Here is a 121896-nt window from a genome sequence, read left to right as displayed (position 1 = left end):
GAGACCCTGTTTGCAAATAAAGAATAAATAGGGCTGGGGGTATAACTCAGAGGTAAAATGCCCCTGAGGACAATCCCCAGTTCCGCAAAAATAAATTAATTAAATAAACAAATTACCTTTGACGCTTCCCTGCCACATCCAGTAATGATTCTGTAAGCTCTGCTTCCTCTTGTTCTTGGCACCAGTAGTACCCCACTCCAGGCGTCATCGCCTGTAGCCCAGAGGATGGCAATTTCTACCATCTGGTCTTCCCACTAAATCCTCCAGTTCCTTCCATCCATAGGCAGCCAGTGTAATCTCCCAAACGAGTACAATTGGACCCTTGAATCTCTTATTTCCTGACTTAAAGATCCCCACCCCCTCTGGTTTAAAGTTCTAATTCCCTAACTTGGCATTCAAAGACCTCCAGTAACTTGTGCCCTGGCATCCCAGTCCAAGTCTGTAGACACTATTGAGTCCACTGCCCTCCTTCCTGCTGACCTCTCTGTTCTTTCACTCTTCCCTTTGCCTAAAAGCCCATCATGCTTTTGGGGGGGTACTGGGGGTGGAACCCTGGGGCTTTTCTACCTCCAGGCTACACTCCCAGACCTATTTTATACTTTATTTGGAAAAAAGGGTTTCACTAAGTTGCTGAGGGCCTCACTTAGTTGCTGAAGCTGTCCTTGAACCTGCGATCCTCTTATCTTAGCCTCCCAGGTGCTGGGATTACAGCCATGTGCCACCATGCTCATCTTATTTTTTTTTTTTTTAAATAGGGTCTCACTAAATTGCTGAGGCTGGTCTTGAACCTACAATCTTTCTGTCTCAGCCTCCCAAGTACTGGGATTACAGGTGTGTACTCCCGCACCTAGCAACACAGATTTTGTATTAATAAAATGGCCAAACAGCCAGGTGCGGGGATGCATACCTGTAATCCCATTACTCAGGAGGCTGAGATAGGAGGATTGATGGAAGGTTGAAGGCCAGGCTCAGCAATTTAGCAAGACAAATTTTTAAAAAGTGTATGTGTTGGCCAGGCGTGGTGGCGCACGCTTATAATCCCCGCGCTTGGGAGACAGAGACAGGAGGATCGCGCAGGTTCGAAGCCAGCCGTGTGCGCTGGCTTAGGAGACCCTGTTTCCAAATAAAAATGTAAAAATAGGTCTGGGAGTGTAGCCCGGAAGTAGAAGGGCTTCCAGGAACCCCAGTACCACCCAAAAAAAAAAAAAAGTGTATGTGTTTGGGGGTAACTCAGGTAGAATGTCCCTGGGTTCAATCCCCAGTACCCCCCAAAAAAAAGTCATAAAAATATCATGATAGCACCTCTTTCACAGGACTGTCATGAGGGCATTCTTCCCTAATCTGTTGTTTTCGAGGCATGCTTGCTGTCCCTGCTGTTATGTATGTTCATGTCTTAACTCCCTCTGGACTAAGTTTTAGATCTTTGGTGGTTATCTTTCTATCTCTTCACATCTCCCAGCCTTGGGCTGAGTAAGTACATTGAAAACTTGAGTGAAATGTGAATTAATATTGGGCTACATGAGCTGGGTATAGTAGTGCACACCTGTAATCCCAGTATTTAGGAAGTTGAAACAGGAGGATTACAGGTTGCAGCCAGCCTCAGCTACTTAGACTGTTTCAAAATAAAAGAATAAACAAAAGCCTGGGGGTGTAGCTCAGATGTAGAATGCCCCTGGGCTCAATCCCCAGTACTGAAAAAAAAAAAAAAAGAATAGAAGCCAAGTGTGGTGGTGCACGCTTGTAATCCCAGTATTTGGGGGCCTAGACAGGAGGATTGGAAGTTCGTGGCCAGCCTCAGCTATTTAGGCCCTCTGCAATTTAGACCCTGTTTAAAAAGTAAAAAAGCAGGCCGGGCGTGGTGGCGCACGCTTGTAATCCCAGCATTTGGGAGGTTGAGACAGGAGGATTGCACAGGTTCAAAGCCAGCTCAGCTACTCGGTGTGGCTCTCAGCAATTTAGTGAGACGCTGTTTCCAAATAAAGTATAAAATAGGTTTGGGAATGTAGTCCAGAGGTAGAAAAGCCCCTGGGTTCCACCTCCAGTACCACCAAAAAAAAAAAAAAAAAAAAGCCAGGCCTGGTGGCGCACACTTGTAATCCCTGTGCTTGGGAGGCTGAAACAGGACAATCACGCAGGTTCAAAGCCAGCCTCAGCTACTTAATGAGGCGCTCAGCAATTTAGTGAGACCCTGTTTCCAAATAAAGTATAAAATAGGTCTGGGAGCATAGCCCAGAGGTAGAAAGCCCCTGGGTTCCACCTCCAGTACCACACACTCACAAAAAAAGATAATAAAAAATTAAAAGAGCCAGGCGTGGTGGCGCACACTTGTAATCCCACCATTTGGGAGGTGGAGAATCAAGTCTTGATGGCTGTTTAAGAGTTCTGTCACCAGAGCTACACCAGGGGTAATGGCGAACACCTGTGATTATGATCCCAGTACTTGAGAGCCTGAGACAGGAGCATCCCAGGTTTGAAGACAGCCTCAGCAAGTAGTGAGATTCATCAGCCTAGCAAGACCCTGTTTCAAAATAAAAATAAAATAGTGCTGGGGGTGTAGCTCAGAGATAGGATGCCTCTGGGGGTTCAATTCCCAGTGTGTGTGTGGGGGGGACAGTTATCCAAGAAGTAATGAACATCTGCCACTGGTGCACTGTCTCGGATGGTAAGCCATGATACCTGTAATGGCCCCACTTCTTCCCCTTCTCTTTAGGCCAAGACCCACTCACCACCTCTTCCCAGCCCCGGCCACACTGCTGTGGTCACATTGGGACTTGGCTCAAAATAGAGGAGGACCAAGCAAGCTGCTATACCAATATGGCTGGCTAAAGCTGCCCAGAACCCGAGGAGGAAGTGGTTAAGTGCCTTGTCCAAAAGGATGGCAGCCCCGGGTCTTATCGGGGGCAGCAGCTTCCTCACTTCCCCCACCTCTGGCCAAGTCACAAAGTGCCACAGCAGCGGAGCGGGACGGAGAAGAGAGGAGCTGTAGAGGCGTGGCTGGGGTGGAGGGTGCAGATGGGCTAACTCACAGTGGCGTGTCCCAGGCAGTTGGGTCAGCTAGCTGGACCTGCACGATGGTTGTGGGGATGGGGTGAACATTCTAGAGATGTAGTTGGGAGACAGCAACAAGAAGACTTGGTGATAAACTGCCCCCAGGGAAAGGCAGAAGTCACGGCTTTCACTCATAAGCACCACTCCCAGGCTGGCCACACCCCCTTCCGGCAGTCCCAGAGATTATATGATCTAGGGGCTCTAGCCCTTTGAAGTTACTCTAGGTTCTAGTTTGATAAGGGAAGACTTCCTGTGGTGGGAACTAGAGGGAAGGGGAGCGAGCTGGCCCATTCCTGTGGAGGAGCTTGTGGGAGAAGAAAGATGGCCACAACTTTGTGTCCACTGCACGCCCTTTGGCTTCTGGAGTGGACACTGCTGCTCTTAGGACCTAGTGCTGCCCCTCCAGCCTGGGCCTTGAACCTGGACCCAGTGCAGCTCGCCATCTATACAGGCCCCAATGGCAGCCACTTTGGATTTTCAGTAGACTTCCACAAGGACAGCCACGGGAGGTGAGCCGGGCGGGGGGGGGGGGCATGGAAAGAGAGAGAGAGAGAGGGAGAGGACCCCATGGCCGCCTGTAGCTCCCCCTGTGCGGTGGCGATCGAGCAAGGTGGATCCGGACTCGATTCGGGTTGAGCTGCCAGGAATGGCGGGGCGGGGGGTTCAGGGGTGGTGTTGGGAAGGGCACCAGTGGAGGCAGCCCTGCGACAGCAGCCAGAACAAAGGGAACAAGAGCTGGCCCTGGCTTTCTGTCAGTGCTGGGGCTCACTGTGTCCTCACCCCTTCAAAACACACAGAGGAGCCACACAGAGGAGCCACATCCTAACTGGATTCATAAACTATAACCATAACCCACCCCACCTTGCTTTTCTACTCCATTTCCCTCATCCCCATCTAAATTAGAGAATTTGGATTATATTTGAAAAGAAGCAGTCGATCATTAGATCATTAATGATTGGCATCCATCGGGCTTTGGAATCAGACTGACAAGGTTAGCATCCTGGTTCACTCTAGCTGTGTGACCCTGCCTGACTCCTTTGTTTTATTTATTTATTTATTTACTTACTTACTTATTTTTGGTACTTGAGATTGAACCCAGGGGCACTCCATTCCTATTTTATTTTTTATTTCAAAACAGGGTCTCACTTTGCCGGGCGTGGTGGCGCACGCTTGTAATCCCCGCGCTTGGGAGGCGGAGACAGGAGGATCGCCCTGGTTTGGAGCCAGCCTTGCTGGCTTAAGAGACCCTGTTTCCAAATAAAAAAATATAAAATAGGTCTGGGAGTGTAGCCCGGAGGGAGAAGGGCTTCCAGGAACCCCAGTACCACCAAAAAAAAAAAAAAAAAAAAAAAAAACAGGGTTTCACTTAGACCCTGAGTGAGACCTTATTGATTTGCTGAGTCTCACTAAGTCGCAGTCTGGTCTCAAACCTGCAGTCCTCCTGTCTCAGCTTCTCAAGTACTAAGATTACAGGTAAGTGCCCTCGTGCCCAGCTCAAGAAATATTTATTTATTTGTTTGTTTGTTTGTTGTTTATTTAACTATTCTGGGGATTGAACCCAGGACCTTAAGCATGCTAGCAAGCGCTCCACCACTGAGCTACATGCCTGGGCTGTGTGACTTCTTGTGAGAGACACTGAGATGCCCAGCTTTGGGTACTGGTAAAGGAAGATATATTCCAAGTAGCAGCCACTTGGTGGATTTCCTCTGCTGAAGAGAGCCACTTCACCAAAAGTCAAGTCCCCTTCCCAAGATGGCTCTCATCCAATGACCAATCAATGAGAAGTGTGCTTTTTTTTTCAAAAGCACTTGGCCGGGGCTATGCTAAATATCCCTCATATCTATATTACATTTATTTCCCTTTCTTTCTTTCTTTCTTTCTTTCTTTCTTTCTTTCTTTCTTTCTTTCTTTCTTTCTTTTTTTTTGTGTGTGATACTGGGGATGGAACCCAGAAGCATTCTATCTTAGCGTTACATCCCCCAGCCCAATTTTACTTTTTATTTGGAAACAACAGTCCCACTAGGTTAATGAGGGTCTCACTACTTGCTGAGGCTGTCTTGGAACCTGTGATCCTCCTGTCTCAGCCTCCCACATTCTAGGAATACAGGCATGTGCCACCACACGTGGCATCATATATTACCTACCTTCCTTCCTTCCTTCCTTCCTTCCTTCCTTCCTTCCTTCCTTCCTTTCTCTCTTTCTTTGTTTCTTTCCTTATTTTTTCTTTCTTTCTTTTTTATGCCAGAGATAGAATCCAGGGGCAATGTACCTCCGAGCTACACCCCCAGCCCTATTTTTTAGTCTTTTATTTTTGAAACAGGGTCTCACTGAGTTGCAAAGGGCCTCGCTAAGTAGCTGAGGCTGTCCAAGAACCACCATCCTCCCATCTCTGCCTCCCGAATGCTGGAATTACAAGCATGCACCACCACACCCGGCTATTACATTTATTTCTGACAGCACTGATTGGTTGGTATTCCCATGTTTTATATAAGGCAAAACATTGATTTAAACCTAGACAGGCTGGGCTTCTCGGCTCTGTCACCTTCCCTCACCATTCACCGTTAGAACCAACTCTCACGAAGGGGTATATAGCTAGATCTGGTGGTACACACTTGTAACCCCAGTACTTGGGAGACTCCGACAGGAGGATTGCAGGTTCAAAGCCAGCCTCAGCTACTCAGGCCCTCTGCAACTTAGTGAGACCTTGATTCAAAATAAAGAATAAAAAATAGGGCTGGAAGTGTAGCTCGAAGGTAGACTGACCCTGGGTCCCATCCCCAGTACTGCAAAATAATAATAATAATAATAATAATAATAAGAAGAAGAAGAAGAAGAAGAAGAAGAAGAAGAAGAAGAAGAAGAAGGGCTAGAGGTATAGCTCAGAGGTAGAATGCCCCAGGATTCAATCCCCAGTACCACTAAATAGACAGATGAAATAAATAAATAGAATTGGACTAGGGGTATAGTATAGCTCAGAGGTAAAATGCTACTGGGTTCAATCCCCAGCACCACAAAAAGGGGGGCTCTAGGAAAAGTCTAAATAGAGCATTCTAGGCAGCATGTGAACCCCAGGTTTTTTTGGGGAGGGGAAAGATAGGGACTGTGAATAGAGCTTAGGAGGTCTTCTTCAGCAAGAATATCAACTCCCTAGCCAGGCATGGTGGCGCACGCTTGTAATCTCAACAATCGAGAGGCTGAGACCGGATGATCGTGGTTCGCAGACAGCCTCAGCTACTTAGGCCCTGTGCAACTCAGTGAGACCCGGTTTCAAAATAAAGAATAAAAAATAGGGCAGGGGGTGTAGCTTGGAGGTCGAATGCCCCTGGGTTCCATCCCCAGACCCGCATAAAAAAAAAAAAAAAAGGATATCAACTCCCTAAAAAAGTTCAAGTCAGTACAGATGGTCTCAGTCCCGGCCAACCGGATCACTATAGGTGCATGAATCATCTGAGAGTCCATTTCACTGCTTAACTAAATGAAGAGGTTGGCCTCGATGAGGTGGCGGAGAGAATAGGAGGTGCCATGCCACGCCGCCTTCCCGACACTGCCCCCAGGTCGGGCGCCGAGCTCATGCGGCTTTCCCACGCAGCGTGTCCGTCGTGGTGGGGGCCCCGCGGACCCTGGGCCCAGGCCAGGAGGAGACTGGCGGCGTGTTCCTGTGCCCCTGGAAGGCCGAGGGCGGCCAGTGTACCCCACTGTCCTTCGATCTAAGTAAGTCGCAGGCATGGGAGGAAAGGAAGAGGCCAGAGGGACTTGAAAGGCCAGGCGGTAGCGCTGCCCCTTCTCGTACCCCTAGGCGATGAGACCAGAAACACTGGCTCCCAAACGTTCCAGACCTTCAAGGCGCGGCAAGGACTTGGAGCGTCAGTGGTCAGCTGGAAGGACGTCATTGTGGTGGGTGCTCCGGGCAGGATACAGGGGGCAGTAGGGGGCCAGGGACACGTGGGGGGAGCCAGCGTCGCGCGCCTCCCCACTCTCCTGTGTCCCTGCTTCAGGCTTGCGCCCCCTGGCAGCACTGGAACGCTCTAGAAAAGACGGAGGAGGCGGAGAAGACGCCTGTAGGTGGCTGCTACCTGGCTCAACTCGAAAGCCGAGGCCGCACGGAGTACTCGCCCTGTCGGGGCAATACCATGAGCCGGGTTTACGTAGCAAATTATTTCAGTAAGCGCGGTCCTTCGTTTGGCTCCACCTACTCGTTGAGATGTAGCTCCGCCCTCAACCTGACACCTCCCCCAACGCCCCACGCCCTGCTTTCCATCAGCATCGGCCCAGCTCTCGGCCCGCCCCGCCCTCCAGGCCCTGCCCCTCAGCCGCCGAGGCCCCGCCCCACAGCCGCCGAGGCCCCGCCCCTCATCCTCCCGGCCCCGCCCCTCCCCTCCCGGCCCCGCCCCTGTGTGACTTGCCCTTGAGCGCCGCCCGGGTGCTGAGCCCTTCCCCTCGCCTCCTTTAGACGGAGACCGGCGGTACTGCGAAGCGGGCTTCAGCTCCGTGGTCACCCAGGCAAGTAGAGCGCAAAATAGGCGCGGGGCGGCCCCGAACCCAGCCCCTTCTCACCTCCCGGGCTTTCCTTTCAGGATGGGGAGCTGGTGCTTGGAGCCCCTGGCGGCTATTTTTTCTTAGGTACGTGCCCAGCGGTACAATTCCCTCCCTTTTCGCAGCCTGGGGAGACCCCAGGCGCCCGGTTCCCGACACCTCCTGTCCTTTATCCCCTAGGTCTCCTAGTGCGGGCTCCTGTTGCCGACATCATCTCGAGTTACCGTCCGGGCACCCTTCTGTGGCACGTTCCCACCCAGAGCTTTACCTACGACTCCAGCAAACTAGAATACTTCGACGGCTACCGGGGTAACCCGGGCGCGCCCATGCCAGGCTTCCCGCCATCCTAAAAGTCACCGCCCACCCCAGCTGGTCCAGCCAATCCTAGCTGGATAGCCCCGCCCAGGCAGCACCCCCTCTGCTCCTGCGGCCACTGCACAATTTGCCGGGCCCACTAGCACCCCACTCCCTCTTCCGCCTTAGCCCAGCGGGTCTGGGTCTCTGGACTGCTTCAGATTCTTTCTGCACAAGGCAGGGTTGGACGTGGGTGGCTTCTGAGTGCCCTCCTTCCTCACCCTCGGGCTCTATCCCTCCTACACACTCCCAAAACCCTGTTTTGTGCTGTGATCTTAGGGTACTCAGTGGCGGTGGGCGAGTTCGACGGGGATCTGAGCACAACAGGCAAGGCACCCACGTGGAGGCGAGGGCTAGGGAGCCCCGGGGAGACGCACCTCCTGGAACTCCACTGGGTGCGCGGTCGGGGGCGGGATGGGCCGGTTCTCAGGATCTCTTTTGCTGAGCTTGGCTCTTCTCCAGAGTATATCTTTGGTGCCCCCACTTGGAGCTGGACCTTGGGAGCGGTGAGTTCCCCCCTCCCCGCCCCGCCCTGTCACTCCATGTTCCCGAGGTCTGCGACCCCAGTCCTCAACTGACAACCTCCCTGAACCCCCCAACCACCGCCCTTTCTCTCTGGGAGCTGGAGGTTTTGGAGGAAGCAAAAGTAAAGCACTTGGGTTCCCCACGCAGGTAGAGATTTTGGACACCCACTACCAGACGCTGCACCGGCTGCATGGAGAGCAGGTGGGGGCCGGGGAACTGAGACACCCGAATATTTTATGGGATAGAAGGGCAGATGTCTAACAGAGGGTTGTGAGTCTCCAGGCAAGAACTAAAGTGATCCTCCCCTTGCAGATGGCTTCATATTTTGGGCACTCTGTGGCGGTCACGGACGTCAACGGGGATGGGTGAGAAGGGGGAGCGCCCCACCCCTATCCAGTTTGGGTCCCCGATTACCAGAGGCAGAAGCTACCCCCTTCCTTTCCCAGCTCCCTCTCTGCAGTGACTACCCGGAGAGAAGAGTGAGGGAAGGGCGATTTGGCCCTCCTCCCCCGAATTCCCCTAGCCCAGCCCCACCTAACCAGGCATCTGGCCCGCAGGAGGCATGACCTGCTAGTGGGCGCCCCTTTGTACATGGAGAGCCGGGCTGACCGCAAGCTGGCGGAGGTGGGGCGTGTGTACCTGTTCCTGCAACCCCGGGGCTCCCACGCCCTCGGTGCCCCCAGCCTCCTGCTGACTGGCACACAGCTCTATGGGAGATTTGGTTCCGCCATTGCACCCCTGGGCGACCTCAATCGAGATGGCTACAATGGTAAGGAAAGAGAAGAACCCCACCTGCTACAGAGGGTGTTAATAGGCACAGCCAAAAGTCAGTCCTGGTCTGTGGGCAGCAGAAGCCAGGAGGGGCTCAGCCAGAGACAGGACACCCCCACCCCCTGACACCCCCCCATCCTAGATGAGGGTTAGAAACCTGGCTGCTATAGCAGGGCCTGTGATGACGCCTGTAATCCCAGTATTTGACAGGGTAAGACAGGAGGATCGTTCAAGGCCAGTCCCAGCAACTTAGTAAGACCTTTAGCAACTCAGCAAGACCCTGTTTCAAAAAAAAAATCCTGGCGTAGTGGTGAACGCTTGTAATCTCAATACTTGGGAGGCTGAGAAAGAAGGATCGCAGGTTTACAGTCAGCCTCAGCTACGTAGGCCCTCAGCACTTAGTGACTCCCTGTTTCAAAATCAAGAATAAAAAATAGGGCTGGGGGTATAGCTCGGAGGTAAAATGCCCCTGGGTTCAATCCCCAGCACCACACACACACACACACACACACAAAAGAAAATAATAAAATAAAGCTGGGGATGTAGCTAGGAGGTAGACTGCCCCTGGATTCAATCCCTGGTATAAAAAATAAAATAAATAAATAAATAAGGCTGGGGTGTAGCTTAGAATGTCCCTGGGTTGACTCCCCAGTATGGAAAGAAGGAAGGAAGGAGCCAGGCATGATGTAATCCCAGTACTTGGGAGGCTGACAGGAGAGTCACAGGTTCAAGGACAGCCTGATCAATGTAGTAAAACTCTCAGCAACCTGGTACAAGACTCTGTTTCAAAGCAAAAAATGAAATAAAAAGGGCCGAGGGTGTAGCTCAGAGGTAGAATGTCTCTGTGTTCAATCAAGAAAAAAGAGAAAAGCCGGGCGTGGTGGCGCACGCTTGTAATCCCCACGCTTGGGAGGCTGAGACAGGAGGATCACACAGGTTTGAAGCCAGCCTCAGATACTTAGTGAGGCTCTCAGCAACTTAGTGAGATCCTCATATTCCAAATAAAATATAAAAATAGGTCTAGGAGCCAGGCACGGTGGTGCACGCTTGTAATCCCAGCATTTGGGAGGCTGAGACTGGAGGATTGCAGTTCGTGGACAGCCTCAGCTACTAAGTGAGGCCCTTGCAACTTAGTGAGACCCTGTTTCAAAATAAAGAATAAAAAATAGGGCAGGGGATGTAGCTCGGAGGTCAAATGCCCCTGGGTTCCATCCCCAGACTCGCAAAAAAAAAAAAAAAAATAGATCTGGGAGTATAGCCCGGAGGTAGAAAAGCCTCTGGGTTCCACCCCCAGTACCACACACACACACACACACACACACACACACACACACATACACACACACAAAAAAAAAAGAGGGAGAGAAAGCTGGCTGCTGCTGAGTTGAGAGTGGACAGGAGAGTTAACGGACACCAGTTAGGATGTGCTTGCCTTAATGACACAAGATGACCACCTAGATGCAGATTTTGACCGTGGAGTTAGAGATGAAGGTACCGTTCCAGATATTTAGGAACTCCCAGAGGGCAGTGCTACCCCAGGCCCCATGGCTTTCACCTGGTCTCCTGGGGTCTGCCCAGAGAAACCTCCCAGGAGAGTTTTACAGAGTCCCTGGGGTCACGGAGTGACACACTTCTCTGTCACTCCTCCAGATGTTGCAGTGGCCGCCCCCTACGGGGGTGCCAGTGGTCGGGGCCAAGTGCTGGTGTTCCTGGGTCACAGTGAGGGGCTGGGCTCGCGCCCCTCCCAGGTCCTGGACAGCCCCTTCCCCACAGGCTCTGCCTTTGGCTTCTCCCTGCGAGGTGCTGTAGATGTTGATGACAACGGATACCCAGGTACCCTGGATGCCCCCAGCCAGACAGAGGCCTTTGGGCACTTGCTGGAAGTTTGACAGATACAGCGCTCAGAAGCCACAGCGGGCTCTGATCTGTCTGTATGGCAGGGGTGTGGGCGGGGGTGGAGGGCAGGCCAGACCTCCAGTGGGCTGGTGAGGAGTCTCTGGGAGGATTAGATGAAGACCCGTGCCCTCTGACCCTCCCCCAATGTCTGCAGACCTGCTGGTGGGTGCTCACGAGGCCAGCAAGGTGGTTGTATACAGGTGAGCACTGGTTCCGGGGTGAGGTGGGGAAGGCCCAGGCCATCAGAGAGGCTGGGCCAGGAGGAGGCACAATGGCCGGGCTACTTGACCCCATCAGGGCCCAGCCGGTGGTGAGGGCCACTGTCCAGCTGCTGGTGCAAGACTCGCTGAATCCTGCTGTGAAGAACTGTGTCCTGGAGGAGACCAAGACGCCAGTGAGCTGGTGAGGAGGCTCAGGGCGGGGCCAGGTGGGATCCAGGACCCCGAGAGGCCCCAGACCCTGAACCCACTCATGTTTTTGCAGCTTTAACATCCAGATGTGTGTGGGAGCCACCGGGCACAACATCCCTCAAAAACTGCGTGAGTGGCGCAGAGGGCGTGGAGGGAGGCAGGGTGCCCCCAGAATCTGACCAGGACGCTCCTGACCCTTCCTGCTTGCCCTGCCAGATGTGAATGCCGAGCTGCAGCTGGACCGGCAGAAGCCCCGCCAGGGCCGGCGGGTGCTACTGCTGGGCTCTCAGCAGGCAGGCGTCACCCTGAGCCTGGACCTGGGAGGAAAGCAGAGACCCGTCTGCCACACCACCACGGCCTTCCTTCGCGTATGCCCAGGCTGGGGATGGACAGGGCTGGGTGTGCAGAGCTCGCCCCTGAGGCTCATTCATCTAGTTCTGGGGTGCTGGAACGGGTGCTGTGGGTCCCGGGGGTGGTCAGTGGGACAGGTACCCTACTGGCCAGGGAAGGGTAGGCTGGACCCAAGCTTGCCGCCTTCGTAGGACGAGGCCGACTTCCGGGACAAGCTGAGCCCCATCGTGCTGAGCCTCAACGTGTCCCTGCCACCCAAGGAGGCTGGAGAAGCCCCCACCCTGGTGCTACATGGAGACACCCACGTCCAGGAGCAGGTGGGGACCAGCGGAGGGTGAGCAAGGGAGCTGCAAGACCTTTGACAGAAAGTCAGGGTTAAAACTAGGACACAATTTGTGATGTGAACCCCAAAACCTTGATGTCAACTTTATTTTTTTTTATATTTTTTTATATTTTATATATGGTACTGGGAGTGGAACCCAGGGGCTTTTCTACCTCTGGACTATACTCTCAGACATATTTTTATATATTTTATTTGGAAACAAGGTCTCACTAAGTTGCTAAGGACCTCACTAAGTAGCTGAGGCTGGCTTTGAACCTGTGTGATCCTCCTGTCTCAGTCTCCCAAGCACTGGGATTACAAGTATGCACCACCACGCCGGGCTTGATGTCAACTTTAAATCCTAAACAAAAAACCCTAAAATATCCATGTCTTCTAAACTCTGATGTAAACTTAACAAATCTGATATCACCACCCAAACCCTAACATTATCCCAAACTTTTGTATCAACCCCCAAACCTTGGTTTCTAGCCGGGCATGGTGGCACACTCTTGTAATCCCAGTGCTTAGGAGGCTGAGACAGGAGGATCAGTTTCATGGCTGGCCTCAGCTACATAGTGAGGCCCTCCACAACTTAGTGAGAACTTGTTTCAAGTAATCCCTGCACTTGGGAGGCTGAGACAGGAGGATCACACAGGTTTGAAGCCAGCCTCACCTACTTAGTGAGATTCTCAGCAACTTAGTGAGACCCTGTTTCCAAATATAATATAAAAATGGGTCTGGGAGTATAGCCCGGAGGTAGAAAACCCCTGGGTTCCACCCCTAGTACCACCAAAATAAATAAATAAATAAATAAATAAATAAATAAATAAATAAGGCTGAGGTGTAACTCAGAGGTAGAATGCCCCTGGGTTTCATCTCCAGAACTACAAAATGCTCCAGAAACTTGGTACTGGGCGTGGTAGCACACACTTGTAGTCCCAGCATTTGGGAGGCTGAGACAAGAGGATCACGGTTCATGGACAGCCTCAGCTACTTAGTGAGGCCCTTTGCAACTCAGTGAGACCCCATTTCAAAATAAAGAATAAAAAATAGAACAGAAGGTGTAGCTTGGAGGTCAAATGCCCCTGGGTTCTATCCCCAGACCCGCAATAAAATAAAATAAAGAATAAAAAATAGGGCTGGGGGTGTAGCTCGGAGGCAGAATGCTTCTGGGTTCTATCCTCAGTACCACACACACACACACACACACACACACACACACAACACCTTGGTATCTTCTCCACACTTCTCAGCCTCCAGTCTGCTTATTCTCTAACTTAAGGGGAACCCAAGCCCGTTGTCTTCCTAACCCTGATAGGACCCCCAAGCCTCGTGGACCTCCAGCTTACCCATGCACCCTGATGTGTCCCCTCTAGACTCGCATCATCCTGGACTGTGGGGAGGATGACCTGTGCGTGCCCCAGCTTCAGCTCGCTGCCAGAGTGTAAGGGAGTCCCCGCTCTCCTGCCCTGCCCCTCTCTGCCCACAAGCCCCGCTCCCCATCTGGGCCCCCTCCTCCCAGGCCTTTTCTCCCCAGCCTGTCTGGCTTCACCTCTTTCCCAATGCAGCGTGGGCGCCCCTCTCCTAATCGGGGCTGATAACATGCTGGAGCTGCAGATGAACGCAACCAACGAGGGCGAGGGGGCCTACGAGGCAGAGCTGGCCGTGCACCTGCCCCCGGGCGCGCACTACATGCGGGCCCTCAGCAACATGGAGGTGAGCTCCACCCTGGGCGAGCACCACAGCCTTGACTCCCGACTCCCACACAAGACCTCCCACTTCTCTTATGCTTTGCTGTAAGAGATGTCAATTTTTAAAAATATATTTGGAAGAGGAGTACTTGCTAATGGCACAAATGGAAGAACTCTATTATAAAACGCCCCAAAAGGCTCAGGCACCAAATGCTAACAGGAACCTCTGTCAACATTTGCTGGATTTCCTTCCCATCTTTCCCTGCAATGTTGGCAGGCACTTACACAGGCGTCTATTTGTTTTTTCTTTTGTGCTGATGTAGTGTAGAATGATTGGGATATACCCTACCCATATTCTGTGGGTTGTTTTTTTTTTTTTTTTTTTTTTTCAAAATTAAAATCATAGGCCGGGCGTGGCGGTGCATGCAATCCTTGTAATCCCAGAATTCAGGAGGTGGAGACTAGAGGATCATGGTTCATGGATAGCCTCAGCTACTTATTGAGGGCCTTTGCAACTTGGCCAGACCCTGTTTCAAACAATAAAAAGACTAAAAAAATAGAGCTGGGAGTGTAGCTCAGAGGTACAATGTCCCTGGGTTCCATCCCCAGTACTGCCAAAAAAAAAAAAAAAAAAATTAAAAAAGATAATAGCTGGGTGTGGTGGTGCACGCTTGTAATCCCAGTACTTGGGAGGGTGAGAACTGAGGATTGCAGGTTTCCAGACAGCCTCAGCTGCTAATTGAGGCCCTCCACAATTTAGTGAAACTCTGTTTCAAAGTAAAGAATACAAAATAGGACTAGGGTCTGTTTTCATTAAAAAATAATAAAGGTGCTGGGCGTGGTGGCACATGCTTGTAATCCCCGCTCTTGGGAGGCAGAGACAGGAGGATTGCGCAGGTTCGAAGCCAGCCATGCTGGCTTAGGAGACCCTGTTTCCAAATAAAAATGTAAAATTAGATCTGGGAGTGTACCCCGGAGGAAGAAGGGCTTCCAGGAACCCCAGTACCACCAAAAAATAAAATAAATAATAATAATAATAATAATAATAATAATAATAATGGGCCCAGCAATGCAGAAAATAGTCATAGTAGTCTCTTGACACCCCAGCCCAAAAGAGCCCCCTCCCCACCCGGCCACACCAGTCTCTTGCAGACTTGCGCTGCTCTGTAACCCACCTCTGCCTCCCGCCTCTCCCTGAAGGGCTTCGAGAGGCTCATCTGCAACCAGAAGAAGGAGAACGAGACCAAGGTGGTGCTGTGTGAGCTGGGCAACCCCATGAAGAAGGGCAGCAGGGTGAGGCCTCCGGCATGCTGGGGACAGCCAGGCAGGGCCCCTGGGTTTGAAGTCAGGTACCCTGGGTTGGAATCCTGGTCTCACACTCCCTAGCTGCATGTTCCTGGGTGTGATTTTCTCTCTCCCAGTAGACAGGATGAAGATGATGGAGAGCTGGATACTGTGGCACATGCCCAGCACTTGGGAGGCTGAGCAGGAGGATCACAGATTTGAGGCCAGCCTGGGCCACTTAGCAAGGCCCTGTCTCAAAAAATAGAAAGGAAGCTGGGCGTTGTAGCGCACACATTTTTTTTTTTTGGGGGGGGGCGGTCTGGGAATGGAACCTAGGGTCATTTGACCTCCGAGCTACACCCCCTGCCCAATTTTTTATTCTTTATTTTGAAACAGGGTCTCACTGAGTTGTGGAGGGCCTCACTAAGTAGCTAAGGCTGTCCGCAAACCGCAATCCTCCAGTCCCAGCCTCCTGAATGCTGGGATTACAGGCAGGCGCCATCATGCCCGGCATGCACCCACGCTTATAATCCCAGTAGTTGGGAGGCTGAGACAGGAGGATCGCAGGTTTGTGGCCAGTCCCAGCTACTTAGTGAGGCCCTCTGCAACTTCATGAGACCCTCTTCCAAAATAAAGAATAAAAAATAGGGCTGGGGGTGTGTGTAGGTGGAAGGTAGAATGCCCCTGGGTTCCATCCCCAGTACTGCAAAAATAGGAAGGACTGGGGACGCGTAGTTTGGTGGCAGAATGCCTGGACTCAACCACCAGGACCGAGAAAGAACAACAACAACGGTAGCCTGGGGAGGGGGTGGACTGGAGACCCCACTCGGGGCAGGGCTGCCCAGAGCGGGCATCTGGGCAGTGACTTGGGCCCCTCGTCTCCCAGATAGGAATCACCATGTTGGTAGGTGTGGAGAACCTGGAAGAGGCCGGAGAGTACGTGTCCTTCCAGCTGCAGATGAAGAGGTACTGGGCTGGGGGGCTGGGAGCACCCCCGCCCCACCTTGCCCCCTCCTTGCTGAACGGTCTCGGATGGTGCCTACGCCGCACACCTTCCTGCTCCCTTCCTTCCTCCAAAGCTTGTTTCTGGCCTCGGAGCCTTAGCAGGAGGCCTGCCCAGGTCTAACTTCAGCACCCCACACTGTTTGTGAAATTGGCGCTCCACCTCGGAGAGTCCCTGGGCTGGTGTCCCTCACCTGCCTCTTCTCACCCTCCCCTCCAGCAAGAACAGCCAGAATCCGAACAGCCAGGTTGTGCCACTAAATGTGCCAGTCCTGGCAGAGGCCAGAGTGGAGCTGCGCGGGTGAGTGACCAGGAGTGGGGAAGGCACTCCGGGGCAGGGCAGGGGCTGGGCTGTAGCCCGGCATGTGTCAGACTCTGGGCTCCACCCGCAGCCATGCGAAAACAAAACACCAGAAAATAAGTAAAGTTTAAGCCAGGCGTGGTGGCGCACGCTTGTCATCCCAGTACTTGGAAGGCTGCGACAGGAGGATCGAAGGTCCCCGGCTAGCCTCAGCTACTTAGTGTGGCCCTCTGCAAAGTAAAGAATAAAAAATAGGGCTGGGGATGTGGCTTGAAGATACAATCCCTGGGTTTAATCCCCAGTACCACACACACACAAAAAGTAAATAAAAAGTGGGGGCCCTGGGCCCTTCAGGGAATCCAACTGACTCTGGAGGCCTGGCCACCTGCAGGAACTCCTTCCCGGCCTCTCTGGTGGTGGCAGAAGAAGATGACAGGGAACAGAATGGCTCAGCCAGCTGGCTCCCCAAGGTGGAGCACACCTATGAGGTAGGAGGAGCCTCGGGGCCCAGCGGGAGTGCAAGGTCCTAGGAGCTGGGAGTGGAGCTGACCACCGCCATCCTGCTGTCCCTACACCCTCAGCTCCACAATAATGGCCCTGGTACGGTGAGTGGCCTCCGCCTCAGCATCCACCTGCCCAGCCAGTCCCAGCCATCCGACCTGCTCTACATCCTGGATATACAGTCCCAGGGCGGCCTTCAGTGCTCCCCACAGCCCTCCCCCAACCCCCTCAAGGTGAGAGCTGGGGGATGGAAGCTGGGCAGGTATCCCCAGACCAGCAACCAGGATGCCTCCCGGGGTGCGGATGCAGTCTGCGGGGGCAGGGGGGGGGGAATTGACTGTGTCCTTGCCTCCCCAGCTGGACTGGAGGCTGCCCACCCCCAGCCCCTCCCCCACCCAGCCGGCGCATCACAAGCGGGACCGCAGGCAGGCCTTCCTGCCAGGGCCCCAGGAGCCCGAGGAGCGGGAGCCGGTTCTGGTGGTGAGCAGGCCCAGGAGCCACAGGCTTGGGAGGCAGGAGCGCCGTGGGGGTCCCGCAGGCTCCAAGTGGGCCTACAGACGACGCTGGGCCGGGCTCTGGGGTGGGCTGGGGATGCGCGGACGCTTGCATTTTTAAAAACGCCAAGGCACGGTTACTGAAATTCTGGGTACTAGCTAGCTGGACATGGTGGCGCACGCTTGTAATCCCAGCATTTGAGAGGTGAAGACAGGAGGATCGCAGTTCGCAGACAGCCTCAGCTGAGTTGCACTTTGTAACTCAGTGAGACCCTGTTTCCAAATAAAGAATAAAAAATAGGGCTGGGGTGTAGCTCGGAGGTAGAATGCCCCTGGGTTCCATCCCCAGTAATGCCAAAAATAAAGAAAGAAAAAGAAAATGAAAATTCTGGGTACTGGATGCTACACGCTGACCCGCCCCTTCCATCCCGTCTTTACATTTCGGGGGCTATGGAGCGCATGATGTAGGGACATCCAGAGCTCTAATCCAAGTACCTTCCCAGGGAAGGCGAGCGTCCCCACCCCGCTGGCCTCTCTGTGTTGGGTCCTTAGGGTGACGGGGTATCATGGGCCAGGAGGGGCTGGGACTGATGACCTGTCCCCTCAGAGCTGCGACTCGGCGCCCTGTACTGTGGTGCAGTGTGAGATGCAGGAGATGGCTCGGGGGCAGCGGGCCATAGTCACGGTGCTGGCTTTCCTGTGGCTGCCCGGCCTCCGCCAGGTGGGGCCCGACGCGGTGGGCGGGGCTTAACGGGGCGGGGCTTCAGGGGACGGTGAGAAGGCAAGGATTGGGGGACAGGGTAAGGGGCGGGACTAAGCTAGGGACCGGTCTTCCCCGCGGGGAGTCTGGGGGTTGGCTCCCTGCCACCCACAGGCCTCCTGTGGCTCCTGCATGTGGCTTTCGCCCCCGCCCCCTGCAGAGGCCGCTGGATCAGTTCGTGTTTCAGTCGCACGCTTGGTTCAACGTGTCCTCCCTTCCCTACGCCGTGCCTGCGCGCAGCCTGCCCAGCGGAGACGCTCTGGTGAGGGGGACCGTGGGGACCGCGGCCCCCACGACCCCTGGCCTCCCTGTGTCGGTGCCAGCCGGCATGGGGCGCGGCCTCCCTGGAGCTGAGGGGTGGTACAGGGAGGCAGGGGCTTGGCTGGGGTCACAGGCGCCAGGGCTGAGTCTTTTGAAAGAAGGGTGTCAAGGGTCTGAGCAGACGCCCGGGTTTGCCTCCCAGGTGCAGACACAGCTGTTTCGGGCCTTGGAGGAGAGGGCCGTTCCCATCTGGTGGGTGCTGGTGGGCGCGCTGGGTGGCCTGCTGCTGCTCACCCTGCTGGTCCTGGCCATGTGGAAGGTGAGGCATGACGGATGGCGAGTTCCTAGGGGTGCACCAGCTAGGAGGCCGGAGCCATGCGCCCTCCTTGTACAGCGCTACTGGAATGTCGCCTGGCCAGGCGTGGTGATGCGGGGCTGTGATTCCAGTACTGGGGAGGTGGGGACAGAAGGAGCAAAGGTTCACCTCCACCTCAGCAGCCTGCCAAGATGCTGCCTAAAAACAAAATTCAAAATGATATATATGGCTGGGGATGTAGCTCAGAGATAGAGTTCCCCTGGTTCAGTCCTCACTGCCCCCCACACACACCCAATGTCATTCTCCAGAGGACCTCTTCCAGGGCACACACACCCTTTGGAAGGGGCGGCAATTGAAATCCCTAAGGCCTTGAGACCCTTACACCCCTGCGAGGACGAGTCACAGGGAATGAATCCCACCCTGAGGTCCTGAATGCTGTGAAGAGGTCCACCTCCTCCAACTGTCTTCACCCTGAGCAAGGTGGGGACACAGGCTTTGGACCAGACCCTGACCTGGCCCCTTAAGAGGCTGTGGAGGGTCACTCGCTGCTCTGTACCCAGAGAACAGTGCTCAAGCCCTGGGAAGACATGGCACGCTTAGGGAAAACCACAGTAGACCTATAATAATCAAATACATCTCATCATGTGTTTGAGTCATAAACTTCAGTGCTCAAGCAAAAAAATCAGAGCCTGGTGAGGTGGCGCACGCTAGTAATCCCAGTACTTAGGAAGCTGAGACAGGAGGATCGCAGGTTGGAGGATAGCCTCGGCAAGTAGTGAGATGTTCATCAACCTAGGGAGCCCTTATTTCAAATAATTTTTGTGTGTGTGGTACTGAAGATGGAGCCCAGGGGCATTCTACCTCCAAGCTACATCCCCAGCCTTATTTTTTAGTCTTTTTATTTTTGAAACAGGGTCTCAGCCGGGCGTGGTGGCGCACACTTGTAATCCCAGCATTCGGGAGGCTGAGACCAGAAGATCACAGTTCATGGCCAGCCTCAGTTACTTAGTGAGGCCCTCTGCAACTTAGTGAGACCCTGTTTCAAAATAAAGAATTTAAAAAAATAGGGCAGGGGGTGTAGCTCGGAGGTAGAATGCCCTTGGGTTCCATCCCCAGACCCGCAAAAAAAAAAAAAAAAAAAAAAAAGAAACAGAGTCTCACTGAGTTGCAAAGGGCCTCTCAAGTAGCTGAGGCTGTCGGCGAACCGTGAACCTCAAAATAAAATTTTTATTTATTTTTAATTAATTAATTTATTTATTTTGGTAGTACGGGGGATGGAACTCAGGGGCCTTCTACCTCTGAGCTACACTCCCATATCTATTTTATATTTTCATTTGGAAACAGGGTCTCACTAAGTTGCTGAGAGCCTCACTAAGTAGCTGAGGCTGGCTTCGAACCCGCGCGATCCTCCTGTCTCAGCCTCCCAAGCGCTGGGATTACAAGCGTGCGCCACCACACCAGGCTTCAAAATAAATTTTTTTTTCATTTTTTTATTTTTTTGGTGGTACTGGGGGTGGAACCCAAAGGCTTTCTACCTCTGGGCTATACTCCCAGACCTATTTTATACTTTATTTGGAAACAGGGTCTCACTAAGTTTCTGAGAGCCTCACTAAGTAGCTGAGGCTGGCTTCGAACCTGTGTGATCCTCCTGTCTAAGCCTCCCAAGCGCTGGGATTACAAGCGTGCGCCACCACGCCAGGCTTCAAAATAAATTTTTATTTTTATTTCATTTTTTAATTTTTTTTTGGTGGTACTCGGGGTGGAACCCAAAGGCTTTCTACCTCTGGGCTATACTCCCAGACCTATTTTATACTTTATTTGGAAACAGGGTCTCACTAAGTTGCTGAGAGCCTCACTAAGTAGCTGAGGCTGGCTTCGAACCCGCGCGATCCTCCTGTCTCAGCCTCCCAAGCGCGGGGATTAAAATCACGAGCCACCACCCCCGGCCAAAGTAAATTTATAAAGAATAGAACTGAGGGTGTAGCTCAGAGGCAGAAGCCCTGGGTTTGCTTTCCAGCAGGGTGTGGCTCAGGGTATAGCACTTACTTGCTTGGCGTGTGTGAAGCCTTGCATTGGATCCCTAGTATTGAAAAAGAAAGAAAGGAGAAAGAAAAGAGAAAAGCCCCCCAAAAAATCTAGCTGGGTGTGGTGGAGCGTGCTTGAAATTCTAATACTCGGGAGGCTGAGATAGTAGGATTATAGGTTTGAGGACAAGCTCAGCAAGTAGTGAGACTCTCATCAACTTAGGGAGACCCTATTTTAAAACAAAAATAAAATAGAGAGGGCTGGGAGTATAGCTCAGAGGTAGAATGCTCCTGGGTTCAATCCCCAGTATCAAAAACAAACAACAACAAAACCCAACTATTTGAGCCAGACATGGTGACTCATGCTTGTAATCTCAACACTTGGGAGACTGAGACAGGAGGATTGCAGGTTCAAGGACAGCGTCAGCAAGTAGTGAGACTCTCATCAACCCAGGGAGAGCCTGAGCTCAGAGGTAGAATGCCCCTGGGTTCAATCCCAGTAACACACACACACACACACACACACACACACACACACACACACACACATTTGTAGCGTGCGTCATATGCATTATCCCTCAATAGGCAAAGGCCTCCAGAGCGTGCAGCGGGGCCTGTTCTGTGCCGGGATCTGGAGAGGACCTGGGCGGGCTGGCTCCTGGCACACTTCCTTACGGTGCCCAGGGCTAAGCATCATCTCCATATCCTGACCCGCAGGCTGGCTTCTTCAAGCGAAACCGGCCACCCCTGGAAGAAGACGAGGAGGAGGAGTGAAGAGGGAGAGCGAGGCGAGCTGGAGCTGGCTCAGCTCGGGCAGGAGGGCTGGGAGCTGTCTGCGTGGCCTCATCTCCAGCTAGTCGCCAGCAGCTCCATGGGGGCTTCCTGGTGTCCTTCCCCTCCCGTAGAGTGGGGACACCCCCTTTCCTACTGCTTAATAAAGACAATGACCCCCAAACCCAGTGTGCTGTCTCTTGGAGTCAGAAGAGGAGAAGGGACTGAAGGGATGTTTGGACTTGAAACCAGGGCTGGCAGAAGTTTGAGCAGAGAGGGTCTCTGCCAGCGCGAAGATGGAAAATTACTCTCAGGGAATAGAGAGTAGGGGTGGCCGCTGTGCGGGGGGGGGGGGCTGGCAGGGCTTCCGGTCACACGGAGGCAGTCAGGGGGATCTGCGGGGGGGGAGGGAGCGCTGACATTGTGTGGGTAGTGGGGGTACTGGGGATTGACCCAAGGCATTTTGCCTTTGAGCTACACCCCAGCCCTTTATTATTATTATTATTATTATTATTATTGTTGTTGTTGTTGTTGTTATTATTATTATTGTATTTAGAAACAGGGCTGAAGCCGGTATGGTGGCACATGCTTGTAATCCCAGTACTTGGGAGGCTTGCCGGTTTGTGGCCAGTCTCATCAATGTAGGCCCTCCACAACTTAGTGAGACCTTATTTCAAAATAAAAATAATAAAAAAAAAAATAGGGCTAGGAGTGTAGCTTGGAGGTAGAATGCCCCTAAGTTCAGTCCCCACTACTGCAAAAATAATATGTAATGAATTCACGGTCAGTAGAGGTTGGTGCTATGAGTGAGAGAGAAGGAGCCAGGGGAGGTGATGCACACCTGCAATCCCAAAGACTCAGGAGGCCAAGGAAGGAGGACTGCAACTTTGAGGCCAGTCTGGGCAACTTAGTGAAGCTGGGATTCAAAATAAAAAATGTTGTAGCTCAGTATCTGGGTTCCATCCCGGTGACTGGAGGCAGGAGGGCGAGGGGTCCAGGAGGCAGGTCCTAGAGGGGGCAGCCAGCAGCACACCTTGTGAGCACAGCTTGAACTTTGGTCTTGAGGCTAAATGGTGGGGTGAGCCATTGACTTACCTCAGGAGACCTGCTAATATTTAATTTTTTTGTGTGTGGTACTGGGGGTGGAACTCAGGGGCTCTTCTACCTGGGGATATACTCCCAGACCTTTTTTATATTTTATTTGTAAACAGGGTCTCACTAAGTTGCTGAGAGCCTCACTAAGTAGCTGAGGCTGGCTTTGAACCTGTGCGATCCGCCTGTCTCGGCCTCCCAAGCGCTGGGATTACAGGCGTGCGCCACCACGCCTGGCTCCAATATTTAATTTTACTCAGAGGGGTAAGTGGTAAATTCTAAAATAAATAAATAAATAAGTAATTTGACATCCATGCCTGGCCAGTTCCAGGACAGGTTTCTAGATGGGCAACTGTGAACATTTAAGAAAAGATTAAGCCGTGATTATTGGAGACCAGCCAAATCCCCTCCACCCTTCCTATTACAAGCGAATGGCCCCAGACGACTTATCTGGATCCAGCAGAGAGGTTGGCATCGGTCCTTCTAGACAAGCCAGAAATGTGAGCTGGATCATAGAGACCTGGGTTTGGAGCTGAAGAGTTCTGATAAGGCCAAAGGAGATCTTCACGGGATGCTCTAAGGCTCCATTGTGGCCCTGGCTGCCTGGCACTGTAGTAGGCTCGCTGAATGAGGCAGGGTAACCCACTTCCACCCTGCAGATGGCTCCTGGCGGGCGGTGCTCGTGGGGAGCGCTAATACAATGGGTGACTGAAGCAGATTCCAGGCAGCCTTGACAGATTGTGAAGTTGGGTTGAAACCAACAAGATGAAATTCACCAAGGATGAATGCTAAATCCTGTGCTTAGGTTCCAAAAAATTGGTTACATAAGAATAAGGCTGGGGATCTGGTTAGATGGAAATTTCTGTGGAAAGTGAAAGAGCCAGGTGAGGTGCCGCACGCCTGTAATACCAGGGACTGGGGAGGCCGGAGCAGGAGGATGGCAAATTTCAGGCCAGCCTCAGCAGTCTGGCAAGACCCTGTTTCAAAAATAAAGTAAAAGGGGTTGAGGATGCATGCAGCTCAGCTGTGGCGCAGCCCTGGGCTCCAGCCTTAGCGTGTACAGTGTGGATGCAACCAATGGACCTAATTCAGAAGGCAGTCCGCCATCCTCTGGGGAGGACGCCCTAGGCGCCCAGTCCCCGCCAGAGCACCACATTGTGCTAAAGAGGCGGCCAGCCAGAGAGGCTCAGAGAGGGCTACGGTGCCAGTGAGATGAGGATTCGACCAAGCGGAACAGAAGCTGAGTGATGGGGACTGATGGGGAAGGACAGGAAGCCCGGTGGGACGAGCCTTCAGATGTGGGGTTTGACGGCGGAGGGAGAGGGAAAGAGCCAGTCTGTCAGCAGTGAAGCCAGAAGCAGTAGGACCAACAGATGATTCTCCGTGGGAGAGAAAAGCTGATGGTACTTCTGGAAGAACTTCCTAGCCACGATGACTGCTCCCAAATGGGTCCAGCTATACCTTCAGCCCGATTTTTTAAATTTTGAAACTGGATCTTGTTAGGTTTATGAGTGTCACTATTTGCTGAAGCTGTCCTCAAATCCACAATCCTCCTGTCTCAGCCTCCCAAGTACTGGGGATTACACGCACGTGCTACCATGCCTGGCTAACAGAGGGTCATTCTACCTCTGAACCACACCTCCAGCCCTTCTATCTATCTATTTAGTTGGTTGGTTGTTCTGCTAGCTTGCTGAGGCTGCCCTGTAATCTACTATCCTTCTGTCTCAGCCTCTCAAGTAACCGGGCTTACAAGCATACGCCGCCACTTCCTGCTTTTTTTTTTTTTTTTTGGTACTAGACATAGAACCCCAGGCATATTCAACCTCTAAGCTATGCCCCCCAACCCTTTTTACTTTTAAAGTTTTGAAACAGAGTCTTGCTAAGTTGCTGAGGCTGTCCTTGAACCTGCAATCCTCCTGTCTGAGCCTTCCAAGTACTGACTTGTGCTAGACCTTCCACGTCATTATTTCATTTAATCCTTAGAAGAACCCTATCAGGTAGAGAGCATTACAGTTCCCGTGGTAAAAGGATGACTGCGGACTCCAAGGCCGAGTAAGGTGCAGGTGGCTTAATAAGGGGCGGAGGCCGGCGGCGCCCCCAGTTCTGACTCCCTCCGAAGTTGTGGAGGTGTAAACGCAGCTCCCTAACCCCGCCTTGGCGTCCGTGCAGAGACGGGGCAGTTGAGCCGGGAGCTCTTTGCGAGTCCGCAGTACAGGCCCCCGATCCTGCTTCGATTCCGGGGGCTCTGGAAGCCCGTCGCGGGCGCGGGGCCTCGCCGCCCCTCCTGCGGCTGGGCGGGTGGGCCGGGCGCGGAGGCCGGCGAGGGGCGGCGCTGCACCGCGCGGGCGCCGCCTGCAGGGGGCGCTGCCGCGGCTCGGGCGGAGACAATCGCGCGGAGCGGGCGCCGCAGCCGGAGCGGGAGCCGAGCGGCGGGCGCGGAGCCGGGCCGAGCCGGCGGCCGGGCCGGGCCGGGGGGCGATGGTCCGCTAGGGCCGGGCCGAGCCCGCGATGCCGCCGCCAAGCGGCCCCGGCGTCCTCGCGCGGCTGCTGCCGCTGCTGGGGCTGCTGCTCGGCGGCGCCTCCCGGGCGCCCGGCAAGTCGCCGCCGGAGCCCCCCAGCCCGCAGGGTGAGTCTCGGCCGGGCGGGGCGCGATCGCCGCCGGCGCCCCCGCCAGGCCCCGCAGCCCCCGCGCGCCGCCGGGAAGTGGGTGCATTCTGCCCCCTGGGGTGGGGCGGGGGAGCCGGGGGACCTGGGGTCGGCGCTTGGGCGAGAACGGGGGAGAGGCCGTCCGGGTCGGGGGTCTCGGGGAGACACAATGCGGAGGGCGGGGGTCCCCAGGCTCGGCGCCGCCTCCCCCCGACTTGTTTTTCTCCTCCCGGTCCGCGAGGCGCTGCTGCCTGAGCCATTGTCTGCCGAGCACACCCGCCCTCGGCGGCCCGGGGGCGCCGGCTCCGCAGCCCCCGCGGGGCCCCGGCTCCCGAGCCCCGGTGGGTGGGGTGCGGGCATCGGCTGCCACCCCGGGCCGGACGGGGGCTGGGCGCCCGGAGCTGGGCTGGGGGAGGGGCGGGGGAGTGGGTGAGGCTGGGGGCGGGATTGACTGCTCAGACGCGGTTCCTAGCGCAGGAGCCTGACAGCTTCCAGCCAGCCCCCCAGGTTTAGAATTTGGGGTGCACCAGATAAGCACTGATCAGCCCATGATGGAGGAGGGCGGCAGCTGGGGGCCTGAGAAAAGGGGTACCTTGTGATTCCCAGCTCAAGGCGCACGGCAGGGCTGTGGTCGTGGAGACAAACTGGGCTGGCTGGCTGGCTGGCGGCGGGCACTGCCCGCTGGAAGGGCAGGCGCCTGGGTCCCCGTCCAGCCGGCCTCCTGCCATTCCCGTCCCCTTCCAGCTCCCAGACCACCCCTCTCCTCCCCTCCCCTCCCCAGGGGAGGAGACCCTCCCAGCGCCTCCCTCGGCCCAGGTGGGTGTGTGAGATGGGGGTGGGGCCGGCTCCTGCAGCGCAGAACCTGGCCGGGCCTGCACCTCCGCGCCTGGGCGCTCGGGCCTCCGCCGCTCCAGTCCGGCGCCCACCGCCCACCGCCCACCGCCCAGCCTCCTGCGCCACAGCCCGCGACTGCTCACCCCTGGCCGGCGTGTGGGCCCCAGCCCTGCCTCAGACTGCTCCACTCCTCACCCCCGCCCGCCGAGGAGCTGGCAGGAAAGGCAGGGTGGGGGTCTGGTTGAGGGAAGTGGGGTCCGGATGACGAGAGGAGGTCGGATTTCCTCCCGGAGTGAGGCAGGGCTGAAGCCCGGAGGCACGTACTGTATGGGAGAAATGTCAGGCTTTGAGGAATGGAGAAGGACCCTCCTCTGCCTCAGTCTCCCCGGCGCTCCCAAAGAGAAGAGGCTTCGCCAGGTAGGAAGAGGCCTTAGTTTGTCAGGAAGCCCCTCGTCAGGGCATTGCACCCCAGGCGAAGGGCCCAGGGACTTGGTTGGAATGGAGCCAGGAGGGGGCGCCGGCGGCTGGCCGGGAGCCCAGGTTGAAGGAAGGGGGAGGGGGTGTGCTTGCACCTGCCCCCCCCCACAGTCTCCCTCAGGCCCTACCTGCCCACCCCGATCTGTGTCCCTGTTCCCCGCCCCCACCCTTAAGCCCATGGCATCTCTTCCCCCAGTGACCATATTCACACTCCGGGTCCCCTCTCCCCAGCTGCTCTTTCCAGCTGTTCCTCGCCTGGGTCAGGCTGGAGTAGCCAGGCCCTTCTGGCTTCTCAGAATTCCTGCTGGGTGTGTTGGGGGGCAGAGCCCTGCCCCACCCTCAGGGTTAGATTCTGGGAGCAGCTGGATGGGATGCCCCCACAGGGCACCGGCCCTGGACTGGAAGCCTGAGAGAGGACACCTGTCACTGTTGAGTATCCTGAACTCTGTGGCTCCCAGCCTCCCCAGCCTGCGGCTCTCAGCCAGCCTCCCAGTCTGTACCTGGATTCCTTAGAGTCCAGCACCCAGCCCACTCCCCACCTGCCCCAGGCTGAGGCCCCACCTTCCCAGCCTCCACACTCATTATCAGCAGCAGAGCAGGGGTGCAGTGTGCAGGAAGGGGCCGCCCTGAGTGGGGAGTGGGATGGGCTGTAGATCCCAGAAGCTGCCTGGGGACGCCATGGGAACAACACAAGGCCCCATGGCCCCAAGCCAGCTCAGGACACCCGCAGGCCAGCCTGGACTGACCGTCACTGGCAGAGGCAGCCTCAGGAACCAGAGGCTGGGCTTCCCTTCCCAGTCCGCTGCACACCAGTTTCCCTGGGGCCTGGGTGGGCTCTCGGGATTGCCTTCCCCTGGCCAGGGCCCCAGCTCCCAGCCAGATCTCCTGGGAGGAATGAGGGCGTTGCCATGGTGACTGGCTGTCACTGACCAGCTCTAGCTGTGAGGGGGCGGGGCCAGGAGATACTTGCTTGGGCTCAGGGGTTCAGGTGTGTCCCTAAATCTGAAGGCAAAGGCTTGTGCAGAAGATGCCGGAAAGCGAACGCGCGATGGGAACGGCTGGCTCTTTAGTGTCCCCTTCTTAATTTTTTTCTTGAGAACCCAAATTCAGACGCAGCCTCCCTTCCACCTGCTGAGTCTAGACTCCTTCCCTCCTCACCTGCAGAACCTTTGTCTCCCCTGTACTCGTCCTTTCTCAGCCCTACCTTTCCTCTCCTCCTGGCAGACACTGGTCTCCTGGAGGCAAAATGGCTAAGAATTTAAAATATCCTAAGGGCGACTGCCAGATTTGGATCCAGATCTCTCAGCTGTAGTGCAAGTATCTAAACTCTCTGAGCCTCGGTTTCTTTGTCTGTAAAATGGGCTAAGGGCATATTTTATCAAATCGAATACATCACTGAGTATAAGATGCACCATTATTTCATGCACCGGTAAGAACGGGAAAAAATGCTGTCGAATGTAATTATGACATCAGCAATTCTAGACTTAGCCTGAGTTCAGAAATGTTAAAATGTCAAAGTGTGCAGGAGTTAGACTTGATGAGAGCTGGTAACGGCACCACCTACCTCTCAGGCTGCTGTGAGGCCTGATGAGCACTCGATACCTGCTGGATCTGGCTTGGGGGTGTGGCCCTGTGGTAGATCTCTTGCCTAGATCTACCTGAAGCCCTGGATTTGACCCCCAGCAATGCAAAAATAAATGAATACTAGCCGGGTGTGGTGGCACCTGTCTGTAATCTCAGGCTGAGACAGGAGGATCGCAGGTGGAAGGACAGCCTCAGCTACTTAGCAGGACCCTGTGTCAAAATAAAAAATAAAATGGCTGGGGGTAGCCGGGTGTGGTGGCCCACGCTTGCAATCCCAGTACATGGGAGGCTGAGAGAAGAATAGCAGGCTTGTGGATAGCCTCAGCTGCTTAGTGAGGTGCTCTGCATCTTAGTGAGACCTTGTTTCAAAATAAAAATCCTAGGGCTAGGGGTATAGCTTGGAGGTAGAATGCCCCTGGGTTCCATCCCCAGTACTGCAGAAAAAGGGGACCTGGGCGTGTAGCTCACAGGTAGAATGCCTCTAGGTTCAATCCCCAGTGCCACACACACAATAAACACCAGTTCTTATTAGAATGCCTGCTGTGGCATCAGCCCCAAAGCCTCTCCCAGCCAACAGCCCCCTGGCCCCTCCCTTTGGGCTCCCCGAGTTCTCAGCCTCCCTCCCCTCCCTTCTCTCGCCCCATCTTGCCCACAGAGATCCTGATCAAGGTACAGGTGTATGTGAGCGGGGAGCTGGTGCCCCTGGCCCGAGCCTCGGTGGACGTGTTTGGGAACCGGACCCTGCTGGCCACCGGCACCACAGACTCAGAGGGCGTGGCCACCCTGCCCCTCAGCTACCGCTTGGGCACCTGGGTGCTGGTCGCTGCTGCCCGTCCCGGCTTTCTCACCAACTCCGTGCCCTGGCGTGTTGACAAGCTGCCCTGTGAGTGCAGGGGCAGGTGGAAGGGGGACAGCTGACCCTCCATCAGCCCCTTCCCAAAATAGCCCTTGGGGGCGGCGGGGCAGGCTTTCCAGCAGCTGCTCCTACGGGCTGGGGTATGCAGAGGGGGCTGAGGGAGGGTGAAGCCATGGGGATTCAGATGCAGGGGCGTGTGGCGAGGTGCTTTTTCTGGAGTTGACAGGCTCCCCCTCTTGCAGTATATGCGTCCGTCAGCCTCTACCTGCTCCCTGAGCGGCCAGCCACCCTCATCCTCTATGAGGACCTTGTGCACATCCTGCTAGGCTCTCCAGGTAAGCCACCGCCGCCTCCCATGCCCACCCCTCTTCCCTCCCCCTGGCCCGGTGCAGGGACCTCTGATCCTTCAGGTATTAGCTGGATGCCCTTGGGCAAGTCACATAGCCATGCTCTATTCACGTGTAAGATGTGGAAGGACAGTGTCTACATGAAATTGAGGTAAGGATTAAATAACATTAAGTGTGCTAAAATACGGAAGGTATTCAATAAATGTATCTAGTTTATTGGGGCTTTTTGTGGTTTCTAGTGTCTATCCGTTCCTACTTCCCTGCCACCTCGACCTTCAGCAGACCTACACATATCTGTGCCTGGCTCCGTTCAGAGGCCGTGAGAGTCCTTCCCCGGGTACTGAACACCTGTCGAATGCAAGGCCTGGAGCCTCAGTCTCGCTTAGCTAATCCTCACCTCAGGCCCTGCCCTGTGCCAGGCCTGGTGGCCGGTGCTGGGGCGCAGTGGTAGGAAAGAGCGGACTCTGCCTTGCAGAATCCCAGACAGGCAGGGAGACAGATAGACATCATCGAAAATGCTGGGATAGTCACAATGCAGGCAGGACGGCAAGAAGAGGCGCTGATTTCCGAGTCCAGATGCCCCTACCTGCAGCGGAGCACTCGGTGGAGGGAGCAGGGGACCCTGTGGGCTCAGAGGCAGAAAGCACACAGAGGCACCTGTGCTGGAGGGAGGCGCGGGAGGCAGCAGGCACTGGGGCAGAGGGGACAGTGCGGGCTTGGGAGCATTCTGGGCCGGCCGTGCATGGGGAGGCGCATCCGGCTGACCCTAGAGAGCCACGGTGGCTTTTGGAGTTGGAGAAACTCTGTCCCCAGTTAACACGCTCAGTCTCTTCCTCACTCTGGTTCTGCACCAGAGGCTTCGAAATGCCCCTGGAGGATTCCAAAATGCCAAACGGCCCTTGGTTGTCCCGAGCTTGCCGGGCCGCTGCCTCAAGCCTCCGGGCCTCCGGGAAGAGGCCATTCGGGTCTTTCCTGGTTGAGCCTCCCCCGTCCTGCAGGACTCCACAGGCCCTTCAACAGCCAGGCAGGAGGGAGCGGGTGAGAGGAAGGGCCCTGGCGCCAGCAGCGGGGCCTCAGTCAGGCTCCGGGAGGGTGACCAAGGGCATCACACTGAACTGCTGCCTCCGTTTCTGTATCTATCAAATGGAGTTGATAATAAAGACACTCGCCTCAGAGGCTGTTACGCTGATTACAAGGGTCACTGTAGGTAACCGGCTTAGAACAGTGCCCAGCATATTTTAAGGCTTAATAAATGCTACCTATGACCATTCAGTATTAGAATTTTGTTTATATCTTCTCTGTCCCACCACAACACACCACATACATACATACATACATACACACACACACACACACACACACACACACACACACACACACACTGAACTAATGCAGTATCCCTTCTCTATTTTTTTCCAGCCCTATTTTTTTTATTCTTTATTTTGAAACAGGGGCTCACTGAGTTGCAAAGTGCCTACGTAGCTGAGGCTGTCTGCAAAGCACAATCCTCCTGTCTCAGCCTTTCAAATGCTGAGCCACCACTATCAGCTCTCTTTTTTTTTTTTTTTTTTTTTTTTTTTGCGGGTCTGGGAATGGAACCCAGGGGCATTCGACCTCCAAGCCACACACCCCGCCCTATTTTTTATTCTTTATTTTGAAACAGGGTCTCACTGAGTTGTGGAGGGCCTCACTAAGTAGCTGAGGCTGTCTGCGAACCACGATTCTCCTGTCTCCGCCTCCCAAATGCTGGGATTACAAGTGTGCACCACCACTCCTGGCTTTATCTATTTTGAAAAAAAAAAAAAATTCAGGCCAGGCATGTCTGTAATTCCAGTACTTGTGAGGCTGAGACAGGATTTCAGGTTTGCATCCAGCCTCAACAATTTAGTGAGGCCCTCTGAAACATAGACCCTATTTCAAACTAAAAAATGAAATAGGGCTGGGAGTGTAGCTCAGAAGTAGAATGCCCCTGGTTTAGTCTCCAGTAGCCACCTCCCCACATACACACTTCAGCTGGCTGTGGTGGTTCACCGCTAATCCAAGTACTGGAAGGCTGAGGCAGGAAGATTATAGGTTTGAGGCCAGCCTCAGCAACTGTCACAAATTTTAAAAAATAGCTGGGCGTGGTGGTGCACGCTTGTAATCCCCGAGCTTGCGAGGTTGAGACAGGAGGATTGCGCAGGTTCAAAGCCAGCCTCGCTGGCTTAAGAGACCCAGTTTCCAAATGAAAATATAAAATAGGTCTGGGAGTGTAGCCTGGAGGTAGAAGGGCTTCCAGGAACCCCAGTACCACATACACAAACAAATAAAATAAAATAGGACTAGAAGTGTAGCTTGCAGGTGTTGAATCCCCACTATCCTTCCCCCACAAATCATTAAATTCTTAAAAATTAAAAATAAGAACTGGATGTGGTGACACATGCTTGTAATCCCAGCATTCAGGAGGCTGAGACAGGAGGATCATGGTTTGTGGACAGCCTCAGCTACTTAGGCACCGTGCAACTCAGTGAGACCGTTTTTTTCTCTTTTGGGGGGCGGGGGTCTGGGGTTGGAACCCAGAGGCATTTGACCTCCGATACACCCCTGCCCTATTTTATTCTTTTATTTTGAAACCGGGTCTCACTGAGTTGCAGAGGGCCTCACTAAGTAGCTGAGGCTGTCCGCGAACCGCGATCCTCCGGTCACAGCCTCCCGGATGCTGGGATTACAAGCATGAACCACCACACCCGTCTGAGACCCTGTTTTAAAATAAAGAATAAAAAATAGGGCTGGGGGTGTAGCTCGGAGGTCGAATGCCCCTGGGTTCCTCCCCAGTACCACAAATTAAATAAATAAATAAATGCCCTGAGTGGTGGCACATGCCTGTAGTACCACTAGTTGGTAGGCTGAGACAGAAGGATTGCAGGTTTAAGGCCAGCTTCAACAACTTAGTGAGACCCTGTTTCCAAATAAAAAATAAAAAAGAGGTTGGGGTATAGCTTGGAGATAGAATACCTCTGGGTTCAATTTCCAGTACTTCCCTATATAAATAAATAAATAAATAAATAAATAAATAAATAAATGCTGTGTATAATGGGCAACACATGGCCAGAACCTTTCCAATGGTAGCAGAAAAAGGAGCGCACCACACTGGACCATGAACTCCAAGGCGAGGGGGGCTCTTCCCAGGACCTGCCTCAGTGCCTGCCACACGGGAGACACTGCTGTTGAGGACCGCACCTCATCAGGGTATAGGTTTCTAAGGAGGAAGTGTCTGGGGGGAGCTAGTAGCTTCCTGAGGGCTATGGTTGGAACTGGAGGTTCAGGTCCACATTCCTGCCCGGTTCTCTCCACATCGGTGCCCTCCTGGCCTGACCCCACACCCCTGAGCCCCGGTCCCTGGCCAGGCCACTGCAGCCTCTCTCTCCACCAGGTGCCCGTTCCCAGCCCTGGGTGCAGTTCCAGCGCCGGGCTGCCCGCCTGCCCATCAGCTCCACCTACAGCCAGCTCTGGGCCTCGCTCACACCTGCCAGCACCCAGCAGGAAATGCGGGCGTTCCCTGCCTTCCTGGGCACCGAGGCCTCCGGCTCAGGTATGCGGGCGCCTGAGAAGGAAGGGGACCCCTCCGCCTCACGATTTAGCCCTCAGCCCTGTGTCCTCTACCCTCAGGCAATGGCTCCTGGCTGGAGCTGATGCCCCTGGCTGCGGTGAGTGTGCACCTGCTCACAGGCAACGGGACGGAGGTGCCGCTCTCAGGCCCCATCCACCTGTCCCTGCCAGTGCCCTCCGAGCCGCGCGCCCTCGCTGTGGGCACCAGCATCCCAGCCTGGAGGTTCGACCCCAAGAGCGGTGAGTGCGACGGGGCTTTGCATGGGCTGGGGTTTAGGGAAGGAAAGGACTCGGGTGGGGGAGGGGGAGGGACATGGGGTCTGATGAAGCCCCTGCCTCTCCAGGGCTGTGGGTGCGCAATGGCACCGGTGTGATCCGGAAGGAAGGCCGGCAGCTCTACTGGACCTTTGTCTCCCCCCAGCTGGGGTACTGGGTGGCTGCCATGGCCTCCCCCACCTCTGGTGAGAGTGACTGTCAGCAACCAGGGGGCAGAGGTGGAAGGGGAGGAGGGAGAGCGGGCCCCCTTGAAAGGCGGGAAGGGCCTCCATACCCGGACACTCAGCTCTCATCTGGCACAGGCTTGGTTACCATCACATCGGGCATCCAGGACATCGGCACCTACCACACCATCTTCCTGCTCACTATCCTGGCGGCCCTGGCCCTGCTGGTGCTCGTCCTGCTGTGTCTGCTCATCTATTACTGCCGGTGAGTGCCTGGGGACCCCGGCGCCACCTCCTCTCGGCCTGCTGAGGCCTGCTCTATTCCTGGTCTTGTGCTGGGCTCTGGGTCCCATGGGTGCATAAAACGATTCTGAAGCTGGGTGTCGTGGCACACAGCTGTCATCCCAGTGCTCGGGAGGCTGAGACAGGAGGATCGTGGGTTTGCGGCCAGCCTCAGCTACTTAGTGAGGCCCTCTGCAACTCAACGAGACCCTGTTTCAAAATTAAAAACAGGGATGGTGTACAGCCCAGTAGAATGCTTCTGGGTTCAATCCCCATTACCACAAAACAAAACACCCCACAATTCTCCAGGTGCCAGGAAAGAACTGCCTGTGCATGCAGAGACCTGAAAGGCTGGTGCCTGGGCTCTGGGTGGGGTGGCGGGACCTGCGGGCACGACTCCTGAGATAATGCGTGTGCGGCTGCTCCTGCATCCGGGGCCACACACCTGGTCGGCTTAGGTGCTCTTCCAGATGTGCAGGCACCTCCCACCATGCCAAGGAGTGCCCCACCCCGGGGGAACCCGGATGGCTGCAGTGCCCACCGGCCTCCCAGGACACCCTGGCCCTTTCCTCACGCCTCCCCCATCTCTCCTGAGTGCCCGAGCATTCTCCCTGGTCCTCCAGCTCTCTGCCCCGCAGCGGGCACTGACAGAGCCCGGGGCGCTGCTCCCGCCCTGGCGTTCTGAGGGTCCCCTTCTCCCTCCTTTCCAGGAGGCGCTGCCTGAAGCCCAGGCAGCAGCACCGCAAGCTGCAGCTCTCCGGGCCCTCTGACGCCAACAAGCGAGACCAGGCCACCTCCATGTCCCAGCTCCACCTCATCTGCGGGGGGCCCCTGGAGCCGGCCTCGGCGGGAGACCCCGAGGCCCCGCCGCCAGGGCCCCTGCACTCGGCCTTCTCCAGCTCCCGGGACCTGGCCTCCTCCCGGGACGACTTCTTCCGCGCCAAGCCGCGCGCCGCCGGCCGCCCGGCCGCCGAGCCCCCGGGCGCCCGCGGGGCCGAGGGCGCGGGGCTCAAGGGCGCGCGCTCCGTCGAGGGGCCCGGCGGGCTGGAGCCCGGCCCCGAGGAGTACCGGCGGGGCGCGGCGGGGGGCGCCGCCTTCCTGCACGAGCCGCCCTCGCCGCCGCCGCCCTTCGACCACTACCTGGGCCACAAGGCGGCGGCCGAGGGCAAGCCCCCCGACTTCCTGCTGTCGCAGTCGGTGGACCAGCTGGCGCGGCCGCCGTCGCTCGGCCCGGCCGGGCAGCTCATCCTGTGCGGCTCCATCGACCACCTCAAGGACAGCGTGTACCGCAACGTCATGCCCACGCTGGTGATCCCCGCGCACTACGTGCGGCTGGGCGGCGAGGCGGGCGCCGCGGGGCCGGGCGACGAGCCCGCCGCGCCCGAGGGCCCGGCCGCCGGGCCGCCGCGCGCCTTCCCGCAGCCCGAGCCGCCGCGGCCGCTGCTGCAGGGCCACGGCCACGCGGGCGCGGGCGGCGAGGCGGGCGGCGAGGCCTGGGGCGCGCGCGCCGCGCCGGTCAGCGGCTCGGTCACCATCCCCGTGCTGTTCAACGAGTCCACCATGGCGCAGCTCAACGGGGAGCTGCAGGCGCTGACCGAGAAGAAGCTGCTGGAGCTGGGCGTGAAGCCGCACCCGCGCGCCTGGTTCGTGTCCCTGGACGGCCGCTCCAACTCCCAGGTGCGCCACTCCTACATCGACCTGCAGGCGGCGGCGGCGGCGGCGGCCGCAGCACCGACGCCAGCCTGGACTCGGGCGTGGACGTGCACGAGGCGCGGCCCGCGCGCCGCCGGCCGCCGCGCGAGGAGCGGGAGCGCGCGCCGCCCGCGCCCCCGCCGCCCGCGCCCCCGCGCCTGGCGCTCGGCGAGGACACGGAGCCCAGCAGCAGCGAGAGCCGCACGGGGCTCTGCTCGCCCGAGGACAACTCGCTGACGCCGCTGCTGGACGAGGTGGCGGCGCCCGAGGCCCGGGCGGCCACGGTGCCGCGGGGCCGGGGCCGCAGCCGCGGGGACAGCTCCCGCAGCAGCGCCAGCGAGCTGCGGCGCGACTCGCTCACCAGCCCCGAGGACGAGCTGGGCGCCGAGGCGGGCGACGAGGCGGGCGACAAGAAGAGCCCCTGGCAGCGGCGGGAGGAGCGGCCGCTGATGGTGTTCAACGTCAAGTAGCGCCGCCCCGGGCGGGAAGGGGTCGGCGCCGGGCCGGGTCTCGGGAAGGGCCCCGGGCTCTGCCTCCGAGCGAGCGAGCGAGCGAGCGAGCGGAGGGAGGTGGGGGGGCCTGGCCCCGGGAGGCGCCGGGCGAGGGCTGGGGAGCAGTGCCCGCGTAAACGTGGCTGTACATAGAAGGCTCTGTCGCGGGACAGCAGAGGGGCCGCCCGGCCGGGCTGCTAGTGTGAGGGCTGGGAAGGGAGGGGCATTCTCTGCGGACCCCTGGGAGGGGAGGGGGTGCTGCTTGCTGACTAGCCTCCGGGCTGCGATGTCACAGGGCTGGTGGCTGGGACAGCTCTGGGGACGAGGGGGTCATGTGACGGGGCGTTGTGGGCAACAGCAAACATAAAACTGGTGAGGTGAATGCCCTGTGTGTCCTTCTGTGGGGTCTGGGGGTGTTGGCACTGGACAAGGACCCTGGCTCAGGGGTGCCCTGCGGAGGGCAGGTGGGGTGTGTGTGTGTGCGTGTGTGTGTCAAATCAGACACTGTTAAGAAAGTGTACAAACTTTATTGGAGTGGGCACATACACACGCGCGCACACACACACACACAAGTGCACACACACCTGTGGAGAGGGGAGAGCACCTGGCCACAGGGTCCACAGAAATAGGGGGAGGGGATGGCAGCTTACCACCTGCCTGGGCCACAGCCCCCTTTTGATAGGGAAGGCCCTGAGGCCCCACCGCCCATGGGGACCAGGAGACTCGGAATCGGGGAGCTGAGGGGGAATACGGAGGGAAGAGGTGCTGGGAGGCCGAGCGGGGTCTCCTCAGAGCAGCTGTCTTGGAGCTGGGCCCCTCAGGGGGAGGTCCCAGCGCAGGATACCCCTGCGCAAACACTTGGTTCCCTTGGCCCCACAGCGGAAGCCAAGAGGACAACAGTGGCGCCCATCTGCACAGCAGACACCCTGGATGATCAGAGATGGGCGAGAGAGTTGGACAGAGCAGGACCTGGCCCAGGCCCGCACCCAACCCCGGGGCGGGTGGGGGTGGCACTCACCTGGGGATAGGGACAGCAGGCCCAGCCGCCTCGCCTGTCTTGGCAGCAGGTCTGGTTATCGTGGCAGAAGCGCCTCCCCCCGCACTCCACATCCTTGGCACCCGCGTTGGGGCCGAGGGCCAGGCGGGCAGCAGGGTGGGCAGAGTCCGCCTCCTTCTCACAGGACCGGGCCTTCACGTTGCAGGTGTACCCGGTCGGGCAGCAGTGCTGCCGGTCCTCACAGCACACGGCCTGGGGGTGACAGTGGTACCGTGCTCACGTCCCCCACCAGACTCAGCCCCTTCGTCCCAGGGCAGGCGGGCGGGCAGGCGGGCACTCACATGGGGCAGCTGGCAGCAGGCCCAGCCCCCACCCAGGCTTGGGCAGCAGGTCTGCCCCACCGGACAGCTGGTGTGCTGATCACAGCCGATGTCTCTGGAGTGGGGGGGCACCTTCTCCAGTCCAGCCACTATCTTGTTCCCCCTCCGACACTGCCCGTCGCCGGTACATGTGAAGCCCCGGGGGCAGCACTGCGCGTGGTCTGAGCAGCAGACGGCCTGGCAGGTGGACGGAAGAGGGCGTTCTTATGGAGCAACTACTTTTGCTCCTGGCTCTCCCAGCTGGGGACCAATCAGAGCTGGGTGCCACCATGGGCTAGGGAGAAAGGCAACAGGACTCCAGCTACCACCTGCCCAGGCCACGGTGCTGTGCCCCCCAGAGCTGCCCCTTCCCCACGTACCTCTGGGATAGGACAGCAGCCCCACGCCCCAGAAACAAGTCCGCAGCAAGTACTAGAGGAGGCACAGCTGGTGAAGTTATCACAGGGGACATCCGATGTCTTCAGTGCTGGTGGGTCTGGCAGGCCAATGTAGGCTGGGACCTTCTCCATCCAGGGCACCTGGAGGATCCCCTGCTCACAGGTCCCCTTCTCTGTGTGACACGTAAACCCCGCTGGGCAGCAGTGTACGTGGTCCTCACAGCACACAGCCTAGGGTGGATGGAGAAGGGCCAGTGGGCACGGGGCCTCAGCCGGCAGCCGCCCTGCCCAGCCCAGCCTGCCCACTGCTCCTGGGTACCTGCTTAAAAGGGCAACAGCCCCAGGCCCCTGTCTGGAGGCGGCAGCAGGTAGAGCCGTCCGGGCAGCTCACCTTCAGGTCACACCTCACCTCCTGCACTGTGAGGTGAGCAGAGAAAACACATCCGCAGTAGCACTAGGATTCCCAGACTCCTCCCTTGTGTAGGCTCCACAGGGGAACCAGATGCCACCAGTGTATGCCATCCCATAGCGACCCTAATGCGAGGCCAGTGTGCAGGAAAGGGGGCTGCAGCTGAACGCTCCCTCCATGCAGCCATCAGCACCCACCCCACGTCCATTACCGGAACAGCCCTCTTCACCGCGCAGGTGGCATGGGGTCTGTGGTCAGCGTCCGGTACCTGTGCGCGCCGGTAGCTTGGTCAGGAGGCCCGTAGCGTTGTCTTTGGAGAGGCATTTGCTCTGGATCAGGTCGCACACGGTATCTTGGGGGCAGCAGTGCAGGTGGTCGGAGCAGCAGATGGCCTGGGTGGGGGACAAGGGATTCAGCTGCCGGTCAACGCTGCAGTCAGGCTGACGGCTGGCACTGCTCCAATCCCCCACTAGGGGGCGGCACGAGTCCCCAGTCAGCCAGGCTCCCAACCCCAGCCAGGCAGCCCCAGCCCCCCAGAGCCCCTGTAAGTTGGTGTCCAGGCCAGGTGGCTGTGGACACAGACCCAAGCTGGCTCCAGCCCTCACTCACATTGGGCATTGGGCAGCAGCCATACTTCCCAGTGGGCAGCTCACAGCAGGTGGAATCATCAGGGCATTGGGAGCGCGCATCGGGGCAGATGACGGAGTTGGGCAAAGCCACTGGAAGAGGAGCCAGGCATGAGGGGCAGCCAGGGCGGAGCCGAGCATTTTCCCAGCCTGGAGGCAGAGGTGACCTCCCTCCACCCCCCACCCGACGCCTTCCCGCCTCCTTACCTGCCCTATTGGACTTTAGTGCAGGGATCTTCTTTGCCAGAGGGAGGAAGCCTGTGTGTGTGATGCAGCGGGTGTGAACCAGGTCACAGGACGCCCCATGGGGACAGCAGTGCACCCTGTCTTCACAGCAAGAAGCCTGCGAAGAGATGGTCCCGAATCCATCTTTGTCCCTTCCCACCCCCTGGTTCTGCCCCTGACACCTTCCACTCTCTCCCATATCCGCAAACCTGTACCTGGGGCATGGGGCAGCATCCCCAGGAGCCATCAAGCATCACGCAGCACGTGGAGGAGTCGGGGCATTCGAACTGGCTACCTGGGCACTGGACCGCACCCAACAGGTTGCTATCTGTGGACAGGATGATCCAGGATTCTACCCACCCGGTTCCGCCACTCAAAGAGTTGTGGCACAAGGGCCTTCAGGCCCAGCTACAAGAGACCTAGGAGTTGGGACTAGGCTTGGCGATCTCCCAATACTCCCTAACCCACCACCCCGACAAGCCTGGGGACATCCACTAAAAGTCTGTTGGCGTTAAAGTGGTCTGTAGCCCTCCCCATCCCACGGTGCCTACAGTCCTGCATTTCCTGCTGCCCCTCAGTCCAGAGCATGGGGCTGCCAAGTACAGAGGTCACACGAATAAGGGCACCAGGGAGAAATCAGGGACACCCGGCTGGCGGGACTCCTGGGCACTTCAGGGCCCCCGTGCTGCCCACCCCCGGCCCTCCACCGGCTCCCCTGCCAACCTGCACTTCGGACGCAAGACTGCCCATCACCGCTGCAGTGGAAGCCCCAGGGGCAGCAGTGCCGGCCATCCGCACAAGACACGGCCTGTGGGACACAGAGAAGCCTGTGTGGGCAGGGCCCTTTACCTGGGGGCGGAGGTGCAGGGAAGGGGCAAAAGCAGCCTTCCGAAAAGCCAGCGGCACCCTCACCTGTGGGAAGGGGCAGCACCTGGAAGTCCCCGAGACCGTGAGGAGGCAGGAGTGGCCAGCAGAGCAGTGGGCATGTGTCTGGCAGGGGCCGCCCAGGCGCCTGCTCAGTGCTGTGGGCCATTTGTCCTGGGAAAAGAGGGGAAGGGATAAATAAACCAGAGGACCAGTCTCTGGCCTCCTTCTCCGGCCAATCCAAGATCACCCTTTGGGAAAACCCAGACTGCCAGCTCTTGCCTGGGTTGAATGGCACTCACCAAAACAGGGTTGCAGCAGCTGTAACTGGCTCCTCCTGGGTCCAGGCAGCAAGCCACAGGGCAGAACTGACCATCTGGGCACCATGTTCCAGCCACCAGCCCTGCCACTAAGGCGACCCAGCTCACTAGGGTCCACATGGCCTACATGAAAAATATGAGGGAGCCATGGCAGCTGGGCGTGGTGACCCATGTCTGTCTGTAATCCCAGTACATGAGAGGCTGAGACCAGAGGATCACAGATTCATGGCCAGCCTCAGCAACTTAGTGAGACCCTGTTTCAAAAAGTTAAAGGCCGGGCGTAGTGGCACACACTTGTAATCCCAGCATTTGGGAGGCTGAGACAGGAGGATCGTGGTTCGTGGACAGCCTCAGCTACTTAGTGAGGCCCTCCACAACTTAGTGAGACCCTGTTCCAAAAATAAAGAATAAGCTGGGCGTGGTGGCCAGCCACGCTGGCTTAAGAGACCCTGTTTCTAAAAAAAAAAAAAAAAAAAAAAGTATAAAATAGGTCTAGGAGTGTAGCCCAGAGGTAGAAGGGCTTCCAGGAACCCCAGTACCACCAAAAAAATAAAAAAAAAAAATAAAGAATAAAATATAGGGCAGGGGTATAGCTCGGAGGTTGATGTCCCTGGGTTCCATCCCAGACTCGCAAAAAAAAAAAAAAAAAAAAAAAAAAAAACCTTAAAGAAAGTTGGGCATGGTGGCTCATGCTTGTAATCCCAGTACTGGGTAGGCTGAGACAGGAGGACTGCATGCAAGTTTAAGCCAGCCTCAGCAACTCAGCAAGGCCCTTGGCAACTTAGTGAGACTCTGTTTCCAAATAAATAAAACTGGGCTGAGAGTGTAGCTCAGAGGTAGAATGCCCCTGGGTTCAATCCCCAGTGCCAAATGCAAAAAAAGTAAAAGTATAAAATAGGCTGGGAGCTCAGGGTAGAAAGCCCCTGGGTAGCATCCCAGTACAGAGAGAGAGAGAGAGAGAGAGAGAGAGAGAGAGAGAGAGAGAGAGAGGGAGGAAGAAGAAGAAGGAGAAGAAGAAGAAGAAGAAGAAGAAGAAGAAGAAGAAGAAGAAGAAGAAGAAGAAGAGGAGGAGGAGGAGGAGGAGGAGGGAGGGGGAGGGAAGGGGAGGGAAGGGGAGGGGAGGGGAGAGGAGGAAAAAGAAAAAGAAAAAGAGCCGGGCATGGTGGTGTATGCCTGTAATCCTAGTACTTGAGAGGCTGAGACAGGAGAATCACAGCTAGCCTCAACAACTTAGTGAAGTTCTCAACAATTATTGAGACCCAGTTTCAAAATAAAATAAATAAGGCTGGGAGTGTAACTCAGAGGTAGAATGCCCCTAGGTTCAATCCCCAATACCACAAAATAAAATAAAATAGGGCTGGGGGGTGAAGCTCAGAGGTAGAATGTCCCTGGGCTCAATCCCCAGTCACACTCACACACACGCACGCACGCACGCACGCACCATGCCATCCTCAATTCTAAGGCACTCATAGTCATACACCTGGCCCAGGCCAAGGTCCAGGCTGTGACTTGCTGAGCTGCACCAACAGCTCCCTGTGCAGGCAGGCAGAAAGGCGTCTTTGCTGAGAGTCAGCTCTCTACATGTGTCTTATGTGTGTGTTACACATACCAGCACATGCATACCACGGACCATGGACACGAGTGTTGGCACGAGCATCCATGTGGGCCTATGCCCCCCACCGGGGTCTAGCATCTGAGTCAGGCTGCCTAGTGTGTATTTGATGTAGGCTCGTGAGAGTCAGGAAGGCGCATGGTGTTTGTGGGTCTAATCTGTGGGGATGTCGTCCCCGCCTCAGGTGTGAGGGGAGAGAACAGAGCTGGGGTATAAAGAGGGAGTCTTCCTCCCAGGAAAATTCTGAGTTCCCCTCTGCAGCCTCCAGATGCCTCCTGGCCTGAGGCTGTGCCCCTGACTGTACCCTGCTAAAGCCTGGGGACTGCCCCAGTGGCCCCATCATATGGGAAACCACATGGTTGAGAAAGTTGTGAAAAAGTTGTGCTCAGCGGGGGCTGGGCTGCCTTCCCAGAGGCCAGCCGTGCCTGGCCCTGAGTGTCCCCTCCCACTCAGGGAAGGGGACACAGAGGCTGGGTCATCCCCAGGAGACAATTGTTCTGAGCCCCCCCACACCACCAGGGCCCTTGTGGACTCCCCAAACACACCACCCCCTACCCTGAGAGCGAAACTCAGCTGCAGATGGCAAGGCCTTGCGTGCTCCTGTGAGTGGCCAGGAGGAACCGAGCCCTGCCAGTCTGGGGCAGTGGTCTCTCACTTCCCTAATACGCCTCTCCCCAGCTCCACCACCGGCTGAGAGATGCTGTCCTGCCAGAGGAGCAAAACCAGCAATGTCCCAAGTCCTAATTATTATTTTCACTTTTCAAAGTAGGAACCTGAAACTCAGAGATGTTAAGTAACATGCCCACAGCATGTATCAAGTCATGGTGCTGGCTCCAGGGCATGTGGGCCCTGGGTTCGCATCACATGTGACACCCTAGACACTGCCCAGGGGAAGGGGGCCTGAGGACCACGCAGAACGAGAGGCACAGAGCATTTTCTAGATAGATGGACCAGGCAGGGCAGAAACAGCTCTCAGGTAGGGCGCCTTGCAGGCACCCCTCTGCAGCTCGGTCCATTCTCCAATCTCAGCAGGCTGTCCCAACGCTCGGCTTCCTGGGGAAGGAGTGCCTGTCGCAGAGGTGAATCTGGCCCCCCGAAGATTGACTTTACTTCCCTTCCTGAGGATACTTCCACCCGACACGCATGCACACGCCCACAGAGCGGAGGCGCAGTTCCTCTGCGCGTTCCCAGGGTGGCCTCTCACCCCCACCTCTCCTGCCAAGACCGCCGGAGCGGACAGGAGCCTCTTCAAGCCCCTACCTACCTCCGTGGTCTTCCACTAGATGGCACTCCCCAACTCCGAGTCAAAAGGGAGAGAAATTTCCCCAGAGGTGTGCCAACCCAGGGGGAAGGATCAGGGAAAAGTGGTGGGGAGAGGCGGAAGTTGCCTCGTCCCACCCCCCATGGAAGGAAGTCAGGCTGTCACAACCCAGACGTTGAGTCACCACTTCCAAGTCCCGCTCCCAGGCCCTCGGAGCTCCAGGGCCAGGGTGGGCGACGCCCCCCACGCCCCACCACTCCGCGCTGCCCCCGGGGACCACCCGCCACCAGCAATGGAAAGAGCGGGCACCTGCCGACAGGGGGTGGAGCTGGCCCAAGGAGGGGGTGCTCCTGCCTCGGGGAAAAGGGTTGCCGCTTCCCGGCATCCTGGGGAGGGTGGCAGCCACCTTCCAATGGGGGTGTCTGCAATGGTTGCTTACGCCCACCAAAACCCCTCCCTCCGGTGCACCAGAAACCCACAAAGGAGTTTCTGTGAACAGGTCTATTCCTGTCTCTGGGCTGAGACTCCAAAGGTGCCCGACTGCGTACCGCCCCGGCCCCGGCCTCGGGTGGGAACGAGCAGCGTCTGCACGGCCGCCCTCCTACCTGCGTCGGGGTCCGCGCTCTCCGGGGAGCAGCCGCTGGTCAGCTCACCCACTACAGCCCCTCCGCGCGATGTCCCGCCCAGCTCAGCTTCCATTGGCCAGGGGTCCCAGATGCCGCACGCCCATTGGTTACTCTTCGACGTAGAGGCGGGGTCATCTTAGAAAGCTGTGTTTCTTTTCTACTCAATTCACTCTCCTCCCCCTTCTTCCTCTCGCTCCCCACAGCCCATTTCTAGGGATCATGTGATTACGGAATCATATGACACACGGCCCGCCTCTGTCCGCCGGCCCATATTCGCTTGCCGCCTGTCCCTGTCCTGCAGGTGCTTAGGAGAGTTTGCTAGAGTCGAGGCGTCGGGCGTCTAGGGACACACTGACAGCCGAGAGGCTGCCCCTAAAGGGGTGCGTTCAAGGGTGTTGCGGAGATGTCTGCTTCTGGACTGGGGCTTCCCCATTTGTGCATTTATTTCCTTTCTGTACTCTTCGAACTAAGCGTCCACGAGCTGAAGGGAGTTGGGGGGGTGGTGGTTTGTTGGTTGTTTTTGTGATATTAGGGGTTGAGCTCAGGGGCGCTCCATCAGCGAGCCACACATTTTTATTTTCTGTTTGAAACAGGGTCTCGTTTAGTTGTTCAGGCTGTTCTTGAATTTGCGATCCTCCTGTCTCCGACTCCCAAACAGCTGGGATTACAGGCATGGGCCACCCTACCTAGCAAGTTGAGGAATAGTCCTAAGGCTGGAGAGAAACAGACACAGGGTCCTTCTTCCTCAAGGGAGGAGGTTGGCGGGAGGCAGGGAACCAGCTATCTCAGCTTGCCTTGGGAGCACCAGGTTCAGCTGGGTCTGGGAGGATTTAGGATTTTAGGGAAGGGTTTGGAGAAGTGGCTCAGCAGGACGTTGGGGGGAGCCTAGGAGAACAGACGGGAAGGTCAGGGGTCTAATGCCACGCTGGAGGCAAGGGGCTTGAAGCGCTACTGGGGGCTTGGCGGAAGCCCTGGCTGGGCTGGGGACTTCTGAAGTGGAGGTGGCTTCCTAGTTTGAGTCGGCCCTGCCCTCCCTGTGGGAACTGGTGGGTGAGGGGAGGAAGCTTACCAGGCAGAACAGACTACCAGGACAAGAGCCAGAGTCCTTGGTGCCAAAGGGCCCGGGCCAGGCAGAGATGGGTGATGGGAGATGGGCCAGGAGGAAGGAGACGCCCAGGGAAAGCTGGGCCCTGGAGGAAGGGCAGCGTTTGCTTTCGAAGAATGATGGAAGGCCCTGTGGGCTGCGCAAAGAGTACCTGAGCCGAGAGCCAGGCCCCAGGCAGGGGACAACAGCCAGACTAGGGGTAATGGGAGTCTGGGAGCAGCAAGCCCCGCAGTCGTGGAACTGTGTGGCCATTTCTGAGCTGAGAGCTCCAGACAGCCCAGAAACTGGGTAAGGTTCCTGCGGAGGGTCTAGGACAATTCTGTACTCTGGTGACATATTTGTACAGATTTTTCCTTCCTGTGTATTCTGCAGCCACGGAGCATAGTTTATGCATTCATTGAAACATATAATTTTAGCCAGGCGGGGTGGCACACACTTGTAAACCCAACATTTGGGAGGTCGAGACATCGGAGGATCCTGGTTCATGGCTATCCTCAGCTACTTAGTGAGGCCCTTTGCAATTCAGTGAGAACCTGTTTCAAAATAAAGAATAGAAAATCAGGCTGGGGATGTAGCTCCGAGGTAGAATGCCCCTGGGTTCCATCTCTAGTATCGAGGAATAGAGAGAGAGAGAGAGAGAGAGAGAGAGAGAGAGAGAGAGAGAGAGTAGAGATAATTTAGCCAGGTGGGGTGGTGCATGCTTAAAATGCCAGTACTTGGGAGGCTGAGACAGGAAGATCCCAGGTTCAAGGACAGCCTCAGTAAGTAGTAGGGAAACTCTCATCAACCTAGCGAGACTGTTTCAAAATAAGAATAAAAAATAGGGCTAAGGGTATAGCTTGGAGGTGGGATGCCTCTGAGTTTAATCCCCAGTACCAAAAAGAAAAACAATTTTCATGAAATGGTAGGCAAATCAATAAATGAACCTATTGATCGCAACTACATAGAATCAGGAAAAAATACATGCAGAAAAAACAAAATCTTAAGCCGGGCGTGGTGGTGCACACTTGTAATCCCAGCATTCAGGAGGCTGAGACAGGAAGATCGCGGTTCGCAGATAGCCTCAGCTACCTAGTGAGGCCCTCAGCAACTCAGTGAGACCCAGTTTCAAAATAAAGAATAAAAAATAGGGCAGGGGGTGTAGCTCGGAGGTCGAATGCCCCTGGGTTCCATCCCCAGACCCGCAAAAAAAAAAAAAAAAGAAAGAAAGAAAGAAAGAAAAAACAAAATCCTAAAGTGACTGAAAGAAAAACTGGGGGTCTACTCTTCAAAGCAGTGATTCAACAGGGGCTTTTGCCTGCCGGGGTAATTTGACAGTGTATAGAGACATTCTCAGCTGTCACAACTCAGGGAGAGGGTGCTGTGCTGGTAGAGGCCAAGGATCCTGCCATACGTCCTACCATGCTAGGGCAACGGAGCAACAGAGAGCCACCCGCCCAGCAAGCCCACGCGCGGAGGTGGAGAAGCCTCCCCACCCTGCAGGATCACGCAGTCCTCACTCAGAGCACCGGGATGGAACCCAGGGGCCTTCTACCTTCGAGCTACAACCCCAGCCCTACTTTTTATTCTTTCTTTTCTTTCCTCATAGTACTAAGGATGGAATCCAGGGGCATTCTATCTCCAAGCTACACCTCCAGCCCTATTTTTAACTCTTTATTTTTTATTTATCTATTAATTTTTTGTGATACCGGGGATAGAACCCAGAGGGATTCTACCTCTGAGCTACACCCATAGCTCTTATTTTTGTGTGTGTGTGTGTGTGTGTGTGTGTGTGTGTGTGTGCATGTGTGGTACTAGGGATGGAACCCAGGGACATTCTACCTCTGAGCTATACCTCCAGCCCTATTTTTTCTTGTTTATTTTGAAATAGGGTCTCACTGAGTTGCAAAGGGCCTCACTAAGTAGCTGAAGCTGTCCATGAACCTCGATCCTCCTGTCTCAGCCTCCCAAATGTTGGGATTACAAGTGTGTGCCACCACGCCTGGCTTCTCCATTCTCTTATTTTTCAATTTTTTTTTTTTGTGTGTGTGGTACTGGGGACTAAACATCAGCCCTATTTTTTATTTTGAAACAGGGTCTCACTAAATTGTTGAGGGCATTGCTAAATTGCTGAGGTTAGTCATAAACTTGTGATCCTCCTGTATCAGCCTCCCACGTACTGGGGTTACAGGCATGTTCCCAGTTACTTTATACTTTTTTTTTTCCTGTGGTACTGGGGAGACTCCGTTTCCAAATAAAGTATAAAATAGGTCTGGGAGTATAGCCCAGAGGTAGAAAAGCCCCTGGGTTCCACCCCCAGTACCACAAAAAAAAGAAAGAAAGAAGGAAGGAAAGAAAGAGAGGAAGGAAGGAAGGAAGGAAGGAAGGAAGGAAGGAAGGAAGGAAAAAGAAAGAAAGAAACAGTCTCACTGAGTTGCAGAGGGCCTCACTAAGTAGCTGAGGCTGTCTGGGAACTGGGATCCTCCTGTTTCAGCTTCCCAAATGCTGGGAATACAAGTGTGTGCCACCACACCCGGCTTATATTTTGTACACTTTTAATAAATGTTTTCTGATTTCCCAGCAATAGTAGATTAGGCAGAGCTGGAGGTGTAGCTCAGAGGTAGAGTGCTTGCCTAGCATGCATGAGGCTCCAGGGGTCTATTTTTAGCACAGAAGAGATATATAAGGAAAGAAAAGATCAGACGGTGTGTGTGTTGAAATATCAGGGAGCAGCCACTTGAAGTTTAGCAAAGATTAAAAGCATTCAACAGTAAGCATTGAAAAAAGCAGACTGAATAATTTAGAAGTCCTGCATCCTGGGGACATTTATTATAGAAGCAAACCTGCACAGATACCTTAAGGTCATCACTCTTCCTCCTCCTCCTCCTCCTCCTCCTCCTCCTCCTCCTCCTCCTCCTCCTCCTCCTCTTCCTCTTCCTCCTCCTCCTCCTTCTTCTTGTACTGAGGATTGAACTTGAACCAGTGGCATTTTACCTCTGATCTAAGTACCCCACCCCATCCCCAACCCCCCCTTTTTTTTTTGTACTTGGGATGGAACCCAGGAGCATTCTACCTCTGAGTGACAACTCCAGCCTTAAATTTTTATTCTTTTTTATTTTATTTTATTTTATTTTGGTGTACTAGGGATGGAACCCAGGAACATTCTACTTCCAAGCAACACCCCCAGCCCTATTTTCTTTTTATTCTTTATTTGGAAACAGGGTCTCACTGAGTTGCAAAGGGCTTCACTAAGTAGCTGAGGCTGGCTTGGAACCTATGCAATCCTTCTGTTTCAGCCTCCCAAATGTTTGTTTATTGATTGATTGATTGATTGATTGTGGTACTGAGGGTGAAACTCAGGGGCTTTCTACCTCTGGGCTATACTCCCAGACCTTTTTTATACTTTATTTGGAAACAGGGTCTCACTAAGTTGCTGAGAGCCTCACTCAGTAGCTGAGGCTGGCTTTGAACCTGTGTAATCCTCCTGTCTCAGCCTCACAAGCGCCGGGATTACAAATTTAAGCGTGTGTCACCACACCCGGCTTATTCTTTATTTTTGAAACAGTGTCTCACTGAGTTGCAAGGAGCCTCACTAAGTAGCTGAGGCTGTCTGCACTGGGATTCTCTGGTCTCCGCCTCCGGAATGCTGGGATTACAAGCAAGCGCCACCATGTCCGGCCCCATACCCCATTTCTTTTTACTTTGTTTTTTCTGGTTTTTTGTTTTGTTTTGTTTTGTTTTCATTTGCAGTACTGGGGATTGAACCCAGGGGCATCCTACCCTTCCCTTTTTTTGTGATTCTAGGGATGAAACCCAGGGGCATTCGACCTCTGAGCTACACCCTCTGCCCTATTTTTTATTCCTTATTTGGAAACAGGGTCTCACTAAGTTACAGAGGGCCTCACTAAGTAGCTGAGGCTGTCCGCGAACCGCAATCCTCTGGTCTCAGCCTCCCTAATGCTGGGATTATAAGTGTGCGCCACCACGCCCAGCTATACCCCTCCTTTTTTGTGGTACTGGGGATGGAACCCAGGGGCATTGTATCTCTGAGCTATACCCCAAGCCCTATTTTTTTTTTTTTTTTTTGGTGGTACTGAGGATGGAACCCTTCTACCTCCGGGCTACATTCCCAGACCTATTTTATATTTTTTTATTTGGAAACAGGATCTCTTTTCTTTTTGGTAGTTTTGGGGTTCCTGAAAACCCTTCTACCTCCAGGCTACACATCCAGACCTATTTTTATACTTTTTTATTTGGAAACAGGGTCTCGTAAGCCAAAGAGGCTAGCGATCTTCCTGTCTCTGCCTACCAAGCGTGGGGATTACAAGAGTGCACCACCACGCCCAGCTTTATTCTTTATTTTGAAACAGGGCTCACTGAGTTGCAAAGAGCCTCACTAAGTAGTGGTTGAGGCTGTCCTCGAAATGTGATCCTCCTGTCTCAGCCTCCCAAGTACTAGGATTACAAGCATGTGCTACCCTGCCTGGCTGAAATTTTTATTTTGGAAAAATCTTCTAAATTACTGTATAATGGCCTTGAGCCTCAGCCTCCCAAGTAGCTGAGATTACAGGCATACACCACTAGGCCCTGCTGGAAATATAAATATATATTTATATGTACATAAATATATATATTTATACATATCACATCATATATAAATTTTATACAACTATATGCATATCATATATATACATATACATTATATATACATATATACATATACATTATATATAGATATACATTTGCTTGAATGAAATAAACAGCAATAAACTGCATAACAGCAGGGGTATTAGGTGTTAACCTAATTTTTTGGTGGTATTAGGGATTAAACCCAGGAATATTCTAGCTCTGAGTCACACCCCCAGCCCTATTTCTTTCTTTCTTTTCTTTCTTTTTTTTTCTTTTCTTTTTTTTTTGGTGGTACTGGGGATGGAACCCTTCTACCTCTGGGCTACACTCCCAGACCTGTTTTATATTTATTTGGAAACAGGGTCTCTTAAGCCAGAGAGGCTGGCTTCGAACCTGCGCGATCCTCCTGTCTCCACCTCCCAAGTGCGGGGATTGCAAGCGTGCGCCACCAGGCCCAGCTTATATATATATATATATATATATATATATATATATATATATATATATATATGGTGTTACTGGGGGTGGAACCCAGAGGCTCTCTACCTCCGGGCTATACTCCCAAACCCACTTTATATTTTATTTGGAAACAGGGTCTCACTAAGTTGCTGAGAGCCTCACTAAGTAGCTGACGCTGGCTTCGAACCTGTGCGATCCTCCTGTCTCAGCCTCCCAAGCGCGGGGATTACAAGCGTGCGCCACCACACCCGGCTCATTTTTATTTTGCAACCAGGTTTTAGCTAAGTTGATGAGTCTCACTACTTACTGAGGCTGTCTTTGAACCTGCAATCCTCTTGTCTTATCCTCCCAAGTACTGAGGTTACAGGTGTGTGTCACCACGTCCAGCTTGCATTTTTTTTCTTTTTGAACTGTAGGAACTGCTTATGTGTTCTGAATATTATATATGTTATAAATAATTCCTCCAAGCCAGGCTTGGTGGCGCACGTTTGTAATCCCAGAGCTTGGGAGGCTGAGACAGGAGGATCGCACAGGTTCAAAGCCAGCCTCAGCTACTGAGTGAGGTTCTCAGCAACTTAGTGAGACCCTGTTAACAAATAAAGTATAAAATAGGTCTGGGAGTGTAAACTGGGAGTAAAAAAGCCCCCGGGTTCCACCCTCAGTACCAAAAAAAAAAAAAAAAAAAAATTCCTCCCAATTTGTCATTTATCTTTTGTGGTGGTGTTTTATCATCTGAAATCTATTGACCAGTCCTTTGTGGTTTCTACTTTTCCCCTTCCCCTTCCTCAATAAGTATAAACATGGGCTGGCTGGGGTGCTAGAGGGGTACTCAGCATGTGTGAGGCTGTAGGTTCAACCTGCAGTAGTACAAAAAAATAAGTAAATAAGACAAAGACGAAGTTATTTAGCTGGGTTTGGTGGTGCATATCTGTAATCCCAATACTTGGGAAGCTGAGGCAGGAGGATCACAGGTTCAAGGCCAGCATCAGCAATTTAGTGAGACTCTCAGCAACCTAGCAAAACCCTGTTTCAAACCAAAACTAAAATAGGACTAGGGGGCCGAGTGTAGGGGCGCATGCTCGTAATCCAGCATTTTGGAGGCTGAGACGGGAGGATTGTGGTTCGCAGGCAGCCTCAGCTACTTAGTAAGGCCTTTTGCAAGTCAGTGAGACCCTGTTTCAAAATAAAGAATAAAAAGATATATACAGGGCTGGGGGTATAACTTAGAAAAAGAATGCCCCTAGGTTCTATCCCCAGCACAGCCAAACAAGAAAAAAAAAAAAAAAAAAATAGGACTAGGGGGTGTAGCTCAGTGGTAGAATGCTTCTGGGTTCAATCCCCAGACACAGAAACAATTATTCATTATGTATCTGAGATTCAGATTTCACTGGGTACCTTGTGTTTTTATCGACTAAATTTGGCACCCTGGACAGCTAAGGCTGGAGGGGGGCCCAGACGCGGCCCTCTCCTCCCCCACCTCCTCCTGCCCCTTCCTGCTTGAGTCACCCGTGAGCAACTGCTGCCCCAGATCCCGGGGCCTCCATCAGGAGGCACCTGACCGGCTGCTGCTGGGCTCTGCCCTGGGGAGGCGGCAGGGTAGGTGAGTCACCCGCAGCCCTGGCTCACAGGAGGAGACCCCACCCCCACCACAGGAGAGCCACACAGCCACCCAAGTGGGAGGCCAGGAAGCCCAGCCCGGAGGGGGGTCCTGGGAAAGGCTATTGGGGAAACCTTGGGTGTGAGAGCCTTCAGCTGTTCCAGAAAGCTGGCCTGGCCTGGGATGGGTGCTCAGTGCTCCCTGCTTCACAGGAGAGGAAGCTGAGGCTCAGACAGAGCCCGCCTGGGCCCTAGGTTGAAGCAGGCCCAGCTTCACAGGGCGCGCCCAAGGCCCAGTACTGAGAAGGCCTATGCTTGGCTGACTTTTCTCTGGAAAAATTCTTAGAATTGTTTAGCTGGAGGCAGGGCGTGGTGGTGCACACCTGTAATCCCAGTACTTTTTAGGCTGAAACCGGAGGATTGGAGGTTTGAGGAGAGCCTCTGCAACTTAGTGAGACTCTGAACAACATAATGAGACCCTGTTTCAAACTAAAAAATAGGCCTGGGGATGTAGCTCAGAGGTAGAGTGTCCCTGAGGTCAATTCCCAGAAAAAATAAATTTGTTTAGTTTGGGAAATTCTGGAGATTAAATTCAGGACCTCACACATGCTAGGCAAGTACTCTAACCGCAGAGCTTCACCCTTACCCTTAAGATGTTTAAATTTTTTCCAAGCTGGGCGTAGCAGTACATGCCTGTAATTCCAATACTTTGTTGGGGCTGAGACAGGAGGATCCCAGGTTCAAGGACAACGTCAGCAAGTAGAAAGACTCTCAGGAAAATAGGGTTGGGATTGTGGCTAAGAGAATACCTTTAGGTTCAATCCCCAGTAAACACACACACACACACACACACACACACACACACACAAGAAAATTCTAAACTGGGCGTGGTGGCACATACTTGTAATCCTGTACTTGGGTGGCTGAGACTGGAAGATCACAGGTTCAAGGACAGCCTCATCAAGTAGTGAGAGTTCCATCAACCTTACCTGGGAGTAGAAGGGATGGAAAATGCTTTGTCAACTGTTAATGCTCTGGGGCAGCAGATATTTTTAGTTCAGATGGAGCTGGCACTGCGGGTCATGGTGGTGCTCACCTGTAATCCCAGTACTTAGGAGGCTGAGATAGGAGGATCACAAGTTTAAGGTCAGCCTCAGCAATTTAGTGAGGCTCTCAGCAACCTAGGAGACCCTTAAAAAAAAAAAAAAAAAAGATGGAGCTGGCAGCCTGTAATCCCAGCATGTCGGGAGGCTGAGGCCAGAGGATCACAGGCATGAGGCCAGCCTGGGCAACTTAGTGAGACCCTAAGTAGTGGTACCTGAGTTGCTCAGATTCCAGAGTGTTCTCCCCATCACCAGATCTCCCTGGATGTTGAAAGGGGATCAGCCTGAGGCCTTGGTCCCCCCACCAGAGCTCCCGGGCCCTCTGCAGGCCGACCATCCAGGAGTCAGCAGATATCTGCCCTGACTAACTTGGAGGGGGCCACTTAACTCAGTTTTCTCATCTGTAAAATAGGTTACACAATTTTCCACTGTCATAGGAAGTTCAAATGGGCTATTGGGTGTGAAGAAATCTTGTAAAAGGGTACCATTAAAGACAGGAGGGATTCTTCTTTAGGACATCAAAGGGTTCTTTGGGCTAACCTGGTGAGCTGTCTTGGGCTGCGGGCCAGGGCCCCAGGTGAGGAAGCCGTCCTTCCAGGAGGCTCAGGAGAGAAGAGAGGGGAGGAGGAGCTCCCAGGGGCCTCCCCCGACAAAAGCCACAGCTCTCAATCAGCCTACCCCAGGAAATAAGGCCAGGAATATATTATTCTTTCCATTTTATTTTTTTCATGGTACTAGAGATTGAACCCCAGGGCATTTGACCTCTGAGCTATACCCCCAGCCCTATTTTATCTTTTATTTGGAAACAGGACCTCACTAAGTTGCTGAGGCTGGCCCTAAACCTGCCACTCTCCTGTGCCACCATGCCCGGCTTTATGCTTTCCACTTTATTTTATTTTATTTTGTGGGTCTGGGGATGGAACCCAGGGACATTCTACCTCTGAGCTATACCCCCAGCCCTATTTTTTATTCCTTATTTTGAAACAGGGTCTCACTAAGCTGCAGCCAGCCTCCGTAAGTAGCTGAGGCTGGCCGTGAACCTGTGATCCTTCTGTCTCAGCCTCCCAAGAACTGGGATTACAAGCCTGCGCCGCTGCGCCACCACGCCCGGTTCCATTCTTTCCATTTTAAAGATGAAGAAACTGAAGCCCAGAACGAAGACAAGGTCTCCCAAAAGGCGAGCAGAGAAGCCTGTCCTCCATGGCCATCCAAGAACTCTCTCTCCTTTAGTCTCCTGTGAGGATGGTGGCTGCTGTACTTGACCTCAGGTTTTATTATTTTCATTTTATTTTGAGGTACTGGGGATTGAACCCAGAGGCATTCTACCTCCAAGCTATACCCCTAGCCCTATTTTATTTTTTATTTTGAAACAGGGTCTCACTAAGTCACAGAGAGCCTCACTAAGTAGCTGAGGCTGGCCACAAACCGCCATCCTCTTGTCTCAGCCTCCCAAGTACTGGGATTACAAGTGTGCACCACCACGCCCGGGTTTATTTTTTTTTAATTCGGCTTTTTTTTTGTTTGTTTGTTTTTCAGTACTCCCCAGATCTTTTTATTATTTGAATTTATTTATTTCTTTATTTTTGTGTTGGAGATTAAACCCAGGAAGATCCTACCTCCAAGCTATGCCCCAGCCCTTTTTTAAATCTTATTTATTTATTTTCGTGGGACTGGGGACAGAACCCAGGGCATCCGTTGGTAGTGAAGCGTTGTATAAATGTAACCTTATGAGACCCCTGGAGAAACCGGGCCCAGTAAGACGCTGGGTTCTGGGCGGGGGTGGAGCGCAGGGCACGCCAGCTGGGGCCCGGGTCGCGGGACTCTGGGTCCTGGCCGAACTGCGCATAGCACGCCAGACCCCTGGAGAAACCAGGCCCAGTAAGACGCTGGGTTCTGGGTGGGGGTCGCGGGCGGGGCACGCCAGATGGGGCCCTGGTCGTGAGACTCTGGGCCCTAGGCCGAACTGTGCGTAGCACGCCAGACCCCTGGAGAAACCAGGCCCAGTAAGACACTGGGTTCTGGGCAGGGGTCGCGGGCGGGGCACGCCAGATGGGGCCCTGGTCGCGAGACTCTGGGCCCCAGGCCGAACTGTGCGTAGCACGCCAGACTCCTGGAGAAACCAGGCCCAGTAAGACGCTGGGTTCTGGGCAGGGGTCGCGCGCGGGGCACGCCAGCTGGGGCCCGGGTCGCGGGACTCTGGGCCCCGGGCCGAACTCGAGTAGCACGCCAGATCCCTGGAGAAACCGGACCCATAACAGAAAAAGATAAAGAAAAATATCGGAGAGGAGGTAAGAAAGCTGTTATGGATGCCAGGACACTGGAGATGCAGACAAAACTTATCTAAATGCACTGGAACTTATGGAAAAATTCGCCGTGAAAGAGGACTGCTATTTCTCTATATTGTTAAGAATCTCAGATATCACATATAAGGAGAGAGTTTAGCGGAGACCAAGGAGAAATGCGGTGTTGAAAGAGTTCTCCGCGATGGTGGTGGAGACTTGTATTCAGGAGAAGCAGAAACCGGATCTTACCAACTTTATTTTTTTTTGGAGAAATTACACCAAATGTCGAATGCTACCATCACGCATGCTTAGGAACACTGGACAACATTCAGAGTGGAAAAAGAGCCTGGGAAGGATTTGAAATGGTGGAGGCAGTGGCAATGCCAGTGGCCAATATTCGGGGGAGGCAGAGATCTGATACATTACAACTGGAACCTTTGAAATAATAACCACAGAGACAGTGATCGGAACCTGCTGAGGAGTTAGGCGGGCGCTGGGGCCAGTGGCCGACATCGGAGCTTGTTGTGAGGCAAGGTCACTACTGAGGCCTCCGTGGTCGGGATTGGAACCTGCAGAGGGGTTAGACCGATGCTGGGGCCAGCGAGGCCGGCATCGGAGCCTGCCTTGAGGCATGACCAGTGCTGGGGCCTCCGAGGCCGGGATCGGAGCCTGCCGAGGGGTTAGGCCGGTGCTGGGGCCAGCGAGGCCGGCATCTGAGCCTGCCTTGAGGCAAGGCCGGTACTGAGGCCTCCGAGGCCAGGATAAGAGTCTGCCGAGGGGTTAGGCCGGTGCTGGGGCCAGCGAGGCCGGCATCGGAGCCTGCCCTGAGGCATGACCAGTGCTGGGGTCTCCGAGGCCGGGATCGGAGCCTGCCGACGGGTTAGGCTGGTGCTGGGGCCAGCGAGGCCGGCATTGGAGCCTGCCTTGAGGCAAGGCCGGTACTGGGGCCTCCGAGGCCAGGATAAGAGCCTGCCGAGGGGTTAGGCCGGTGCTGGGGCCAGCGAGGCCGGCATCGGAGCCTGCCGTGAGGCAAGGCCGGTACTGGGGCCTCCGAGGCCAGGATAAGAGCCTGCCGAGGGGTTAGGCCGGTGCTGGGGCCAGTGAGGCCGGCATCGGAGCCTGCCTTGAGGCATGACAAGTGCTGGGGCCTCCAAGGCCGGGATCGGAGCCTGTCGAGGGGTTAGGCCGGTGCTGGGGCCAGCGAGGCCGGCATCGGAGTCTGCCGTGAGGCAAGGCCGGTACTGGGGCCTCCGAGGCCAGGATAAGAGCCTGCCGAGGGGTTAGGCCGCTGCTGGGGCCAGCGAGGCCGGCATCGGAGCCTGCCTTGAGGCATGACAAGTGCTGGGGCCTCCAAGGCCGGGATCGGAGCCTGTCGAGGGGTTAGGCCGGTGCTGGGGCCAGCGAGGCCGGTATCGGAGCCTGCCGTGAGGCAAGGCCGGTACTGGGGCCTCCGAGACCAGGATAAGAGCCTGCCGAGGGGTTAGGCCGGTGCTGGGGCCAGCGAGGCCGGCATCAGAGCCTGCCGTGAGGCAAGGCCGGTACTGGGGCCTCCGAGACCAGAATAAGAGCCTGCCGAGGGGTTAGGCCGGTGCTGGGGCCAGTGAGGCCGGCATCGGAGCCTGCCTTGAGGCATGACCAGTGCTGGGGCCTCCAAGGCCGGGATCGGAGCCTGCCTTGAGGCAAGGCCGGTACTGGGGCCTCTGAGGCCGGAATCGGAGCCTGCGGAGGGGTTAGGCCAGTGCTGGGGCCAGCGAGGCCGGCATCGGAGCCTGCCATGAGGCAAGGCCGGTACTGGGGCCTCCGAGGCCAGGATAAGAGCCTGCCGAGGGGTTAAGCCGGTGCTGGGGCCAGAGAGGCCGGCATCGGAGCCTGCCCTGAGGCATGACCAGTGCTGGGGCCAGCGAGGCCAGGATCGGAGCCTGCCGAGGGTTTAGGCCGGTGCTGGGGCCAGCGAGGCCGGCATCGGAGCCTGTCTTGAGGCATGACCAGTGCTGGGGCCTCCGAGGCCGGGATCGGAGCCTGCCGAGGGGTTAGGGCGGTGCTGGGGCCAGCGAGGCCGGCATCTGAGCCTGCCTTGAGGCAAGGCCGGTACTGGGGCCTCCGAGGCCAGGATAAGAGTCTGCCGAGGGGTTAGGCCGGTGCTGGGGCCAGCGAGGCCGGCATCGGAGCCTGCCCTGAGGCATGACCAGTGCTGGGGTCTCCGAGGCCGGGATCGGAGCCTGCCGACGGGTTAGGCTGGTGCTGGGGCCAGCGAGGCCGGCATCGGAGCCTGCCTTGAGGCAAGGCCGGTACTGGGGCCTCCGAGGCCAGGATAAGAGCCTGCCGAGGGGTTAGGCCGGTGCTGGGGCCAGCGAGGCCGGCATCGGAGCCTGCCGTGAGGCAAGGCCGGTACTGGGGCCTCTGAGGCCAGGATAAGAGCCTGCCGAGGGGTTAGGCCGGTGCTGGGGCCAGTGAGGCCGGCATCGGAGCCTGCCTTGAGGCATGACAAGTGCTGGGGCCTCCAAGGCCGGGATCGGAGCCTGTCGAGGGGTTAGGCCGGTGCTGGGGCCTCCGAGACCAGGATAAGAGCATGCCGAGGGGTTAGGCTGGTACTGGGACCTCTGAGGCCGGAATCGGAGCCTGCGGAGGGGTTAGGCCAGTGCTGGGGCCAGCGAGGCCGGCATCGGAGCCTGCCGTGAGGCAAGGCCGGTACTGGGGCCTCCGAGACCAGGATAAGAGCCTGCCGAGGGGTTAGGCCGGTGCTGGGGCCAGTGAGGCCGGCATCGGAGCCTGCCTTGAGGCATGACCAGTGCTGGGGCCTCCAAGGCCGGGATCGGAGCCTGCCTTGAGGCAAGGCCGGTACTGGGGCCTCTGAGGCCGGAATCGGAGCCTGCGGAGGGGTTAGGCCAGTGCTGGGGCCAGCGAGGCCGGCATTGGAGCCTGCCATGAGGCAAGGCCGGTACTGGGGCCTCCGAGGCCAGGATAAGAGCCTGCCGAGGGGTTAAGCCGGTGCTGGGGCCAGCGAGGCCGGCATCGGAGCCTGCCCTGAGGCATGACCAGTGCTGGGGCCAGCGAGGCCAGGATCGGAGCCTGCCGAGGGTTTAGGCCGGTGCTGGGGCCAGCGAGGCCGGCATCGGAGCCTGTCTTGAGGCATGACCAGTGCTGGGGCCTCCGAGGCCGGGATCGGAGCCTGCCGAGGGATTAGGCCGGTGCTGGGGCCAGCGAGGCCGGCATCGGAGCCTGCCGTGAGGCAAGGCCAGTTCTGGGGCCTCCGAGGCCAGGATAAGAGCCTGCCGAGGGGTTAGGCCGGTGCTGGGGCCAGTGAGGCCGACATCGGAGCCTGCCGAGAGGCAAGGCCGGTACTGGGGCCTCCGAGGCCAGAATAAGAGCCTGCCGAGGGGTTAGGCCGCTGCTGGGGCCAGTGAGGCCGGCATTGGAGCCTGCCTTGAGGCATGACCATTGCTGGGGCCTCCAAGGCCGGGATCGGAGCCTGCCTTGAGGCAAGGCCGGTACTGGGGCCTCCGAGACCAGGATAAGAGCCTGCCGAGGGGTTAGGCCGGTGCTGGGGCCAGCGAGGCCGGCATTAGAGCCTGCCGTGAGGCAAGGCCAGTACTGGGGCCTCCGAGACCAGGATAAGAGCCTGCCGAGGGGTTAGGCCGGTGCTGGGGCCAGTGAGGCCGGCATTGGAGCCTGCCTTGAGGCATGACCAGTGCTGGGGCCTCCAAGGCCGGGATCGGAGCCTGCCTTGAGGCAAGGCCGGTACTGGGGCCTCTGAGGCCGGAATCGGAGCCTGCCGAGGGGTTAGGCAAGTGCTGGGGCCAGCGAGGCCGGCATCGGAGCCTGCCGTGAGGCATGACCAGTGCTGGGGCCTCCGAGGCCGGGATCGGAGCCTGCCGACGGGTTAAGCCGGTGCTGGGGCCAGCGAGGCCGGCATCGGAGCCTGTCTTGAGGCATGACCAGTGCTGGGGCCTCCGAGGCCAGGATAAGAGCCTGCCGAGGGGTTAGGCCGGTGCTGGGGCCAGCGAGGCCGGCATCGGAGCCTGCCCTGAGGCATGACCAGTGCTGGGGCCTCCAAGGCCAGGATCGGAGCCTGCCGAGGGATTAGGCCGCTGCGGGGGCCAGTGAGGCTGGCATCGGAGCCTGCCGTGAGGCAAAGCCGGTACTGGGGCCTCCGAGGCCAGGATAAGAGCCTGCCGAGGGATTAGGCCGGTGCTGGAGCCAGTGAGGCCGGCATCGAAGCCTGCCGTGAGGCAAGGCCAGTACTGGGGCCTCCGAGGCCAGGATTAGAGCCTGCCAAGGGGTTAGGCCGGTGCTGGGGCCAGCGAGGCCGGCATCGGAGCCTGCCTTGAGGCATGACCAGTGCTAGGGTCTCCGAGGCCGGGATCGGAGCCTGCCGAGGGGTTAGGCTGGTGCTGGGGCCAACGAGGCCGGCATTGGAGTCTGCCGTGAGGCTAGGCCCGGTACTGGGGCCTCCGAGGCCGGGATTGGAATCCTGCCAAGGGGTTAGGCCGGTGCAGGGGCCAATGGCCAGCATCGGAGCCTGGCGTGAGGCAAATTCACTCCTGCGGCCTCCAAGGCCGGGACCAAAGCCAGCTTAGGGGTTAGACCGTTTCAGAGGCCAGCAAGACCAGAACTGGGGCCTCCCATGAGGCAAGGCCGCTGCTTGTGCCAGCGAGGTCTGGATCAGTCCACTGAGTAGCCAGGCCACTACTGGGACCATCAAGAGTGGGATTGGTACTTGCAACGCAGCATGCACAGAGAAATATCACAGAAAATATAAATCAGACGCTTCTCTCAATCAGCAATAACTAGGAGGAAAAGGGCAACAGGAAGAGGTTGAGCTATAGAAAGGGCCCTATAGTGAAGCAACTAATGTGACCAATCAGAGGGTATGTAATACTGGAGGACGGAGCCTCTTTAAAACGCAGGAGGTACATAAACAAATGTATCAAAGTAAATCACCAAAGAAGCGTGGGATGGAGGGAGGGGGAGGGAATGGGATGGGGGCTGGAGGAGGGCTAATTGGATGATGTGTGCTTGTATATCCTCTCAAGCCTTGTACTCCAATGTGATTGATATATGACTACAATGCACCAATTTAAAAAATAAATTAATTAAATAAAAAAAATTAAAAAAAAATTTAAAAAAGAAGGAAAAAATAAATAAATAAATAAAAGGGCAAAAAAAAATGTAACCTTATTTGAGCTCTTCCCTCCCTCAGTCCACCTTTCCCCCCCCCATATCCCCCCCAAGCCCCTTCCACTATTTTACTGTTTTCTTTCCTCATTTGACTGAAGTTCCCCTTTACTTTATTTATTTATTTAATTTTTCAGTACTAGGGATGGAACCCAGGGGCACTCTACCTCCAAGCTATACTCCCCAGCCCTATTTTTTATTCTTGATTTTGAAACAGTGTCTCACTGAGTTGCAAAGGGCTTCACTAAGTAGCTGAGGCTGTCTAGGCTGGCTAGGAACAGCCTCTCAAATGCTGGGAGTACAAGTGTGTGCCACAGCGCCTGGCTTTTTTAAAATTTTGAAACAGGGTCTCACTGAGTAGTGGAAGGCCTCACTAATATGCTGAGGCTGGTTTCAAACCTGCCATCCTCCTGTCTCAGCCTCCCAAGTACTGGGATTGCAGGCGTGTGCTACAATGCCTTGCACCAAGGACATGTTTTTTTTTTCTTCTTTATGGCTGAGTGAAAAAATCTCTTTTTGTGTATATATCACACTTTTGTTATCTGTTCATCTGTTGATGAATACCTTGGTGTCCATGTCGTATACCAGGTGCAGTGGCACACACTGTAATCCTAGTACTTGGGAGGCTGAGACAGGAAGGATCAGTAATTTAGCAAGACCGCGTGGTGTGTATGTGTGTGTGTGTGTGTGTGTGTGTGTGTGTGTGTGTGTGTGATTGAAACCAGGGGCTTTTTTTTTTCTTTTTTGTGGTACTGGGGATAGAACACAGGGGCATTCTACCTCTGAGCAACACTGCCAGTCCTTCCTTTCTTTCTTTCTTTCTTTCTTTCTTTCTTTCTTTCTTTCTTTTTGGTGGTACTGGGGGTGGAACCCAGAGGCTTTCTACCTCCGGGCTATACTCCCAGACCTTTTTTAATATTTTATTTGGAAACAGGGTCTCACTAAGTAGCTGAGGCTGGCTTCGAACCCGTGCGATCCTCCTGTCTCAGCCTCCCAAGCGCAGGGATTACAAGCGTGCGCCACCACGCCTGGCTATTCTTTATTTTGAAACAGGGTCTGATTAGGTTGTGGAGGGCCTGGTTTAGCAGCTGAGGCTGGCCACAAACATGATCCTTCTGTCTCAGCCTCCCAAATACTGGGATTACAAGCATGTACCACCATGCCCAGTTAGCAAGATCCCTTTTCAAAACAAAAAATAAAAAGGGCTGGGGGGGGGTATCTTGGAAGTAGAATTTCCCATGAATTCAATCCCTAGTACCAAGAAACAGAATGGGTAAAATAGGATTTATTAACAAGTGTCTCATGCATGGAATTTTCCAGAAAGGAGAATATGGAGAGATGTGTTCTTGCTGTTGAAGTCCTTTGTTGTCTTAGAACGTCCTACACTTCACAGGACGTTCGGCATCCCTGACCTGACATCTATCAAACGCCTCAAGTCCCCGCCTTGAAACCAACAAAAACGGCAACAGACTTTAACAATTCAAAAATGTCCCCTAGAGGGCAGTGGCGCTCCTGTTGGGAGCAACTTTCTAGCGGGCAGCTCTTTTAACTCTTATCTTGGAAATTACTTTACAGCTTGATAGAGAGATCTGCCTCCCTCTGAGGGCCGCAGTCTCCTCCTATGGAGATGCGGTCATGTGCTTAGCGGCTCCCTCTGGAAAGACACCCTGCTGTCAAAAAGATGGCCTCAGTGAAGAAGGCCGACTTCGTTGAGCATTTCACAATTAATTATATAAGCAGATGACTAGAGAAACTGGGTGTAGGGGTCAAGCATTTCAAATTTTGACGGCTTTGTATGGCTCAAAATTGCCTTCCATAGCACAGGTATACTAATCCACATTCCTCCAGCAGAGCAGAATTCTGGGACCAGGCTGGGGGCAATTTGGGGAGACTTTCACCCGGACCCTCCCCTCTGGGGGCTTCCTTAGATCATACTCGGGGCCCCCACCCCACCTTTTCAGACCGGTGGAGAATAAAGGGGTAGAGGCCTTTCCCCGGCCGGGCTGAGTCAGGCTGTTATTAGTTAGTAGGGGATCACAGGCATGCACCACCACACCAGGCTTACGAAATGAATTTCAACATTGATAAAACAGCATTGCCATAGGAACCGCATTCACGTTTCTTCATTTGTTCTACTGAATACCTCTGTGGCTCCCCCACTCCTTCTCACACTCAGGATCCAAAGATCAGACTGCATTTAGCAAGGGGCCTGGAATTCGGATTTTTTTTCCTTGGGCGGGTCCAGTGGCCCAGTAGCCCAGGGCCTCCACAAGTTTTCTCTCTAGATAGAGACAGTGCTGGATTTGTACTGGGGGTGGGAGGGGAGGTATTGGGGTCCTGGGCTAGATGCCCCCAGCCCTGCTTCTGCCCATCAATTCTTAGAAATCACACACACACACACACACACACACACACACAAGCACACACATGCGCACACAAATCACAGAAACAAAAAAACAAAACAAAAAACCTTACTGCCTTTAGATCTGAGCACCTGGGAAGCAAGGTCTTGGCCTAAAAGTTTGGGTTTCCTCTTAAAGCAGTTCTTAGGAGGGGTCACTGCCCCTGGCCCAGGTCTTACTCTGGAAGAATTCACCTGCATAATAAACTAGTTCCTTGGGTGTCTGGCAGCACTTGTCTATGGATCTTTATTTTTTGTTGTTGTTGTTGTTTTTGTTTTGGAGGTACTGGGATTCCTGGAAACCCTTCTACCTCCGGGCTACACTCCCAGACCTAATATACATATATATATATATATATATATATATATATATATATATATATATATATATATATACCACACCTGGCTCTACGGATCTTTAAAAGAGTACCATCTTGCCGGGTGTGGTGGCGCACGCTTGTAATCCCCGCACTTGGGAGGCGGAGACAGGAGGATCACTCAGGTTCGAAGCCAGCCACGCTGGTTTAAGAGACCCTGTTTCCAAATTTAAAAAAGTATAAAAATAGGTCTGGGAGTGTAGCCCGGAGGTAGAAGGGCTTCCAGGAACCCCAGTACCACCAAACAAACAAAACAAAACAGTACCATCTTATCAGTATGAGGAGCCACCAATGGCCATGTGGGGGTCCATGCTACCACCGGCCAGAGGATCAGTGTGACTGTCGGCCACCTGCCACCCCCTCCTCGGGCCTCCAGGCTTCTTCCCTTGGGCCGCGTGTCTCGCCAGGGCGCCAGAGCTTCTGGAGCCTGTGACATCCCAGAATCTCCAGTTCTAGGTCCCTGGCAGGGGCCACAGAACCATGCATTGACTCTTCACGTAGCTAAGAGGCTGTAAGCTAGGTGGACATGTGACGCTGTCAGTATTTTCAGTCAAGGAAAGTGAGCTGCAGCGACAAATCCTGAAGGCATCCTGGTTATCCCCGCAAGAAGGAGACAAGAAACAGGGTGCACGCCCTTCATTCTACTATTGGGGAATCGAGACGCCAGGTTTGATTTCTCGCTCTGCTTCTTCCTTCTTGTGACCTGCACCCCGCTGTAAGGAATTATTATCCACTCTTGTATACTGGAGACGGAGGCGGGGCAGAACCCAGGCCACTTTGTGTACCATAGGTCCCGGGAGGGGGGCAATTAATAGTAGCAGTAGCAGGAGTTACTGAGCCCCAAGCCACACAGGCAGGAAACACTTCACATCTATTAACTTGTTAAATCCTCACATAAGGCCGGGTGTGGTGGCGCATGCTTGTAATCCCAGCATTCGGGAGGCTGAGACCGGAGGATCGAGGTTCAGGGACAGCTTCAGCTACTTAGTGAGATCCTGTTTCAAAATAAAGTATAAAAAATAGGGCAGGGGCTGTAGCTCGAAGGTCAAATGCCCCTGGGTTCCATCCCCAGACTCGCAAAAAAAAAAAAAAAAAAAAAAATCACATAAAACCAGGTATGGTAGCACACACTTGTAATCCCAGTAATTGGGAGGCTGAAACAGGAGGATTACAGGTTCGTGGCCAGCTTCAGCTACTTAGTGAGGCCCTCTACAACATAGCGAGACCCTATTCCAAAATAAAGAATAAAAAGGACAGCTGGGGGTGTAGATCAGAGGTAGAATGTGCCTGGATTCAACCCCTAGCACCACACACATACACACAAAAAAAATATTAAAAAAAATAAAATAGGGCTGGGGGTGTAGCTTGGAGGTAGAATGCCCTAGGTTCAATCCTCAGTACCACAAAAATAAAATGGAAAAGCCGGGAGTGGTGGCGCACGCTTGTACTCCCCGCGCTTGGGAGGCTGAGACAGGAGGATCGCATGGGTTCGAAGCCAGCCTCTGCTACTTAGTGAGGCTCTCAGCAACTTAGTGAGACCCTGTTTCCAAATAAAGTATAAAAAGGGTCGGGAGTATAGCCCGGAGGTAGAAAGCCTCTGGGTTCCACACCCAGTACCACCAAAAAACTAATAAAAATAAAATAAAATAAAATGGAAAAAAAAAGATCTGGGGATAGAGCAGAGGTACAATGTTCCTGTGTTCAATCCTCAGCACAAAAAATAATTAAATACATAAATAATAGAGAAGCTTAGGCTTATGGTGGGGAAAGTGCCTACTGAAGGTTTTCTACTGCTTTAGAAGGAAGCCAAACTTTTAAGCCAGGACCTTGCCTCCCAGGTGCTCAGATCTTAAGGCAGAAAAATTTCTTCTTTCTTTCTTTCTTTCTTTCTTTCTTTCTTTCTTTCTTTCTTTCTTTCTTTCTCTTCTTTTTTTGCGGGTCTGGGAATGTAACCTGGGGACATTCTACCTCCAGGCTATACCCCAGCCCTATTTTTTTCTTTCTTTCCTTCCCTCTTTCTCTTTCTCTTTCTCTCTCTCCTCTCTGTGGTACTGGGGGTGGAACCCAGAGGCTTTCTACCTCTGGGCTATACTCCCAGACCTATTTTTGGAAACAGGGTCTCACTAAGTTACTGAGAGCCTCACTAAGTAGCTGAGGCTGGCTTCGAACCTGTGTGATCCTCCTGTCTCAGCCTCCCAAGTGAGGGGATTACAAGTGTGCGCCACCATGCCCGTCTTCTCTCTCTCTTTTGTGATACTGGGGATGGAACTCAGGGGCCTTCTACCTCTGAGCTATACCCCTGACTTATTTTATATTTTAATTGGAAACGGGGTCTCACTAAGTTACTGAGAGCCTCACTAAGTGGCTGAGGCTGGCTTGGGATCCCTGTGATCCTTCTGTCTCAGCTTCCAAAGTACTAGGATTACAAGCCTTCACCATCACACTCAGCTTTTTGTGTGTGTATGTGTGGTACTGGGAGTGGAACCCAGTGGCTTTTCTACCTCGAGGCTATACTCCCAAACCTATTTTATATTTTATTTGAAAACAGGGTCTCACTAAGTTGCTGAGAGCCTCACTAAGTAGCTGAGGCTGGCTTCGAACCTGTGCAATCCTCCTGTCTCAGCCTCCCGAGCTCGGGGATTATAAGCATGAGGATTACAAGTTTGGGCCACCAGTGCACCACCACGCCCAGGTTTTTTATTCTTTATTTTGAAACAGGGTTTCACTGAGTTGAAAAGGGCCTCACTAAGCAGCTGAGGCTGTCCCGGAACCATGATCCTTCTGTCTCAGCCTCCCAAATGCTGGGATTATAAGTGTGCGCCACCATGCCTGGCAGTAAGGTTTCTGTGTGTGTGTGTGTGTGTGTGTGTGTGTGTGTGTGTGTGTGTGTGTGTTTGTGTGTGTGTGTATCTCTTTCAAACTTTATATAGCTTCCTCCTCTGTAAAAATGAAGATAATGTCCTGGCTCTTGACTGTGAGCTCTTGGCTGTGAAACTGTAAACCATTAACTTTGAGGTTGTAAAGGACTTTAGTGGGTTCTCAACAGCAGTTTACAAGGTTTTTGCCTCGCTTCTGAACTCAGCTTGAAGTGGGAAGGGAATGGGGGCGAGACTTGGAAGAGAACTTGGACCCCTTTTGTGTATGGGGGAGTCACTGGGGATTGGACCCAGGGATCGCTAAATTAGCACAGGTTGGCTTAGAACCAGGCATGTTTTATCCCAGCCCCCCCCCCCCTCTCTCTTCCTGCTGGGAATTGAACTCTGGAGCAAGCACTCTACCACTGAGCTACACCCCTATACACGCCCAGCCTTTTTTATTTTTTATTTTTTATTTTTCTCTTACTAACTGCAGAGGGCATTACTAAGTAGCTGAGGCTGAGGCTGGCCGCGAACCTGCGCTCCTCCTGTCTCAGCCTCCCAAGTATTGGCATTACAAGCGTGCGCCACCACGCCCAAATTCTGGGACCCTTTTAACCGGTGGCTACCTCAACAGCCACAGATGTCACTCTCTCCGCCCCCAAACTGGGGTTTCCTAGCTGTGAGAAGCGGACTGCCTTTTCTCAGGGAGCGCTCTCGGTTGGCCCCTTGGCATCCACGTGTAACCCGGCTGGCTGGGCGGCTCCAGCGCGGTCCCGGCCAGTTAGAGCCCGGGGGGCGGGAAGGTAGTGACGTAAGGCGCGGCCTCGCCTTCTTAAAGGTGCAGCGCGCACCCATGTTCACTTTTCTGTGTTAGGACAAATAATCACAATGGCGCAAAAGTTTAAAGGCGAGGTGGAGGGTGGGGTCTCGGGTGAGGGGTCTGTTAGTCTCCCCGAGAAACAGGATCAGAAACGTTAGCGCTGGAACTAAACCCCGCTGTCACCTAAGGAGCCAGCCTGGCCTGGGGGGCGGGGGGGGGGGAGTTCCTGACGGTTCAAATGTTGGGTTTCTAACTAAGCAGCAGTTCAATCATCTGTAAAATGGTGGATCCTATTTCAGTAATAAACTACATCAAAAAGTTTTGAACCTTAGAAGCGATATCGATGTGAGAATAACCAACACAAAAACAGTCCTTTCCTCTCCCTTCAGTGCACTGACAGCGCCCGCGGAGGCGGCGGCCCCAGCGTGCAGGAACTCGGGAGGGGGCCGCGCCGGTGTGTGCGGGGCGCCCGGCCCGGGTCACCGCGTCTGCACCCCGGCCAAGCCCGCGGGTGCCCGGGGGCTCATTGAGCTGCTTGGGATGCGCCACCTCGTGCGGGGGATGAGACTCATTCCTGCAGGACACTGTCGCCACGCGGTAACAAAGCCTGTAGTAGCAGGGAGCCCCGCAGGACGCGGCTCGTCACTGCCGACGGCCTGGCGACCCCGAAGAGCTGAAGATGGGACCCGCACGGCCCGCAGAGTTCGGGGAGCGCTGGGACTCGGGCGCGGCGCTCCGCGGGGCTGCCTCGCTAGGCGGGGCTGGTGGAGAACGCGGTCAGCGCGCGGAGGCCGCGACCTTGACCCGCAGGCTGGGGGAGCGCGGCGCGGGGCGGGGCCGGGGCGGGCGGGAGCGCGGCCGGGTGGGCGGGGCCGTCACTCCGGGCGCGCGGCCAGTCGGCCCTCGGGGGCGGGGCTTAGAGGCCTCCGGGGGCGGGGCTAGTTCGCGGCTTTCCGACTCTGCCCCGTGCGCGGCGAGCGCGCGCGCACCCTGCACCGGCCGCGGAGCCGCTATGGGCCCGCCAGGTCCCCGGCGCCGCGCCCCGCGAGCACCCGCTTAGAGCCAGGTGGGCGGGCCAGGGCCGGGAGCCGGCGCGGGGGTTGGCGAGGGTGGGATTTCTGGGGGTCCCCGAGAGCCTGAGCGGGGGGTGAGGGCCCAGAGCCGCGGGCAGTCGGCTCGCCTAGCCTGCGCTGGGCCCGCGGGAGAAGTGCTCCGTGGGGAGCACCCGGGGAGAAGTCCTGCCTACCGGCGCCTGCCTCCTGCCTTCTCTACCGAGCCCTGGGCTTGTAATTTGCCGAGAGGGCAGAGGGAATGCCCATTCACCCAGGCCTCCGGGCCTGGCCGGCCAGCCTTGGGAGGCAAGGCGTGGGGGAGGGCCGGACACCCTAGCCAGCAGTTTCGGGGAAGCGAGGGACCTTTCTCGTCATCCTCAGATTGGTTTCGAGGGTTCTCTCATCCCTAGCCCCCTTCCCCTCTCTCCTCACCCCGGTAACTCGAGGGGTGCAGGTGCCCATCCCAAGGCTGGGTGCTGGAGTCGCCGCGGGGTGCCTAGGGAGTAGCTCAGGTATTTTGATCTGTAGGTCGGGAGGCCAAACCTGCACTCGGTGCGCTGTAAGCATGTGTCCTGTGGGTGAGGAAATGGCCTGGGGCCATCATTTGCTTTAGCCAGTGGGTGGCGATCCTGGCCAAACTGCTCCCCAAGTGACCTTGGACCCGGCACCAGCCCTCTCTGAACCTTGGTTTCTCCATTGGCAAAGTGGGACTGACATTAACTGCTTTCAAAGGTGACTGTGAAGCCGGCTGGCGCTTGCTTGTAATCCCAGTACTTGGGAGGTGAGATAGGAGGATCCCAGGTTCACAGCCACCAAGCCTCAGCTAGTGAGGCCCTCTGCCACCTAGTGAGGCTGTTTCAAAATAAAGTATAAAAAATAAGCCGGGCGTGGTGGCGCAGGCTTGTAATCCCTGCACTTGGGAGGCTGAGACAGGAGGATCTCGCAAGTTGGAAGCCAGCCTCAGCTACTTAGTGAGGCTCTCAGCAACTTAGTGAGACCCTGTTTCCAAATAAAGTATAAAATAGGTCTGGGAGAATAGCCCGGAGGTAGAAAGCCTCTGGGTTCCACCCCAGTACCACAAAATAAATAAATAAATAAATAAATAAGTAAATAAAGGATAAAAAATAGGGGTGGGAGTGTAGCTCAGAGGTAGAATGCCCCTGGATTCAATCCCCAGTTTAAAAAAAAAAAAAAAAAAAAGGTTATTGTGTGGGGTTCTGAGACAACCCACGTTATGTTGGGTGAGCCATGGCGCGAGCTTCAGGTTAAAGTCCCAGTGTGCCTGCTCATGTCCACCCCTCCCCCTGAGGCTTGTCTTCTCAGTTCTGCTGTTCTCCATTTGACTGAGCTTTCTTTTTTTCAGGATTGAAGCTACAAGATGGCTGGCCAGAACCGTGGGGGCATCAGCCCCCTCCAGCACATGGTGGCCTCAGGGGCTGGGGCTATGGTCACCTCCCTCTTCAGTAAGAGCTGGGGAGCTGGGGTTCGGGCAGCTGGGGATCAGGGCAGACCAGAGATCGCAGACAGCTTGGTTGTGGGGGAGGACAGAGCTGGGATTGAGAGCCTCCTTCTCCCCACCCCTCAGTGACACCTCTGGACGTGGTGAAGGTCCGCTTGCAGTCTCAGCGCCCCTCAGTAGGCAGTGGTGAGTGCCTGACCACAGAGCCAAGGTGGGAGGGGCTGGGCAAAGCAAGTATCGCCCAGAGATGGGGCCCCTGAGGTTGGTGGGGGACTCTCTGACTTGAGGCACTGCCTTGTGTTTTAGAGCCGATGTCTCCCCCCAGACTCTGGAGCCTCTCCTACACCAAATGTGAGTGTCCCACACCCCAAGGAGCCTGGGAGGGCCCAGGGAGGGGGGCTCCCCGGCGCCCATCGGCCCCATAATCATGCTAGCACATACTTCAGGTCCCGCCAGCCAACTCTCTGTTCACCAGACCGTCCATTGCAGGGACCCAGCCCTCTGGCTCCCCCAACGGGGACTCGCCACCTCCCGACAAGGTTCCAGGGCCTCATTCATCTCCTCCCCCCCCCCCCCAGTGCCCTCCTCTCTCCAATCCACAGGGAAGTGCCTCATCTATTGCAATGGTGTCCTGGAGCCCCTGTACCTGTGCCCAAATGGCACCCGCTGTGCCACCTGGTTTCACGACCCAACCCGCTTCACTGGCACTGTGGTGAGGATAGGCGTTCCTGAGGGACTCTGGGGAGAACGGGTGTTGTAAGGCATGAAGAGGCATCCGCTTCCGTTTGGGGAGGGTTTCCTAGGGGAAGTAGTGCTATCGTGAGGTTTTTTATTTTTATTTTTTTCTGTTTTCTGTATTGGGGATCAAATCCAGAGCTTTCTGCATGCTAAGCAAAAGCTACTCCTGAGCTATACGCCTGCCTAGTCCTCCATGAGGTTTTGAAGGGTGAATAGGAGTTCCCCTGCAGCCACCGGGGAGCTGTGTGTGTGGAGGCCTGAGGGGCTAACTGCCTCACAGCAGGACAGGCTGTTCGCAGCGGCTGAGGGCATCAGGCAAGGGCCTGGCCTGGACAGCCCATCACAGCCCTGTTCGTATCCGTTCTCTTCCCCCTGTGCTGGCGCCCACTTGGCTAGGATGCCTTTGTGAAGATCGTGAGGCACGAGGGCACCCGGAGCCTGTGGAGCGGCCTCCCCGCCACCCTGTGAGTAGCCGAGTCCTGGCTAGCCTTCCCCGCACCTGCTCATTTCTGGTGACTGGCTGCGTGGGGGGGATGCTTGAAAGGTGTGGGGGTTGCGGCTAACCTCTGTCCCCACCCCTAGGGTGATGACCGTACCAGCTACCGCCATCTACTTCACGGCATATGACCAACTCAAGGCCTTTCTGTGTGGTCGAGCCCTGACCTCTGACCTCTACGCACCCATGTTGGCTGGCGCACTGGCCCGCTGTGAGCTCAGTCCTGGGCCCTTGAGCTCCCTCTGCCCCCTCCTGTGTCTGAGCCTAGTCAGTTCCGGCTCCTGGCCCTCAGCCTCTGCCAGCTTGTGGGGTGGGGGGTTTTCAGTCCCCAGAACCTGGCCTTAGCAGCTGGGCACTGCCATGTGGGCTCCGTGGCCTGACTCTGCCCCTCTCCCCCGCAGTGGGCACTGTGACGGTGGTCAGCCCCCTGGAGCTGGTGCGAACAAAGCTGCAGGCCCAGCACGTGCCCTACCGGGAGCTGGGCACCTGCGTCCGGGCTGCGGTGGCTCAGGGCGGCTGGCGCGCACTGTGGCTGGGCTGGGGCCCCACGGCCCTTCGAGACGTGCCCTTCTCAGGTAGGCATCCTGGAGCACAGGAGGCGGGGTGGTGGGTGACAGCAAGAGGCACAGCCAGTCCCTGCCTCGTTACTAATGGCCACCGAGTCCTTTCCCAGCCGGGCTTTCATGAGCTCAGTCTTGCAGAGTACCCCCTACAACATCTGACACAGAGGAGACAAGTCCACGACCATCCTGGTCATCGGTGGGCGGCAAGAGGTCTGGGGCCTACCTGCCTGGCTTCCACACCTCTAATGAGTCCACCCCACTTCCCAAGCTCTGTACTGGTTCAACTATGAGCTGGTGAAGAGCTGGCTGAACGGGCCCAGACCTAAAGACCAGACATCTGTGGGCATCAGCTTTGTGGCGGGTGGCATCTCAGGGACGGTGAGTCGCCTGCCGGGGTGAGGCTGGTAGGGTGGCCATCAGGGGGCCTGGGGTCGATGGAGAAGGACCTGAGCACCTGTCATGGCTGGCCTGCTATTCAGCCAAGCCTGGGAGAGGGGAGCCTGGGTCCTGGGCTCAGGGTGAGCCCTCTCCCTCCCACCAGGTGGCTGCCATCCTGACTCTACCCTTTGACGTGGTGAAGACGCAGCGGCAGGTTGCGCTGGGAGCTGTAGAGGCTGTGAGAGGTGAGTGCCCAGCCCAGGGGCGGGGGGGGGGGTCAAGCACGCAGGGTCCTACTGAGCTGGCCTTGAACCTGCAGTGAAACCCCCGCGCACGGACTCCACCTGGCTGTTGCTGCGGAGGATCCGGGCCGAGTCAGGCACCAGGGGGCTCTTTGCAGGTGGGTGTCTTGTCTGCACGTGCCTGTGCTCCTGCATCTGGGAGCTGGAGCCTTGAGACCTGTCTTCCCTCTGCAGGCTTCCTCCCGAGGATCATCAAGGCCGCCCCCTCCTGCGCCATCATGATCAGTACTTATGAGTTCGGCAAAAGCTTCTTCCAGAGGCTCAACCAGGAACAGCGCCTGAGCCGTTAAAAGGGGCCAGCGACTCCAGCGCCTCCACAGATGGGGGCCCGAGACTGAGCCAAGTGCCTTCTCAGCACGGGGCTCACCTCCCTCCAGCCCGTGAGCCCCAGTAGGGTGGTCCCCAAGCCCTGGGTCACCCCGGCCCTCCTCAGGCTTGCCTTGATTCCTGTTGCAACCCCCTTCCAAGATCATCATTTTATTGTCCCCCAAGTTCAAGACCAAATCTGACAGCCGCCCGCTCTTGTGTTCCCTTTGTGTTTGCTGAGTTGCTGTAACTGGTCCCAAGGAGCCAAGGACCCCAGGGTCCAGTTTCATTTTCCCAGCACTGTTCACCCCCTGTCTAAAGATGATGAATCCCGTGCGGAATGTGTGACTGTGGAATGTGTGACTGCGGCGTCTAGGTGTGGGGTGGGGAGGGAGCAGCCTGCAGGAACAAATGTGGGGCGCCTGGGGGGCCCGGCTGCTGGCCTGGCACCCACAAAGCAGCTGCTCTCCCCAACTTAGGCGAGGAACTGGAACTGAAGGAAGTGACAAGTTGCGCTAGTGCTCCCTGGCATGGCGCTAGTGCTCCCTGCCATGGCGGAGGAGCCTGCTTAACTGTAGGCTCCTGCTGAGTTGCTCAGGCTGGTCCCTACGTTGCCCCAGAGGGCTCGCCTCTGTACCTGGGGCTGGGTGGGTATTAAGAGGTCCTGCCCTGGGTGGATCCCTGCTTGGGATGCACCATACAGAAGACCCCTGTCACCAGATGCCATGATCCACCTGGCATGCACTGGTTCTGACCCCTTGGTTTGGAGACAGGCACTGACTATCTACCTTTCCTAAGCTCAGCATGGGGCCGCCCCAGACCCACAGATGAGGCCGCCCTCAGTCTTCTGGTTTTTATTTGCCTGATCCCCCTGTGGGTGCTGAGGAAGGAGTGACTCAGAAGGTACACAAGGACAGACCAGAGGCAGGGCGGTGGGGTACCAGCTGGGCCCCCAGCTCCTGAGGAGGGAGTGGGGGATGAGCAGGGGTGGTCCCAGAGTCAGCCAGGCATCGAGGTCACTGGAAGAATGGAGCCGCTGCACTCTGGGGGCCTTGCTGTGGCCTTGGTGCCCCTGCCTCCTGGGGCTGGGAGCCACAGTGGGCTAGCAGCAAGGGTGGGCTTCCCCTGGAGGCCCCTGGCCGGGTGGTCAGTGTCCTGGAAGGGTGGCCTGTGCTGGGGGACTCAGACGTAGCAGGTGGGGCTGGCACTGCCCACGCCGCTCCTCAGCTGGGGCTCAGTGCTGGGCTGCCCTCGGGGCTGTCGCTCACCAAGCACTCGTTGGATTTGAAGCTCGCCAGGGACTTGCAGCTGGGGATGGAGGCCAGGGAGCCGCAGAGGCCCAGCATGGAGGGCGTGGGGTCCTTCCCTGGAGAGAGAGGGGCGGTGAGGCCAGGCCAACCCGTCTGTGTGTGAGAGTGGGGAGGGAGCGGGCAGCGGAGGGACAGCCTTCAGGCCACCCACCCACCCCCGCCGCCTTTCTTGCAGAGTGTGAGTTTCTCCTTAAGCTTGTGCTTGTGACATGCACGGTGCTGGGGACACTGTTGTAATAATCGGTTTATGTCTCTGTCTCCCCCTGAGGTTCATTCTTTGTTTATTAAACACAAAATGAGCACTTGCTCTTTTCCAAGCACTGGGGACACAGAACAGAGAGACGTGGTCCCTGCCCCCGTGGAGCTCACAGTCTGTTGGGGGAGACAGACACACAGACAATCACAAACAGTGTAGTGGGTTACACAGCCACAGCCTGCCTTGTCTCAGAGAAGGTCTAGGGTCATCCAATACAGTGGGATTATAAAAAAAAAAAAAAAAAAAAGACAGGAAGTCCAGGCACAGGGCAAACTAGGATGGGAAAAACAAGACGAGCCAGGGGTGAGGTCAACACAAAATGCATGCGTTGAAGTCCTGGGTATTCGCCCGAAGGGAGCCACTAATTTGGCTCTGAGCTTCCTGGCAGCCAGAGAGAAGGGGGAAACAGTGGTCAGGCAAGCAGTTCACAGTGTGCATGAGGTAAGAACAAATTAATCGGGCTGAGGAATTCCCAGGAATCTGTGAGCCCCAGGGGCCTGTCAGGATACCAAAAGTCATTGGCCCAAGCCACATGCCAATCGTGGATGTTATTTTGTAACAACATTGCCATTTTATTATAGGAATGGGGCTCAGTGAGGTGGAGGGAGGTACCCTGGGTCCTGCCTGAAGTCCCTGTGTTCTCAGTGCTCTGGAAGGTCTGAATGTGGGGTGGGGCTGGGACTGACTACAGGTGCAGCGACCCAAGGCCTTTCCTGCAGCGGTGCCGGGGTGGGAGGCTCACCGATGGGGCCCCAGGGCTCTTCATCCCGCTTGCCCTCTCCCAGGCGCTGGGAGTCAGAGCTCAGACTGGCCTCAGCTGACAGCGGCTCGGTGCTCATGAAGCTGTGTCTGTAGCAGAGGGGAGAGAGTGTGCAGGCAAGGCCTACACTGAGCCCTTCTTGGGGGAGGCGGGGACGCTCAGGCCCGAACGAAGCCTAGATGGGGCTTACCTCCGGTAGAGTTTGGAGTTGCTGGCACCCTCGGCCCCATTGAGCGTTCCCAGCGAGGGCCATTGGTTGACCAGGGGTGTGGTGAGATCCTTGGAAGCCAGGGCCAGGGGGGCGTGGTCACTGGGGATCAGACCTGTCCTGGGAGGGGGAGGGGGGTCAGGCCTGGCTGAGATGGGAGCAGAAATAGGGAGGGGAGACTCAGCAAGGGGTGGGGGAAGGTTTTAGGAAGGAAGCCTGCATAGCAAGAATGGGAATACAGTGTTGAGGTCAGTGGAGCAGATCCTGGCCAGCAATGGAGATGGCGCTGTGGGTGGAAGGATAATGGAGCGTCACAGGAGTCAGTCGGGATGGCGGGGGAGGGCCGTGGGGAGTCTTGGGAGATGGTGCTGGACGATCAGGTTTAGGAAGGAAATGGTACGGGGACCCTTGGGGTGAGGTGGGGGCCCCCCAGTGATGGCGGCAGCGAACTGAGGGTGCAGATCAGAGGGCTGTTGAGCAGTGGGAGCGAGGCAGTCACGCTGAAGGTCGCTTAGGGGCATCACAGGCCCTGTGGGTAAAGGCGGGGCTCCCTGAAGTAATGTTGGAGGGCTACTCTAGCGGCCGACTGCTGGAGGTCATGGGAAGGCTTTGCAGGGATGGGTGGGAAGGAGTGGAAGACCGCGGGTGGTGGCGGGTTCCCCGGGGCCTTGTGGCTGGGGTCAGGGCCAGGGCCGGCGGCCGCGCTCACAGCTGCTCCTGCAGCTCCAGGATCACGCCTTCCAGCTCCCGCTTCTCGCGCTGGTTCTGCGCCGCCGCCTCCTCCAGCTGCTGCTGCAGCCGCCGGTTCTCCGCCTCCAGATCCTTCAGCTGCGACTCGCGCAGGCGCACCAGCTCCTCCAGGTAGCCCTGCGGGGCGCCGGCTCAGTCCCGCCCTGGCCCCGCCCCCGCCGGGCCCCGCCCCGCCGGGCCCTGGCCCCGCCCCCCGCACCTTCTGCGCGTAGACGATGCGGAACTTCTGCTCCATCTTGTGCCACTTGTTGTACCAGCTGTCCTCGTCGGTGACGAGCGGCAGGTACGGGTGCTCGGGCGAGTTGTCCTCGCTCGTGCTGCTCTCGGCGCTGTGCCGCTCGTCCTCGTCCGTCAGGTAGTCGAAGCTGCGGGGGGAGCGGTGGGTAGGGCCGGCCGCAGCCCCGCCGGGACCCCCGCCGCCCGATCGCCGCTCACCTCTGGGTGAACTTCAGGTAGGGCGTGTAGTCGATGACCACCGGGGTCTTCCCGTCCAGGACTTCGCCCTTTAGACAGAAGCTGGGCAGAAGAGCCGCAGGGTTGGGGGAGGCTGAGGGGATGGAGGCGCGGACCTTCGTGGGGGAAACAGCCCCCTCCACTCGCAGGCCCCGGACCCCACCTGAAGTCGATGGCGCTCAGTCCGATCAGCATCCCGGTGAGGACCGTGGCTTCCTCCCGTAGCATGATGGCTCCAGAGTCATAGAAGCGCCTGCGGGGATTCAGGGAGGGAGTGAGGGAGCCGGGGCCTCCCAGGACTTCTCTGCCCAGTTTACTACAAACCTTTCCAGCGCACTGCTGGGGTAGGCTTGGCTCCCCCTCAGCCTGGGGCTATGGGATTAGAGCCTGTGTTCCCATTTACTGGAACTCGTGCTCCCTGGGAAGACACTCCTCTGCCTCCTACCCGGTCCCCATCAAGGAGTCGCCCTGATCATTTAAGTCAGACAGCTGGCTTGGTGGTGCACACTTGTAATCCCAGCATATGGGAGGCTGAGACATGAGGATCTGGTTCATTCATGGCCAGCCTCTGCTACTTAGGCCTTTTGCAACTCAGTGAGACTCTGTTTCAAAATTAAAAAGACTAAACAAAATAGGGCTGGAGGCCTACCTCAGAGGTAGAATACTCCTGGGTTCTATCCCTGGTACCACAAATAATAAAATAAAATAAAATAAAATAAAAATAAAAAGGAGGGCTGGGGTGTAGCTCGAAGGTAGAATGCCCCAGTTCCACCTCTAATAGTGCAATAAATAAATAAATGAATAAGAAAATGTGTGGCTTACAGTAGGTACTCAAAAAGCCAATTGCTCTGAAAAGTGGACACAAGAAATGTAGTAAAAAATGTCAGGCTGCGTGTGTCCACGTGGAGGTGGAGCCACACGCCCACCAGCTGTACCCAGACAGCTTTCACATGCCTCCTTCCCACACTGGCACATCCTGCCTTGCTACCCCTGCCCCAGGGACCCCGCTTCTCTGCACACCATGGTCCAGAGATTGGGGTCCGTGGATTGAAGCTCCCCCCTCAGGGGAGCTTATTTTGGGGGAGCAAGTACAGAACTGCAACCATTATTTGGAGGGCTGGTGGGGCTGTCAGTTGTGGGTCACAGCACACAGCCGACAAGTAAAATGGCCGTGGTTGAGGCTTATTCAGAGGTGTGTCCGAGCACAGAGCCATGCCTGATGGGGCTGCAGTGGCAATGAAAGTGGATAATGGGTGATATTTTTTTTTTTTTAAGTACTGGGGATTGAACCTAGGGGCATTCTACCTCCAATCTCCACCCCCAGCCCATTTTTTTTTTTTAATTGAAGCCAGGCATAGAGGCACATGCCTGTAATCCCAGTATTTGGGAGGCTGAGACAGGAGGATTGCAAGTTCAAGAACAGCTTTAGCAAGTAATGAAACACTCATCAACCTAGTGAGACTCTGTTTCAAAATAAAAAACAAAAATAGGGCTGAAGGTGTAACTTAGAGGCAGAATGCCCCTAAATTCAATCCCCAGTACCACAGAAAGAAGAAAGAAAGAAAGAAAGAAAGAAAGAAAGAAAGAAAGAGAGGAAGGAAGGAAGGAAGGAAGAAAGAAGTTGCTAAGGGTCTCACTAAGTTGCTGAGGCTGGCCTTAAACCCGAGGCCTATCTCAGTCTCCCAAGTACTGGGATTACTGACACACACCACCGTGCCAGGTAACAGAATTTGATTTGGAAGTGACGGTAGAGGTGCTGTCCGTGTAGCCTGGCTGACCCATGCTTGGTCTCCAGGAAGGAAACTAGCAGTGTATGCTGGGGCTTGTAGTCCTGGTACTGAAAGTTACTGCGGGAACTTAGGGACCCTAGTTAACGAATGCGCACGCTGGGACCCGTGAGCCAAGCCGCCTGAGGTCTGACCTGGTGGTCCGGACGTCCCGCAGAGCCGTGGTGATGTACTCTGACATCCGCTTCTCCATAAGTGCCACCCGGATCCATGCCCGGCCCTGGAAAGCACGCTCACCTTTACTTGCCCCAGAGGGACCTCCGTGTCCAGCATCAGGCGTGGCCCTTCTCCCCGGCGCCTGGGCAAGGGGTGAGGACCTTGCCCTGCCCGCCCGGCCCCTCACCTTGGCGCGGGCCGTGCTGATGTTTTCCATGCTCTCGATGCTGCTCACGCAGTTGTTTTGCACTTTGCTGCAGGCCAGCCGGATATAGTCCCAGAAGCCCCGCTGCCCATCAGAGCTGAACCAGCTCGCTGGACCTGCTGGGGCACAGGCTGAGCCAGGGCCGGGAGGGGCACAGCAAGACCAGGGGGTGGGAGAGAGTTGTGTAATGAGGCACTTGCTTGCACACACATGCCACCTCCCCAGATGTATGTGCACGTGCGTGTGCAGTGTGTGTGCGTGCAAAGGGCATGTCCGTAGATAGCTGCGTGCCCACCTATGGAGCTGGTGGATGGAAACCCTGCCTCTCTCCCCGGCTCTGTGCATGAGCTTCTGTGAGCGGCCCAAGGATAGGGTTTAGAAATCCACGGAGGATATCAGAGTGGAATGCCCGATACCAGGCTAGGAGTCGGAAGGCTGGGCGATGAGGGACAGGAACTCAGGCCCACCTTTGAAACAGTGGCTGAGGATCTGCTCCAGAATGGCTTCAAAATTGACGAACTCCTCGGATGAGTCATCGATGGGCTCCGCCGTGTACTTCTCCAGCAGGGTTTTCACAGAGAACCTGGGGTAGGGGGCAGGTGAGAAGACGGGGTGGCGGTGGAGGAAGGATGTCAGGCTGAGGGGAGGGCACGAAAGGGCATGGTGGGTGGTGGCTGAGGCTGGGCGACCCTCGGGAGGACCCGCCATGTGGGTGAGAGGGGGCAGGTGGGGATAGAGTGACAGGCAGTGGGGCACCGATTGAGAGGAGATGTCAGAGAACAGAAGCTTTGGCAACCAGGTATGAGATGGATGAAACAATGGGTAGAAAGACAAGGGCCAGGAGGCTCTCCCCAGCCCCTTCCTGCGGAGCTCTACCCCCCAGGGTGTGATCAGGGCAAGCTGGTCAGGAGCCCCTCCCCTGGGCTGTCTTCCACTGTTGCTAGGACAGCCTTCCATCTCCTTGGTGACTTGGGGTCACCTGTGCCAGGCTTGAGTTGGTGCTGTCCAGAGCCTGGGTATGCATGGGTGGCCAGGTGGGCTCTAAGCTCACAGATGTCTCCTCCCCCCTTTTCCTTCCTGGCTTGGCCACCCACATACTGGCTGCCCAGAAACAGGCAGTGCAGAGCTGGGCAGGAGGAGGTGCAGGGAGGGGACCTTGACAGCAGATAGCTGCAAGGGGCTTGGGGCTAAGACACAGCTTGCCAGGGAGGAGAGGAGCAAGGGAGGCCAGCGGGGCTGCCCCCCAGGCCGCTCAAGCCTCCTCTGCAGTCCCTGCCCTGCAGGCTCCCCTGTATGGTGGCAGAGCAGGTGTGGGTGAGTGTCCAGGAATATGGGAGCTGACTGGAGCTTTCCTTTTTACCAGGCACTAGGCTTGGCATATATTGCCACAGCCCTGGAAGCTAGCTCCAGGTCCTCTTATTATCACCACCACCCCCATTTTACAGATAGAGAGACTGAGGGTCCAAGAGGTTGACTCATCTGATCAGCCATGTAGCTTGTGCGGAGGCAGGCAGGCCGGCATGTCTGATTCCAGACCCCTTGCTCTTCGGGCTTCATCTGTGGCCTCCTGGTGGCTGTCTCATTACTGGGGCCCTCTCAAGCTTCTCCTCCCTCCCTCTGTCCTCCACTTTGCAATCCCCAGCCCATGGCACTGGCCTCTGAGACTTTGGGGGCTAGTGACACGGCTGAGCGCTGCCCCCATCTTCCCTTGTCTGGCCTGAGATCGGAGCCAGGTCAGGGTTGGACTGCATGCGCTAGGGGAGGCATCCTGCTGAGTCCAGGTCCTGTTCCTTGGGTGCAAGCGGGAATACTAGTTCTTGCCTTATTAAATTTTGGTTCAGATCCCAGGCAGGGTTTGGAGAAGGTGAGTCTGAACGGGCCGCTGGACAGGGGTGATGAGGAGCCAGGCCGTTCGTTCATGGGAAGGCTGGGCCTGCCAGGAGGCAGCCTGCGCTTGGGACATTATCCAGACCTCATCATGCACCCCCCCCCCTTGACTTGATTCTTAGGTCATTTGAGTCAGAACCTGACTAGGGCTGGGCCAGCGTGGCAGCCATCTGTCAGACTTGCTGCGCTGCGGAGCTGGTCATCGCCTCCAGGGATCCCCTGGTGTGCTCCCTGTAAGGAGGTGCACTGGCTTGCTGCAGGTTACCATGGAGACGTGGAGGCCAGAGCCCAGGGGAGCCCACAGCCTGCTAAAGGGAGCCATCCTGGGAGCCAGAGGCAAACCACATGACAGTGGTAAGGTAACAGGCCCCCAGGGTTTCTAAGCCTTTGTCGCATTCCATTCCCCCAAAAGTCTACCCTTTGCTCCAGCTCTAAGATGTTCTGGTCCACTTAAAGCTCTGCTTCTCCAGCCTAGGCCAAGGACTTCCCTGCTTTCCACATGCAAGAGAAAGGAGAAACCTAGAAGGTGAAAAGCCACGAGAGGGCGTGAAGGGTGTCAGCAGGACAGGGCTGCTTGGCATGCCAGGCACGGGCAGGGCTCCCTCGGCAGGCGGCTACATGCTTCGCTATGGCTCTTACATCTAACACGGTATGGCGAGGCACCCAAGGTCCAGAGTGCTCGAGAGTCTCCCCTGAGGTTGCACAGCTAACTAAGGTCAAAGCTTGGACCTCGGACCATCTGGACCCAGAGAGAGAAGCCTTCACTTTTCACCATATTGGCAGAGTTTGGGGATGAGGGCAAAGGTGGGGGCCTGCACTTTGGGCTGGGTTGCTGCTACACTCATTCTTACCATAACATTCCAGGCATTCATAGAGGTCTGAAGTGCACAGCCCCGTGCAAGGCGCTAGGGACGTGATGGTGTGAGATGTGGTGTGGTTGGGTATTTGCCCAGGAACCTGGAAGGAGCTTTGGGAGCCAGGAGCCAGGGCATCAGGTGGGCACCGGTTCCTGGGAGCCGGAGCAGGGCTGGGGCCTGTGTGCCAGCAGGTGGGGCTGGAAAGCAGAACAACTCAGCCCTGCACCAGGGAACACCTGCTCTGAGGGGCAGCCCCCGAGGGCTGGGGCAGGGCCCGCTGCAGGTGGAGATGGCAGCGGGTCTGGGGCTCCCAGAGGGGGAGGCAGGTGCAGAGACTCAGTAGCTGGCCATCTCTTGGCTTCAGGGCAGGACAGGGAGGGTGAGTCACTGCAGGACCCAAGCGGGAAGGATCACTTCCTGGGCCCTGGGAAATCAGAAGAATCTTCCCAACCCTTGGGCAGCCCCACCTCAGGGGCCAGGGCTTCTGCCCTCCCGATTTTCTACCCTTGAGCCCAGACTTCTGCCTGTAGGCCCCAAGTTCCTCCCACAGGAGGGCCCTGCCCTGAGCCCTTCACTGGTGGGTTGGGGAATTTTGCCCACCTGCCGGCTTTAGCAGGTCAGAGTGGAGGAGGCACCATCCCTGCCCCAGGGTTAAGCATCAATCAGAAAGACTCCCAGGAAATCCCCGCCTGGGGGAAGCCAGGCTAGGGGGGGGGCAGCAGTGAGGTACTTGGAGGGCACTCGCCCCCCCCCTCAAGGGTTCCGGGTTGCCCACCCAGACCCTCCCAGCAAAAGAGCCGGCCATCCTCCCCCTCCCCCTCGCACACAATGTCACTTCCTGGTTCGCACAGGAAGCTGCAGTGTCAATTAAACACCCCCACCCCCCAGGCCCCAGGCAGGGCATAGGCCTGGGTTGGCCTAGAAGGGTAGAGACCCGATTTCTAACCCCCCTCCAGGTTCTGGGCCCGGGAGAGCCCGAGGACGTCCCTTTAGCCCTGAGCTTCCTTCCCTTTTCCCCGCGGCTGCCGGGCGCCCTCCCGCCTGCACGCTCAGCCCAACCCCTCCCCGCGACCACCCACCCCCGCCCGCCGGCGGCGCCCACCTGCACACGGTGATCAGGTTCCTCCGCTCCACGGCCACGTTGCGGGAAGACGCTTTCTTGGAGGACAGCCCCAGAGCCATGGTGGTCTGGACAAGGCTTGCTTCCATCCAGATGTGCAGCCACTGCTGCCGCCGCCCGCTGCCCCCACCCCGCCCGGCGCCCGGGCCTCCTCACCGGATCACGGCTGGGCCCTCTGCCCGCCCGGGCCCCTCGATCTCTTCACCGCCATCCCCCTGCCTCTACGCCGGTTGTCCAGGCGCCTCGCTCCCTCCCCCGGCGGCGATTCCCGAGCAAAACAAGGCCGGGGAGGGAGCTCTCCGAGGTGCTGAGCCGGGGCCGTCACCCCCTCCCCCAGCCGCCCGCCCCCCTCGGCTGGTGACGTCAGAGCCCTCGGGCCCCGCCCCCAGCAGGCCGGGGACCAATCCGCAGAGGGTGCAGGGTTTGGGGGAAGGGGAGAAGTCTAGCCCCCCCCCCCCGCCCCCAGGGAGAGCAGTGGGGGGCCTGGAGATTGCGGGGAGGAACCGGGAGCCTGTCTTCCACCCCTGTGGTGCACTGAAGGCCTGTCCATCGCCCCTACTCCTGTGTTTCCGACCTGTGATCGGTGGTGTCTATCTCTCATCTCCCCTGGTTGCCTGGGAAACGGAGGTGCTCATCTCTGGTACCTCATCCCAGCCCCACCCCCACCCACTCAGCCTGGGCATCCTGAGAGCTGGCGGCCCTAAACTGCTAAGCTGGGAGGCTAAGGAGCATTCAGAAACTGAGTCTGTTTGGGCCAGACCAATGCAGCCAGCCTCTCCTAGGATGGAGGATGAGACCCAGAAAAAACCACCTGAGACCAGCGCCTGGAACCGCTGCGGTGGAGAGCAGGGAGGTTCTGAGCGCAGCCCTCAGGGCCCCGGGTCTGCCGAGGTTCCAGCAGGAGAGCGGATGGCCGCGGTGCTGGAGGCACCTGGAGGGGGTGGCAGCCCCCACCACTGCAAGGCCAGCAGACCTAAGGCTACCTTGGCCGCGGGCATCAGCCTTCTGTGAATGGGCCATTGATCCTGCGCAGCTTTCTGGGGAGATGAGGCAAATGGAGGCATTGTCTCCTCTGCTGCCAGGTGCCTCCATGTTGCGCTCTGCGTCCCTGTGCCCGCCGGCTCCATCCCTCCATTCAGCCTGTTCAGGTTTTCAGACATGACCCTCCTTTGAGTAGGGTTGCTTATGTTTTTGCTGTTGAGTTTTAGGAGTTCTTTACATGTGTGTGTGTGTGTGTGTGTGTGTGTGTGTGTGTGGTACTGGGGGTGGAACCCAGAGGCTTTTCTACCTCCGGGCTATACTCCCAGACCTATTTTATACTTTATTTGGAAACAGGGTCTCACTAAGTTGCTGAGAGCCTCACTAAGTAGCTGAGGCTGGCTTCAAACCTGTGCGATCCTCCTGTCTCAGCCTCCCAAGCGTGGGGATTACAAGCGTGTGCCATCACGCCCAGCCTTTACATATTCTTGATATCAACTTTATTGGCAATATGATTTGAGAATATTTTTCAATACTATGTGTTTCCATTTACTCTGAAATACTGTCTTTTGACATATAAAAATTTAAATTTTCATATAAAATTAAAAAATTTCCATGATAGGGGCAGGTATGAGAGGGAAGCGTGGCCGAATGCCTTGTGTGATATCTGAATGAGTCACTATGAAACTCGCATGATGTACAATTACAGTGTACTAATAAAAGACTAATAAAGCCGGCGTGGTGGCGCACACCTGTAATCCCAGTACTTGGGAGGCTGAGACAGGAGGATCGCAGGTTTGAAGACAGTCTCCGCAAGCAGTGAGACTTTCATCAACCTAGTGGCTCTTCCTAGTACTGTTTGTGGAAGACTGTGTGTTTTCCCATTGAATGGTCTTGACATTCTTGCCGGGCATGGCGGCACACGCTTGTAATCCCAGTACTTGGGAGGCTGAGACAGGAGGATCGCAGGTTCAAAGCTAGTCTCAGCTACTTAGTGAGGCCCTCTGCAACGCAGTGAGACCCTGTTTCCAAATAAAGAATAAAAAATAGGGCTGGGGGTGTGGCTTGAAGGTAGAATGCCCCTGGGTTCCATCCCCAATACCTCAAGAGAAAAAAAAATCATTTGACCAGGACTGGTGCGGTAGCTCAGTGGTATAGCTCGTGTCTAGCAGGAGCCTAGTCCTGGGTTCCCTACCCAGACCCTCCCCAACTGTGCCCCAGGATGGGCATTCTGAGGAGATCCCCAAAAGGAGCTGTGAGCATCCTTGACGTCACTGCAGAAAATAATTTAAGGATGGGTCACAGTGAGGCCCAGACTGGTTTTTTTGAGGGAAGGAAAGATGCACACACTGAGAGGCAGGTAAAGTGAGGGTGTTGGAGAGCAGCACACTAGCTGTGTCTTAGCAATGTGTATTTATATATGTAAAATCTAGAGTGTAGGCACATGATCTAAGGGGGTTCTGGTTTTTCTTTGTGTTGGAGGCTGGATATAGTTATTATTATCTACTGGAGGTTGTTTTGTTCTTTGTTTTGTTTTGTTTGTGAGCTACAACCCCAGCTCTTTTTTTTGGGGGGGGGGGCTGGGGATGGAACCCAGGGGCATTCAACCTCTGAGCTACACCCTCTGTCCTATTTTTTATTCTTTCTTTTGAAACAGGGTTTCACTAAGTTGCAGAGGGCCTCACCAAGTAGCTGAGGCTGTCCGCCAACCGCAAACCTCTGGTCTCAGCCTCCCGAATGCTGGGATTACAAGTGTGCGCCACCATGCCCGGTCCCAGCTCTCTCTCTCTATTTTTTTTTTTGGCGGGTCTGGGGATGGAATCCGGGGGCATTTTACCTCCGAGCTACAGCCCCTGCCCTAGTTTTTATTCTTTTTTTTTTTGAAACCAGGTCTCACTGAGTTGCATGGGGCCTCACTGAGTAGCTGAGACTATCCGTGAACCGCAATTCTCCGGTCTCAGCCTCCTGAATGCTGGAATTACAAGCGTGCGCCACCACCCCCGGCTCCAGCTCTATTTTTTAATTTTTTTTTATTTCTTGAAACAAGGTCTCACTGGATTGCAAAGAGCCTCGCTAAGTGGCTGAGGCTGTCCACAAACCGTGATCCTCTGGTCTCCGCCTCCCGAATGCTGGGATTAGAAGCGTGTGCCACCACGCCCGGCTTATTCTTTGTTCTTGATGGAACTTCTCTAATAATTTCCCCATAAGGGAGTTTTATTTTCAGCTCTGTGAACTTAAACATTACTACATTGATGTAGCAAGGAGGGTTTGATCAGAGTAAACACACAGATGAAGTACTCAGATGCCCTATGGATCAGGATTAATACTTGATGTAATCGTGCTGTTTGTAATTGGAATATGTGAAAATGAATTTTGAATCTGGACTTTTAATCACTGTCATTCTTGTTCTATCCCTCATGTCTATTTCTTCTGTATCCTTATATCTTCTTTCCTATTTCACCAACAACAAAATGTTCATGTGACCATATATGCAAGAGTTTATTTCTGAGTACTCCATTCCATAGACTGTTTGTCTATCTTGATGCTGGCATCACACATTTTGATAACCCCAGCTTTGTAGTAAATTGGGTTTTGTTTGTTCTTTGTTTCTTTGTGTGGTACTGGGGATGCGCTACCACTGAACTACATCTCCAGCCTTTTTTTTTTTTTTTTTTGGTACTAGGGATTGAACCCAGGGGCATTATAGCTCTGAATTACACCCTTAATCCTATTTTTTATTCTTTATTTTGAAACAGGGTCTCACTAATTTATGGAGTGCCTCTCTAAGTAGACGAGGCTAGCTTTGAACCCGAAATCCTCCTGTCTCAGCCTCCCAAGTGTTACGGTGGGACAGCAAAACTGGACCGGTGTGAGATGTAGCCGTGGGTTCTTGTTCTTGGCTATTTGTAGAAGAGAATAGCCAGAACTGCTTCAAGCTTAAACAATTTTTATTATTACAAAGGCAGAAAGATAGAACAGAAATTGAAGCACTTACCTCTACATCAGAGGGATGCAGTGGGGTAACTTGAAAAGAAGTTACTGAAGTTTGGAACATTAGAACAGTTTTTATAAGGATTCATTTTCTCCTTTCTCCCATCCTGCCTAGCCAACAGTCTTTTTACTTTTCCTGGCTTAATGCAGGTGCAGGCCCACCAATTATCTCCACGGTGTTAGCCTTTCTTGTTAGATTTATGACCAAGATGTGCTATTTGGTTAACATGGTCAGGGGTTACATGGTATGTGCCCACTTTGGAGGAGGCCTGGACCATCCACCTGCGTCGTTGGGGGGTTTTTCAGCCTTTTTCTCTCTCTATCTGCTAGAAATTGTTTTTTATGTTGAAAACTTGCCTTTAAAGTATGGAGGCTTTGGGCTATAATTCTTTTGTGTACTTGGCAGTTGGTATAGGTTCTCTTAACCTTAAACTAAACCATGGTAAGAATTTAGTGTTTGTTTTAACATTCCATGTTTAGCTGGGCTCACAGCTAACTTTTAGCTGACTGAGGTCAGTATTGGCTGCAGCTCTTGGCTGACAGTTTAGAGACAGAGAAAAGGATTTTATACTTTTGCCTAAGTATGAAAGCTTATTCTTATTAGCCATTAATCAACTCTTATTAACAATCAATACAGGCTCAATCCCCATCACAAGTACTGGGATTACAAGCATGTGCCATCACGCCCAGCTTAATTATTCTTTTTTTTTCCCTCCCTGGTACTGGGGATGGAACCCAGAGGTATTCTACCTCCACGCTACACCTCCAGCCCTATTTTTATTCTTTATTTTGAAACAGGGTCTCATTAAGTGGCAGAGGGCCTCACTAAATTGTTGAGGCTGCCCACAAATCACAATCCTCCTGTCTCAACCTCCCAAATGCTGAGATAACAAGCAAGCACCACCACGCCTGGCTTAATTACTCTTTATTTTTGAAACAGGGTCTCACTAAGTTGCAGAGGGCCTCACTAAGTAGCTGAGACTGTCTGTAAACCTGCGATCCTCCTATCTCAGCCTACCAAGTATGGGGATTACAAGTGTGCACTACTTCATCCAGCTTTATTTTTTATTTTAAGACAGGGTCTTGCTAAGTTTCTGAGCCTGGCTTTGAACTTGCAATTCTCCTGCCTCAGCCTCTGAGTAGCTGGAATTAGAGCCATGTACTATTGCACCTGGATTGTTTTGTGTTTTGTTGCAGATCTGGGATGGAACACAGGGCCTTGAGCATGCTAGGGCATGTGCTGTACCACTGAGGCACACTCCTAGCCCTGTGGTAAGTCTTAAGAAGTATAGCCAAGAGTGGTAGTGGACACCTGAAATCCCAGTACTTGGGAGGTTGAGACAAGAGGATGGCAGGTTCAAGGCCAGCCTTAGCTACTTAGGCCTTCGGCAACTTAGTGAGGCCCTGTTTCACAATAAAGGATAAAAAAAATAGGGCTGGGGATGTATCTTGGAGGTAGAATGTCTCTGCGTTCAATCTCCAGTACTGAAAAAAGTAAAATAAAAGCTGGGTGTGGTGGCATATGCTTGGAATCCCAGTGCTGGGGAGGCTGAGACAGGAGGATCACACAGGTTCAAAGCCAGCCTCAGCTACTTCGTGAGGCTCTCAGCAACTTCCAAATAAAGTATAATAAAGTGTATATATATATATATATATATATATATATATATATATATATATATTATAAAATAGGTCTGGGAGTGTAGCCTGGAGGTAGAAAAGCCCCTGGGTTCCACCCCCAGTACCACAAAATAAATAAATAAATAAATAAATAAATAAATAAAATAGGGCTGGGGGTATAGCTCAGAGATAGAATGCCATTGGGTTCAATCCCTAGTAATACACACATACACACACACACACACACACACACACACACACACACACACACTAAAAAAAAAGAGAAAATCCAGGCATGGTGGCGCACGCTTGTAATCCCTGCGCTTGGGAGGCTGAGACAGGAGGATCTCACAGGTTCAAAGCCAGCCTCAGCTACTGAGTGAGTCTCCCTGTTTCCAAATAAAGTATAAAAAATAGGTCTGGGAGTGTAGCCTGGAGGTAGAAAAGCCCCTGGGTTCTACCCCTGATACCACACACACACAAAAAAAAAGAGAGAGTGTATGATTTGTTTGTTCTTTGTCCTATCCTGACTTGTGATAATCAATTTCTTGCTTTTATTGATAGTTTTACCACTTATGTGTGCAACAATAAAAAATAGACTTTAATATTGCCTGTGTTTAAACTTTGTAAACGGAATCACTATATATGAACTCACAAGTGAATCCTTCTCTCTCTAGCATGGTTTGGAAGATTCGTTTTCCTTGTCTACTGCTCCAATGTATGTCTATGCCACAATGGATCTAGTCTACCATTGATAATTTTCTTTATCAGACAAGACCTAATCAGGAAAACAGAAACTACCTTATGTATTTTACTTTAATTTAATGAATTAACTTATTTGTTTTGGTACTGGGAATTGAACCCAAAGGGATTCTACCTCTGAGTTACACCCCCAGCCGTGTGTGTGTGTGTGTGTGTGTGTGTGTGTGTGTGTGTGTGTGTGGTGCTGGGGATTGAACCTGGGGACATTCTACTTCTGAGTTACACCCCTTAGCCCATTTTATTTTTTACTTGGAAACAGGGCCTCACCAATTTGCTGAGAGCCTCACGAAGTTACTGAGGCTGGCTTTGAACCTGTGATCCTCCTATCTCAGCCTCCTAAGTACTGGGGTTACAAGTGTGTACCACCATGCCCGGCTACCCTAGTACTGAAATTACAGGCAAACCATACTCAGCCTTGTGTGTGTGTGTGTTTTGTTTTTGTTTTTGTTTTTTTTTCGGTATTGGGGATGGAACTCAGGGACATTCCACCTTCGAGCTACATCCCCAGCCCTATTTTCTATTCTTTAGTTTGAAACAAGTTCTCACTAAATTGCAGAGGGCCTCACTCAGTAGCTGAGACTGTCCAGGAACCTGCAATCCTCCTGTCTGATAAGTCGAAGTCCCGGGGCAAGGGAAGGGGGAGGGGCCGGAAGCCCAGAGGCAGGAAGAGCCTGCTTCCCAAGAAGTACCTCAAGAGAATTGTGGTAAAAATTGAGAGTAAACCCCCCCCCCCCAAGATGCATACCTTAAAAGGAAAAGCCCACCTATTCTAGCCTTGGATGGGCTGCGTGGGTCCCCAGAACTGACCAGCTCCAGCTCCGGGAGGGCTGTACCAATAAAGGCTGATATCACGCATATTGGATCTCTGCCGTGCTTTATGCTCGCCGGACCTGTACTTCACTTTACAGTCTTAGCCTCCTAAGTACTGGGATTACAAGTGTGAGCCACCATGCCCCACTCCTGGTGTATTTTAAAGACAGGGGATATAATACGGGAGAAAGATTCCCCAGGGGTTGGAAAACTAAAAGAGCCAGGAGAGAGACAACTGAGAGAATGCCAAGCAAGTAACCACAGGGGCAACACAGGCTGAGGGGCCACACGGTGGGTTGACGTGGGAGAGGAGAAACGAGCAGGTAGAAAGGAGACAGACAGGAAGCAAACGTTAATAGAACAACCTGGAGCTGAAGAGCTTCAGCCTCTACTCCACAAACTGGTTCCCTTTCCCAGGCCCGACTCTCCAAAATTTCTGGTAAATCTGTAGATCCTAGAGTTGACTTAAAAAAAAAAAAAACACAAAAACTAAGTTGTCCTATGCATTGATAACAAGACATTTTTTGAGAAACCTATACTTTAGGACAGTCTAGCTTATCTGTCAGTCAGCTAGTGAGGACAGACGCTAAGGTCGACCAGAACACCAGGAAGCGCCTCGGGATGACCAGCTGAGGCCATCCTCATGCACCTCCTCTAGCCCACCCCTCACCAAAGTCCCCTGTAAGAAAAGAGCCCAGCACTCCCCAGGTGCCGTCCTCACCTTGAGGTGGCCTGCGTTCTCTCTTGAATGTGTATTTCTTCCCTTTCCCCAAACAAACCTCTGTCCATGTCTCTGACCAGCTCGTGCTGAAGGAGCCTGAGGATGCTGAGTTCCTGAGCTGAGGACTCACCCCAACAGGGTCACTTACTACAACCTGGGAACCCAGAGTGGGGGCCTGCAGGGTGGGGACACAGACTCAGGAGAGGAGCCACTGTCTCTGCAGAGCCTTCTCGGAGGCTCATTCTTGGATGCAGAAAGAAGCCGAAGGCTGGAACCAACTTCCAGTGACAGTAACCAAAGCTACTCCAGCCCCTCCGACGGCAAGGCAGTCCCCTGTGCCTCCCTCCCGCCTTCCAATCTCCCTTTGTGTCTCTTTTTAGCAGAACCTAGCAAAAGACAGTCATGGAGTCTGGGAAACTAGGTAGCAGAGTCCGAGCTCCATTCAACATCAGAGAGGAGAGAAAATGAGAATGGATTTGAAGCTGAAAAGCACTAAAGCGACCAACTAGCCTGGTCTGCCCTTCCCACAGAGCACCTCCACACCTCTCTGCAATCCCAGCAGCACCAGCTTGCATGTCCTTTGCACAGTGAGCATGGAGGCCCTAGGACCCTCCCCAGAGTGGAGATGCAGTCTCCAGAGCAGCAGTGTCCGTCTCTCTGTGGGGTCGGTACCTTTCCTGGTTCAACCACAATTCCTCCAGAACATTCTGTAACCCGAAGATTAAATTACAAAGTGATAGGTCGGGTCCCTCCCTTTCCCCCACAGGACCCCGCAGCGGGGACAGGAGGCGGAACCCCAGAAGCCAGAGAGGAGATGTCGCGAGACTCCAGGTGTCGCGAGACTCCAGACATCATGAGGCCGACTCCAGAGGTCACGAGACTACAGATGTTGCGGGAAACCGGCTAGCCCCACTCCAGGATCTGGCTGCATAAATACCCTCGGTTCCTCTCTGACCGTGTGACTCTGCTGCTCGGTCACCGGTTCCTTCCACCACAGTCGGCAGACCTCGCCTGAAGGTACCAGTTTAATTAAAGAGGCCTTTAATAACTTGGCTGGTATTTGCCTCCTTCACAACCCCCCAACTCAGTTTCAGCATTACACATAGCTCATTACCATCAACAATCCCTACATAAAATAATAACGGGAAAGAGGGAGAGGAAAATTAATATTTGGAGGAAGTATGGACTATAAAACTAGCAGGAAAAAGCATACCCATAGCTTCTACAATCCTTATTTCTCTAACTGGTAAGAAGCTGATATTTAGCCAGGCACTGTGGCACACACCTGTAATTGTAGTACTTGGGAAACTAAGGCAGGAGGATTGCAGGTTTGAGAGCAGCCTCAGCAACTTAGCAAGACTGTTTCTTTTTTGTTTGTTTGTTTGTTTATTTGTTTCTTCTTTTTCTTTTAACAGTACTAGGGATGGAACCCAGGTGCATTCTACCTCCAAACTACACCTTCAGCCCTGTTTTTATTCTTTATTTTATTTTATTTTATTATTATCAATTTTTTTTGCGGGTCTGGGGATGGAACCCAGGGGCATTTGACCTCCGAGCTACACCCCTGCCCTATTTTTTATTCTTTATTTTGAAACCGGGTCTCACTGAGTTGCAGAGGGCCTCACTAAGTAGCCGAGGCTGTCCGCGAACCATGATCCTCCAGGTCTCAGCCTCCCTAATGCTGGGATTACAAGCGTGCGCCACCACGCCCGGCTATTATTCTTTATTTTGAAACAGGGTCTCACTGAGTTCCAAAGGGCCTCATTAAGTAGCTGAGGCTGTCCTTGAATCACGATCTTCCTGTCTCAGCCTCCCGAATGCTAGGATTACAAATGTGCACCACCACGCCCGGTTCAACACCCTGTTCAAAATGAAAAGGGCTGGGGCGTGTAGATTGGAGGCAGAGAGCCACAGGTTCAATCCCCAGTACCATATATATATATTATTATATATATATATATATTATATATATATATATAATTTTTTTTTTTTTGATGGTACTGGAGGTGGAACCCAGGGGCTTTCCTACATCCAGACTATACTCCCAAACCTTTTAATTTTATTTGGAAGCAGGGTCTCACTAACTTGATGAGAGCCTCACTCAGTAGCTGAGGCTGGCTTCAATCCTGTGTGATCCTCCTGTCTCAGCCTCCCAAGCGCTAAGATTACAGGCCTGCGCCACCACACCCAGCTTTTTTCTTTTCTTTTCTTTTCTTTCTTTCTTTTTTTTTTTTTTGTGGGTCTGGGGATGGAACCCAGGGGCATTCAACCTCTGAGCTATATTTCCTGCTGTATTTTTTTTTTCTTTATTTTGAAACAGGTTCTCACAGAGTTGTGAAGGGCCTCACTAAGTAGCTGAGGCTGTCCGTGAACCGTGAACTCTAGTCTCGGCCTCCCAAATGCTGGGATTACAAGCGTGCACCACCACCACGCCTGACCTATTATTTTTTATTAGTATTTTTTATTTTGAAACAGGGTCTCAAATCACAGAGGATCTCACTAAATAGCTGAGGCTGACAGTGAACCTGCAATCCTTCTGTCTCAGCCTCCCAAGTATTGGGATCACAAGCATGTGCCACGGTTTTTTCTTTTTTTGTGTTTTTGGTACTGGAGATGGAACCCAGGGACATTCATTCTTTTTCTTCTTTCTTTCTTTCTTTCTTTCTTTCTTTCTTTCTTTCTTTCTTTCTTCCTTTCTTATTTAGGTCATACTGGTGATTGATCCAGGGTGTTCTACCTCTGAGCCATACACTAGCCCCATATTATTTTGTATTTTGAAACTGGGTCCTGCTAGGTTGCTGAGAGTGTTGCCACAGTATCAGGGCTGTCATTAAACCTATGATCCTCCTGTCTGAGCTCCCAGGTACTAGGATTATAGGGACGCCCCACGCCCAGCTGAACCCAGGGGCATTCTACCTCTGGGCTACATCCTCAACCCTTTTTATTTTTATTTTTAGTTATTTATGTTTTGGCACTAGGGATTTAACCCAGGAGCATTCTATTGCCAAATTATACTCCAAACCCATTTTTATTTACATTTAATGAATTAATAATGCTGAGAATTGAACCTAGGGGCATTCTACCTTTGAGTTATACCCCCAGCCTTATTTATTTGTTTATTTATTTATTCATTTGTTTACTGGTGTGCTGGGGATGGAACCAAGGGGCTTTCTACCTCCTGGTTACATTCCCAGTCCTATTTTATATTTTATTTGGAATATATAGGGTCTCACTAAGTTGCTGAGAGCCTCACTAAGTAACTGAGGCTGGCTTCGAACCTGTGCGATCCTCCTGTCTCAGCCTCCCAAATACAGGGATTACAAGGCGTGTGCCACCATGTTTGGCCTCCATCCACACCCAACTTTCTTTTTTTTTTTTTTTCTTTTTTTTCTTTTTTTTTTTTTTTGTGGTTCTGAGGATTGAACCCAAAGGTATTTGACTTCCGAGCTATACCCCCTGCCCAATTTTTTATTCTTTATTTTGAAACAGGGTCTCACTGATTTGCAAAGGGCCTCACTAAGTAGCTGAGGCTGTCCGAGAACCGCGATCCTCCTGTCTCAGCCTCCCGAATGCTGGGATTACAAGCGTGCGCCACCACGCCCAGCTCACACCCAACTTTCAAGACTTCTTTTTTGGGGGGATCCTGGGGGTGGAACCCAGGGGCATTCTACCTCCAAGATATACCCCCTTCCTTATTTTTTATTCTTTTTTTTGTGTGTGTGTGGTACTGGGGTTCCTGGAAGCCCTTCTACCTCCGGGCTACACTCCCAGACCTATTTTATATTTTTATTTAGAGAAACAGGGTCTCCTAAACCAGCGTGCCCGGCTGGCTTCGAACCTGCGCGATCCTCCTGTCTCCGCCTCCCAAGCGCGGGGATTACAAGCGTGCGCCACCACGCCCGGCTATTCTTTATTTTGAAACACGATCTCACTGAGTTGCAAAAAGCCTCACTAAGTAGCTGAAGCTGTCCTTGAACCATGATCCTCCAGTTTCAGCCTCCCTAATGCTGGGATTACAAGCATGCGCCACCACACCTGGCTCTCTCAAACCTTCTTTTTTAAATCCTCAAGCTGGGAATGGTAGTAAACACTTGCAATCCTAGTACTTGGGAGGCTGAAACTAGAGGATCACAGATTCAAGGATAGCCTCAGCAATTTAGTGAGGCCCTCAGCAACCTAGTGAGAACCTGTTTCCAAATAAGAAAATTGGTCTGGGGTTGTAGCTCACATGTAGAATGCCTCTGGGTTCAGTTCCTAGTCTCTGTCTCTCTCTGTCTCTGTCTCTCTGTCACACACACACACACACACACACACACACACACACACACACAGTCTTCAGAATTAGATTGATTTTTTTTTTTTTTTTGTGGTACCAGGGATGGAAACCCAGGGGCATTGTATCTCCAAGCTACACCCCAGCCCTATTTTTTTTAGCCTTTTTTTTTATTTTTGAAACAGGGTCTCACTGAGTTGCCAAGGGCCCCACTGAGTAGCTGAGGCTGTCTGGGAATCGCGATCCTCCGTCTCCGTCTCCCGAATGCTGGGATTACAAGTGTGCGCCACCACGCCCGGCTATTTATGTTTGTTTTTTTTTTTTTTTAGTACTGGGGATTGAATCCAGAGGCATTCTACCTCTGAGTTTCACCCCCCAGTCCAATTTTATTTTTTATTTGAAAACAGGGTCTCACTAGATTGCTGAGGTCTTCACTAAGTTGCTGAGGCTGGTTTCGATCCTGCAATCCTCCTGTCTCAGCCTCTCAAGTACTAGGATTACAAGTGTGCACCACCACGCCCAGTTTTTATTTTTATTTATTTATTTATTTTGCGATACTGGAGATAGAACCCAGGGGCATTCTCCCTTTGAGCTACACTCCCAGCCCTCTTTTTTATTCTTTATTTTGAAACAGGGTCTCACTGAGTTCACAAAGGACCTCACTAAGTATCTGAGTCTGGCTGTGAACTGTGATCCTTCTGTCTCAGCCTCCCGAATGCTGGGATTACAAGTGTGTGCCACTACGCCCGGCTCCCAGTTTTTATTTTTATTTTGAAGTAGGGTCTTGCGAAGTTGATGAGAGTCTCACTACTTGCTGAGGTTATCCTCGCACCTGCAATTTTTCTGTCTCAGCTTCCCAAGTACTGGGATTACAAGTGTGTACTACCACACCCAGTTTACTTTAAATATTATTATCTTTTTTTTTTTTTGGTGCTGTGGATTGAGCTCAGGGACATCCTATCTCTGAGCTATACCCCTAGCCCTTTTTATTTTGAAACAGAATCTCTCTACGTTGCTAAGGCTAGCCTTGAACCTGCAATCCTCTGTCTCAGCATCTCAAGTACTGGGATTATAGACATGTGCCACCATGTCTGGCTGTCAATACCCTCTTAAATGCTCTAAATCTCGAGTATACTGGATTAACTTCCAATAGTCAGAACCTGCAACTCTTTACCTGAGGGTTTTGTGTGGCTACTAGAGCCTGTTGGGCATCTGGGCAGGCTGAAAATTCTGGGGAATTATATTCACATCCATAGCAGACCTCAGCCAATAACTGATAGGAATTGGTCTATACATGCCCAGGCCCTCACATCCCTTGGGTGGGATGGTCTTGTGGCTTACATTATTACTGTCTCCCTGATTTCCCACAGGTTTCCAGTTGCCCACATTTTTTTTTTTTTTTTTTGGTGGTACTGGAGGTGGAACCCAGAGGCTTTCTACCTCCGGGCTATACTCTCAGACCTATTTTATGTTTTATTTAGAAACAGGGTCTCACTAAGTTGCTGAGAGCCTCACTAAGTAGCTGAGGCTGGCTTTGAACCTGTGTGATCCTCCTGTCTCAGCCTCCCAAGCGCGGGGATTACAAGCGTGCACCACCACGCCCGGCAAGTTGCCCACATTTTAACTTGCTTTATAACACACCCTTTATTTTTAATTAATTAATTAATTAATTAATTTTATTTTTTTTAGTGGTACTGGGGATGGAATCCAGGGGCCTTCTACCTCCGGGATACACTCCCAGACCTTTTTTCTTTTTTTTTTTCAACTTTAAGAATTTTATTTTATTTTATTGTGGTACTGGGGTTCCTGGAAGCCCTTCTACCTCCGGGCTACACTCCTAGACCTATTTTTTATATTTTTATTTGGAAACAGGGTCTCTTAAGCCAGCGCAGCTGGCTTTGAACCTGCGCGATCCTCCTGTCTCTGCCTCCCAAGCGCAGGGATTAAAAGTGTGCGCCACCACGCCCGGCTATTTTTTTATATTTTATTTGGAAACAGGTCTCTTGAGCCAGCTGAGGCTGGCTTCAAATCTGCAGGATCCTCCTGTCTCCGCCTCCCAAGCACGGGGATTACAAGTGTGTGCCACCACACCCGGCTTTTTAATTGATTCTTTTATTATTTATTTATTTTTGGTATTGGGGATTGAACCCAGGGGCTTTCTAACTCTGACCTATTTCACTTACCCCCAGCCCTATTTTATTTTTTATTTTGAACAACTAAGTTTCTGAGGCTGGCTATGAACCTGTGATCCTCCTGTTTCAGCCGCCCAAGTACTAGGATTATACGTGTGTGTCACCACGACCAGCCTGTAGCCCTTTATGAGCCTCCTTGTCTTCCTGCCACACCCCATTCACTGGCTGAGCATTCCTAGCGTCTCTCTCTATCTCTTTTTATTTCTCCGTACTGAGGATTGAACCCTGGGGCACTCTACCTCTGAGCTGTACCCCCAGCCCTGTTTTTTTATTCTTTATTTATGAAACACGGTCTCACTGAGTTGCATGGGGCTTCACTAAGTAACTGAGGCTGTCTGTGAACGGATCCTCCTGTCTCAGCCTCCCAAATGGTGGGATTACAGGTGGGCACCACCACGCCTGGCTTTCCTAGCATCTCTTCTCAAGTAAATATTTGCCTTTGAATCCCATGGTGAATTGGGATGGTACAGAAAGAGGCATTGCCTGGCCGGGCGTGGTGGCGCACGCTTGTAATCCCTGCGCTTGGGAGGCAAAGACAGGAGGATCGCACGGGTTCGAAGCCAGCCTCAGCTACTTAGTGAGGCTTTCAGCAACTTAGTGAGACCCTGTTTCCAAATAAAATATAAAAAAGGTCTGGGAGTATAGCCCGGAGGTAGAAAGCCTCTGGGTTCCACCCCCAGTACCAGAAAGAAAGGAAGAAAGAAAGAAAGAAAGAAAGAGAGAAAGAAAGAGGCACTACCCATGCATCACCCTAGTATTTGACGTAATTGTAAGGATTGTGGTATTGGCTGGTTGCTGTTAACTGCCGTTAAAATGCTAAAAGGAAGGTAGGCATGGAGGATAAAATAAAAGGAGAGGTGAAAGGGGTGTTTCTCAGAGGTAGAATGCTTCTGGGCTCAACCCCCAATACCAGCCCCGTAAAAAAAAAAAAAAAAAAAAAAAAAGAAAAGATTCACATCACCAACTCCCAACTCAGGGTCACAACACTGTCAAAGCCATTGTAGCATTTAAGGAAGCTCAGCTCATGTGGTGGCACATATTTATAATCGCATACTTGGGAGGCTGAGACAGAAGGATCAAAGGCCAGCCTCAACAACTTAGTGATGCTCTCCACAACTTAGTGAAACCCTGTTCCCAAATAAAAAAATAAAATAGGTCTGGATATATAGCTAGAAAGTATAATGCCCCTGGGTTCCATCTCCTGTACCACCAAAACAAAAACAAACAAACAAATAAATAAACCCAAAACAAAACTCTCATCTCCAGAAGCTAGCTGTACAGGGAAGATCATGCTGAAAATCAGTTCCACTTTCTGATTGTAGCAGGAGAGTTTGTTTTCTTCTTCTTCTTCTTCTTCTTCTTCTTCTTCTTCTTCTTCTTCTTCTTCTTCTTCTTCTTCTTCTCCTCCTCCTCCTCCTCCTCCTCCTTTTTCTTCTCCTTTTTCTTCTTTTTTTTCTTTCTTTTCTTTTTTTTTCTTTTTTGGTGGTACTGGGGTTCCTGGAAGCGCTTCTACCTCCGGGCTACACTCCCAGACCTATTTTTACATTTTTATTTGGAAACAGGGTCTCCTCTGGGTTCTACCCCCAGTACCACCAGATGTTTGGCCTGTTGGAATGCTGATTCTGTTTTATGGATTGAAGTTTTGCCGATTCTAGACTAGAAAGCAATGTCAATTGGAAATTGTCAAGTTAAATTGTTGTAATTTTGTTCTGATACTGCTTTATTTTGTTGCTCAGATGGCTCTTGCTCCAGCTGGGCGTGGTGGCGCACGCTTGTCATCCCAGCATCCGGGAGGCTGAGACGCGAGGACTGCTGTTCACAGACAGCCTCAGCTACTCAGTGAGGCCCTCTGCAACTCAGTGACACCCTGTTTCAAAAGAAAGAATAAAAAATAGGGCAGGGGGTGTAGCTTGGAGGTGGAATGCCCCTGGGTTCCATCCCCAGACACACACACACACACACACACACACACACACTCTCTCTCTCTCTCTCTCTCTCTCTCTCTCTCTCTCTCTCTCCATTTTTTGCCGTTACAGCCGGCATGTATGTTGTATATTTACAGAACACCTACTGTGTGCCATTCCTTGTGCTAACCATCGGGGTCCACCTGTGTTTAGTAAGTGAAGGAAGGACTGAAGCGGAAGAATGAAACTCTAAGTTAAACGGAGGCTAAGGAGCCCTTAGCCGGATCGTTAGCAGTTAGCTCCGCACACGGCTTCGGCCTCAGAAGGCCAGCCAGGTCTAGAGAAGCCAGGAGAGGCTCCTGGCCATGGGTCGGGGAGTGGGCAGGCTGTGGGCTTTGCAGGGCGCCCAGGTTGCTGGCTCCGGCGATGAGCGGGCAGGGGTGTAAGTGGCGATAGGGCGCGTTGGAGGAGGGCCAAGCGTGTGCAGAGTGCTGGGAGAAGATAGCTCAGGGAGGACGCACTCTGGGGAGCACCAGCATGGGGAGAGGTGATAGGAGGAGGAGGAGGAGGAGGAGGAGGAGGAGGAGGAGGAGGCCAAGAAGATAGAGAAGAAACAATCGAAGAGATAGGAAGGGAACCAGAGGACAGACATTTTCAAGAAAGGAGAGGCTGTATGGGTCTCATGCTACAGAGGCCCCCGCTGGGAAGCCGGGGAGCACACGGGGGGGGGGGGGGGGGGGATGACCGGCAAGTAGGGGGACGGGGAGAGAAGAAGCTTGGGCAGAGGAGGGGCTGAGAGGGGAGAGAGAGGAGTTTCTGAGGAGTTGAGTTGTAGGTGGGGAGACGAGCTAGGACAATGGCTCTTGGATTAAGAGGGTTTTGTCTGGCCATGGAACCTCTTGATCTCCTCTGCGGGCTGCGGGCTGCGGGCTGCAGGGGGCAATGAACAGCTGCGCCCCCTGGAGGACAGGTGGTGTCACTACAGGCAAGTTTACAGGCCTGGGGGAGGGAGGCATTTATTAAACCCTTCCCTTTACAGAGTGCAGAGGAGTCCTCACTGCCACTGCTACCTGAACATGGTTTCATGTTTAATTTATTAACCTTTTTCTTGTGGTACTGGGGGTGGAACTAGGGTTTTCTACCTCCGGGCTATACTCCCAGACCTAATTTTTATATTTTATTTTGAAACGGGGTCTCACTAAATTGCTGAGAGCCTCACTTAGTAGCTGAGGCTGGCTTTGAACCTGCACGATCCTGCTGTCTCAGCCTCCAAGTGCTGGGATTACAAGTGTGTGCTTGTAACCACGCCTAGCTGTTTGTTTACTTTTGAAACAGGGTCTTGATAAGTTGCTGTGGCTGGTCTCTAACTGGCTGTCTTCTCATCTCTGCCTCCTAAGGGGCTGGGATTACAGGCTCGGGCCACCACACCTGTTTCCTATTTTTTATTTTTATTTTTATTTTTATTTTTTTTGTGGTATTAGGGATGGAACCCAGGGGCATTCTACCTCCGAGCTACACCCTCAGCCTGATTTTTTATTCTTTATTTTGAAACAGAGTACAGAGGAGTCCTCACTGCCACTGCTACCTGAACATGGTTTCATGTTTAATTTATTAACCTTTTTCTTGTGGTACTGGGGATGGAACTCGGGTTTTCTACCTCCGGGGTATACTCCCAGACCTAATTTTTATATTTTATTTTGAAACAGGGTCTCACTGATTTGCAAAGGGCCTCACTTAGTAGCTGAGGCTGTCTGCAAACCAGGATCCTCCAGTCTCTGCCTCCTGAATGTTGGGATTACAGGTGTGTGCCACCACACCCAGCCTATTTTATTGTTTATTTTGAAGCAGTCTTGTTAAGTTACCCCATGTTGGCCTTGAACTTGTGGTCCTCTGGTCTCAGCCTTCTAAACACTGGGATTACAAGTGTGGGCCACCATACCTGGCTTCAAATCAAATTTTTGCAAACATTTTTCTTTTCGGTACTGGGTATGGAAGCCAGGGGCATTCTATCTCTGAGCTATACCCCAGCACTATTTTTTATTCTTTATTTTGAAACAGGGTCTCACTGAGTTGCTGAGGACCTCATTAAGTAGCCGAGGCTGTCTGTGAACTGCGATCCTCTTGTCTCAGCCTCCCAAATGCTGGGATTACAAGTGTACACCACCATGTCCAGCTCTACAGCTGACTGGGGATTGAAGCCAGGGCATTCTACCTCTGAGCTACATCCCCAGCCCTTCTTCCTTTTTTATTTTCATGAAGTTGCTGACAGTCTCACTAAATTACTGAGGTTGTCCTTGAACCTGCCATCTTCCTGTCTCAAGCCTCTAATGTCCTAGGATTACAACAGGTGCATGCACCCTGCTCTTCTAAACACTTTAAGCACCTTGAACAATTAGTAAAACATATACACATAAAATCATTTCAAATCATATTATAAAAAGAATGGAAAACTATCAGTCAAGCCGGGCGTGGTGGCGCACGCTTGTAATCCCCACACTTGGGAGGCGGAGACAGGAGGATCGCACAGGTTCGAAGCCAGCCGCGCTGGCTTAAGAGACCCTGTTTCCAAATAAAAACATAAAATAGGTCTGGGAGTGTAGCCTGGAGGTAGAAGGGCTTCTAGGAACCCCAGTACCACAAAAAAAAAAAAAAAAAAAGCAAAAAGAAAGAAAGAAAAAGAAAACTATCAGTCAAACTGAAGGCTGCTTCTTGGTGGCTAATGGCTCGTTTCCAGTTCTTTTCTTTTCTTTTTCTCCTCCTCCTCCTCTTCCTCCTCCTTTTTTTTTTTTTTTTTTTTTTTTTTAATGGTACTGGGAATGGAACCCAGGGGCCTTTTACCACCAGGCTAGATTCCCAGACCTATTTTTTATTTGGAAACAGGGTCTCACTAAAGTTGCCGAGGCTGGCTTTGAACCTACGATCCTTCTGTCTTAAGCCTCCCAAGTACTGGGACTGTTACGGTTTTGGGAAACTGTCCCCAGGGATCTTTGTTAGAACCCTGGGAATAATTCCCCGAAAACTCCCCAAAGAAACAAAAAAACTGAAAAACAGAAAAAGAAAGAGAAATACAGGAGATAGAAATACAGCCCCACGCCAAAATGGCACGAGGGGGTGACTCGAAATGAATACACCAAAGGCCTTTTATACCCATGACCTCCATCTTGTTTGCATGACTCTGACCTAGTGAATGTCCCTGTAAGGTACCTCCCCCAATAAGGTGTGGCAAGGCGTCTCCTTCCATGAAGGTCGACCCCTCCTACCATCTTAGCTGGCTTATCCAATCATGTAGATCTGTCTTTAGATAATGGCCTAGTTCTCTCCTAAGATGTCTTTAGATAGAGACAGGCCTAGTTCTCCTCTCCTATTGACTTGTTAATTGCTTTGAGCTAGGTTAATTTACCTTGGAATAGCTGCCTGTTTTAGGCAGAAATCAAGTCCTTTCTTTACCCATGTCTGCCGCCATTTTGACACAAGTATTTTTGAAATATATTAATAATCAGAGCTTTCTCAAATCTTCCTAGGCCATTCTCAGTACTGGCACAGAAGTGTGCGCCACCATACCCGGCTGATATCCAGTTCCAGCAGTACAAGTTGGGAAGGACTTGATGGTACCCAGGAGAGGCTGCCCTTCTGCCTTGATTTATGTGTGTTTTGCCTTCCCCTCATGCCTCTGGGCTCCGGAAGGGGCCTGATCATGGGGACATGTACGTTTCGACCTCTGGGTACCCCATCTGTGGGTCGTGCCACTTCTCGGGCCTGGCTTATTTCAGGTCACCTAATTCGCCCTCTCTCCCTGATACACAGATGACCTCTGTCCAACAGCGGCTCTTATCTGTGCTACCCCTAACCTCGTGGCAGTTCTTTGCTTCCTAGGATCAGCCAGATATTTGAGTCCTATGCTTACTTTCTGTTTTCTGCCCTGGGACACAGAACCTGTTAGCACCTGGGAATCTCATTTCCTTGGCGTGGAAAGGTGTTAGAGGACAGTTCTGTGCCTAGTGTGAGCCGAGGCCTCCAGCAGAGAAGAGCCCTGGTTTGAGTGGATACACCCTGGGGTGGCCTGCAAGCTTGGGGGGACCTCTGAGCTGTTGAGGTAGAAGGTGATAGTGTCCACACACACACAGCAGGTCCTGGCGGGAGCCACCAACCTGCCATCCACCCCTCAGTGACGCACCTGGATACCGCCAAGAGGGTAACTGTTTACCCCGCTGCTGGCCGCAGGGGAAGCCCTGCTCCTTCTGGGGTCTGCCGCCGAAATGCAGTGCAAATGGTCCCCGGGGGCTCCCACGGCGCTGGGCTCCCACAGCGCTGGGCTGCTGGCCTTCCTCCGCCCAGACCCAGGGCTGCAGTGCTTACTCCCCAGACCGCCTTCCCAGACTTCTAGGCCCCTTGGCTGGGTTTCAGGCTTTTGTATCCCCTTTTGTCATTTCTAGCACGGTGCCTGACATATGATGCAAAATAAATGTGTGTAGATTAACTCTATGGGTGAATAGATGAAGTAATCCCCATCTTCTCAAAGTGGAGGCCAGGAGACCCCCCTTCCTCCTACTTCCACAGGAGTGGCTGGGACAGGGCGGGGAAACCCTGGCCCACCTCCTCTCCCGTGTCCTCGGCAGTTCCAGGGTTTTTTTTTGTTTTTTTTTTTTTTTTGGTGCAGGGGCATTCTGCCTCCCAGCTACACCCCCAGCCCTATTTTTCATTCTTTTTTCTTATTTTTTTTTTTTCCTGGAAACCCTTCTACCTCCAGGCTACACTCCCAGACCTATTTTATATTTTTATTTGGAAACAGGGTCTCTTAAGCCAGTGAGGCTGGCTTCGAACCAGCACGATCCTCCTGTCTCTGCCTCCCAAGTGCGGGGATTACAAGCGTGCGCCACCATGCCTGGCTATTGTTTATTTTGAAACAGGGTCTCACTGAGTTGCAAAGGGCCCCACTAAGTAGCTGAGGCTGTCTGTGGACTGTGATCCTCCATCTGCGATCCTCCTGTCTCAGCCTCCCAAATGCTGGGATTACAAGTGTGCGCCACCACGCCCGGATCAGTCCCAGGGTTTTTCGTTCGAGGCAGATTGTGTCAGCTGACTGCTTTTGTGTCCTAAAATAAGGGCTGAGGGCCCTGAGGACAACACTCTGCTCCCTACCCCACCCTCCCAAGGCCTCTGCAGCACCACTGGCCTGTGGACAAGTGAAATGAGCCAAGGCAGGGACAGGCCTGAGCTTCTGGTTCCTCATTGGCTACTCCAAGCTCTATTCAAAAAGAAACAAGGGAGCCGGGCGTGGTTCCTTTTCTGTGGTACTACAGATGAAACCCAGGGGCTTTCTACCTCCGAGCTATACTCCCAGCCTGATTTTTTATACTTTATTTTGAAACAGGGTCTCACTAAGTTACGGAGGGTCTCACTAAGTAGCTGAAGCTGGCTTTGAACCTGCGATCCTCCTGTCTCAGTCTCCCAAGTACTTACTGGGATTACAAGTGTGGGCCACCACCCTTTCTCTCTTCCTTCCTTCCTTCCTTTCTTTCTTTCGGGTCTGGGGATGGAATCCAGGGGCATTTGACCTCCGAGCCACACCCCCTGCCCTATTTTTTTGTTCTTTATTTTGAAACAGGGTCTCACTAAGTTGCAGAGGGACTCACTAAGTAGCTGAGGCTGTGTGAGAACCGCGATCCTCCGGTCTCAGCCTCCTGAATGCTGGGATTACAAGCGTGCGCCACCACACCTGGCAACCTCAGCAGTTTAGCCAGATCCCATTCAAGATTAAAAATAAAAAGGGCAGGGTATGTAGCTCAGAGATAGAATGACCCTGGGTTCAATCCCTGATACCACAAATAAATAATTAAAAATAAATAAAATAGGACTTGGGGTATAGCTCAGAGGCAGAATGTCCCTGGGCTCAATTCCTAGAACCAAAAAAGAAAAGAAAAAGAAAAAACAAACAAACAAGGAGCCCCAGAGCAGGGGAACTTGAACCTGGTGCTACCTGCCTTTCCCCAGGTCTCTGGAGGGGCAGTTTAGTCACAGAGCTAATTATGGCGGAGTCTGATCCCCTCACAACCACAGAGACTGGGGCACATGGAAGGGACGGAGAGCTGCACCTGGTGGCGCAGGCTTGCAGACCCAGTAACTGGGAGGCTAAGATAGGAGGACTGCAGGTTCCTGGCCCCCCTCCACAATTTAGTGAAAGTCTGTTTCAAAATAAAAAATAAAAAAATAGGCCTCGGGTATAGCTGGGAGGCATAATGCCCCAGCCCCTGGGTTCAAGCCTCAGTACTGAGAGAAAAAAAAAAGAAAAAAGAAAAAAGAAAAAAGAAAAAAAGAAATGGCGGTTTCTGAGATCTCCCCGGTAAGGCCTCCCCAGTCAATCCCCCACCCTACCCTCCTGGGACTGGGGTAGGCAGCTCAAGACCCCATCTGAGACAGCCCAGGTTTGGGGATTCTTGGCACAGGCCTTGCAAGTCCCTTTCCACTGTCCAGGCCTTCGGGCATCTCCCCCTCCCCTTCTAGGAGCAGCAGGAAGGTGCCAGGGCTTGGCATGGTGGTGCAAACCTGTAATCCCAAGCTTAGGAGGCTGAGACAGGAGGATTACAGGTTTGAGAACAGACTCAGTAACTCTGGGAGACTGTGTTTCAAAATTTAAAAATCAATAGAGCCGGGCGTGGTGGTGCACGCTTGTAATCCCCGCGCTTGAGGGACTGAGACAGGAGGATCGCACAGGTTCGAAGCCAGCCTCAGCTATTTAGTGAGGCTCTCAGCAACTTAGTGAGACCCTGTTTCAAAAAAAAAAACAATAGTTCTGGGTGGTGTGGCTTAGAGGTATAACAACCCCCAGCACCACACATACGTGCGCATGCACGCACGCGCGCGCGCACACACACACACACACACACACACACACACACACACTCCACTCAAGGTCCAGCATATGCTGACCAGGTTTCTCCTGTGATAAGTAAAATAAAAAATTAAATGCGAGTAAAATAAAAATAATGTGCATACGGCGGAGTGTGAAAAACACGAGAGAGGTCCGGTACACGTGGCATGTAAAGTTTTAATGGCACGGCTCTCCCGGGGATCAGGGCGAGGCACCGTGGGGCCCGCGCGCCTGTCCGAAGCTAGAGGACGCGGGCTCTCCTTTTAAAGGCATGCATCTCGCGAGATGGGGGTTTTACTCGTGGGAACGCCCAATTCTCGCGGGGGGTTTCAGCCCCTCCCTTGCCCTGCAGAGGTCATGTGACACAAAGTCACATGAGTGCAGGACCCAACTTAACATCCTGGAAGTGGCAATGGTGGCTATTCCTCCAGCCTCCCTGCGTGCCTGGCACTGTGCCGAGGCTTCACCTGCCTCCTACGGTGAGAACCTCGAGCCCCAGGTCGCTCAGCTCGCATGGGCCAGCGTGGCTCAGAGCCACTGGGTTGACCATGTCCCCTGAACACACTCTTAGTAGGGGACACACCCATAGGCCGGGCCCTGGGGCAGACCCCACCTGCAGCTGGCAGGTTGGGGCCCCAAACATCTGGCTCAGCAGATAGGAAGGACTGCAGAGGCTACAGCTGTCTCCAGGGAGGGGCTGGCCTTCAAGACCGGGCGTGGCCCTTCTCTGAGGGACCTTCTGTCCCCTCCTCCAGGAGAGGCCAAGGGTTTTCCTGGCAAGGAAGGGGTTCTCATGGGCTGGGAGGGGGGCCCCTGGGGGTGGTGGGAGACACATGACAGAGGCAGCACCGCAAGAAGGGAAACTGGCCACCCCAAGACCTCCCTCTGGCCTGGGTGCCCCGTCACCAGAGGAGAAATGGCCACACACGGCAAGCATGCACTGCCCCCCAGCACTGTTTGCACCCCTGTCCCTTCCCCCTCTTGTGCCAGGCCTGGCCAGGGAGCTGATGGCCCTGAAAAGGCCCCCGCGGAATCCCAGCTGCACTGATGCATACAACAGTGGGTTAGGGAGGGGGGCTTGGTGACCAGAGGGGGTGTAGCTCAGAGGTAGAAGCCCTTCCCCTGCTGGTTCAATCCCCAGTACTCCCTCCCCCTGAAACTGAGCTCAGTCCCTTCTGCAGCCCTGGCTGTCACCTCCAAGTCTGTGACTTGACCGAGGTGGATTAGGGCTCTCCTCTGAGGTCAGTCCACCGAAGGCCCCCCCACAGCTCACCTCGTGGTGGGAGCTCCAATGAGGTACGGCTGTGTCCTCCCCACAAGTGTCCCTATTCCCCAGGCCAGCCCCTGGAAACACCAGCATCAGCTGCTCTAGGAGGAGCTGGGGCCCCTCACCCCAAGGAAGCACCCTGGGTCACAGCCTGATGCCCGGAGCCAGGCTGGGGAAGGGAACCTCGAGGGGACCCCACAGCTGTGCACTCTTTAAAACCGAGCAGTGTACTGGGGATGGAACCCAGGGCATTCTATCTCTAGGCTACACCCTCAGCCCTATCTTTTATTCTTTATTTTGAAACAGGGTCTGAGTTGCTGAGAGCCTCACTAAGTAGCTGAGGCTGGCCGCGAACCTTGGATCCTCCTGTCTCAGCCTCCCAGTACTTGGAATTATAAGTGAGCTGTGGTGGACCCCAGAGGCTTTCTACCTCCAGGCTATACTCCCATCCCTATTTTATATTTTATTTGGAAACAGGGTCTCACTAAGTTGCTGAGAGCCTAAGTAGCTGAGGCTGGCTTTGAACCTGTGCGATCCTCCTGTCTCAGCCTCCCAAGCGCGGGGATTACAAGCCTGCGCCACCACGTCCAGCTTATTCTTTATTTTTGTTTATTTTCATTTTATTTTAATTTTTGGTGGTACGAGGGGTGGAACCCAGAGGCTTTCTACCTCCGGGCTATACCCCCATCACTATTTTATATTTTATTTGGAAACAGGGTCTCACTAAGTTGCTGAAAGCCTCACTTAGTAGCTGAGGCTGGCTTTGAACCCGTGCAATCTTCCTGTCTCAGCCTCCCAAGTGCAGGGATTCCAAGCGTGTGCCACCACACCCGGCCTTTATTCTTTTTTTTCTTTTTCTTTTTTTTGCGGGTCTGGGGATGGAACCCAGGGGCATTTGACCTCCGAGCTACACCTCCTGCCCTATTTTTTATTCTTTATTTTGAAACCGGGTCTCACTGAGTTGCAGAGGGCCTCACTAAGTAGCTGAGGCTGTCCGCGAACCACGATGCCCCAGGTCTCAGCCTCCCAAATGCTGGGATTACAAGCGTGCGCCACCACGCCCAGTTTTTATTCTTTATTTTTGAAATAGGGTCTCACTAAGTTGCTGAGGCCCTCACTGAGTAGCTGAGGCTGGCCTTGAACCTGCAATCCTAAGTGGGAATGGTAGCAAACACCTGTAATGCCAGTACTTGGGAAGCTGAGACGGGAAGATCACAGGTTCAAGGACAGCCTCAGTAAGTAGTGACACTCATCAACCTAGGAAGACCCTGTTTCAAAACAAAAATTTAAAAAGGGCTGGGAAATGTAGCTTGGAGGTAGAATGTGCCTGGGTTTGATCCCCAGTAAAACACACACACACACACACACACACACACACTAAATTAAGTTAAAAAAAAAACAAAACAAAACAAACCATGCAATCCTTTCCTGGAGGATTTTACCTCCCTGCCCTCATCCCGAGCTTTGGCCCTCTGCAGCCTTGTGCACATCCAGTCCTGGCCTGCATCCTCCCTGTGAGCTGTGAATCCTCAGGGAAGTTGCTTCATCTCTGTTTCCTCTCCTGGGGAAGTTACTTCACCCCACTTTCTTAGGCATTGTGAGGGCTGAGAACAGGCTTATAAGTAAAGAGCACGCTTTGAGTTGAGGGGTGGTCTTTGTGCCCTTAGAGATGGGAGTCTCTTTTTATCTATCATCTATCTATCTATGTATCTATGTATCTATCTATCTATCTATCTATCTATCATCTATCTATCTATATTGGTGGTACTGGGGTTCCTGGAAGTCCTTCTACCTCCGGGCTATACTCCCAGACCTATTTTTACATTTTTTTATATTTGGAAACAGGGTCTCCTAAACCAGCGAGGCTGGCTTTGAACCTGCGCGATCCTCCTGTCTCTGCCTCCCAAGCGCGGGGATTACAAGTCTGCGCCACCACGCCTGGCTGGAGTCTCTTTTTAGATGCATGAGGACTCTGAGGGTCAGACTTTGCTACTTAATGTCTCTGCAGGGGGAGAGAGCCCAGAGTTCAGCTTCTGGGCCTTTTACCAAGACTCAGTCTCTTGCTGACTCTTGTGGGTTTCAACAGTGCCCTGCACACCACAGGCGCTGAGCAGACTGACGGTGCAGTGACTGTGGCCTCTGTCCCTCTAAAGCTGGTCTCTGGGGACCTGGGAGCCTAGAGCAGCTCTCTCCACCTGCGGGCTGTGCTTCAGCCCTGGGACAGAGGGACTAGTGATGAACAGATGGAGAGCTGGAGGCCATGCAGGCCAGGTTGGAAGGTGGCAGTGTACCTCGGTGCAGGGCACAGGTCGATGCTGTCAGACGTTCCACACCAGAGCATATCTCCTTCTAGAAGTCCCTTCCCGACTCCCACCCTGGCCACTTCCCTCTCTCACCTGAGAATTCCCAGAGCATGGAAAGTTGCGGCCCGGCCAGGCATGCTTGTAATCCCAGTACTTGGGAGGTTAAGATAGGAGGATTGCAGGTTCAAAGTCAGCCTCAGCAACTTAGTGAGACCCTATTTCCAAATAAAAAATCAAATACGCCAGGTATGGTGGCACACGCTTGTAATCCCAGCATTCGGGAGGCCGAGACAGGAGGATCCGGGCTCACGGCCAGCCTCAGCTACTTAGTGAGGCCCTTTGCAACTTAGTGAGACCCTGTTTCAAAATAAAGAATAAAAAATAGGGAAAAGGATATAGCTCAGAGGTAGAATGCCGGTTTCATCCCCAGTACCCCCCCCACACACACCTACACACACATACACACACACCTACACACACATACACACATACTCCAATTAATCATGTAACATGTTGATCCTAGTAGAGGTTATAGGAACTTATTTGCTTTATTCTTTTGGTACTGAGGATTGAACCAAGAGGAATTCTACCTTCCAAGCCTCCAAGCTACACCCCCAGCCCAATTCTATTTATTTATTTATTTATTTATTTATTTATTTATTTATTTATTGTGGGTCTAGGGATGGAACCCAGAGGCATTTGACCTTGGAGCTTCACTCCCTGCCCTATTTTGTATTCTTTATTTATTTATTTTTGTGGTTCTGGTGGTGGAACCCAGAGGCTTTCTACCTCCGGGCTATACTCCCAGACCTATTTTATATTTTATTTGGAAACAGGGTCTCACTAAGTTTCTGAGAGCCTCACTAAGTAGCAGAGGCTGGCTTCGAACCTGTGCGATCTTCTTGTCTCAGCCTCCCAAGCGCAGGGATTACAAGCGTGTGCCACCACGCCTGGCTCTTGTATTCTTTATTTTGAAACAGGGTTTCACAAAGTTGCAGAGGGCCTCTCTAAGTAGATGAGGCTGTCTACAAACTGCAATCCTTTATTTTCAGCCTCCCAAATGCTGGGATTACAAGCCTGTGCCACCATGCCTGGCTTGCTTGCTTATTTATTTATTTATTTATTTATTTATTTATTTATTGTACTGAGGGTGGAACCCAGGGGCATTTTTTTAATTCTTTATTTTGAAGCAAAATAATTTTTTTTTTTTTTTTTTTTTGTGGTACTGGGGTTCCTGGAAGCCCTTCTACCTCTGGGATACACTCCCACGGGCTACACTCCCAGACCTATTTTTTAACTTTTTTATTTGGAAACAGGGTCTCTTAAGCCAGCGAGGCTGGCTCCAAACCAGTGCGATCCACCTGTCTCCACCTCCCAAGCGTGGGGATTACAAGCATGCACCACCACGCCTGGCAAAATTAATTTTTTTTTTTTTTTTTTTTTGCGGGTCTGGGGATAGAACCCAGGGGCATTCGACCTCTGAGCTATACCCCTGCCCTATTTTTTTTTTTATTCTTTATTTTGAAACCGAGTCTCACTGAGTTGCAGAGGGCCTCACTTAGTAGCTGAGGCTGTCCGCGAACTGCGATCCTCCGGTCTCAGCCTCCCAAATGCTGGGATTACAAGTGTGCGCCACCACGCCCGGCTCAAAATAAAATTTTTTTTTTTTTTTGGGCGGGTCTAGGGGTTAGAACCCAAGAGGCATTTGACCGAGCTACATCCCCTGCCCTATTTTTATTCTTTTTTTTTTTTTTTTGGTGGTACTGGGGGTGGAACCCAGAGGCTTTCTACCTCCGGGCTTTACTCCCAGACCTTTCTTATATTTTATTTGGAAACAGGGTCTCACTAAGTTGCTGAGAGCCTCACTAAGTAGCTGAGGCTGGCTTCGAACCCGTGCGATCCTCCTGTCTTTGCCTCCCAAGCGCAGGGATTACAAGCGTGCACCACCACGCCCGGCCAAAATAAAAATTTTTAAAAGCCCTATCTTCCTTCCTTCCTTCCTTCCTTTCTTCCTTCCTTCCTTTCTTCCTTCCTTTCTTTCTATTTATTGGTGGTAGTGGGGATGGAACCCAGAGGCTTTCTACCTCCAGGCTATACTCCTACACCTATTTTATATTTTATTTGGAAACAGGATCTCACTAAGTAGCTGAGGCTGGCTTCGAACCTGTGGGATCCTCCTTTCTCAGCCTCCCAAGCGCAGGGATTACAAACGTACTCCACCACGCCCGGATTTTTATTCTTTATTTTGAAGCAAAGTCTCACTAAGTTGCAGAGGGCCTCACTAAGTAGCTGAGGCTGTCCACGAACCCATGATCCTCCTGTCTCAGCCTCCCAAGTACTGAGATTACAAGTGTGTACCATCACACCCAGGTTATAGGCGTGGAATTTCCCAGGGACCTGGCACTAACAGACTGCAGGTGACCATCTCCTGGCTTCTAACTTGATCCAGGGTGGAGAGGCGAGCGAGGAGGAGCCGCCCATGAAGTGGAAACAGAGCACAATTGGAATCTTGGCCCTGCTGCTAACTCCCTGACTTTAGATAACTGCTCTGAGTACTAGGCGTGCACCTGTCTCTCTGAACATTCTCTTTCTTTGAACCTCTTTTTCCCCATCTGCAAAATGGGATTGAGAATGCACTTCTCAAATCGCAGTGGGAGGCCTGTCACTCACTCATTCAATATGAATTTAGCATCTCGGCTAGGTGCGATGGCACATGCTGGTAATCCTAGTATTTGGGAGGCTGAGACAGGAGGATCCTAGGTTCAAGGCTAGCCTCATCAACTTAATGAGACCCTCAGCAATTTATTTATTTTTGTTTTATTTATTTATTTATTCGTTTATTTGCAGTATTGGGGAGTGAACCCAGGGGCATTCTACCTCTGAGCTACACCCTCAGCCCTATTTTTATTCTTTATTTTGAAACAGGATCTCACTAAGTTGCAGAGGGCCTCACTCAGTAGCTGAGCTGGCCAGGAACCTGCGATCCTCTTGTCTCAGCCTCCCAAGTGCTGGGATTACAAGCGTGCGCCACCACGCCTGGCGACCCTCAGCAATTTATTGAGAACTTGTTTCAAAGAAAAAAATAAATAACCCAGGCATGGTAGCATATGCCTGTAATTCCAGAACTTGGGAGGCTGAGACAGGATGATTATGGATTTATAACCAGCCGCAGCAATTTAGCGAGGTCCTGAGCAACTTAGTGAGACCCTGTTTCAAACTAAAATATGAAATAGAGCTGGGGGCGCAGTTCAGCTCAGAGGTACAATCTCTCCTCCAGTTAAATCCCCAGTACCACCAAAAAATAAAAATAAAATAATAAAATAGGGCTGGGGATGTGGTTTACTTGTAGAATGCCCCTGGGTTCAATCTCCAGTATCTAAATAAACAAATAATTAATTATATAAATTATTTCAGACCCTCTTTTTTTTATTTTTTTCAGTACTGGGGATGGAACCCAGGGGCATCTACCTCCAAGCTATGCCCCAGCCCTATTTTTTATTCTTTATTTTGAAACAGGGTCTCACTGAGTTGCAAAGACCCTCACTAAATAGCTGAGGCTGTCCTTGAATCTAGATCCTCCTGTCTCAGTCTCCCAAATGCTGGGATTACAAACATGTGCCAATACGTCCAGCTCCTCTTTTTTTCCTTTTTTGCAGTACTGAGGATTAAACCCAGGGGAAGCCTGGCGTGGTGGCGCACGCTTGTAATCCCCGCGCTTGGAAGGCTGAAACAGGAGGATCGCACAGATTCGAAGCCAGCCTCAGCTACTTAGTGGGGCTCTCAGCAACTTAGTGAGACCCTGTTTCCAAAAAAAAAGTCTGGGAGGTAGACTCTGGGTTCCACCTCCAGTACAACCAGAACAAACAAAAACAAACAAACAAAAAAACCCCAGGGGCATTCTGAGTGACACTCCCAGCCCTAGTTTTATTTTTTATTTTGAAACAAAGTCTCACTGAGTTGCAAAGGGCCTCACTAAGTAGCTGAGGCTGTCTGAGAATGGTGATCCTCCCATCCAAGCCTCCCAAATGCTGGGATTACAAGGGTGCGCCACCACGCCTGGCTCCTCAGCCCTATGTTTTCATTCTTTATTTTGAAATAGGGTTGCAATAAGTTGAGGAAGGCCTCACTAAGTAGCTGAGGCTGTCCACTAACTTGTGAACTTGCAATCCTCTTGCCATAGCCTCCTGAATGCTGGGATTATAAGTGTGCACCCCCAGGCCCGGCCTTTTTTTTTTTTTTTTTTTTTTTTACGGATGGGATCTCTGCGGTGAGGCTGGGTCTGGAGCCAGCGAGGCCGGGCCCGGAGCCTGCCGCACGGCAGGGCTGGGACTGGGGCCAGCTCCACAGCAAAGGGTCAGCAGGTCCCTGCAACCATGTGGCCAGGAAGCACTAGAGGCTGCTGCTGCCTCACCTCATCTCTCAGCAGATTCCCAGATCCAAGTGATCTCTAGTGATCTCTAGCAATACCACCTCTGGGTATCTACCAGAAAGAATGAAAACCAAAATACCAAACTAATGCATGAGCAACCATGTTCATAGCTGCACAGTTCACCATTGCCAAACTGTGGAACCAGCCAAGATGTCCTTCCACAGACGAGCGGATTACAAAACTATGGGATGTGTACACAATGGAATTTTGCCCAGTCCTAAGGGAGAACAAAATTATGCCATTTATAGTGAAATGTCACAAAAAATAAGAAATCAGATGCTTTTCCTAATGTGAGAAAAATAGGGAGAAATGGGTAACAAGAGGAACTCTAGAAGAAGAAGAGACCCTGTAGAGGAGCAAGGGATGGGAGGGGGAAGAGGGACACTCTTGCACATGACGTATTTAAACATATCAAAGTTAGCCGGGCGTGGTGGTGCATGCTTATAATAGCTTGGGAGGCTGAGACAGGAGGATCGTGCAGGTTCAAAGCCAGCCTCAGCTACTTAGCAAGGCTCTCAGCAATTTAGTGAGACCCTGTTTCCAAATAAAGTATAAAATAGGTCTGGGAATATAGCCTGGAGGTAGAAAAGCCCCTGGGTTCCACCCCCAGTACTACACACACACAAATAAATATATCAAAGTTAATCAGGAAGCCGAGCATGGGTAGGAGGAAGGGGAAGGGAGGAGGTTAGGGAATGTGTAAGGGCTGATTGGGCGATGTGTGCATGTATGTCTCCACAAGATTTTTATCCCATTAAGATGTATGACTACAGTGCACCAATAAAAATAAAAAAAAAAAAAGAAAGAAAGAAAGCCGGGCGTGGTGGCGCACGCTTGTAATCCCCGCGCTTGGGAGGCAGAGACAGGAGGATCGCGCAGGTTCGAAGCCAGCCGCGCTGGCTTAAGAGACCCTGTTTCCAAATAAAAATGTAAAAATAGGTCTGGGAGTGTAGCCTGGAGGTAGAAGGGCTTCCAGAAACCCCAGTACCACCACCGAAAGAAAGAAAGAAAGAAAGAAAGAAAGAAAGAAAGAAAGAAAGGAGAAAAAAGAAAAAAGAAAAAAAAGAAAGCCGGGCGTGATGGCACACGCTTGTAATCCCCACACTTGGGAGGCTGAAACAGGAGGATCGCGCAGGTTCGAAGCCAGCCTCAGCTACTTAGTGAGGCTCTCAGCAATTTAGTGAGACCCTGTTTCCAAATAAAATATAAAATAGGTCTGGGAGTATAGCCCAGAGGTAGAAAGACCCTGGGTTCCATTCCCAGTACCACCAAAAAAAAAAAAAAGAGAGAGAGGAAAAAAGCTGGGCGTGGTGGCGCACACTTGTAATCCCAGCATTCGGGAGGCTGAGACTGGAGGATCGCAGTTCATGGACAGCCTCAGCTGCTTAGTGAGGCCCTCTGCAACTCGTTGAGACCCTGTTTCAAAATAAAGAATAAAAAATAGGGCAGGGGGTGTAGCTCAGATGTCAAATGCCTCTGGGTTCCACCCCCAGACCCGCATTAAAAAAAAAAGAGAGAGAGAGATGGGATCTCTGGGCCGGTGTGGTGGGCCAGGCATGGTGGTACATGCTTGTAATCCCAGCATTCGGGAGGTGGAGACCAGAGAGAGGATCGTGGCTCACAGACAGCCTCAGCTACTTAGCGAGGCCCTTCGCATCTCAATGAGACCCTGTTTAAAAAAAAAAAACAAAAAAACAAAAAAATAAAGCCGGTGGTGTAACTTGCTCGGAAGTGCAATGTCCCTGAGTTCCATCCCCGGTACCGCCAAAAAAAAAAAAAAAAAAAAAAGAGGGGGGGGGTTTCACTGCGATGGCCGGGCTGGCCTTGAACTCCTGGGCTTAAGCGATCCTCTTGCTTCAGCCTCCCAAGTAACTGGGACCTCAGGCTCCTGCCCATGCACTTGGCCTAGAGCCGACCTTTGCCAGGCCCTCTGCCTGAGTGCTGAGACACCGTCGAGGACTAGCTTGGCGCTCTATGGCAAGAAAAGATAACGATAAACAAATAATTCAATAAGAAACAATCAGCAGCCGGCTGGGAGGTAGGCGATAAATTAGCAGATGATAGGGTTCGGCTGAAATTGTAACTTTCATTCTCCGCTTCTTCCTGTTTGATAGAACTGTGGACTCCTGACTTCCCAGAGTGGAGACCACGCTTCCCAGGCTCCCTCAAGCAAAGCGTAGCCATGTAACTAGCCACAGACGCAGAAGCAAGCTCAGGAAACGCCCTTAAGAAGCGTGTGCCCAGCCCAGCATAGCGGGCACTCTGCGTTCCCAGTCCTTGAGAGGCAGGAGGATCCCAGGTTCAAGGCCAGTCTGGGCAACTGTTTCTTTTTCTCTGGGGAGGGCACTGGAGATTGAATCCAAGGGGGTTCTATCTCTGAGCTGTACCCCCAGCACAACCTTATTTCATTTATTTTTTTTTTATCTTGAAATAGAGTCTCACTAAGTATCAGAGGGCCTCTTGCCAAGGCTGGCCACAAACCTGTAATCCTCCTGTCTCAACCTCACAAGTACTGGGATTACTAGTGTGCACTACCACCACACCCGGCTTGGACAACTGTTTCAAAATAATAAAAAGAAGGCAGGCTGGTGCAACTGTTGAGACTGGATGTGGGGCAAGGAAGAAGAGTCAGGGGGGTGTGAGGAACCAAGACGGCCAGCCAGGGTATATTTCTTTGCCTGTTTGTGTTTAGAGAAATGATTAGAATTACCAGGCTCGTCAAGGTGGCCTTTCCCATACATTAGTTGACAACTATATTCTTGGCAGTGCAGTAAGGACCTATTTTTGCATTGACTCCATTCAAGTCAACAAACACACGGTATCTATAGACTGCCAGCCAGGCTCGGGCCAGACTTAAGGGCCTGAGAGCCATGGCTCTTGTTCTGAGCGCTCGTGGTCTGTGCAGAAGAGAGACCAGACCTGGACCACCACAGAGCACAGAGGGACACAGACAGGCCCTGGCACCCCTGTCTCCGGGTCTGGGCAGGCCTCAGTCCAGCAAGTTTGGGGAGGAAGGGTGTTTCGGCTTGGGAAGAGAGAAGGGTGCATGGAGAGACCCAGAAACCAAGAGGCCATTCAGAGAAAGGCAAGTGTCAGGCTCGGAGCGCTGGCAGCCCCACCCCGAGCCCGTGCTGCGTCCCAGGACATCCACCCTGACTACACTCCAGAGAGCCAGTCTCACCCCACAGCCCTCCTCCCCACCACTTGGGGAAACCACGCACCCTCTGCCAGCACCTCCCTCCCCCACCTCCTCTTCCCTCCTCTTTCTGCAAGAGACCCTGCAGAAACCAGGCTGTGTCTGTGGAAGAATGAGCGGGGGCATTGGCTCTGCACAGATCAGGCCTGGATGCTGCAGTCAGGAGCCTCCCTGCTTTGGGGACCCCCCAGGGCCTGGCCGAGGGTGCTGGCGAGGTGGGGTGATGGGACACGGGATTCTGGAGTGGCTCATTGCTGGAAGCCTTTTCAAACACAGTGTCACCCTCTTACATCTCCCACCCCCTCCTCGCCTTACCCCCATTCCCTCTCCTCTGCAGTAAAGATGACTGTCTGCTTGTGAAGTGTGTGGGTCCCTGTGCCTCTCCAACTCACCCCCAGGTGGCTCTGAGCTGCACATCTATACCGCCCGCCGGGGCTCCCCCTTCCCCAAGGATCTCCTTCAAGGCTCAGCTAGGGTGATTCCCCAGGGCATCTCAGCATCCCAGTTACCTGTCTCTCGGTCCCTACCTGGTCCACATCCCTCATCGTCACACTCTGTGGTTACTACACATGGCCACCGTTCCTCTGAGCCGAGAGGACCCCCTGAGGATGCCGCTGGGCAGTCCCCAGCCCCAGCCGCCACTTGATACCCCGTGGCGTGGCTCTTTGTCCTCATTCACAGCTTGGCCCCTTACCTGCACCGGAGGAGAGCGTGCTTTCCATCAACCCCCTGTCTGTCATCCCATTTGGTCCAGGGAGGCCAGAGAGAGGATGTGGCCAGCCAAGCTCACATGGCCAGGTGGCAGAGCGGAAGCCCACCTGCCCCAGCTGCAGAACATTTTCCTGTGATGCAAAATCCCAGAGTCCCCCAGTCCATGGGGACTCAAGAAGCCACATCTTCACCAGATGGGTCGCCCCGAGCCACCTCCCAGGTCTGGTGACATCGACCCCTGGGAGAACCCCAAATGGGAAGCAGTGTCTTAGCCTCTGGGATCACAGGTGTGCACCACACACCTGGCTTGTCCACCCCCTCTCTGCCACTGCACCCATGGCCTGCTTTGCCCTAAACACAGCCTAGGCCCTCCCTTCCTTCCCCATGGGGAGGCCAGAGCAGCCCCTCCTTGTGAGCAGGGCTTTGCCGAGGGCTTGGGGACAGCGGCGAGGATCACCCATTGGTCACGAAAGGGTGGACACGAGATTCTAGGATGGATCTGTCCTCAGCAGTCGCAGGTGCAGCCCATGGCTCACCCACCCGCTGCCAAACCCTCCTCTCCTTCCTAGTCAGCTTCTGCTCCTGAGGCCAAGAGTGAGCAGGGGGATCGCCAGGTCAGCCGCCTCAGCAGCACAGACCTCGGCAAGTCGCCTCATTCCCCACCCTGATTGCAAGAGGCAAATTTATGACAGTCAACTGTACCTCGGAGGGGCTGCAAGAACTCAGGGAGGCCGTGGAGGGAGCAGGCGTGGGTCCGCTGCTCACAGGAAGCACGATGCCTGTAGCTTTCCTTTCTTCCTGGGCACAGTGGGCAGTTTGGAAGAATCGAGTGTGGCCCCAGGTGAAAGGTCAGCATAGCGTTTCAGCTGAGGTCCTCCGTGCTGGAGGATTCTGGCTCGGGTCTGCGGCACCGCCAGGATTCAGCCACGGAGGGTTGTAGGATTGCAGGCTGCACCTGTCTCTGAGTTTCTATTGTTTGAGCCTGAGCGAGGGACTCTCCAGGCTGGCGGCCACATGCATCGCTTATCCTCGGGAGACGAGGAAACTGAGGCCAGGGCCGGCTCAGGCTCCCAGGGCCGGTCACTGCAGGAGCCAGGCTGGACGGTCCCCCTCCGCGCCCAGAGCCATCCCCAGCACCCCTCTCCGTCTGGCTTAAACATCTTCATTCCTGTGCATCTGAACTCATCTTTCAGTCAGGGGCAGGCGTCCTGGCCAGGCCACCCCCCAGGAGCAGAGACTGCCCCACTGGGGACGAGGGGGAGGGCCGCAGCGGGGGCCGAGAATGCGGCTGCTCTGGCCCCGGGGCCTGGGCCCGGCTGGCGACAGAGGAGCCAGTGTGCCAGACATTGGGGCTTTGTGAGCTCCTGAGCTTGGTGTGGGCAAGGTGGTTTTTGTTGACCTGACATTGTTTCGGGGTGACTGTCAGCCGTGTGAGTGCCCAGGGGCCAGCTCTCTGGAGCCAGCAGGGGTCTTGGGGAGAGGGCAGCAGGGACAAGAAGTGGGCAGGGCCACCTGAGTTCATGAGCTCCGCAGTCCCTGTGGTAAGGGAAGAGGAGGGATCCTGGGGGGGGGCATGGGAGAGGAGAGAGAAGGGGCCTTTGCATCCAGGGGCTGGAGCAGAGGACAGGAAGAGGAAAGCCAGGCACATCCAGAGACCGGAGCATCCCTGCTGGGGGACCTAGAGCCCTGAGAACCCGGCCATCAGACCTCTGTCCACGGAGGAAGACCTAGGAGAATTGTGGGGCCAGGAGCGCCCCAGGAGGCTCAGGGCTGGCCCGGCAGGGTGGGGTGGGCCCGATGCACAGCTGTCCAGATGTGGGTGAGAGATAACTCTGTTTACGGGGCCCTGGTGAAAGCGGGGCGGGGGGTGGAAGGGGCTTGGGCCATGGGGCGGGCAGATTAGGAGGCGGGGGCATGAGTCAGGGGTTTGGGAGCTGCCCCCGGGCAGAGTGTGGCACGGTGCTGTTAGAGCGGCTGACGGCTCAGCTGGACACGGAGGGCACCAGCGGCTGCAGGACTTCACAGAGGGACCCCGAGGCTCCTGAGCAGGTGGGTCGGGCAGGAAGGGAATGGGTGGTCCCTCAGTACCCGCCCTCAGGGCTTGAGGGAGTGGCCAGCCTGAATCTGTGCCCCTGACCTCTAAGGGGGAGCAGGTGGGTGAGCTAGGAATGTGGTGCTGTGCGTGGTGCCCCTCAGGGCACAGCCCATTGGCAGGGCGGCAGGGGGCCCGCAGCAGCAGGGGTGTGTGTCAGGAGCAGGTGTGTGTCTTGTCTGGTTCCTATCCACCGTCCCCGTGGGTCCCCCAGACTCAGGCCTCCTAACTACCACCCCTAGGAACCCCACTGTCCCCCAAGTTCAAGGTTCCCAGACCATGCTATCTCCCACCTAGGAGGCAAGATGTCGCCGACACTGCTTCCCATTTGGGGCGCTTCCAGGGGTCTACTTGGGGGACCTGGCAAGTATTTGGAAGGAAAGGAGGAGCCCCGTCCCCCCAGTGTTGCAAAACACTTAGCTCAGGCTAATTGCATGGGAGGAAAAGGCAAATCCTGGGGTGGTGAAGCCCGCAAGGCTGCCCTTGTTCACAGGGGCAGGAGTCGGATAGCAAATACTTCCCCAGGGACTTTATGTGCCAGGCACCCTGTGTGTGTGAACTTAGCAAGCACAAAGGGACTATGGGTAGGTATTCTTACTATCAGCCCCATTTTGCATTGGAAAGAACTGAGACACAGAGAGGTTGAGTCACTTGCCTGATGCCACACAGTTAGTAAACGGAGGGCTAGAAATTAAACCCAGGTGTCTGTCTGCAGAGTCCCTGCTCAAAATTACTAACTCACAACCAGCTAAGAAGCAGGGTGTGGCGGCCCAGGCTTGTCATTCTAGTACTTGGATGGCTGAGACAGGAGGGTCCGGGTTCTCGGTCAGCCTCAGCTACTTAGTGAAGCCCTCCATAACTTAGTGAGACCCTTAGGATAAAAAAATAGGGGCTGGGAGTATAGCTCAAGGGTAGAATGCCCTGGGTTCAATCCCCAGCACCACACACATACAAAAATAAAACCAGCTAAGAGGCTAGGTGTGGTACACGTGTCTGTAATCCCAGTACTTGGGAGGCTGAGACAGGAGGATTATAGGTTTAGTGATATGCTCAGCAATTTAGTGAGACCTTGTTTCCAAAAAAAAAAAAAAAAAAAAAAAAAAGGACTGGCTGGGGGTATAGCTCAGAGGTAAAATGCCTCTGGATTCAATCCTCAGTACCAAACACACACACACACACACACACACACACACACACACACACACACACACCCGAGCTAAGAACTGTTCTTTATTCTGGGAGGTAATTCTGCCTAATGGTTAGAGACGAGGCTGGAGTCAGGCAGGCCAGGGCTTCGCCCTGCCTCTGACACCTGCCTGCCGAAGGAGACTCTTCTGACCTCAGCTCCCTCATCTGTGGAAAGGGGCTGCGGATGTGGCCCCCTTCGCAGAGAGCCTTGGGATTAGGAGTGATAAGGCGGTTCAGCTGTCTGCACTGTGTGGGTTTGATTGCAGAGTGGTGCGCCGCCCTGGGGGCCTGTCCTGTCATCTGTCACCCGGGGCCCCTTCCCAGCTGTGCTCCCCCTCCTGGGCTCCAGATGCCCTGCTTGCCCTTATCTGGCCAGGCCCTGGCTGGTTGGCGGCACTGGCTGGGGACCAGAATCTTATCAGTGCCCGGCAGAATGAGGCCTGCAGCTGGGGGCAGCTGGGCCAGGTGGGCAGCAATCTGGGCCGAGGTGCCCTCTGCGGCCCCAGCTGGGCCCAAGGCACCTCTGATCTCCCTCCCCTCTGGGTGGTTGGCCTGGAGGGAACTGCCCCTGCGCAGTTGAGCCGGGATTCTCTGCCTCTGACCATCCAGCCCCGCAATGGGAATCCCAGGCCACGGTCAGCATTCCCTGGGTGGGACCTAAGGCTTAGATGTCCTTGAAGCCACCCAGGATCTGAGGAATGGGAGGCTGTGGGCGAGTCCAAAGAAGGAAGAACAAGGATAAAGAGGGGAAAAGAGAAAGGGAAGAGGAGAGGAGAGGAGGGAGAGAGGAAGGTGTGTGACCAGTGGCCAGGGTCCTCAAGAGGCAAGCTCCTGAAGGAGGTGCCGCCAGTCATCACCCCAAGACAGGGACCCTCCCTCCTCAGTCTGAAGGACTCGGCTATGCCCTTCCCTGCCTCCCATGACTGCAGGGCACCATTCCTCAGAAAGGAGGATCACACAGGTTCAAAGCCAGCCTCAACTGCTTAGTGAGGCTCTCAGCAACTTAGTTAAACCCTGTTTCCAAATAAAATATTTTAAAAAATAGGTCTGGGAGTATAGTCTGGAAGTAGAAAAGCCCCTGGGTTCCACCCCCAGTACCACACACACAAAAAAAAGAAAGGTCTCTGTCAATTTCTTTCTTTTCCTCTCTTCCTCCCTCCCTTCTCCCTCCTTTTCTTCCTTCCTTCCTCCCTTCCTCCCTTCTTCCCTTCCTTCCTCCCTTCTCTCCCTCCATTCCTTCCTTCCTCCCTCCCTTCCTCCCTCCCTCCCTTCCTTCCTTCCTCCGTTCCTTCCTCCCTTCCTCTCTCCCTCCCTCCCTCTCTTCTTTCCTCCCTCCCTCCCTTCCTTCCTTTCTTTCTCTCTCCCTTCCTCCCTCCCTCCCTTCTTTCCTCCCTCCCTTCCTTCCTTCCTCCCTCCCTCCCTTCCTTCCTCCTTTCCTTCCTCCCTTCCTTTCTTCCTCCTTTCCTTCCTCCCTCCCTTCCTCCCTCCCTCCCTTCCTCCCTTCCTCCCTCCCTTCCTCCCTCCCTTCCTTCCTCCCTTCCTCCCTCCCTCCTTCTCTCCCTTCCTCCCTTTTTTCCTCCCTCCCTTCCTTCCTTCCTTCTTCCTTTCCTTCCTTCCTCCTTTCCTTCCTCCCTCCCTTCCTTCCTTCCTTCCTCCCTCTCTTCCTCCCTTCCTCCCTTCCTCTCTTCCTCCCTTCCTCCCTCCTTCTCTCCCTTCCTCCCTCCCTTTCTCCCTCCCGCCCTTCCTTCCTCCCTTCCTCTCTTCCTCCCTCCCTCCTTTTCTCCCTCCCTCCCTTCCTTTCTTCCTTTCTTTCTCTTTCCCTTCCTCCCTCCCTCCCTTCTTTCCTCTCTTCCTTCCTTCCTTCTTCCTTTCCTTCCTCCCTTCCTTCCTTCCTTCCTTCCTTCCTCCTTTCCTTCCTCCTCCCTCCCTTCCTTCCTTCCTTCCTTCCTCCTTTCCTTCCTCCCTTCCTTCCTTCCTTTGTTCCTTCCTCCCTTCCTCCCTCCTTCTCTCCCTCCCTTCCTTCCTTCCTTTCTTTCTCTCTCCCTTCCTCCCTCCCTCCTTTCCCTTCTTTCCTCTCTCCCTTCTTTCCTCCCTCCCTTCCTTCCTACCTCCCTTTCTTCCTT

General features: G+C 53.8%; 5 protein-coding genes across 7 annotated transcripts; 3 read left to right on the top strand and 2 right to left on the bottom strand.

The window, feature by feature from the left end:
- Window positions 1-3336: 3336 nt before the first annotated feature.
- ITGA2B (integrin subunit alpha 2b) lies at window positions 3337-21618 on the top strand (the record flags this gene model as incomplete). Its single annotated transcript, XM_080713152.1, has 30 exons — window positions 3337-3557; window positions 6638-6759; window positions 6845-6942; window positions 7044-7209; window positions 7499-7548; window positions 7623-7668; window positions 7762-7890; window positions 8215-8262; window positions 8398-8441; window positions 8608-8661; window positions 8773-8825; window positions 9018-9229; window positions 10882-11064; window positions 11282-11327; window positions 11425-11529; window positions 11611-11666; window positions 11754-11905; window positions 12080-12205; window positions 13587-13654; window positions 13779-13926; window positions 15102-15194; window positions 16072-16151; window positions 16408-16488; window positions 16880-16976; window positions 17070-17222; window positions 17347-17469; window positions 18091-18204; window positions 18404-18505; window positions 18707-18823; window positions 21562-21618. Exons 1-30 carry the CDS (start codon window positions 3370-3372, stop codon window positions 21616-21618), a joined length of 3111 nt encoding a protein of 1036 aa, XP_080569278.1. The 5' UTR covers window positions 3337-3369.
- A 3597-nt stretch (window positions 21619-25215) lies between these two features.
- Window positions 25216-35923, top strand: FAM171A2 (family with sequence similarity 171 member A2; the record flags this gene model as incomplete). Its single annotated transcript, XM_080713151.1, is given in 9 exon segments — window positions 25216-25333; window positions 28904-29131; window positions 29347-29439; window positions 32864-33022; window positions 33100-33279; window positions 33384-33500; window positions 33618-33744; window positions 34472-35471; window positions 35474-35923. Coding segments are annotated over 9 exon segments (2472 nt in total).
- An 809-nt stretch (window positions 35924-36732) lies between these two features.
- On the bottom strand, window positions 36733-40262 carry GRN (granulin precursor; the record flags this gene model as incomplete). 2 transcript variants are annotated; one of them, XM_080713154.1, is made up of 12 exons in its annotated part: window positions 36733-36870; window positions 36963-37193; window positions 37283-37498; window positions 37681-37929; window positions 38018-38115; window positions 38376-38499; window positions 38717-38826; window positions 38941-39076; window positions 39174-39286; window positions 39682-39766; window positions 39871-39996; window positions 40125-40262. In XM_080713154.1, the coding sequence occupies 12 exons, from the start codon at window positions 40260-40262 to the stop codon at window positions 36733-36735; spliced, it is 1764 nt and encodes a 587-aa protein (XP_080569280.1). The 2 variants fall into 2 exon arrangements, with proteins under 2 accessions (XP_080569280.1, XP_080569281.1); XM_080713155.1 differs by having other exon boundaries at window positions 39688-39766.
- A 28593-nt stretch (window positions 40263-68855) lies between these two features.
- Window positions 68856-71703, top strand: SLC25A39 (solute carrier family 25 member 39; the record flags this gene model as incomplete). Its single annotated transcript, XM_080713158.1, has 11 exons — window positions 68856-68940; window positions 69063-69122; window positions 69243-69287; window positions 69515-69648; window positions 70071-70138; window positions 70257-70381; window positions 70572-70745; window positions 71002-71111; window positions 71275-71356; window positions 71431-71511; window positions 71588-71703. The coding sequence occupies 11 exons, from the start codon at window positions 68856-68858 to the stop codon at window positions 71701-71703; spliced, it is 1080 nt and encodes a 359-aa protein (XP_080569284.1).
- Window positions 71704-72942: 1239 nt separating this feature from the next.
- RUNDC3A (RUN domain containing 3A) lies at window positions 72943-81557 on the bottom strand (the record flags this gene model as incomplete). Of its 2 annotated transcripts, none has more annotated exons than XM_080713156.1 (11): window positions 72943-73085; window positions 74028-74134; window positions 74236-74373; window positions 74963-75120; window positions 75203-75368; window positions 75439-75519; window positions 75620-75709; window positions 77378-77463; window positions 77587-77735; window positions 78072-78187; window positions 81451-81557. In XM_080713156.1, the coding sequence occupies 11 exons, from the start codon at window positions 81555-81557 to the stop codon at window positions 72943-72945; spliced, it is 1341 nt and encodes a 446-aa protein (XP_080569282.1). The 2 variants fall into 2 exon arrangements, with proteins under 2 accessions (XP_080569282.1, XP_080569283.1); XM_080713157.1 differs by having other exon boundaries at window positions 77587-77720.
- Between the last annotated feature and the right edge of the window lie 40339 nt (window positions 81558-121896).

This window comes from Muscardinus avellanarius, assembly GCF_963383645.1.
Source record: "Muscardinus avellanarius genome assembly, chromosome: 16".
NCBI lineage: Eukaryota > Metazoa > Chordata > Mammalia > Rodentia > Gliridae > Muscardinus > Muscardinus avellanarius.
This window is presented reverse-complemented; position numbering and strand designations above follow the sequence as displayed.